The 144,179-nt window shown below is 38.9% G+C and overlaps 1 long non-coding RNA gene across 1 annotated transcript; it reads right to left on the bottom strand.

The window, feature by feature from the left end:
- Positions 1 to 43,502: 43,502 nt before the first annotated feature.
- Positions 43,503 to 104,095, bottom strand: LOC128852920 (uncharacterized). The gene is made up of 3 exons (XR_008451048.1): positions 103,924 to 104,095; positions 94,781 to 94,854; positions 43,503 to 43,902 (listed from the first exon to the last, which is right to left on the bottom strand). It is a non-coding gene; the product is annotated as an uncharacterized LOC128852920 (long non-coding RNA).
- Between the last annotated feature and the right edge of the window lie 40,084 nt (positions 104,096 to 144,179).

Genomic DNA, 144,179 nt, shown 5'->3' with positions numbered 1-144,179 from the left:
TGAACACACTTGTCAGCAGAAGGATTCCACAACTCTTTAAGCAATAACACTTTTCTTTAGATCCTGAAGATTTGTCCCATTAGGAAGGTGTGCAGCTTTACAGAAGCTGGCTGGACAGCAGTTTATTATTTTATTTAGGCTCTCTATGGCATCTGTATTGTGATTTAGTTCTTTATATTCTTTATATTCTTTATATTCTGCATCATCTAGAAATGTGCTTCTAGAAGATGCTGGTGGACCTGAGCCCCGCTGTGCGGCGCAGTGTGGAATATCCTAAGATCTTAGTCTGTAAAGATATAATAAGAAGGAGGAGGGCAGTGCATATGAAAATAGGGTAGGATTTTCCTTTGACAGAAAAAGGGAAATTAAACGCAAACAGAACCAGGAATACTCTTAGATTTCACCTCCCATCACTTATATAATCACCTTTATGCTCTATCCGAATCAGAGCCCTTAGCCCCTTCATGCTCTAGTTCTCTAGGTATGAAACAGGAATACAGGTGGTGAGGCACTTGGGCAGCCTGAGCCAGTGGGAGGTGTCCCTGCCCATGGCAGGGGGTTGGAACTGGATGATCTTTAAGGTCCCTTCCAACCCAAACTATTCTATGATTTTCCTCTGTCCCAACTGTCTATTGACTGCAGGGGGAAAGGAAGCTCTAAGGATTTTGGTCATCTTTAGTAACTCTCTACTTATCTCCTCTGCAGTGATACAGGAAACGCACTCATTCCCTCCGGCAAGTGTGCTTGGAGAAGGGAACAAAGCTGGGGAAAGGGCTGGAGAACAAGGGTTAAAAACGGTGGCTGAGGGACCTGAGGCTGTTGAGCCTGGAGAAAAGGAGGCTGAGGGGAGACCTCATCCTCTCTGCAGCTCCTGGAAAGGAGGTTTGGGAGGTGGGGGTCAGGGTCTGCTCCCCAGTAACACGGACAACAGGAAATGGACTCTTAAACCAAATAAATTAATTTAATTCTATTTCTTCCTCTGTTAGAACTCAAGCTGCCTTTGAGGTCACATGCAGCATCTCATTTGACTTGACGATTGTCATCACTATAACTGAATTCAGTCACACCAAATTTTCCAAAACGAAATCCCCAGTTCACTGAAACATCCCATGATACAAACTAGTGATAAAGGTTAAAACTTTTGAAACAACACCACAAACAACACTTCTAAGCATCGCCGTGTGCCAGATAGCAAAGGCTCACGCAACTGCTATTGCAGCAAGTGTGTTTTTTCTTATATTTCAGCTCAGATGGCAATTACAGATGAGAAGCTGAATTTACTAGGCATTGCCCGACAGATATTAATGATCTTTACTAGAAAAGTCTTATTTAATTTAGAAAGAAACCTTTATATATATATATATATATATACGGTATTACTCAAAACAAATCCGCTGATGAAGTTATTTCTATGAACTAGAATCATTGCAAAAAACTGACTTAAAGAGGATGTTTTGAAACATGATGCTGACAGAAGGATTCTAGGAGTTGTTTCTGTAAGACCCCTGACTAGCATCGCTCTTGTGAACACTACATCTTCAGGCTCAACTCAGAAAGAAGCCCAAAGCTGCCTGACTTCAAGCGTTACTACTAATGCACTGATGGCAGTGCCTGTTTTTACACCTTGCTAAATTGGGTATTCTGGGCAAGAAAATGAGACTGTTTGTAGGTTTTAGTCAGATAAACACTCAAAGGTGACCCAACTGACCAAAGAAACTGCAAGGTGATGAATTCTCTGTCAAGGGAGCTGTATCCTGGCAATTCCTCAAGCCCAGAGGGAAGCTGAGGAGTCCTGCAAGTCATCACACCAGAGAAAACAGAGAGAAAAGGCTTATTGGGATCTTGGGCATTTGCTGCTGCATTTCTTCCCATTGCCAATACAAGTCCTTGGTCCTGGGAACTACACAAAAGACTAGAAAAATTGGAATAGCGTAGCAGATTTGATGCTTTTATCCTCTCCTTTTCACAGTACACTCGCGTACAGCAGCACTTGAAAAAAAACATAAGCTGCTGATAATTTTGGGGAGTGGGAGGAGAGCAATATGTTGGTGTAACCTAACCGAGAAAAACTGGTTACCTCATTCTCTTGTTTTAAATACAAAAGGAGGCAAAGAAAAGCTGATATATGGCACATATCACCCCTGCCATATGTTCACTTTTCACATGAGCACTGCTGTTATCAGTGTCTTTGCTCCTGTACTTGCTTCTGTGATAACGATATAGACAGAACAAGGAAGTGCCAACATTGCTGTAGCAGTCGTTCTCTTGCTCTTTTTAGTTTAGTTTATGAACAAAAAATGGAATATTTGGAACATTTGATATTTTAATTCTTCCCTACTTTGCAAGTCTGCTTTCTTTTTTTTTTTTTGCATCTTTTTTTCCTTACAAATTAGAACTTTTTAGCGCTATTCTAATAATTCTCTTTTTTTTTCTTACCTCAGAAATAAGAGTTCATAATGATAATAGACGATGCTCTTTTGCCATGTTATCCCCTGTGTCTAAGGAAGTTCATTATGAGCTCATCAGAGCAGTCAGCGAAGGGTATCATAAAAAGCAGGGCAAGTGTCTTTTAAAAAGTCCTTTAACGTTTCTTTAAATGATTCTATGTTTGAAGGGAAGATAAAGCAGAAAGCACAGACTTCATAAAACCCGAGAATTATTTTTTGTGTGACTTGGCACTACTTGAAAGCATATTATACATTAGAACTCTTAAGTCTATATAAATCCCTTGTTTTAAAGGGCTGCTGATGGCTGTCAGCTCTGCGTGTGATGCATGGTAGGATGCTGGGTTTTGCTGTTAGGGGTTTTAAATATAAAGGATTCGCATTGAAAAAGCAAATAACAGACTCAATTTGCAAGGGACAAGTTCTTTTCGAGGGAAAGGAATCCTGTGCTGATGGTTATGTGTAGGTGGACCAATAAACTAGGAACCTGGAAATGTAAAATATAACACAGAGATTACTGAAACGCTCACTTCCAAGTCTCTGTGGACTCTTAATTCTAACACCAGAACACAAAGTTCCAAGATGATTACCTTTTTAGGTTCTAAAAATGAAGTTTGATCAATTGAACTCCATTTTGCCTTGCATCATTTTCATGGCAATGCATGGAACTCCTTTACAGGGAGTCCTTCAAAAGTTCTCTCCCCATGGGACAGGATAACTAAACAAATTTCTCTCAATTTTTGCCTATAATATATAATATTATTATATATTAGATATTATATCTAATATTTTAGATATAATATCTAATATTATGATATATTATAATTCTATTTTAGATATAATATCTATAATATCTAATATTATATATTAGATATTTTATAATATCTAATATTATTATATATTATAATATTCAATATTTATAGACTACAATACATTAGATTATATAGTAATATTAATTTTTAGCATGTCTGGTTTTGCAAAATGTAATTTAGAAAGTGCTACATAAGATTTTTCTTGTTCAATTCAACATAAATTATAAATGCAAAGGATTATCCTAAACTAGAAAATTTACATTTAATGTAAATAACGGAATTCTCAATCAAACCTTTTTTTTCAAGAAGCTGACTTGTACTGCTGATAACATTTTACCCAACAGTTTAAGTGACCTTTCTTTCCCCCACTGTTTATGTAAGCACATACCTAAAACAACCCACTTTTCTCCTCTTGGCCAGACGTTCCCTGCGTGTATGTGTGCAAACCAATTGTCCCAGGGAGCAGTTAGAGGTGTCCATGTTATGAAGGTGTTCCCTGGCACGGAGCAGGAGATAAGCGAGGGTATTTCAGGGTGAGATGCTGCTGAGCTGCATGTTGCAGCCACTGTGCAGTAACCAAAGGAAGTACATTATAGTCATGTTATTAGGGAGAGAATTCACATCACTGCTTACAAGGTCAGAGGAGCGCACAGGTGGACACAGACTGTTGTCCACTCGGCCCTCAGAGAAGCTGCAAATTTGGCATTTCGTTACCTTTTCAAAACATGGAATACCATAGAATAGTTTGGGTTGGAAGGGACCTTAAAGATCATCCAGTTCCAACCCCCCTGTGATGAGCAGGGACACCTCCCACTGGATCAGGTTGCTCAAAGCCCCATCCAACCTGGTCTTGAACACTTCCCTGGGCAACCTGTTCCAATGCCTCACCACTCTCACTGCAAGGAATTCCTCCTGTCAGCTTTCAAAATGGGCTTTTATGTCCAGACTCCACTGGTGCTTATGTACACGGATGAGCTGAGAGGGAACTGGGATATCAGCCTGCAGATGGGGGCCAGAATCTGACCCAGTAAGGAGCACCAAGTCAGACACAGCCCCTGGAGAGCTGGCCAGGACCATGGCAGGACATCAGCCTGCAGATGGGACCTGTCTCGGCACCATCCATGGCCAGGGAGGGCACCACCCTGGAGATCACCGACATCTCTGGTCAACCCTCATTGGGCCTTAGGAGCACAAGTGGGGCTAATCAGGGCAGTTGAGGTGCCTGAAAGCGACCTTTAGATGCAGCAATCCATTTCTTCCATTAATGGGAAGAAAGAGGAAAAACCTCTCAAGACTGCAGTCATCAGAACAACAAGTCCTCCCTGACAGGTTTGCCCTTGACCTCAGCCTAAAGGCCTCATTTCTCTGCAAAGTCTTTGTCATTACTGAGGCTTACAAGTAAAACCAAATTTTCTGTTAATTCCTGCTAATTACACTACATCTCAGTATCGAATTATCTCTTTTTCATTATAATACTAATCGGAATACTGTTTTGCCATTTGATGTTTCCCCTTGATGTAGCAATGTTTGCTACATCAATTGCTGCAAGCCTTACTATTGCTATTATTAAATATTTCAAGGCCTCATTGGAAATCATTTGTAGTGGATGCTGTGAAAAGATAGAATAGGATTTGTAGAGTTCCTTATAAGGTCTCCTCTGAGCCTTTTCTTCTCCAGGCTGAACAACCCCAACTCTCTCGTATGTGTCTCAGTCTGTCCTCATATGGGAGGTGCTCCAGCCTCCATCACTGTAGCCTCCTCTGGACCCATTCCAACAGCTCCACCTCCTTCTTCTGTTGAGGACTCCAGAATTGGACACAATCCTGTAGGTGGGGTCTCCCAAGAGAGGAGCAGAGAGGCAGAATCCCCTCCCTCGCCCTGCTGGCCATGCTGCTTTGGATGCAGCCCAGGACATGGTTGGCCTTCCGGGCTGCAAGCGCACATTCCCAGCTCATGTTGAGCTTCTCATTGACCAGCACCCCAAGTCCTTTTCTGCAGGGCTGCTCTCAATCACATCATCCCCCATCCTGTATTGAAACTGATGATTGCCCTGACCCAAGTGTAGGACCTTGCACTTGGCCTTGTTGAACTCATGAGGTTCTCATAGCATGAATAGGTCCCTCTGGATTACTAATTATAGTGCTTCCTCATAACTGAACTCATGCACGGTTCTCAGATTCTACTACAACAAAAAACTCTGAAGAGCACTAACAGTGAGGTTTCCTGAAGTGATAACACAGGAGAGAAAATTTGTCTTGCAGCACCAATGCAAAGTAGAGCAGGAAGATACTTGTGTAATTTACCATATTGGAGCTTCTGAATAGAAGTGTCTGTGCCAATGGTGTAGAACTTGGCCATATAAATGTCTACTCCATGCCATCTTGCTATAGGCCATTGGATGAATGGATTAAAAAGTATATTAAAGCATTCACTTTGACTGAGGATAAGTATCGGTAACTCTCAGCTTTAGCCTACTATTCTCAAGCCAGCGATAGCATTATAGAATTTAAAATGTTGTAGTATTGTAAAGAACAGTCCCAGCACAATGTATCATTTTTATTTGCATTTCTTGTAGCCTTCTGGCATCTTCTTATTCCCCTGGACACGAGGTCAGTAACCTCAAAGAAACAGCAGAAGATACATTTCATATACAGTTCTAGCACTCCTCGTTTAAGACAAAAAATGCTGTAAAATTCTTACCGCAGACCAGATTATTAGCTTTTTGGAAAGAATTCCACTTGGGAGAGCAGCTGGTGCATCAGCAAACTGAGTGCCCTTGACTTTGTGTAACCTATTATTTGGGATGCTGTTCTGAGAGACAAAGAGCAGATGCGTCTTGGAATTACCGCCAGGATTAATGATCACTTAATCTCAACAGTCATCTAAATATTTCACATATATTGATCAACACATTTCTCTCACCTACTGTAAACACACATGAAATGACAATCAGGGTGGCTCGGTCAATACCAGCTTTGGGCAAGCGCGGCTTGCCTGGGATACCCAAACCCTGGTCAGATCCTTTGTGCTCCTGACAAGACAACATGTGTGGGATGGGCTAAGGGAAGACCTTTAAGTGCAGTCATCCCTCAGCCTCCCACCAGATGTCCAATCCAGCTCCGGTCTCTTCCCCTTTTCTTTCCTGTGCTATGCCCGGTGCCCGATTCTCACATTCTACACATAAGGAAAAATGACTTCTTCACGATGAAGGTGGTGAGGCCCTGGCCCAGGTTGCCCAGGGAAGCTGTGGCTGCCCCATCCCTGGAGGTGTTCCAGGCCAGGTTGGATGGGCCTTGGGCAGCCTGATCCAGTGGGAGGTGTCCCTGCGCATGGCAGAGGGTTGGAACTGGATGGGCTTTAAGGTGCCTTCCAACCCAAACTATTCTACAATGCTGTGATTTTCAAAGGATTCAGAATGAATTAGATTTAAATTATTGCAGTGAATACGAAATGACCAAGATTAGGTGTGGGGCAAGCATAAGCTTCAGGCTCTAAATAAGTTGAATGCTAACTAAAGGAGAAATGACAAGGGGAAAGGCAACAACATGAAAATATTTCTCTATTAGTCATGCCACAGTCCATGGAGCTCCTCTGCTTATTGCCAAGAGGGGGATTTTATGCTGTTCTTCATTTCTTTGTTCAGCATTTTGTCTTAGAGGCTGTAACCAGGAGCAGCATCCCAATGACATGCACAAACATGGTGAAGTATAATCTCTGCCCTTGAAGTGTCTAATGCAGAAGTGCTTCCAATTGAGCCACTCACCAAGTTATTGTGATTTTGTAGCTGAACGTTTCAAATAAGCATTTCTCTAAGTTCATGGAAAAAAAAAGATCTCTTATTTCTCAAATGAACTCTTCATTTATTATGAACACTTTATCGAGCTCTTCTCCTGATTACCAGTGCCCTGGAAGTCACAGCAAGCAAACGGTGATACAGCCTCGTTCTTCTGATGAAGTCTTTCAGTAATCACCTTTGCCACTATATCCCCCCTAGTTTTCTGCATTAGGACCAGATTCTTTGTCAGCCAGTGTTTTCCAGGATCTCACCTATTATAGTCTGAATTGGCAGACTACTTTATCATCAAATGAGCTCTTTGATACTGTTACTCTAAGAGCCTTTCCATCCCCTTTAACAAATTTCAACAGGCATTTTGTTAGCTTGTTGCACAATAAAGATTTTGCACCATGCAGATTTTAACCCACATACAGAAATTTTATTTATATTTTCCATTTTATAACCTTTTGCATGAGACTTTAAGGGAAAAGCACTTCTTAAGTTCTTAGCACTCCATTAAATAGATAGGTCCTGAATTTTGAAAGACCCTGGAGAAGAACAGCGTCCTTTTATAAAGCTTTCAATCACCTTTTGGAAAATGAAAACCAACAATTTATTCTTTGAATAATGAATTATTTCTGGGGAAGGCTAAAAAGCTGATTTGTTATTCAGGATGACTGACCTGCTGCACTAATTCAAACCAAGCAGGGAAAGAAATATAATTGGCCTTCCTAACAATGGTGTTTAGCATCGATATACAGTTAGAGTCTTCATTACTTAAGGTAGAAGTGACATTGTAGCTCTCTATTACCACGCTACCATTTGGCAGAACATTTTGAAGTTGAACTGCAAAATAACAAACAATTCAGCGTATAGAAAATCCATTAAGGCTCTACAATAGTTGAATGAAGATGTGTTTACAAAGGCACTGTTCAGCACATGGAAATACTTCTCTTTATTCACCATTCAGAACCTAGAGTCAGTGCGTTTCTGCACCGTCTCTCAGCCCCTGACCTTGCAAACATCAAAAGACATTTCCCGCTTATGTCCTTGACTCTGCCTCCTGCTCGTAACTGAGCCTTCAAAGCACTCCAATGCATTTCACTGTTTAAAAGAATATGTAACTACTGGGTTTAGCAGTTAGCCTCGTTCATAAAATACACAGTCTATAACCTACCCTGCAATTTAAATGCAAATAGTATTTAAACAAGGCTAATCTGTAGGGCTTTTGTGTATAGAGTGATATATGGGAAGGAGCTGTTTAAGGTGAAATAGTTTACCACCATGATTTCCTATTCACATCAATCATCTCTCCACATGGTTCAACAATTACAATGGTTCACCGCTGCAGGAACTATGACAAACTAACTTCACCATTTAAATACTCACGATAGCACCTTTCAGCATCAGAAGCTGATAGAAAATGATAAAATTGTTAATTATAAGTTGTAAACAGAATGAAATACCTCTATTCATCAGTGACCCGGCAGTTATAAATAGAGCTTGCTTATACACCCAACATCCATAAAGCAAAATGTTCTTGTGGTAGACGTAGTAGTTCTGATTTAATGTTTTTCAGCCTCCAGAGATGACCAGATCTTCTCATTGCTGGGGGAAGCGCGTTTTTACTTTCGTTTCTCATCTTAGTACAAGGATATAGGAGAGTAACCACCCCTCCACCCACAGAGGATATCAAAAAGCCAGTCATGAAAGTGGGATTTTTCATCCTTTCATAAAGCAGGATTACAATGGATATGTCACGGTCAACCGTTCCTCCAAAACACACTTCAGGCTTTGTCCAGCTCAAAAGGGACTGCTGAGACTTATTTCTCCATCTTCCTAGATGGGTCTTAGCTTTGCAGTGTCAATTTAAATTGATGCTGGCACAACCCAAAGAGGGTGGGTTGGTTTTTCCCCCCCCCTCTACCGTGTAATCAGGATAGTGATTGTGTTTAAAATGATCTCCGCTTTTCTTTTCCTTTGCTGTAAACCAATTCCTATTATTTTAGAGTACACCGTGACCACGTTCTAAAAAGTATTATGAGTTGCTTGGATGGGCTATTTTATTCTTTTAGTTGTAGAAATGAACTGTAATACCACAGCAGGAATTAGAATCGTAGAATCATAGAATAGTTTGGGTTGGAAGGGACAATAAAGAACATCCAGTTCCAACCCCCCTGCCATGGGCAGGGACACCTCCCACTGGCTCAGGCTGCCCAAGGCCCATCCAACCTGGCCTGGAACACCTCCAGGGATGGGGCAACACCTTCCCTGAGCAACCTGGGCCAATGCCTCTACAGAAGTATTTTTGTTAGAATTCAGAACTAGAATAATTATTTTTAAGTAAAAAGGTAAACCTTATTGTAAACGCCTTTTTATCTGTATAACCTTTTTTGCTACAGGAATATTTTTCTGGTTTGTATTTCCATGTTCAGTTACATAAATTGATATTTAATCTAAATAACAAAGTGACCTTTTTTTTCCTTTCAAAGAACTAATACTCTATAACTGTCTTTTTATTTCCTTGATCCTTTTTAAACTTTTTTTCTCTAATCTCCTTTTTTTTAAAAAATTAAACTCATCATACTTCTTCGATAACAAAGGCACTTTTCTGCATTTGGTTACTTTCCTCTTCCAATTTTTCCACTATAGTGAATAAGCAAGAAAAGTCAGTCTAAAATAAAACATGATATAAAAAAAGAAATGAATCCTTTTTGAAGTTCACTTTTATTCAGGAGTACATTTGATAATAAAGCTAACTTGTTGATACTGCCTATGTTTTCACCTTAAGTGTTTTGAGATAACTGTTATGAGGCTTCCAAGTTGTTTGGCTGTTGGATTCTTTGGGGCAATAAGCCAGACTGACAGGTTGGATTCTTGTTCCTTCATTACTGCCTCTTACATATTTGCCTAATATTGCTTTAAACGTGCTAAGACCAACGTGTTCAAAATATTTGTGGAATCCACTGACAACTCAGCTAATCACAAGCCTATTGTCCTAAAAAAACAGAGGGAAAATTAACTTCCATACGCCACCATTCCCACTTTTAGCTGGAACTAAGAAAACAGATGAGTTTACTAACATCAACCCACATGCAGGAGGCACGAACACAAGTGCCACATTTTGCAAACAGGAGAAATTTGATCACAGAAAGACATTGAACTACAGTTCACTGAACTACAGTCCAGTGTTACGTGGCTTGTTCAGTGCCCAGTTCATACAACTGGTTAGTGAATCACTTGTCTAACACAGAATTCTTTGTTATTTAGGCCATTAAGACAAATATTTCCTTGGATGAAGACTACTCAGAAAGTTCGTAGCACTGACTCACTGGTTTTCCTGAAGCAGAAAGGAAAAGCAGAAAATGTCTTCGGTTTTAAGCTCTTTGGAGGTTAAAGCTATTTCTAAACTAGCAATACTACCAAGAGTCTGAGAAGTAGCGGATGATTTTCTTGTTTTGCCTTACGTGCACGTGCAGCTTTCGCATTGCCCGTTAAACTGTTATTATCTCAACCCTCGAGTTCACTCACCCTTCTAACTCTCTCCCTAATCCCACTGGGATGTGCGAGCAAGTGGCTGAGTGGCGTCAAGTTGTTGGCTGGGGTTAAACCGTGTCAAAGAGGACTGACAAAAAGGGAGCAGCACTTGCCAATGTAAACATACATGTGATAAGACAAAGAAAGGTCTTGGGAGAAGAGTATTTTCCCTTAAGTAACCTTCTATAATAGTCACAGCATGTAATTCCCACTGTTATATTAAGCTAATGATAAAGCATAGAAATTCAGAAAACCCTCTAAAACATTGAACAATATTAAGAGGCATATCAATTATTTACAGTCTTATGGGGAGAAATTCTCTTTAAGCTGAGAGGGATCCATGGCATCAATATAAAAGTCAATATGCTGTAGTCACACTGGAGAGTCACCGCAGGGTGCTGAATGTGTCTGAGCTCTCCAGAATGAATGAATTCCACAAACTGAGTGAATTCTACAGAGCACAGCCATGATCCATGGGCAATCTCGTGATTTTTTTGTAATCACAATGTTGGAGTATGATAGTATGTGGCTGTTGTAACACAACGCTCAAATTTGACAAAAAGCAGTAACTGAAGACAGTTTTCTGCTTACCTACCCTTCCCCAAATGCTTTGTGTCCCACTCAAACTTGCAAGATGATATTTCTTCAAAATAAGAGCGTTTTCACATGACAAATCTTGTTCACTTAAAATATCTCTTGATCTTTCTACCTGCACATCGAGTTATTCTGCAATTTCTTGTTCCCTCAAATCTGACAAAAACTTACTTGGGATTTTGCCACTACTGTCTTCTTCCATCATTCTGCTTCCCAAGCCTACAATGTCCTAAGAACCCCTGCTCTAGCATTCTCCAGCAAGCTGGATACACAGGCACCTCTGTTGACAACACGACACCTCTGACATTAGTTCACCAAGACAGAGAAGCTAACTGGAGGGGCTTTGAGTGAGCAGAATACTGGAAAGGTGGAATTGCTGAAACATCACATTGCCCTCCACTGTTCCAAGGGCTGACCTGGTAGCAACTAGCCAGAAAGACCTCCCCTCACTCCCAGAATGTCATAGGAAGCTTTATGACATGATGGAAGTTTCTGCCACGATGGCAGGACTTGAGGATGCTGGTTGAGGAGAAGCTCAGTGTGGGCCGGTGATGTGGCCTTGCAGCCCAGAAGGCCAACCGTGTCCTGGGCTGCATCTAAAGCAGTGTGGCCAGCAGGGCGAGGGAGTGGATTCTGCCCCTCTGTTCCTCTCTTGGGAGACCTCATCTGGAGGATTGTGTCCAGTTCTGGAATCCTCAGCATAAGGATATGGAGCTGTTGGAGTGGGTCCAGAGGAGGCTACAAAGATAATCAGAGGGCTGGAGCACCTCCCATATGAGGACAGGCTGAGAGAGTTGGGGTTGTTCAGCCTGGAGAAGAGAAGGCTCCAAGGACACCTTATAGTGACCTTCCACTACCTGAAAGGAAGGTGTGGCTGCCCCATCCCTGGAGGTGTTCCAGGCCAGGTTGGATGGGCCTTGGGCAGCCTGAGCCAGTGGGAGGTGTCCCATTTCATTGCAGGGGGGTTGGAGCTGGATGTTTTTTTATTGTCCCTTCCAACCCAAACTATTCTATGGCATCAGGCCTCAGAATGAGCAAGAGACACACAGAATCTTTAAATCAATCTAATGCGACATTGCATTTGTCAAAGCCTGACGTGACAATGGACCATCAGGGATTCACAACCCCAGATTTCCTGCACTAGGGGAGGGACAGTAAGCCTATAGAAAATACCTCCACAGACAAGTAATTTCCACCACCCCTCTCCAGCCCCCCAAAACACAGGCAAAATGGAAGATTAGTTGGTTTTAGGAGCAGCATTACCTCTATTTATATCAGCTTTTTGCTTATATAAATTTCATCCACATCTGTGGCTGGAGGGGGGGGGTGTCAGAACTGCCTTTATCAGACCTTTCTCCCAGGAGTTTCCAGGAACACTAAGAACTTCTCCACAGTTTACTGAGCAGAATAAATGTTTTCCACATTAATCTAAATTTTAAGTGATTCAAGGAGACTCAAAAGAAAACCCAAGAAACAGACAAATCAGCATTTTCATTTTTAATTCCCTAACGCTAACAAAATAAGCTTTAAAAAGGTAGAGTTCTCATGCAAAACATTTGACTAACTCTAATCGCGTTGCCTTCATCTTCCACCCTCTCAACGTTTCTCCCTCATTTGTTGTAAGCTTCATTAGTAAATTCTCACAAGACTCCCAGTGAAATATTGAGTATATAAATGGAAGACATCCATTTTTTTCTGAACCCAAATGTCATCGTTAGCTTGTGCGATTGAAGACTCATCGCTATAACCAAATCCCAAAACCAAAGTATGAGAGGAACAATGACAGGCAGGGGAATCCTAGGAACACAATCAATGCAAATGAGTCCCTACATGTCTCAGCTGCTTTGGGGCCACCTGAGAAGGACAAGTCCCTTGTCACTGCTGGGAAAACACAGCAAGATGAGCCAACCAAAGAAACTCCTTGAATGTGATGCAGGCACAAAGGGGTTAATGACAACAGGGTTCAACACGGGATGCAGAAGAGCATTTCTGGATTGCACAAAATAATCTGTGGGATATACTACGGGTTTTGTGGGAATGTAGACTATACTCTGGGATACCCAGAGGGACAGAAGACAAAGGAATGGAAATATCAGGATGTACCTGGGGGACGGGCAATAGAGGGACAACGAGCATGGGAAAATAACTGAGAAATTTCCATTTCTACTTTGCAGTGCTCTCTGTTCTGGATGGGGATGAGTGAGTGCTAGATAACATCAAGCTGGAACAGCCAGAGAGTGGGACAGAAGCTCCGAGTGCAAGCAGAGTGTGGCAACAGACAGTGGAAGCTCACGCGTTCATGTGTTAGGAACTGGGGAGCTTGCAGGGTCACCCAAACACCTGGATCCACATATCCATGTCCCACAAGCAGACTTCAGTGTGGATCAGTTGGAGAGGAGGAACAGGACCATCTATGCTGTTTGCGAGTGGAATGGGTGTTTATATCAGTGCAAATTAAGGCACAGCATCCCATCCGTGCTGACGAGCAAGGCTGGCAACTCGTATGGACAAGCACCAGGGGGGAACCCACCCAGCCTTGTTGCCGGTGGGGCACTGAGCCCCTGGCATCTCTCACCACCAGTGTGAGCAACCCCTAACCACAACCAGTGCAGCCTTGTCTAGAGCTCGCGCTTATCACCAGCTGCAACCAGAGGCGTGGCAAGAGAGCTGACCTAACCAAGGGAACTGCAACAGCATGTATGTGCACGCAAAACCTGTACGTGCAACAGCCCTTCCGTCACAGGTGGAACACGCTACAGTTACTTTTTAAGCAGAGATATAGCAAAGGAATCAGAGCAGCAGTGATCCAGCACACAGCAGCGATCGGCTGGTGCCTGATCCAACAGCAAACTGCCTCACCAGCACTCAGAAGTTTCATTTTAGCAGCTGTAAGATTCTCTTTTTTTTTTTTTGGCTTAACTTAATGGACCAGTAGCAGCGTGCAGAAGCGTCAGAAAGCTGCTTTTGTTCCTCTAGCCATCTGCCCACTCTTGAAAGGAGTCTGTTCAAAACCCTGCAATTACTGCCTTTTGTCACCATCAGGGTTGTCACAGGTCCCAGGGACTACTATGAAAGCTCTTCTATGGGCTACATTAAATCAGTTTCTGGTCTTGAATACCTGCTGGATGTCCTCTCCCTGCCCCAGAGGAGCTGAAAATTAAACAGGTAATCAAGTACCTTTAAGGCATATGTGCCAGACCAGTGTACAACTTCTATCGCACTCAGTCCTTGAAGTGACTTTTGGCTACTTTAGAACAGTAATAACAAGCCTCGTAAGCGATTAATATAATCATTTAGCTAGAAAGTCAAAGTTCACCAGGTAAGGGGACAGAGAACACTGCATTATAAGAGATTAAGTTGAGAAAGGTGAGTGTTTCTATGCTGTCATTGTTTAGAAACAAGAGGCCTTAAATTTGGACAAAAAATAGAGTTAAAAAGTCTTTTGTAGATTGGTTAATCCTAGCCTGGGTGAATAAAGAATTTTCAATTAACAAATGTGAAGAGAATCTTATTTAGTGCTATGGTTCCTTCCTGAAAAGGAGAAGACTATTTTACAAATTACTTTATTTGCTATGCTCTACATAAAATTGCTTTCTTCAGATAAGGACTTTTCCACCCAGTTCTTATTACTAAGATTTTCTCAGATTAGGACATCCTTTTCTTTTCACCAAGAAGAATAGGTAGTAATCATGCTACATAAAGTCAAGGAAAACCCGAACCGGGTTGGGGTTTTTTTTCCAATTGTCTACAGCGATCCCCAAGTAGAGCAGTTTAAAAATCCTTTTTCTAGTAGAAAAATACTACAAATGATCAGAGACACAGAAAGAGAATTGACAAAGATGCTTCTGGAGGCCATTTCTTGCATCTTATGCGGACACCTGCTGTGTAGACTTCACATGTCTTAGAAACATTCTAATGCTTCAAAAGCAGTAGAAATAGCTGCATTCCTAAATAAAAGAACTCAGACTATTTATTCATCCTTCCTAAGGCCAGAGGTATATTATTACCTTTCCTGTTAAGCCTTCCAGATCCTGGTCTGGCAGAATGTAGCTTTAGAGTTGCAATGCCAGTGAACAGAAAGTCTCTCCTGAAATGGTTTTAGGCGTGAAACTGCTGGCACTTCATTAACTTTTTTACTTTAGGGTTCTAAAAAAAATCACATCACCCAAGATCCCCTCCACAAAAATCTCTTTGAACGTTTTAGCATAAAAGGGATGATTTGAAACAATCCTGGAGGTATCAACACTCGATTCTCATAGATATTTGATAGGCACTTTCAAAAAATAAATTAACCTTCTGTCGCTTTTGGAGAGGACAGTTCTCGTGTGTTTATAAAGAGTTTGCTTTGATAGGCAGTAAGCATAAAACCATCCTTTATAAATAAATATATCTGTTAAATACGACGCAAGAGAGAAATCACAGTCAGCAGATGGCTTATAAACAAGTAAGCTGGTAGAGACCTACATAGTGCTAGAATAAAATTAATAGCAAACCCAGCTATTTTGACCCTTGATTCCTTTTGTTCTGTGCATTCAAGAAAACATTTTAAGCAGAAAGCCAAGCTCTACATTCTTTTCTTCAGAATTCTTATTTTTCCCTCCACACCTTGAAATACCACAGATAGTTTCAAAAACTTTCTCAGTCAAATATTTTGCTGTGTATTTGTTAAAAAATACCTAAAGCTGAGTATCCAACTCTCCTTCTCAGGAAAAACTCCTGTTGGCAAGTGAAGTTTGCTCTACTATGATATAGTATGTGAAATCAAACATCAGCTGTTGCTGAGGCAGGAGCGGTGTTGTTTTTCTTAGAAGACTAGAGTTCTTTTGAATGTTTTCTATAATTCTGCAGTAACTTAATTTCACAGTAAATCTTCTGAGCCTCAGGTACATACAACTCTCATTAGACCTTTTGTATGAATGATCATGTTACTAAAAAAATAAATGGAAAAAGAAAGCCTGAATTTACACTTAATCTAACAGAGGTAGTGAGTCTTAAACAAATCCATTTGCTTATTGCTTTTTCTTCTCTAGTTAATTTCTGCCTTTTTTTTTCCCCCATTAAAGGTCTGCTCCAAAGCCTCTTCCAGCCAACAATAACCATTCCACTCATTTCAGGAAACAAAGCTGGAGCAGTTATGAACATTGTTGATACGTTTACATTCTTCTGATCTAAATTAGTTCTTTAGAGTTAATTTATTACAGTTATTGAAAAAAACAACCCCTTTCCAATTCCTGTTTTTTATAGACCAGCTGGCATTTTTGGATTGAGAAGATAGAAGTTTGCTAAAGAATCAGTTGGCTGAACAAGTGGAATGAATGGAAAAATCATTAGGAAACCTCAATAAACATTAGCATTAACCTTAGCATTAAGCACCAATAAGAACAAAGAAGCAAAATACAAACAGATTTCTCTTATACATAAGGAAGAGTATAGACAGACCCAAAAGAAAACTGGTTTAAGCCCCTTAGGTCTGAAAACAAACAAGGAATCCTCTTCACAATTGACTGACCTTTTTTCCTCCTCTCTGTATAAGAAAAAAAAACCAAACCCAAATCCACAAAACCCCTCAGAGTTCCTTTGAAATATTGTTTCTAAATATTATTGCTACATTTATGAATCTTTCTGACCTTACAGCCAGCTACTCACCCACCATCCTGCTCACACACACTCATCACTTTCCATTTAGGGCCAGACAAGCTTTTATACGTTCCCTAATTAGCTGTAATGAGCTAATGGCAATAGCCATCTGCTCTGATTAAGTGAATCAGTTACAAGAGTTGCTCCTACTCACCTCATGTTCATTCAATGGTCTGACCTGTTGCATCGTAAGAGCCCTTCTCAGAGAGAGAGATTTCCATCTGTCCTGGTTGAAACCACCGAGTTGAAAAGTTTTCCCATGAGAGTCACCTGCCCTTAAGCTTCCAGGTTGGGGTTAAGATTAAAGGAACAGGGGAGCTGCTCAGCATCGCAGTCCGAGCTGCATTGGCTTTCATTTTCATGGCTGTTTAAGGACCACAACTGGTAGTTTCTTAAAAATCTTCACAAATCCATATACACAAATCAATTCTGTAAATAGGCTTCAGAGTCCGAGAACAGTTTTTTCTATACCCTAGAGAAAAAATAGGACAATGGAGTTTTAGAAGTCTTCAGATTTTTCACATGCTTTTTTCATTAACTAAGAACAGAATACACCGATGAATCTTTCCTTAATTCATGTTGAGTGGTCAAACTTACACTTTGAATAATTCCTTTTCAGTTATTTCCATATATCATATGCTAGATTTCATTGTGTAAAGATTACCACTTACTTTTACGTATTTATATACAATACAAATCATATGTATGTTCTAGAAGCTTCATTCTTAATAAGAAAGAGGTACCTGCCAGGTATAATTATCTAGGAAATGGAATTAAAGCCTAAAAGGCTTCATTTTATTCCTGTCTCTGAAAGTGGCCTATCAAATGTTGCATAAGTTGCTTTCTGTGTGTTAGTTTTTCACTCTCTGGTAAACCGAGATGACATTTAATTCCTCCATAAAGGACTTTTCTATTTAGAGAGGCTAATACTGCTTATCAAGAAACTGTGGGGGAAATGTCATAGTTGCATTTCTTTTCTGTACAGGCTTCGTGTTTCTTCTGTATATAAAGTGCTGGAGAAATGGAAAGGTGGCCAGATCCCAGGAAAATCCAGGCAACAGATGAGGTAGCCTTGGATGCGCTTATTTTAGTGAAAAAGGTGGAAAATAACCTTAATCATCCCCTCCTAGAAAGTATAATTTCTTAGCAATTATTGATTCTTATTACACCAAGATAAGGATGACAACTGCCAATTAGTACATCACCAGAGAGAGTTTAGAGCTTTCAGTGTGCTGTAACGATTTACCGAGTGGCAAATATTAAGACTCTAGAGCCGTATTTCTACAAAAAAACATCTTATTTAAAAATCTATAATGAGTGTGGAGAGGAATGCGATTTCTATTTACTTTTTTTTTAATTTTGACAAAACATGTTCAACAGGAAAAATAAGAGGTGACACTAACAACTGATTCGTGTTCCATTATTCAACATGTGTTTCTCCAGACATTAGCTTCTATGGTTGGGGTTGCTGTTATTGCATCTAAATTATTAATCTGTCTTTATTGAATATGACCATTTAAGAATCTAAATTACACATGTATAATACATATGCACCGATACTCAAACGGCAGACTTGCTGCCTGCATTTCATAAAACAAATGAAGTTCATGGGCTGTGTGCGCTGAAATTGTAACAGGCAATATTTTGCTTCAGGGCAGTTAATGTAAAGTCAGATCTCAGCAGGGAGAAATTCTTGGTTGTCTTAGTTCATCACCTGTAAAATATGAAATGAGAAGCCTTCCTTTTTAATAACTTTTCATTTTCATATTTGATTAAGTTACAAATAATTCGGAATACCCTTTATTTTTATTTATTACATCTGTAATGTTCACAGCGTAACTGATGTGGGGTGGGAGCAGTAGCTGTTGGAATGGAAAACAGTATTCATAGAACGGTGTAAAGTTCAAGTCCTTTCTTTGTATTTGTATGTCTTAAACATCCATTTTGGTGCAAAACTCTGTGTACTTGGGGGTTTTAAGCAGTTTAGCAGCAACAGAAGAGCGATGGAGAGACCCCTCCTCACATGCTAATAGGGGATGAAGCCAATTTCCTACTGAATCTTCTGTTGGATTCATGAGGGTGGTGACTATTTTTATGTTAGGTTCCACTTTCTTCTGCTACTTTTCTTATTTTTCTCTCTCTGTCCTTATTCTCTCCTAAAACCTACCTCACTTCTTTTCTTAGCACCTTTGGGTGGATTTCGTTGTATCCAAGTTCTTGTTGCAAACTGTTTGTTATTTTGACTGAGCTCAAAGTAAATATTGGAATTTTAAGTAGACCCTTAGAGTGATTTGTTGCTTCTGTTGCAGCTGTGCAAACATTCCAAAGCCACCTAACTCCATCCTGCTGAGCCGATCTGTTGGGGCCAGGCTATAAAAATGGCTTGGCTTGAAGTTCAAAACCTCTGCCACGAGCAGGGACATCTTCAGCTAGATCAGGCTGCTCAAAGCCCCATCCAACCTGACCTTTAACACTTCCAATGTTGGGACATCCACAAGTTTTCTGGGAAACCCGCCTCATTGTCTCACCACTCTGTAAAAAACGTCTTCCCTATATTCAATCTAAGTTCACCTTCTTTAGGTTTAAAACCGTTGTCCCTTGTCCCGTCACTGAAGGCCATGTTAATAAGTCCTTCTCCATCTTTCTTAAAGCTGCAATAAGATCTCCCTGGAACCTTCTCTTCTCCAAGTTAAGGGATCTCAACTCTCTCAGCCTTTCTGCATAGGAAAGGTGTTCTTGACCTCTGATCATTTTGTAGCCCTCCTTTGGACCCACTATAACAGGTCCATGTCTTCCTTTAATTAATATTCACAATAAAAGGCTTTTTTACAGATTTGAAGGTAGAACATAAACAAATTAAATTTAAATTAAATATTTCTTTCCTTAATCACCAACAACTGAAAAAGAAAACAGGATGTCTCTGATTTCCAACTCACAAAACACTCAAAATTTGGAGAAGCCTGTTAAAAAAACTTCTGTCATTCTAAGCACATAAAACTGTAATAAATTTTCAGGTTTGCATTATACTGTTTTTGAAATGACTTTAAAAATCATGTTATTCAAGTGATTTCACAGAATCAACCACTGAAACAGAGTTAAATGTATAATGTAGTGTTCTATACAGTTAATATTATTAGCAAACCAGTAGAAGCTGATAGATTTAACACTGGCTTCTTGACTGAGGAGTATTTGTTATTGAACAATTTCCAATGAAAATCACTGTAACGTCAATTAAGGCAGGTGCCTGGCTGAGCTTTTAACAAACTATATAAAAATCTTGATATATGGCTAAATGTATAATGAGGTAAAAATTAGATGTCAATTCAGGACAAGAATAAAAGCTACTTGATAAAATTTAATACCAAAGTTGAATTTGAAGGTGCTCTTGGGATCATTAATACCTGGAAGAATGTATGAGACGATTCAGTCTTTTAGGTGACCCTTAAAAACAACATCAGTGGACGGAAACTCATTAAATTTCTATATCTCCTCCTCCTTGTCTAACACAAACGGGAGAGTTCATCTTTCCAGTTCTAACACGATGGTTTTTCTCAGATAAGGTCTTGTAAGTGGTCATTGCTGAAGAGTTTGTGCTTGGATGAGGTGGACATTTTTCTACAGAAAGCAGCTATAAAAAACAGGGTCATATGTTATAAACGATTCAAAACAGAAGAGTACAGTAAAAACTTCTTTGTTTTTATAACTATACTAGTCAACTTCTCTCCTGTTGCTATAAAAAGAACGTGTACAAGGACAAAGAGGTATCCATTTACCTTATTAAAAGAGATGTGTTTTGGACAGAATTCATAATTAGGAATCCATTTGAAAAAAAAAAAATCCTACGTTCACGTTATTAGAAATGGACATTAAACCACTCACACATTGTCTTCTTAATGAATACTTATTTTTTAAAGTAGCAACATTGAATTCATTAAATGTACCAGAAGATGAAGATTGAATTATATTCCTCTGACAGCAATTAAGCTGGTGACAGCTGATTTTTGTAGCCTCACTGAATACTGGGCTAGTGGATATATTTGTTAGCAAGATTAGTGTAGGTGAGGCCAGGATTTGACCTTAGAACATTTGCTCTACTTAGACAGAAAGGAATTTGTTTATCAGGAGATATTTCCTTAGACCCAGCAGCAATTCTGTTTCTACAGAACCCTTGTATCACAAAGGATCACACATTTCAGAGACTGCCAAAGGAACCAGTTAATTTCAGTATGATGGAAAAGATTCAACTAGTTACATCGTTACAGAATCTTTGAGAGAGAATAATAATTGGAAACACGACATAGAAATAATTCCTAAAGTAAATGGTTGTAGAAGCAGGTCAGTACACCAAGTTGCCCTTCATTTAAGGAAACACTCATCTGCCAGAGGGACATCAAGAACCCACATCAACTCATTGTAGAAAGCAGCAAAGGAAACAAGAGAACAGATTTATTTTTCCCCAACTATTATGTCTTCAAAAGAGAAAAAGGGTTCTTTAATGGTTTATCATTAAGAACACGCCAATTGCTAAATAATTCTTGTCCTAATACACTCTCTGAAAGTCAGGCAGAAATAGCGCTCCCTTGTTGAAATGGAGGAAGCACATCAGAAATCAAATAAACCCCTGTGATTAAGTTGTTTACTAGAAATAAGTTCCTGATTCTAGGGGGCTGCAAGGCAAATGATAACCCCAGAAAAATTCAAGATAAATTAATTTAAATTAACATCTTTAATATCCATTGGATAGTGTTCTGCTGATTCTGCTTTAGTATTCTTTCTGCAAAAAAAAAAAAACTTGAGTAATTAAGATAAAAGCCAAATATCACATCATTTTGGGCACTATGTGTATGTTCACTGGATGTTCAATACAAAGCAGAAGAGGAATAAGGCCATAGGGTGCAACTGTTTCAGGCTTAAGATGGGCTGATACAGAATGTTAGCACCTGTAGTTAAAACTGAGAACCAGAGTTTCCCCCTTAACTAAATTCTTGCTGTTTGCTAGAAATTAATCTTTGCCTTCGAACATAATGCTAGCAAGCTTGTATGTATTTAATTGATATACATATTCTTGAATCAAGCTCATTAATCCTATTTCCTTAGGTACTTTTGTTCATAAATCCTCATTTGCTCTCGCAAGTGCTGGGAGAATAAAGATGAAGTAAAAATATACTTGTCCTGAGTCTTAAGATGTAACATTTGTGAATCAATCTTGTATATGCACGTGACATTAAATGTTACTCAATTTATTTTATGCACATATAGTTTATGTTGCTATTTCTCAAACTTAAATGATAATATTTAACAGTTATTAGAAATTAGTTCACAATTTAACAACAAGGGTCGTTAAATTAATATTATCATACAGTAGTTCCTGAAACAGAGCCATTGGTCCATTGTAAAGTATTTAGTAAAGTAAATTTGAGGAAAAACTTGGACTTTCTTATCAGTTACCTCTGCTGTTGATGTACTAACTTTATTTTCCTTGTATAAAGAAGGCATAAAGTGCAATCTGCTTTGTCCTATTTTTAACAGTTGAGAATTGCATTACTGAAATAGACTGAAATTAGTAAATTCAGTTAAATCTTCTCTAAGAAAAATTCTGAAATTCTCACCAGGATAATTTTTTGAGACAATAGAAAACAAAGAAAATAATTTGCAAGAGCTTTCTACTATCCTTTTAGTGTCCTTTTACTGCTACATCAGAAAATCATAGTAAGAAATAATTTAAAAAATGCTGTGAAAAATGTAATTTTGTACGCTGTGCATAATAAGCTACAATTTTACACTCTTTTCTTATGCAATTCATATATAAACAGTACCAGGAAGGGAAAAGCATTCAGGAAGAACATTTCTGCCCAGCTGCAAAGAAAGAAAACACTTTTTTTAATCAAACTAAAAATGCTTTCTTATGCATGGGAGTAAATAAAGGTGAGGTTGAATGATGAATATATTAAATACAGTTTTATTTCTTACAGAGAAAGAAAGAGGACTCAGAAGTTTAATACTACATTTCCAGTTGAGTCTTTTGCTTTTCTTGTTTGTTTATGAGCTTTTCCCCCAATCGCCTCTCCTCTGAAGACAGCTCCCAGTGCAATTAATTAAAAGAATGCAAATTCCAGCAAACCAAAATACTGCCTCTAACTTAAAAAGGGAGTCGAATAAATGAATTTCTTCCTCTGAATCTCTTTCTTTCTTTTTTCCTTCTAATGTTAAAAGTTAGAGTCACACGAAGGAGTGCTAAATGGTTTGTACATGTGAAATAAACAAAAATAGCATGTAGAAAGTCTATAAATTTCAACAGGTCAATGAAAGAGAGATTTGAAGGTTTAAACAGACTTTTTTTTTTTTTTTTTTTTTGAGAGACCTGTCTGCTTCGTCTCTTCTTTCATGCAGTGGATAATTAATTAGGTGGTAATGATGAAGTAAGGCTGCAAAACAAGCAGTTTATAAATCCTAATATTGCATATTGTAATGGGTATAAACTGGAGAGGGGCAGATTTAGACTAGATATAAGATATAAGATATAAGATATATATTTCCTCACTATGAGAGTGGTGAGGCCCTGGCCCAGGTTGCCCAGGGAAGGTGCGGCTGCCCCATCCCTGGAGGTGTTCCAGGCCAGGTTGGATGGGCCTTGGGCAGCCTGAGCCAGTGGGAGGTGTCCCTGCCCATGGCAGAGGGGTTGGAAGTGGATGAGCTTTGAGGTCCCTTCCAACCCAAATTATTCTACAGTTCTGTGATTCTATGATATTCTTATACTAAAGGTTCCCTCTCTCCACACCATCATCAGGAATTTTGACTAATTCGGCATCAACAGGGAGTAGGATCGCAGAGTTTCCTGTGCACACGGCTACCCCGTTTTGGCAGATGGTAAAGTAAGTAAATAAATATCTTGAACTGCACTACTAGTAAAGCCTAGAAACCCCTCTTCAGACTTTCTAAAGCACAGTTATCCTATTTAACATACACAGTATGAGCTCCCGGTAGGGTCATTTATTCTATAAGCAGAATCTTAATTACTATCTTTATGCTGATGACATCCAAATATAATAACTATATCAAACAGTTCATGATGACTTAGATAAATCTGTCTCTAGTCTGGAAGGATGCTTATTAGACGTTAAGTGTCGAGAGTCTGCTAACGTTTGGTGCTTAAAAGAGAATTGATTTTATTTGGCCCATTGCCTGCTAAATAGCGGTTCCTCATTTATGGTACCATTTGTTGGGAATATAAAATAGCCTCCTCACTGAATAATATTGAAGTTATATTTGACCCTGAAAGTCGTTCTGAGGGCTACATTGTTAAGTCTTCATATTTACACGTCAGGAATTCAGCAAGGTTAAGGACATTGCTGTTTCAGCGGGATCTACAGCTCTTGATTTATGTCCTACCACATCGAAGCTGGAATCCTGTAATTCGTTGTTTGCAGGTTTTTCCTAGTTGATTGTTGTACACACTTAAGCAGCACAGAATTCAACTCTCTCTAGAAATCAGCTACAAGAGAATATCTGCAGAGTATGTTGGGTGGCTGTCAAAATGATTCTGAGGCACTCGTCCACGTTTAGAAGTTCTGCTGCTCAGAAATTAACCTGTTTAGAGAGCAGAGGTCGCTGATGCCGCCTAAACACCTAAAGCGGATTCTATATAGAAGCTTGGGTAATTTTGAAATGAGTGAATTTGTGTGAATTTCCAGTATTTCTCACGATGAATTCTCCAGAATTCCCTCTTTTTATTTCTAGAATATGATTTTAGTTATTTTGAGGAGCTGCTTATTTAATAGTTCATTGAATTCCTTCAGAAATCTACTGCTTGCACTGACAGGAATTGCTAAACTACTTGAACTATTACTTGGAAAAGCATTTATTAAATTTGACTTAGACCGAAGTATTTGACCTGAATTTCCTTTCGTCTTTCGTAGAACCCAGTGGTGTTAGGAAATGCATGAGTTGAAGAATGATCAGCTGATGCTCAGCCTTAAAATTCAGGAAAGATACAGATAGATGGTGGTCTTCGGTGTCATTATCGATCACAAAATGATGTTGGATTAGATAGTTTTATACTTGCTAACAGGCAAACTGTACTGCTCAGAATGCTTTTCCATTTTCTCTTTATTTCCTAACAGACTCCTGCCATTATTCCCATTGAGCCTATTTACGTTCAAATTGTCTAAAAGCCTGTCCTACCACCAGCACTGATCACTGTTGGGTGTGTGATAGAAAGTACCTTTGCAGCAATTTGATAAAGGATGGGTGGATGTTTCTGATGCCGTGTGATTCCACGCTTCTCCTCTACAGTTGCAGATGGAGTCCGCCAAATTATAGGTCTGTGCTCAAAGGCTGCTGACGTAGCCAATCAATCTGTCTCACAGTCCTGCGATAGGCAAAAGAGGACTTTGGTTAGGAGCTAAGAAATAAGTGTAAGTCCAGCTAGTGTATTAACAGGTAATTTAAATAAAAATCATTATTGTTTGTCCAGTGCAATACCAAAAATACCCCCAGCCCAACTCAGTAGAGAGAGGCCTCATTAGTTACAGGGTTATAATTGCTCTACGTGAAACTCTGCCAACCTCCACACCTTTCTTCTTAAGTCATACTCATCCCTGCAGTGTTCTTCTGTGCCCAGAGGCTGAAATTCCAGGCATCCTCCAGAAGAGAGAAGCAGGGAAGCACAACACGTTGTCAGCATCCTGATACCTTTGTCGAGAGGAGTGTGATGTTCACGGTGGTGGGAGCGCCTTCTTCCTCTGTCCTGGGTTCTGCTTGGATTACTTTGATATATTCTTAACTCGGAGTCCTTCTTTCACATTAACTCCAAGCTGCAATTTGAATGCTGATCACTGGCTTCCTTCAGCTTTAGTTGATGTCAAGGAAGCCCCTGTGCTTCTCAGACCACTTCCCCAGACGACATTGTCAGCGCTTACTCTTAGAAGGTTATACACTCATAGTCATTTGACCACCAGACAACTGTTACAATAAACAAAATCAATTCAGTTCAAGGCAAGCCCGGAAAACCTTGAGGTCCTGCATAATCAGGTCACCACAGAGCTCACAGCCTCTACTGAATAACACAAAGATCATATTTACAGGACGATGACAGACAAGAAAAGAGAGGATGGGTACAGCCTTCTGTCTGAACAGTTTTGGCTTGAAAACTTACAGAATAAGGGAAATTCACTCTTTCAGGGAGGTCAAAACTTTCAAGCAAGACTCTAGATACTAAGTGTTGCAGCAAGGTTGGGCTTCTTTCCTGGAATTCCTTTTGATGGCATACAGCAACAAGCAAGCGCTGTTCTTCCCACCTAAAAGCTAAAGATTAGATCAATTAAACTAAACTGGGCCATTCCAGCAATGTTTTATCTGTGTGACATTTTGCTATGCATATTGAACAAAAATATTGAATTAATTAGGAGAAAAAACTAATTTGAAACCTAGTTCATCTAAAGGAAATTTGATCTAAATTACATCCTTGAAAGGTTTTTTGACTACTAAAATTATTTCTTAAGGGCTACTGGAAATAATGTGTCAATCTCAAACCTGTCCCCATGGTCACTGAGTGTGACCAGCCACTGAAACAAAACAGCTAAAATGATAACATCAATATTAATTACTTTTTACGTGCTTTTAAAAATTTCTTTTTTACTGCCATTAAAAAGAATAAGAGGTTTGTTCATTCGCATGCATGTTACTTCAGCCTTTTATTCAATAAAGTGTGCTTACATGGAATAGACATAATGTCTACTCTTAAGTTAAGCATGTGCCTAACTGGCATTGTTTTAATTCTTTTAAACTATATATGAATTACATATTCACATTGTACATAAACAGATTGAATCATAGAATCATAGAATAGTTTGGGTTGGAAGGGACCTTTAAAATCATCCAGTTCCAACCTCTGTGCCATGGGCAGGGACACCTCCCACTGGATCAGGCTGCCCAAGGCCCATCCAACCTGGCCTTGAACACCTCCAAGAAAGCATTTGATTTCTTCCCTGAGCTGGACTATCAATATATATGATTTTCTTAACAGAAATTTCATGACTGAAATGGAAAACCCTCAACCTTTAAATGTTATAGCTATCATGTGTAATGTTGTCTAGACTATTGTTCAATATGTCAATGCACGAGCTACATTTGCTAAGAAAATTATTCCACTCACTTAACAATGTATTTAACAAGGATATAAAGTTTGTGTGAGGTCTGTACTCTTTTTATTTTCAGAAATACTGGTAGTATATGAAATAATTTCAATTTTTTTCTCCCATCCTTTTTCATTCCAGGGGATACAGAACGCTAGAGTGTCTATAAGTGAATACAATCTTTATCTTTAGCAGAACTTAAAGAGAGGATATCAATATTTTGCAATTCAGCAATGCCAGAAGCAACTCCATGAGTGCACTGTTTAACAGTAGAGATATGTTGCTCTTAACATTACACAGAAGATTAATTTTACTGGCATTATATTCCATACTAACTATAACATCCTTGGAAAACCAGAATCAGACACACTCAGCAGAGATGGTATTAAAATAAAGGTGAATATGACTACATTTAGCTTAATACTGAGAATATTGTATGAACATCATAATGAGGGTAACATATTACTGATCGTCGCATATATTACTGAAAGCAATCTACTAGAAATTAGACAAAATTAATATTTAGGTCTGTCACACCTTTCTGCACTGTGGCTTATAGAAATAATTTAAAACATCCCAGATGACAGACATAGCTATTGCACTAGTAAAGTTCCTTTCACTATAGAATGGGAAATAAAATACTTGAAATCCGGCTTTCTCAAACCAGAAGTGACTTCAGGTGCCATAACTATGTGTCAGTAATTCAGTGCATGGACGTTCTTAAGACACCAGCATTCCTGGAAAAGCTTGGTCAGTCTGAAGATGTTTCTCAAACATAGAGGACTTAAATCCAGGACCTGGATATTGCAAGAAAACTGATAAATATTTATGCCCCCTATGTAATTTTCTACTCTTAAATACAACCGCAGCAGCAAATTGGTTCTTTAGCAGCTCTAACAGTGCTAAACCAACTGAGAGAGGTGATGCGGTAAATATAGCAGCCACTGTATCCCTTCAAGACAAACCAGCCTCAAGACATGCAGAAACTTGACGTCCCTGACTTTCACCATCAAAGGGAAAGGAAAAGTCCTTGTGTCACACAGAACCAGTCACACGTTCATGGTGACTTCTAAACCTTTCAATATGCCATGTTATCAATAAGATGATTAGCGACGAGCTGCGTTGCTAGTAAGAACCCCACAAATGAATAGCATTACTCTGATAAATAATTCTTTTAAGTAACTTATTATGGTTTCTCTCTTTGTGACTCTAATTTCCTTATGTAAAATAAAGCCAACATTACAAAAAAGTTTTCTGTAGTTTTTATCTGATTATATGAATAATTCCAATTTGTTACACAGTGACTGTGAATGACGTATTTGATTGCTTGAAACATTTAGTATAGCAGTTCTAAAAGCCCAGAAACCAAATAATACACACAGTGGTAATAGGGCAATTGCATAGATTTGAAAAACTCCTTTTCTCAGTGGTTCACAAGTAACTTCAGGATTATAGATGATAAAACCTTCATGTTCTAATGATAAACTGCGTGATGGAACGATGAGTGATTTGAATTACCATTTTTTTGGTGGTATGATTAAGAAATAGGTAAAAAAAATAGAATTTTCTGTAAAGAAAAAGTGCTTCCATAGTAGGTGAAATGTAGTAATGATCTTATACAGATCAAAAGGGGGAAAGGCAGAATCCTCCACCTGGGGTGGAATAACTCCAGGTATTAGTATGGGCTGAAGTGGGATCAGCTGGAGGTCACCTTGGCAGAAAAAGACTTGGGGGTCCACCCTGACATCAAGATGATTGTGAAGTAGCAATGTGTCCTCTCAGCAAAGGCGCCCAACAGCCTCTGCGGCTGCATCAGGCAGAACTTTCCCAGCAGATGGAGGGAGGTGATCCTTCCTCTCTGCTTAGCGCTGAAGAGATCACATCTGGAATAGCGTCCCCCTCTGGGCTGCCCAGTGTGAGACGCGTAGACATACTGGAGAGAGTCTGGCAACAGCCCACAAGGAGTTTTAAGGGTCTGAAGTATCTGTCATGCACGCAGAGACTGGCAAACTGGGACAGTTCAACTGGAGAAGAAGATGCCCAGAGGAAACATATCTATGTGTGTTAACACCTGAGGGGAGTTGAACTCTTCTCAGTGGTTCCCAGTGTCGAGACAAGGGGCGATCGGCACAAGATGAAAGACAGGAAATTACATTTAAATATAAGCTTTACGTTGGTTTGTTGGGTTTTTTTTTCTTAATCTGTGAGGGTGTTTGAACATGGAAACAAATTGTCCAGAAAGGTTGTGCGTCTCTGTTCAGTGAGAGGGTTGGACTAGATGATACCCAGAGGTGCATTTCAAACTCAGCTCTTCTAGGATTCTCTGACAGTTGTACTTTTGAGTATTAAGTAAAATCACTGTTTAAAAGATTCCATCTGTCTACAAAATTAAACACCATATCAAAAGTATGCTAAGATGTTAAAAAAAACCCAAACTTTCCAAGATTCTTTTAGTTTTCCATTGGATTAACACACACTTTGCTAGGAAGTCCTTTCTGCTGCTCCCTTCCAATACAGAGAATGTCCTTTTTCAGAGCTAGTGTTTTTATTTCTGCATTGTCATTCAACTTTAATCTCCTAATACAACCTAACCTTTCAAAGGCCTCGAATGAGCTAATTTAATTGAAGTTCAAAGCATCTTATTGTCATGTATTGCTGTGACGAATTGATTTCCATTAGGTAGTGTTTACAAGCACCATAGCATCACCTGAGGTTATTACTATAGCAAAAGTGTGATTAAAATTAAGGGTTACTCAGTGGCACTTTAGAAACTTTAAGTTCTAATATATATACGTTAACATTTTTTATTCACAATGGATACTCTTTCTGCTCAAGCCTTTCATTTCACACAGATTTTGGCAGGATACCAGTCATTTGAACTCAACAGAAGACTTACATTGACTATAATGGATAATGATTCGAAATGCAAAAGATGCATCCCAAATAGCACAGAGTACCCATAATCCTTAGTAATTTAAAGACATTTAACAATGTTATCCTTTTTGGGGGGAAAACTCTTCTAGAATTCAGGAGTTCTTTAATAACCTAATGATTTAGTACTAATTTTCTGCAAGCGCACAGATGGACAATGTACGAACTGGTTCAAAGCTTTAACTAACGCTAGTAGATCAGATTCTCTTCTGTAAGTATGGTTTGTAAATTGAGATAAATGTCCAGCATATCTGGGAAAACAACAAAACCACACCAGGGTTGTTCCCTTAATGATGTGTATACCAAAAGGTACACCAGATACTCATCTGTTTGAGTCCCAAGCTTCAAAATATTTGAGTTATATTAGACTTGATGGTTTTTCCCGTTTTTCTTAAATTGATATTTTTTCATCTTTCCACCTGATTTCTGTATATATTTTAGTTCTCAGTGGGGATAGCCCAATAATATTCATTGCATCTCTTATAAAGACACAGAGTTGAGTTTACTGCACAATTTGTTTTAATCTTATTTATCAGACCAGCCCTTATACTTGGACTTAATGCATCTGCACAGTTGTAGGGAAATAGAGGACAAAGAAAAGTGAAGGTGAGGCTGGAATGGAGACCTGGACTCAATTTGTCTTGCAACCAGAGAATGAAAAGTGTTTTTGTGATGCCACCAAAGGAGAGCTACTGATCTCACTGAATGTTGCTCTCTACTTTGCTTACAACTGCATCTGCAAATTTGCCTTTCTGGATTCAGACAAAGACAAACTAGACTGAAAATAAATAGAAACCAAAATGAGAAAAACTGAAACACACTGATAAACAGCTGTTGTCTTGGGATTTTTTTTTCTTTTCTTTTAAAATCAGCTTGCGGTTAGACTTAATAAACAGCATACGCCTGTTGCCATCAGAGTAGAAGGAGTACAGATTTCTCTCTGGCATCATTATTGATTAACTTGCAGAAAGCTGAAGGCTCTTCAGCTGTAAAGATTTGATTAAACTCGATTTGTAGATATGTGTAATAAAAATGCTTGAAAAAATGGATTTCTACTACCTTTAAAAACAAAAAAAAATTAAAAAAAAAAAAAGAGGTTAATGCTGGTCTTACTGTTGTAAACATGACAAAATCCTGCTTTCTGGGATGAGGCTGAAGTGCAGTGCTCAAGTGCCAGACAGGAGAGAAGTGTATGTTTCAAATCTCTGGAGAACCTGTATCCAATGGTATTAAAAGCTCATCCAAGGAGAAATTTCTATAATTCATGTTTATTATTATGAAGTCTTAGAAAACTGGGGAAACTAAAGGGGTAGGAAGCTAAATGTAGAATCATAGAACAGTTTGTGTTTTTAAAGCTCATAGAATTGTAGTTTGGGTTGGAACGGACATTAAAGCCCACCCAGTTCCAACCCCCCTGCCATGGGCAGGGACACCTCCCACTGGCTCAGGCTGCCCAAGGCCCATCCAACCTGGTCTGGAACACCTCCAGGGATGGGGCAGCCACAGCTTCCCTGGGCAACCTGGGCCAGGGCCTCACCACCCTCATGGTGAAGAAATTCCTCCTTATATCCAGCCTAAATCTGCCCCTCTCCAGTTTATCCCCATTGCCCCTTGTCCTATCCCCACAAGCCTTTGTGAACAGCCCCTCCCCAGCTTTCCTGTAGCCCCTTCAGGTACTGGAAGGTCACTGTAAGGTCTCCTCGGAGCCTTCTCTTCTCCAGGCTGAACAACCCCAACTCTCTCAGCCTGTCCTTGTATGGGAGGTGCTTCAGTCCTCCAATCTTTGTAGTCTCCTCTGGACCCTTTCCAACACCTCCATCTCCTTCTTATGTTGAGGATTCCAGAACCAGACACATTTGGATCCTGCTCTTCAGAAATGGTGTTGAAAAAGTGACATGAAAGTGATCCCAAGGAGAAGCAGACATGTAAAATTCCTGAGTTTTAAGAAGGCAAAGCTATGTCACTGAATTTACAGATGGCTGTAGAGTAACTATTTCATGGTCTATAAACATGGACCACGGAATACAAGCATATGACCCATTTCAGAAAATAAGATCATTTGATATTTAGAAGAAAAAGATACAAAAATTCATTAGGTAGATATTGAAACGAAGACTCTCTGTGAGAGAGAACTACTGGAAAAACTGAATAAGGAACTTGCTCATGCAGATGAATTTTTCCTGTCTTTCCAGACTGACAGAACACTCTTCTAAATAAAGAATGCTATTCTTTACCCTGCAGTGTTTGCTCAGCGTCACTCTTGTGCGAGTGTCTCAAATGACATTAAATTTGATGACCGTAACTTTAAAAGCTTGGCAAAATCTTAAATACCAGTTCCACGGGAAATGTCAGGTACAGCTGTGATTTTTTTCATCCAGCAGAAGAATAAAATTTCAAAATTGAGGCTTTTATTTTATGGACCAATCTAAATGCTACCCTTGGTTACAGCTAATCAAAAAGCAGCAATTAATAGAACACCTATCAGTTTCAAGAATCAACCTTTATCCTTTTTAATTACTGAAGCTCCTGACTATTTTTTCTCTTTTACAAAGCTGAGCTATCAAAATAGCTTTTTTTTTCCTCAAGGTGTATGTAGCGTTTTACACAGTGGCATTTTCAGGTGTTATTTAGCCTTTTCTGGAGATTAGCAACTATTTTTTGTGTTTAGGTTAGAGTACGGGTTTAAATACTATTTAATTATTATTAAAAAGTAAATTGTTTTCAAACATTAAATATACTATTAATAGGATTTTTAGACTGAGTTTTTTTAATTTAAAATTCTAATTTTCCATGTAAAAATTAAAACATATGCAGAAATGAAAGTACAGTCACTGTAGGTATACGCAATACCAGCCTCTCAGAATCCAGACAGCCACTTGCCTATCTATGTACTTCATTAGTTTTAGGTTTGTTTGTTGGCTTTTTCAGAAAACAACTCTGCATTTGTCCGTGTTACTTCCACTCTTCTGTTCATTACGTCTTGGTATCAGTTTGGGAAGGGTTTATTATTTCTGTTGTTTTTCTCCTCAAAAATAGAATTTATAATTATTTTTCCCCATGTCCAGAAAGTTTTATATGTCATGGTGAACATACTACAATGAAAACATATTGAATATTTTTTTCTTGTCATTTTTATTTTACTCAGTCAAGATGTTCTATGACAGAAGATTCAAGCTTCAACTTTATCATTGTTAGACATGGGGGTTTTGCTATAAATTTTTCTCCAAAGCTTTTGCTGTTCACATATAAAACAACATTTAAAGACTAAACCAAACTTGTCCTAGATTGGTGCACTCAAGTGCAATGCACTTTTGGTAGTGCATTTTATATGAATAGCAACTGAGAATTACAATAGTTTCATTCTAAGAAGTAAAGCAAGAACGTAAAGAAAGAAGGATTGGATATTTTTGGCACATTTTATTTCAAAGACAATCTTAATTTTGTAATTATAGATTAAACGGAGAGGAAAACAAACTGAAAGCATTATAAACCCACAAAAATCTTTTGATTTTTGAAATAATTTGATAAATTAATCAAATTTCCAGTTAAAGAACGCAGTGACCTCTCAGGTTTTGGTGTCTTGAATATCTCTGCTAAACCTACCACTTCCCTCTTGAAACGTGTTGCTTCCAAAACACTCTCTTTTTCCAGACATGATGTGCTATTAGTATTATCTAAGTATTAATTATATATCCATTAAACCTGACAGAGTTCATTATTATCAAATGGAATAATGTTGTGATGGTTCAAAAATGCTGTCAAAGTTACAACTTTTAAAACACAGTCTGATGGATGGAATTCTTCTCAGGAAAAAAGGAAGGAAATATCTTGAGAGCGAGCAACAAGAAAAAAAGAAGCAGTAGGCAAGGTGATATGTTACCCTTGCAAAACGGAGCTTAATAAATAATTTTATTTAAGGAAGGTTTATTTGCAGATTAATTAAAGAATGATTATTTGACTCCTGTTTGTATCTACAGGCATGCAAATTATTTGCAGATACACTACATATTAGAGAGAAAAACTTTACCTCTTAAAAATACATCGCCAATACATTCTCATGGTTGACGGTCAAACCTGGATACCCTAACAGGGGATGTGTTTGGTTGGAATATCTCACATAAGGTCAACGTTTCCTGCAAGGACAGCATTATTTGAATCACAGTTTTATCTGTGATTCAACTCATTAGAGTGTTGCATAGTCACATAATTTGTGCGTCCTTTTACATTTCTTTATATGTTTTACATAGGATTTCAACACTTTGCAGTTATCTAAAATGAATTATTAGCAGAATTGCCTATAAAAGTCTTTATAGCCCTGATTCAGTCAATACAAGTCAATACTATGTTGACTCACACCTGAATTAAGATTGCAAAAGCAGCAACGCCACACAGGGTACGATGTGGCTTTAGGAAATGCATTTCTTTCCATATGTGAGAAGGAAGACAAACACCTTGGCTTTGAGAACACAGATCAATTTGAAATAAATGCATAAATATTGTTATTTGTAAAGTGACCACAGGCTGTGCGGTGTCACTGTAAAAAACAGAAGCACAGAGTATTGTAAAATCATCTTTAAATCCAGCCTTTAGGGTAAAACTCCATTAAAAATATATTCCATCTCAGTGATGTGTGGGATATCAAACATACTGTGGCAGGTTATCCCAGCCGCCGAGACAGACAATACATAATGTAACCTGTGGTCACCTATTCGGGGAAAGGGAAAGGGCACATTGAAGAAACAAACAAACAAACAATAAAGTCAAAGGATTTTAAGGAGGACAAAGCCAAATAATACTAAAAAAGATTGACATTAGGCACAGAAAGTAGAGGGCAAAGGGTCTGCGAGGCCAGCGTGTCTATACATGCTAAGATGGCTTTCAGCCTGGTACACTTAATTCATTTTCTATTTGTTATTCTATTGGCAACCGAGCTCCTACACCGCGCATTTGTCAGCATTGAATTGCATTTGCTCCGTGTCAGAAAACCATATATAAAGGCCTTCTGCTATTTTTTCTGTTGTCATTGTTTACCACAGCTCTGAACCTTGGAGCACCGAGTGTGCAGGGAATAAGGGAACAAACTTGGGGATATTTTAAAGGTTCGTCAAAGTGAGGAATGTTGCCTTTGAATGCATTAAGGAATGATTTATGGGGGGGATTTCTGGAAAGTTTGTTTGTTGGATCTTTTTCGCTTCCCTGTGCATCTTAGTCCTTTGCAATATTTCTACAAAAAAATAAAGGACTACCTATAAGGTGGATATCCTTAACTTCCTAAAAGGTCCTCGGGCCTCAGAAGGTTCTATCTATGCAGAACATCACTTTCTAACACTACCGTGTTATTGAGATTTAGCAGACAACGCTTTTGCTCAGGATTTGAAAACAAGCAGGGATTCCTGTGGCTGCAAAGACTGATGGGTCACCAGACCTCATGTTCTACCAACGTGTGTAGCACCAGGTCTAGTAAAGAGCTAGCCTGTTATAGAGAAGAGCCAAAAGACAATGAGTAAAATCCTGCCCTTCCTAACGTCAGCATGAATTTCGTTACTATCCTCAGTAGGCTCATGTTTTTCACCCAATTATATCTTTCATGGGGAAAAAAAGACTGCATTTTTTCACTCCCGGATGACAAGCTGTTTGTTTACAGTGCGTAAAGCTAGGCTTCTCTTCTAGCCCGTGCTTGGGAGCGATCACAACTGTCAGAAAAAAGGCAATATTAATAAAAGAAAAGGCTATATCCTCAGCTGTTAAGTCTACCCAGTATTCCGGAACCAAGGTATACTAACTTACACGAAGCTACTCCCATTAGACTTCTGCCTATAGTGAAGCTAATTCACGTATCTCCATGTGCCACTCAACACAGAGATGATGTCAAAGAGCTTGGCGTAGCATTTGATATCAAGTAGCTTTATCCTGGGTACGCTACAGTACCCACAATCCTCAGATGAGATTTGATGTGCAGAAAATGCAGAGGATCAAGTAAACCCCTATTTTCTCTCCGGCTCTAAGAAATATGACAGTGGCTGTCATATACAACATCCACTGCAAATTCCAGCTTCCTATTTAGCAAGCTCATAGTGATTCGCTCCAGTTGATTGTTCCTGTGTAAAATAGGTAAAAATCAATCAGCGATGTAACTGGGATGCTTGAGTTGATGCAGCCATCAAACAGAAATGCTACTCTCCTCAAAGGATCACATTACAGTAGAGGAATAAACTGCTTTAAAATTAAACGGACTGCTTTAATCTTCACTTAACAGACTCAGTATTTCAGATGCTCTGAGAATATCTAAGCAGACAGTTTAATGAATTAGATTTAACAAATCTTTTTATGATAATGAGCTGGATCCATTCTATCAGAACATTTCCAGATAGCTTTTTTCTTCTGTAGTTCCTAAACTTTGGTATTTTCTCCAAGAATGAGGATTTTTTTTTTCTACTTGAGTGCATAGAAATATTGTTATTCTATAAGAATAGAAATATGTATTATGATAACTGTAAGTTTTGGAACTGTGCCCACATTCAATATACTAAACTCAAATTTCTTAACAACTCTGAGCAGACAGTAAAAATGCGATTATCTTTTTAGGAGTGATAGAAACACTTAATGAAATATAGATTTAGTTTTTTATTAACATTATTGCAATTATTTATTTCAAATATTTGAGAAAGTATTCAGTAGATGATTTTATACATACATAGAATGTGCATTTGAATCATAAAATCAAGGAGTGGTTTGGGTTGGAAAGGACCTTTAAGGATCATCCAGTTACAATCCCTTCCATGGGCAGGAATGTTTTCAACTACTTCATATTGCTCAAAGTCCCATCCAACCTGGCCTTGAACAGTTTCAATGACGGGGAAGGACAACTTCCCTGGGCAGTCTGTGCCAGCATCTCACCACCCTCATTGTAAAAAATATCTTCCCTATATCCAATCTAAATCTACATTATTTTGGTTTAAAAACGTTGCCCCTTATCCTGTCACTGCAGGCCCTGGTAAAAAGTCTCTCTCTCCATCTTTCTTATAAACCCCCTTTATACGTTGAAAGGATGATCCAAGGTCTGCCCAGAACCCTCTCTTCTCCAGGCTGAAGAACCCCACCTCTCTCAGTCTGTCCTCACAGCAGAGCTGCTCCAGCCCTCAGATCATCTTTGTGGCTTCCTCTGGACCCACTCCAACATTTCCATAACTTTCTCCATCTGAACACCCCAGAGCTGGGTACGGATGTGCACCATATATAAGAATGCACAGAAACAAACATACTCCAGTAAAAGAATTTGTTATGTCTATATATTGCCTATATCTATCTATCCATTTACATATAATAAAAATAAACATAATATGTTTTCTGCATGATTATGAGATCTGAAGAAAACCTGTACTTGCTTCTGAGACTAAATATGGAAAGCAAAATATTTAGTTAAACAGGCATGCAACTAAAATGTAAGAAATTAATACCTCTCCCCACTTTTAATTATCATAAACAGTAAAAAGAGTAATAGTTTTTTAATGCTCATTAAGTTGGAGGAGTGTTTCAAGTGTCCTTTTGACATCGATTCTCCTTAATTCAAGAGATATCACAAGTTTATTAGTACAGAAGATATTACTATTTCTCAGGCTGGCTGGGTAGCATTTTCTTTAGTCCTTGACATCACATGTCATAGAAAACCTATGCAATGCTTTCATAAGAAACATCTGCATTGATGACAACGTTTATGCAGCATCGGTTCTTGTAGCCCACATCCTCAAGGAAGATTATGTACCTAACTTCCACAAAAACATACCATCCCCACAGAAATCAGTCTTGATCACGCACAGTAGGTACTATAAATGTATAAAATCTTAAAGAAATAAAGGATTTTTCTACTTTCAGAAGTTAATCTCTACATAGCAATTATTTATATTTAAACTCCTGCATGAAATGGAGAGTTTCTTTCTTTCCCTCTAAAATAAAGATAATCTATTAGGAAGTTTGTGATTCACACTGCAAGTGGCATTTTCTAGAAGCTCCGATCATTAGTACTAAAAATGCTTTACCATCTGTCTCCTTTTCTCTTCACTCATTTGTTTTGTTGTGTGGAGTTGTGCTACTTATTTATTGAAGAAAGAGAGAAAGTCAGCATAAGGAATGCAGATACCCTCATTTTGACATACTCTCTCCACCTTCTGCCTCGGTCCCCTGAGTGAGCTGCCTTTGCACGAAATCACATGCTTTGATGATGAACACCATCAGTAAGGACAAAGACTAAATATAACTCAAACACCAGATTGCATCTCCTGTCAAACAGTTTACTAACTCGTACGTGAAAAGTCTTCATTTGCCTTTTGTCCAACTCCCACTTAGCACGAGGGGCAGGAAAAAAAAACCCAAACCAACACCCCAAAACAAAATCACCAAACAAAAAAAAAACCACCTAAATCAGCAACAAAAAAAACCTACCTGTGGTTTTCTGCTTTTCCCATTTCTCCGTTTGTCCTGCTGTCACACACACATCTCTTCACAGCTACCTGGAGGATCTTCGCCATCCCAGGTCCTTCAAGAACATCCACATGAGGACTACTGCAAGTTCTTGCAGGGATAAAAAACCTGGTGCAAGCATGTAAGAGTGATACATAGATACAGTGGATACCAAGCTGTAGCTTAAGGAGTTGAACGATGTAGGATTTATGTCATGTTTCCATAAGCAACTTAAGAAATTAAGTGAACCAAGTAATAAGACTTGTAAGTTAAAACCAAACCAAAACCGGCACAACGTTCTGCTGTGTAGGAGCTCTCCTTCATTACATGAATATTAAAACCAATTGCAGAGCACTCTAAACCATCAAGCTTGCACTGTCTGGTTAAATTGGAATAGATAATTTTAGAACGCCATTGAATGCAAGCATTCAAAGTGAGTAAGAGTGCATGTTGGGTCTTGGTTAAGGTTAATCACATTGTTAAAAAAAAACCCCAAAATTGCCCATTCAGTATCTTAATAAAATTGAAGCCCATGGAAACCAGTTCAAACTGCACTTCAGTGTTTCCAACTTACCTGCCTACAACATAGGCTTTCCCCCTCCCTCTTAGATAGTCACCAGCCTCCAGCTTTAAGTTATTTCATCAGTCCACAATCAGTTAATTGCTTACACATGACAGTAGAGTTCAGTAGCACCTGTCCTTGGAAAATGAAGCACTGGGTGCAGGCAGATGCTCCCTGCATGGAAGTAAATGAAGAAAAAAAATAGAAGTCAATCTTTAAAGTGACTCATTTAGAACAGGTATACTTCATTCCTCTTTTAGAAAGCTTACTTAGTTTCTGGATAAACTGCTGGGAGCAAATTACAACTTGTGCTGGTACTTAGCTCAGAAGACCTTAGCAAGATGATGTCACAACTTGGAATCGCTTTCAACCCCACAAGTAATGTACCAGAAACACATGTAAACAAAGAACCCCAAACCCCTCTCAAATCCTGGTCTGGCAGGAAACCCCCTGATAAGCCTTTAAACACAGGAACACGGGTAGAATAAGATGATGTTTTACTCTGATAAGCGATACATTGAAGAAGCAGCGGAGCACCCGCAGAAGTGATGAATATGCAGTGATTGACGAGGGTGTGTGCTTAGAGTGTGCTAATGAACAGCAATCCATTAGTGTAAACATATAATTTCTCAGTCATTACCTGTACATTAACATTTGATTTCATATCTTGTCAACATCAAGTGGGAACTAACACACAGCTGAAGGAAATTTCATTTGGATGACTGCTCAGTAGGAAAAAAATAGCTCGAATCTTAAAAAGCATAAAAGGACGCATTAATCTTCACCCTCCCCAGAGCAGCTCTGCTGAAGGCTATGGCAGTGGACTGGTTTATTGGTAGGACAGCTTGAACTGTGTCTGCCTTCTGCATGATCGCTGAACCTTATTTTCTGTTGCTCAGGCTCTTTTAACCTCTGCAAATGCCAATTCCTTCACAGTATCAGTGAAGTAAAAGTGACAGAGGTAAAAAATACTGCCTAAAGCCAGCAGATATTGAAGCTGCGAGGATAGATATTTACCCTAAGACTTTTTATTCCTGGGAAATAATCCTAGAAACAATGAAAGTGAGTAACAGATGGGGTTTCAAACGCTGAAATTCAGCTGCTGACAGTAAATGTTCATAATAAATACTGTCAAGAAAATCTGAGCAACCACACACGGGGTTAGATCTCACGGTGCATTTCACAGGATAAAAAGAGCATTAATATCCCCGAACCTCCAGATTTTCTTTCTTTCTGATGCCAATGTGTATTAAAGCAGGGAGGTTTTAGAGAACATTTACCATTATTCTCCTCCTGTTCCTTGGTGGCAGGGTAGTGGTCTTTAATAACTTTACGTGCAAGTGATATTTCTTGCAAGTCACTGTTACAGATTTGAACAGAAATGGGTGACTTGGGAATGAATAAATGAGACAACGAGTCCAAATAATGGCACACTAGTCGTCAAAACACAGATTTTGAGACGTGGAATACATAAAAAAAATCTTGAAGACATTGTATATATAACAAATACTTAATTATGTTGCTCACAGTCCTGCACAGAGGATTCCATTTGCCTGATTTTAAACTGGCTTTAACTCCTAGAATGCTAAGAGTGATCGAAGACATGCCCCAATTTGCAATTTCACGTAATGACTGGTACATTGCAGAATAATTTCCTCATAAAATAGAATTTTGTGAAAAATATCATCAGAAGGATGTTTTAGTTTTCAGAGAAATTTACTGCTTGGGGTTTTGCTTTGTTTCATTACTGAGGCTGAATGGGGTTCTCAGTGAATAGTCTTCAAAATCAAAACTTTTCCTTAGCCTTGTTGGTAGTAACTAGATCCCTGTAGAATGATCTCCAGAATTATTTATATTCCCCTCAAAAATCAAAGAAAACGCAGCCTTTGTCCGCTTTCTTTTATATGATATTTTTTCTACTGTCCTATTTTCTAGTCTAATTTCTTTGTGCTGCAAAACCTGCCTTTTAGTCTGGAACTCTCATTAATAGTGGATGACTGTAGTCTTCTGTATTTACAACTCCAGAAAGCAAAATTAAAGACCATGATTAAGCATATTCTTTCCAAAATTGTCATAATTAATTGCTAAACAGAGGTTTTTACAAATGGAATTAAATGCACTGTTTACTTGTCTATATCTGTAAAATGTCATGGAAAACATTTCCCAAGTTTGATTTGTTTTGGGAGCACTTATTAAATCTATTACTGTAACAATATCAGATGAAGAATCAGTAATGAAGAATTGAAATCAAAGTTAATAATGCTCTGTGAAAACAGTTTTCTAACTAGGTCAGCGCAGCCATACAATTCAGTCCTTTTTCTAAGCAAGACATTTTCAGGGAAAAAAGAAGAAAATAAAAAGCCTGCAACCCAGCAGATCTGACTGTGGATGGGACGATTCTGGGGGGCACTGGAATGCCTTTGGAAATATTACTGCATTCCACTGTATCATGACACGATGACTTGGAAGCGTAGAGTCATACAATAGTTTGGGTTGGAAGGGACCTTAAAGCCCATCCATTTCCTCTCCCATTGCCCCTCGTCCTGTCACCACAAGCCTTGGTGAACAGCCGCTCCCCAGCTTTCTTGGAGCCCCTTCAGGTACTGGAATCAAATGGTTGCTGTAAATAATCAAATAATTGATTCATATAATTCAGTAATTGATGCACTATTTGGATTAAAGATCCTTTATAACTAGAAGGAGGGGATTTCAGAGCTGTGTGTAACACTGAGATGTACAGTGTATCATTTTTTTGAATTTTCCTTCCACGGGACATTTCCCAAGGTTTGTGAAACACCTGGCTTGCTTGAGGGGACGAAAAAAAAAAGTGATAAAGTGAGAGAAAGGAAAGACAGAAAGGAAAACACAACTGGAAGCGATGTACTAAGTACAGAAAATCCTTGAATTGCTAGAGCAGCTGGAGGAATATCTAAATATCAATAAAAGCAATTTTTATTTTAAGGCTTTATGAAGAGTATTTTTAATTTTTTAAAGCCTTTCCTAAAGGAAAACTGTACAGCCAAAGTTAGATCATCCTATAATAAAGACAATACCAGAATTGTATTAAAAATTGAAAATAATTTAGCTTAGCTATACTGTTAAGTGCATCAAAAAAACAGCTTGTGAGCCCTGAACAAACAGCAGTGGGAATACATGCCTGGAACAACTCTAGTGCAGGTAGCATTTATATCAAAAACCTCATGTCATATAATGACTTTTTAACCTTTCTGTTGGCAATGCTGTGAGAAGAAGGAAAAAGCCTCTGGTTAAACAGGCAGGGAATACTACAACACAAAGAGTTATGAATCCATAGATGAACTTAAAAAGTCACAGAAACGATCAGCAAGCATAAAGGAGTAAAAAACCCAACCAAAACGTAGTAAAAAACTTGCCTTTGCCGTGGAATCGTGCAACAGACATAAACAGAGGTGTATGTCTATGGCAACACCCATGAAACTGAAATTTGGTCTCAACGCATTCAATGACTTCAGTCTAAGATCGATAACTCTGCATTCAGTGGCACAAACCAAGCTATCGCCTCTCTTATTTTTTACCTCTGGTACAAGAATATCAGTCCAGAGTCTGTGATTCACACCATGAACAAATTCTGTGAACACTCAATAAAAAAAGAACTAAAATCTTAAAAAAAAAAATAGTAGAGAACCCAGTTTTGTGCCTTAAGAAATGATCCTTAGGGACAAGAATATGAAACTAAAACTTTGCTTTATTACTTCCTAAAAACCCTTAACTTATTAACTGGAGAACTTTAGCCATTCACACAGTACATTTACACATTACATAGGTGTTGCCTCTGAAACTCTGCAGGAAAGAGAATATATCTGTGGCTTTATTGGGATCTAATAAGAGCTCATTGCGTATCTACAAACTATTATCCAAGCGTTCAACACTACTGTGCAAATATTAATAAATGAAGCTTTGTGACATTCAAATGTTATACAGACGGTGGCACGGGAATGCTGAAGTGAATGAGTAATCTCAGATTGCGATCCTGCACTGTTCTAATTATAAACTATCCTCATTATTTTCTGTAACATTTTATGATATAATAGTATTTGGAGAATGACTGTATTAAGAGCATGACATTTACTGAAGTGGAGCTTTTCATATATAAAATAATTTCACTGCAGGTTATTGTGCAAAACAGAAAATTCAGAAGCAGAGGTCAGTTAACTTCTTTGATAGACTACCAATCTAAAGTTAATTTATGATCTTTCCACTTTGCCGTCCTTATTCAAATGAAAACTAAAATATGCAGTTTCTTTCTACAATCTCATATTTTCTCCCCTCTATTTTATGGTCTCATGCGGATTTCACTTCTTGAGCACCATTTCATTTTCTCAGTGTTGCAAATGTTTTATCAGGTTATGTTTATTCTTACATGGCTCATTTTTATTGGTTCATGTGCAATTAGTGAAGGATACATATTGTGCAGCTTCCCAGAATGAACACATGATGTTTGTAAGCATCTTTATGCGGTTGCAGTGAGTTGTTCTTAGGCAGCATCCAGACACCCACCCAGATGCTCTTGTTCTCCTCCTCCTCCACTCCCCACAGGACAGGGGAAGGAAATAAGATGGAAAAGCTCATAAGTCAAGACAAAGACATGGGAATCACTTAGCAATTACCATCATGGGCAAAACAACAAGACCTGGGGAAAATTAATGTACTTCGTTACCAAATAAAAATAGAGTTGGATGGTGAGAAACAGCCAAAAAGATCAATCACCTTCCTCCTGCACCCCTTTCCCAGGCTCAGCTTCACTCCTTGGCTCCCAGCTCTTCTGCCTCCTCTCCTGAGGGATGCAGGGGTGATGGAGAACAGGGGTTTGTGATTCATCCATCACATCTCCTCTCTGCTGCTCCTTCTTCCTCACGCTTTTCCCTTGCTCCAGCATGGGTCCTTTCCATGGGCTGCAGTGTGACTGCATAAACCAGCTCCAGGGTGGGCTCCTTGCAGGCTGTAGATTCTTTTCCACTGTGTGTGGTTTAATTCCTGTCCTCTGAAATACATAACGCATGGAAATTATCCAGATTACTACAGTTGCAGCTGGTCTACATGATCACTGCAGGCGCCTTCCAGCCAAACTGTTCTGTTCTCTTCTACAGGTATTGCACTGATGTGCTATTGTTTCTTAATTGTTTTAGAGCCAATTTTTGGATTCTTCCAATAAACAACTTTTTGGCGTACAGCATATGAAGAAACCAGAGTTGCGTGAAACCCTACAGAAGCCAAGACCGTATTATTCTCCCTTGAATAAAGCAATCAGCTCTTTTAAGTTGTTGCTAATGGTTTCATCAAAGTTTGGTTTTCTCAGATTTGTTTTCATTTTCAATTTCTCATGAAAGTAGGAATCTAACCTATGCAAGACTAATATGGCTATATAATATTACAAGTACAGGCTGGCTTTTCTGTGCTGATTACAAATGTAATCAGGTCATAATTGCTGGTTCCTACTTAGCCTCCTACTCTAACAGTCCTCCCTCATTGGCAGCTTTTTCTGGTTTTGCTAATTAATCATTGATATTCTTATTATATTCACAGTTTGCACACAGAGCATTGTGAGAGTCCTAGCTACATGTTTGAGAGTTTATTTCTAAATCACTCATCCAAGATCTATAAAAAGTTAAGCCTAGTAAAAGCCTATATTCACGTATTATTTCCATTAAACATTCCACAAGTATTTTAATATCAAAACCAAATTAAAAGAAAAATCATAAGATCACTGTTGCTTTACGCATATTCATGGAGAAATGTTCTCATTCTAAATCATGTCAAAATCAATGGTATTTTCATTTCCTTCAGTGCAATTTGGACAGCAAATGTTTCTGTCACACTACATGCTCTATCATTTCAAGCAATGATCCTGTAAGTTCAGTACCTAAAAGCCTCGCAATCTTAAATATATTGATTAGATTTTATATTATTTTGAGGGAAAATATGTATTGCTACTTTCGGTTTATGGAACGAACCTGACTGATTAACACAGAGGAACCCAATGACCATGTTGGACTGAAGCCTGGATTTCCCTGCCCTGAGACAAGCATCCCGACAAGCTGACACTCCTCCCTCCTGCGGGGAGGACTTGGAGCAGTTAGGCAACTGGATTTTGGGGTTTTTTAACTAAAATGTTTATTTGAATATTTTTTAATGATTTGAAAGGTTTCCCTCTGTAGAAACTCCTTTTTCCTAACTTCAGATTCTATTCTCTTAAGCCAATTGTCTTTCTTATATTTTTGTTGTCTTTTCTATGTATTGTTTTGTTCTCGGCTCCAAATGCTGACAGTTGGTATTTTATCCATCCTGGCCTATTTCTGCAATGGAAAGATCGTCCCCATAGTCCTCTACTTCAGAAAAACCACACAACCCCCTAACCACCCCCCCCCCAATACCCCAAATCAACAAATGAAAAACACACAAAAATAATCCTGATATAGAAAATCAGAGTTCTGAGAAAACATTCATAACAGGTACTACATTTCTACTACTGGGCTAATTAAATTTTAACAAGAGTGAAAATACCAGAAACCGGTTTGGTCAAACAATATTAACAGCAGGAGACAGTGAAAGAATAAACAGACAAAGTAACTCAGCTACTGTGTCATATGGAAAGATAAAAATCCATGCCAGTCCTGTTCTGTTCTTGCAGAGTGATTCAATCAAGACTTGGCTCACATTAAACAAATTCAATTAATGAAATTTAACCAGGAATAAATCTGATGGAATTGCACAACACCTTTCATTTGAATCACTTCATCAGGAAATAAGAAATTATCACAAGTCGAATACTTGTACTTTCAAATAACATGAAATCAATCATTCCTCATGCAATTCTAGCAGGTTTTGCAAAGCACGGATATGTCTGAAATGAGGAACATCTTTCCTGCTCTGTGTGCTAGAAGAGTTTTAAGGGAAACTGTTTTCTCATTCTTTATCTCTAGGTCAAACATGCCTTTTTAATTTTTCTTTCCTCCAACTACCTGCTCTGTTCAGAATTTCTAAGCATATGTGGATTTTGAAATTAAGTTTAATAGATATCTTCTATGGAGGTCTTAAAAAACAGTTATCAGGTGGACTCTTTAATCACTGTTGCGTAGGCTCATTTTAAACTGGAGTTCAAGACAGAAAAGATGAATGAGTCACGCGGAAAAGATGAATGAGTCATGCAGTAAACCACATTACAAATTGATTATTCTATTGTTTCACTAAATGATTATCTCAGTTTTTCACACAGAAATATATAGAAAAGCAGATTAGATTGTGTTCATTTGATATACGATTGGCTTTTTTGATATACAGTGCAATCTTCTCTCCATAGAATACTGGCAAACTGCATCGTAGTTAGAACAAATTTTAAAACACTACTAATGGAGTCTATTACGGACATACTCAAAAACCTTTAAATATTTCATATCAAAGAGGTTGTAAGAAGTATCATAGAAAATTATAGGTGAGATGTGGTAAAGGCTGGAGTGAGAACATTCTGTAATAATGCAAGGAAGCTTTAGTAAATTTTCCTGTCGAACAACAATTAACCAATTTACTGGAATTGTTAAAATCGATCCATGATTTATGGTCACAAAGATATGAGTTAAGATATTCCACAAGGAGCAAGTATTCCCCTTACATCCCATAGGGCAATCCCTTTTGGTCTGGAGCCTGTGTTTTTTCTTCCCAGTTTAACACACACTGAAGCATGGAAACCAGGCTGAGGTTGCAGGATGTTAACAACTGTAATTATTTCGAACACTAACAGATATTCAAATATTGATGTAATCTTTCCTCTGGTATTAGTCTGCAATGCATCACATGCTGAACCCTCAAAACAACACCAAAATCTTTCTTTTCAGTCTTATTCCGTCTGTTTTGATGATGGCTTATCACAAAACCTTTAAGCATAGTGGTCTCAGGATCGGCTGCTGGCTGTAACACGAGGTTCCTACCCCAAAGATCATTCCCAGCGGTGCCTCCCAGGTAACCTGTATGCTGGTGTTGGAGCTGGGCAATCAAATGTTACTGCAGAGTAAAATTTACTGCAGAAGTAAAAATTTAATACAAAGCAACTGTTCCATGTCCACCAGGGTAACCTGCTTATCCCAAGGCATAATCCATTTTATATTGCATCAATTTCTTTTGTGAAAAACAAAATGTAAAAGGGAAAGGGTTACCGCCGGTATGGCTGTGATGGTGCCGGGTTGCCCAGCAACAGTAAGTAGCACAATTTGGAGCGAAGGAGGTCCGGCTAAATGGAAAGATGAGTCAGAGTCATACTGAAATGAGCAAGAGAGGGCGACGTTCTCAGTGAACGCTGATTAAAAACAAAGCAGAGCAGCCCAAACAACTGCTTCTTGCCCTTAACTCATAAGATATAATCAGGTATGTGCTTCTTGCAAGGAGGTGGAGGTGAAGGGCAACCACCCAGTGGCTTTAAGTTACATCACCAGGCTGGAGCTCACGTTCACATGCAATCAGTCTTAGAGACATATCTCAACTATGACAACACTTCTCCTAACAGCAACTGCAGCACAAGCAACCTTTCCACACTACTTCTACAGTGTGTTTCAAATTTGTCCTGTTGGGAAAACAGAAAAGAAGAAAGAACCATTCATTTTGCACATCCATTAGATCTGTCGTGCAATGGCCAAGTAGCCACCAGTTATTACTACGGCTCTGTAAAATGGAAACATAGCCTTCAGTCACTGAACTGCAATTTTCTTTTCCTGACCTTCATTCTGTCATGGATGGAAGCTCATCCGAAAGTAACAAAGCGAGTGGAGCTCCCGATAAAGGGAAGTCATTGATTTTCCATAGAAAATTAACACTGAATAAAGTGTCACTAATGAATACAAACCAGGAAATCCTTCAGCTCCGAACTTCTTACTGAAAGCCTGCATTTTATACATGAGATGGATGAGATGGATGGAAATGAAGAAAGAAAATAAGCACAAAGCAGTAAGATTAACCACAGAAATTATCTTTTATCTCAAATGAACTGAAATCTAGTAGAGATATTGTGAAGAAATGCCCAATGCAAAATAAAGTGAAAAAAGACAGTAAGGAACGGACAGGTTGATGGACAGGGCCAGCTACCAGAAAAATATTTTCGTTATATGTCTCTAGAGAAAAAAATACTTTGAAGTGTCAGGAAACAATATTTTAGAGCAGTAAGCAAATAACAGAAATCAGGCAAAAGAGCAGACGCTCCAGTACTAACTGCCAGCGATGCAGAGTTGGAATTAGCTTGGGCAAAGGAAGAATAAATAAAGAAAAAACAGTATTGGTGCTTATTAAAGAGGTGTTATTACAATTGGTTAGTGCGTCCTTCTGATCTCCCTCCCCAGTAATCTTTCTATCCAGTAAAGATTCAGTCTATGTATATAATCCTGTTGTACTCATGGAGGTGTTACTGAAATTATCGAGGACATTTATCAGTTTCATCTGAAATACAATTTAAACTGGGTTTTGGCAATCTGAGTCAGCCTCCTGGCAATGCATATGGTGTCATTTCTGATGGGAAATCTCTGTCTGGGAGGCAAGAAAACCGGTCAGTCCAGAGCTCGATATTATAAATCTGATAGGCTCTAACCAAGCCACAAGACCTTAGGATACTTTAGGCAACTGAAATTATTTATAGGTTCCTGCAAATGTAAGCTAAGCACTTGCTTATTTACCTTAGAAGAAGCCAATTGAGGAGTACGACTCCTGTGCTCATGTGTTTTGCTGGATAGGAGATATTATGATAAATCCCCCTAAGTCCAAATGGCCTATAAACAAACTCATGGCATTTCTTTCCATCTACACTGTATGTCAGGTCTCAGAATGTAGCGACATGTCCTCAGAAATTAAGTTTTAGGTCAGTATTGAGATAGAAGACGCTTCTATTAAAAGTCTTTCATGTAGAAAGTGTGTTTGTGTGTCTGTGTGTGTACGTAGACATGTCTATGTTCGCACGTACGCATAAATATGCAAACACAAATACTATACACACAGACGGAATGTATAAAAAAACATGTAATGTTCTATTTTTTTCTTTATTTTTGCTTCAGCTACCTCAGTCTGGTGAGAGCAAGGAATGTGGATCAATGCTTTCATGCAGGAGGTAGCTGCATGCAGCAGCATTTGACACCGCACCTTCACTGGACTGGCATTGCACTAAACTCTGAGTATTATGATTCCCCATCAACAGCAATGGCAACATAAAGAACTCTTTCTCCATACAAAAGCAAAAATGTAGTATTTGTTTGTGCTTGATATCTTGTTATCCTCTAGAGCTCATTAAAGGCACTTGCTGACAATTCAGCTTCCAGCCACTTGGTCAATAGAAAATCATTTTGGTCCATAGAAAATGATTTTCCATCTCGATTAAAAAGAAATAAAAAGTTTTTCAGTGTTAAATCCAGAAAAAAACCATTTCCACAGTTATATCACAATTCTCCAAATGGATATATCTTTTCATTCCATACGTCTATTTCTTTGATTAATATTAGTCTGTGTTAGCATTAGCATTAGCATTATTATTAGTATTATCAGTATTATCCTGAAGCAAATTATCAAGCACTGCTCCGGTGGGGTATGCCCCAACACGACAATTTTTCATCCAGACCCAAAAGGGTCTATTTACTGAGATTAGACTATAGTTTGGCACATGGTTACTTTTCCTGCTACCAAGTATTCTATCCTTTCTCAGCAAAGTAATATGGGAGTGCAGGTGGACTACAAAAATTCCATTTATTGAGATAGCTTTTGTTCCTTTGAAAATACCTAATGCGATCGTGGTTGTATTGAATGTTATTATCTGTATAAAACTTGCTCAAACCTACAGATAAAATGCACAAAATATAATAAACTTGCTTCAATGTTCCAACTTCTTCTAGTGTTCAGTGTGTTCTTTTTTAATCTTTGTTAGAGATATGGGAAAAGAAAATATCAAAACCTGTATGCCAGGCACAGCTGGCAGTTCCCTTCAAATATATTAAACTCTCAATAAAGACTAACAGAGATAGCAGGCCTTGTTAATGAAGAAATATCTTTTTAATATATTATTACCGAGAGTTACAAGGAATTCAGGGAGTCTAATGAGACAGTGAGAAAGCTGAAATGAAATGTAAATAATCAGCTATACTTGTGCTTTCCGTTTAATGAGCACTTTCAAAAGGATGAAGGAAACCTGGCTCTCTAAGTTCTGGACTCGGTTAAGAATTACCAATAGAAAATAGTATGTTTTAAAACACGTCTTTGCGGTTTCCCCTTCTATAAACTCTTTACTGGAGAGTTTTGCCTGAATAGATGACGTAGCTAATAGACAAAATGTAAAAATAATAAAATTCATCACATTAATGAGGCAGAGCCCATGTATTCAAGTTACAGCAACCAAGAAATAAATTGAAAATAACCTGGTTTGGGGTTTTTTTTTTTCTGGTTTTGAGGTACAGTCACCAACGTTAAATGTGACGTGTTTCGTTGATCTCAGAATTCTTGAGGGTAGAAAGCTCCCCCAGTCTTCATGGCCCTTCAATGCAATGTGTTCAAAAGATCCCACACAGCAGCTCTCACAAAACCACTTAAGCTGGAGAAAATATCTTAGGGGGCATGAGTGAGACCAGTTGTTGCTTAGCAATTTTTTGACACACTAAAAATAGCGTTACTAGTTGTGTTAGTCATGATTTGGGCTTCCTGACAAAGCGGGAATATTCATACTGCTGATTGGTATACAGATTTATAGAGATATAAATTATTTCAACATTGGAAGACAAGGAGGAAAAAAAAAAGATGATCTTATTTTCCAATAGTAAATATATACAGTCTCATAACAAAGGAATCATCTTAAACGCTCTGCGTTACCGGTTTCAGAGGATGACATTTCGGAAGGTTGACAAGGCAGATGTGCTCAGAAAAGTAGAGAATATAATTGTGAGTGTGATCACACCTCTTAGCAGAGACATTTAAATATAAAATACAGAGCACAAATTCTGCGCCATGCAGACACTTTATAGAATACCCTGACAAGTGCAAAATCTTTCCCAAAAGATAAAAATTCTCGAGTGGCTTCAGCATCAGCTTAGTTATGGAGCCACGGGAACGAGTGTGTACTTTAGGGTTACCTGGTAAGCAATATTTTATTTATTATTTATTAATTATTAATTAATAATTAATTAATTAAGAATATGACTCTAACTCCCTCCTACTCTTTCAATCTAAAAATAAAATGCATTTCAACATAGTAAATTATTTATCCAGAAGACAATTGTCTGGAGACTAACAAACAGCTTCGTTAGACATCACCTACCTGAAAAGTCAAAAAGTTCTTTGGAATTGGGAGGAATCCTTTAGCAGAAACTATATGTGGAAATCTTACGTCTGGAAACTTTAAATGAGTTTAAGTTATAAGCCTGCTCAAAATTTACAATGTAGGACAGAATTTACCATTCATTTCCATCCTCAAATAGAAAAGATCTCTGCTTTGATGGCAAATGCAGAGCATACACAACTAAATCTTTGATATGCTTAATATTTCCTGGCTCAAACTATGTACCCTAATGAAAAATAGCTAAATCTTTGATATGCTTAATATTTCCTGGCTCAAATTATGTACCCTAATGAAAAACAGCTAAATCTTCACCTCCTTCAAACATCCACTCAGGGTTTCAGAAACCTTATACGAAATGTTTATAAAGAAACATAATTTAATATTTTCAAATGATACACCAAACAAAATTTTCTCCCATAGGAAGATGATAAACTGTTCACTTAATCAGTTTATGATTTACTACACTTCAAATGCAATTAGTCGGCAGAGGTCATGTGCTTTTCTTGTTGTTTGGACTGAACGACTTTAATTTCCTTAAAAAAATTAATGGACAGCAAATGGCAAATAATGTATTCTGTTCTTCAAGCAGACATTACCTTGTAAGAATACGAATTACAAAGTCCCATAAAGAAACATTCATAAGCAGAAGACCCAAGCAACTTTGCTAATACATATGGCTCTGGACTTCTGAGGATTGTATTCCTTCAATATTTGTGTAGGCAAGGATTTGATTGATTAATTAATGATTAGATGGCCACATATTAAAAATAACCATTCATCGAGCACTTTCATATTTCTTTGCAGTTTTTTATCAGCTATACTGATAATAAGGAGTTTGGAAAAGGTGTAATTTGGAAATGTGAGTGATTAAATTGGTTAAAACTTTATTCAGCAGGAACAGTCTGTCCATTTCTACTCATTATTTGCCGCTGTGTGGCTATATGCTCTACGTCTTTTACATATTGAGCTGTCAGTTAAGCGGAAGCTGCTTTGAAAATATGTTTGTGAACATTCAGAAGATAATCATATGACACAACCATTTTAGAGTTTCATGCCTATTTCTATCGTGAAAAAAAAAGACTGGTGTTTAGACAGGAAATGCATTCAAATCTCTTGGCAAAACAAAACGTGTTACGAAGCTTAAGATGAGATGCTGTGTCCTATAAACTCTTCATAAATAACTGACTTTAGGGATTTTTTTTATATATATGAGGTCCAACACAAAAAACCCCTGAGACTGGACCCTGTAGCTCAAGAACCAGGAGTTGGAGGAGAGAGACAGAGAGATGTTATAGACCTGACACAGCGAGAAGGGTTCAGCTCGATCGCTCCACTCAATGTGAATGGACACAGGTTCAAATAGAGACATTGTCATACCTTCATTCGGAAATGTCAGTGTGTGAGAAACTGAATATCCAGTTTCTCCTGAAACTGAAGAAATCCATGATGGAAACTTTTCAATTATCACAGAATCACAGAATCACCAGGTTGGAAAGGACCCACTGGATCATCGAGTCCAACCATTCCTAACACTCCCTAAACCATGTCCCTCAGCACTTCATCCACCCTTTCCTTAAACACCTCCAGGGAAGGAATTATTGACTGAGGCTCATGGTGAAGAGATCCCAAAGATCCAGTTGGTGTTCAAAGGGACCCATTTTTAGTCAGTAGAAGACGTGAATGCAAAACCCACCGAGATCCTCAGCAGCCTTTCAGACAGTGATCTGTAGAATTGCTTTGAATGTTGGCCACATCAATGCAGCCGTGGGTCGGCTCAAAATGGAGCTGTTGTGAAGGTGATCATAATTCATTTTCTTAATTTGTTAAATAAAAACTGTCACAGGCACAGAATTTGGGTTTTTTTTGTGGTGGACCTTATCTATGTGTGAGGGTCTGTATATGTATATGTATACACAACATGGAAACAAACAATTGAAAAGAACATTAAAAGTTCATAAAAATTGTTAAACTTATTCTATCCATACTTTCAGAATGGTGAGATTTAAATTCCCATGAGCCAGAAAGAAGAGCAATGACTAACAGTAGACGATGGACATTTACATTTCAGTCAAACCAATGTTCCTGGCAAAAGAACAAGCATGAACTTTGCTAATAAATCCATCTTCTGCTGATACTTCGATGTTTCCCCTAAATATTCTTTCAGTCCCAATAGTTAGAAAAAATAAGAGGTAAGGGAAGTAAATATTTTTATTGTTTTATTTATTACAGAATGAATAGTTGAGAATTTTCCCTGTATCATTCTGCCATTCTGTATGTTTAACTCGCTAGAAGTGTAACAGAAGGAGAAGTAAGCTGCCACGTCCTTTTTAAGCCTACTTTTCTCTATTGGCAATGTGAGCGCATCTGGCAATGAGCTGCATTTACAGTGAAGGCATCTTTCTTGATAAAATGAATGAAGCCGTGCGATAAATTTAATCTGGGTCACCAAAGAATAGCAATCTGTGAACAACATAAACTTTATTCAAATGACATTGGCAGATAACGCAATCTCAAGAGTTCCTTGGGGATGAAGAGAGAGATAACAGACTAATACTGATCTCACAATTGTCACAAAGTTCTTCACTGTTCAGTCTATCTAGCCTGTCAAGATGACAGTCCCAAGAGCTCCATGCAAGAAGTCCAGACAATCTCCTGCGGTCAGAACTTCAGGTTCCTGGTTCCAGATTATAGGGAATGGTCCTAGAAAATGGCATTACAGGTCAGGGAGAAGGAATACTGAAGCACATGGCAGCAATTGCTTGGTAGCAATATGAAAAGAGATTAGAGAGACTGCTAGAGAGCCAATAAATTTGTCTTATCTCTCCCATTCAGACAGGGGCTCAAAGTATTTTTAATTCTCAAACATTCATCTTCGGAGCCAAACCTTTCTTAAGTTCAAAAGGAACTGAATAATTTTGAACGACCTAAAATAGCAGGGTCTGCTTTCCCTTGTTTTCCTTGCCACTCTCAGTCCATTAAAGTTAAAAACGAACCATCTTGCTGGCTTTCACTTTAAAAACTATCTTGGTGCCTGTGCAATTTTTTCCTGATTTGTTGTGTGTGCTTTATTCCCCATTACTGTGTAAATGCTATGGCATTATATCAGGCAAGAGACTTTCTCTTTCGGACTAACAGGGCACTTTTTTCCTAGTATAAGCCTACTTTCTGTGAGTCAATAAAATATATTAGCAAACTCTGAACAAGATTTGCAGTGATTCGATACATCTTTGTAGTTCCAAGTCACAGGGCATTATCTCTTTATGTTCCCTGCTAATGTCACACCATGCGTACTCAGTAAAATGCAGAAACTTTATTAAAAAATACCAAATAAACAGGTAGTGCAACAAAGAATTGGGAAATGAAGAAAATCTTTGGTTTATTAATGCAAAAATATAAGATGTGCATCTTGAACAAAGCAGCACTATTCTCAGAGAGGCAATGACTATACTAAGAATGTTTTGCTTTTCCTGTGAAGTTCAATAATCCTGAGAATGATATGCTTTATAAATCACAAAATGCAGGAATCTAAAGTCACTTTACTCTCTATGTAATATGATTTCTAAACACAAAATTCTCATTCTCTTTTTCCTGAGCCATAAAAACTCCAGATAAAGGTTTTGCCTCAATTAAAGTAAGATTTAGGAGTCTGAATTGGCAGAGAGATAAAGAAGATGACCACCTCAGGGAGGATATTAATTTCAGTTTTATTAATTTTGCCCCAAAGAGTCAAATTTAATTTGTTCCTGTGTTCTTCATCACTTCTTATTGAAGCCACAACGAAGGGTCAAGATTTAATTTCATGAAATCTCCAGGTTTATTAGAATAGTTATCCCAGATATTGGACTATATTAACCAGACATTGGAAATTCTACTCTGAAACATTCAATGTCAGAAGGTAAAACTACAGCCACAGAAGTGAGGTTGTACAACCCATGTCCCTGCTGAGGCAGACTTATTTTCTGCAGCCTGTCTGTTAACTTCTGCACCTAAGTCTGCCCGTAAACACGTTGAACGACGGGGCTTCCTCTTCCCTGAGAGTGTCTATGGCACAACTCATATTCTTCAGTGACTATCAAAGCTTCCGACTTGTACCAAAGAGACGGCCTTAACTTAATGTATTGTTTAACATAGCTTTAAATTGTGTTTCCTTCAACTATCTTCAGTTGTACTTTTTTTTGTATTAAGAATGGAGTTTTCTGTATGTTTAACCGTTATGTTAAAATGGAAATGCTGGGCTTAGTCTGATCAGCTAAGTTGATAAGGCCAATTTGATATCAGAATGTGCTGGTAGTATTGTGAGAAGAATGATGTTACCAAAAATATCAGTATCTACCAGGTAACTATGTATGACATCATATTATTTGTTGGATTTAACATAATTAGGACATAAGGAGAATGATAAACTGTGTGTTATTGAAATATTTCCTATTGCAATTAATATCTTTCTGATAGTTCTCATTTTGCTGTCTTGAGCTTGACCAGGCTCTGACCTCATTTATGCTACTATAAAACTCAGAAATTCTTTAGCTATGGTTCTTTTAACAACGACAATACTAAAATCGAAGTCAAAGGCTAGAAATGTGCTAGTAATTTGCCAGTGGTTGCATTTTATTGTAGGTTTTGAAGATGTTTGTTGATTTTTTTTTCGGTCCATGTCCAATCTGACCTTGAACACCACTGTGAAGCTCTCAGGAGGGAGTGAGGGGAAGATCTTGCTGGTGTACTCACAGCCCTGACAGAAAAGACTTCATAGGATCACATTCAGTATGTACTTTTCCTACTCAGCTCTTAGAGCCTCTCTATTTCTTTCTGACACCTCTTTTGTCATTTCCATCTTCCCACTCTGCCTACAAAGCTACTGAGGTTATTTCAGGTTAAAAAGACCGGTTCTTGAATTCTGGCTAACACCTTCCAAAAATCTGGCAAGCAAATTACAATCAGGAATCTCATTTTGGTCACCAGGCTTCCCTTTTTTGTTACTCTTGATTAATTCTGCTTAGTCAATTCAAATATCATCCAGCTGAACAACGTTTGGTGTATCAATTGCGTCTTTGTTATTAGTGCTGTAAGGAAAATGCAGCCTGAATCCTGCAAGCACAGCTTTTGAGTGTGTTTATTATGTGAAAAAAAAAATGGTATTTGCTGCAAAATTGGGATAGTGATAACACATTAATGTGCAGTTTGAACCTGAAATGATCTCCTTTTGTATTTCAAAAGTATAATTTAAAATGACCTCATATGAAGTCTCAGGGGAAGTCTTGACGTTATGATCACAAATGTTATTTTTGGAGTAGCCGAGTCCAGAGACACGATATTAACACAGGACAACTCATGCTAACTTTTAGAAGAATATTTTAACTTTATTTTACATACTCTCTCATTTTAAATATGTAATCATTAAATTACTATAAATATGTGTCCTTGGGTAGTAATAGTTACACGCCAGCTTTGAGCAGGACATCGGACTGGACACTTTCTGAGGTCCTTTACCTGATTCTTGAAGAAATGAAAAAAATCTGTTATTTCAATTAATTTAGGCACCCTGATCCAGTGGGAGGTGTCCCTGCCCATAGCAGGGGGTTGGAACTGAATGGGCTTTAAGGTTCTCTCCAACCCAAAACACCATGTGATTGTATGAATTTAAAAAAACATATTAAATATTTGTCAAAACATGTCTGAAGACGAGACATCTACTATAGGGTGCACACAAATACACTTAGTCAACAGCTCATCTCCGCTTTGTTTCACTTTAAGAGTTTTGAAATCCTCAATGCATTTCCAATTTCACCCAATGTTTAAAAAATATTTTAAAATATGTGTTGCTCAAAATTAGAAACATCACTTTCTTTCTTCCTATATGCTAATAAAGATTTTAGCATATGCAAAACTGAGTATTATGTTTGTCACTTAGTTATGGTGTGAAATTTAATTTCTCCCGCTAAATTACAACTCAAATAATTCACTCATTGGTTACCTTTTTTAATTGAATCTGTCTCTTTGTTAGAAGTAGTCAAAAGAATGAATTAATGCAGATAAATCTATTAAAAAAGGGGGAAAGCAAGAAATTAAATCACAGAATGTAAAAGATTTTTAAAGTGAAATTTTTATCTCTAAACTGTGAAATAGCTAAATTTTTTTGCTTATTGTTGTTGTTGTTAATTGTTTTTTCTCATGCAAAACCACCAGGTTTCTGCCCTCAATGATATTTTTCTCAGTGTTTTATTCTGCTATGCAACAGGCACTAAAAGTAAAATACTTTTAAGTAACTTTCACAATTTTGGAATTGCAGCATCAGAATTTGAAAGCTCCTACTAATAAAAAGGCTTTCAAGAGCCCCTCTAAATAGTGTGGCAATACCATTGTATAAGAAAAAACCCTATCATCTTCAGCTCTTGGCTTCCTACACTCTTGTATCAGGGTGCTGGGATGCAAAAAGGGTGGTGGGCTGCTGAGAAGCTCTAGTGAGCTGCCCCAAATCATCTCGTTTGTTCTCCCTACCACCATCTACGAGTTAAGGTGGAACTCATGCGTTTTCCCAAAGCACATAGTCATTAGTTGTACGAAAGCTGTAAGACTGTGCTTACTTTTTGTCCTCTTACAATTTATCTTCTGTATTTTCAGTCAGTCCAGCATTAATGGGTTGGTCCCTTGCTTTTACGCCTTTTAGGGCATTTCTTTGTTCCATATAAAAAAGCCATGGTAAAGGAAAATGAACTCGCACAAACAATCCTCCAAGGTCTGGGACGACTGCAGAGGCATCGATGTAAATCTCAGATTTTTCTGGTGATGTGACTTAAAAGTCATAGTAATTCATTGTTCCCTTTTGGACCCAGAGCCGTGTCCTCAGCCCAAAGGCATCCTCACTCCCTCTGTTCTGACGGAAAATACAAGGATGTGTCTGGTATTACAGCAGGTCCAGCATCCTGCCTGATCTCTGTTAGTTCACAGATATGAGAGATATCTTGTTTTCCCTCAGGATTCAGTGAGAATCCTTGAGCAGGGACAGAAGTTACTATAAGGCTTAACTGAAAACCCTTCTGCAACAGTAAGCAGGGTGCAGAACACAGGCGTGCCAACTACTCTTGGGAAAATCTACTATATGAACTAAAGGTAGCTGCCATTCCTGGGTTTTTTTTTCCCATGAAGTATTTCACTCCTTCCTGACAGTGAACCTGAAGTAGCTATAAAGAACAGAGTAACCTTATTTTTGAAGCTACTGCCACCACAGTGCATCAAAATACCACCTTCGAGCTGACCTTCAACTCCGGAGAAGCTGAGAGCTTTTTGTCGTATTGGTAACATGATTTGAAAATGGGATTTACTTATTTATAACCTTGTTCATCAAAACCTTTGTGCGCTAAACCTCTTTGAATTGTCCTCAAGAGGTTTTATTTCTGACCCTGTCCTGCTCAAACACTTCTGAGGGGTATTCTGAAAGAATGGGCTGGAATCGCATTTGAGATTTTAAGAGTACTAAAGTATAAGCTAACAGAAATCTTACCCCTAACTCCACAATGCAGAGAGACCTACAGCAGTATAACTAACCGCTAATATTTGCTTCAAACTCCTCTGGAGATGCAGTCTGCCAGCCTGCAGCATTTTTGTCTTCTAGCTCATATACAGAAACAGTTTTTAGAGATGGGAGAGTAAAGCATTGGTTTGGGGCAGTTGGAACATGATACACTAGTTCAAAATAGCTCAGTCTTTATACTTGGAAATGATCCAGAATTGTTTGATTTAACTGTAAAGTGATACTGAACCCTATACTTTCAAAAAGTATACTCTAAATCTAATGATACTGCTATGATGGATGTACACTCGGTACATTTCTGTAGAGAAAGAATAATCCTCTGTCGTACTGATAGAACTACCCCATTTTACTCTAATTGAGTAAGACAAACAATCCCATGAGCTATGATGTCAACAAGCCTCTTTGTAATATAAAAAGTTTCAGAGTACTTAGAATCAAAAAAGTAGGACACTTAATTTAATTGCTAAGAGATAAGTTTGATCAAAGCTGAAGAATGTGAACTGCATCCTCGAATATAAGGAGCTTCATTTAGAAAATGGACTTAATAATAAGCACATTTATTCATTGCTGGCGACTTGTGATTATTAATATTTGATCTAAAGAATGCCTTATACTTAAGACTCTTCTATTATTTACATTTATTATCCAGTTTTCTCCTGCTGTTGCTTTCTGGCTTCACTACTGCTAAGAAATATGTAACCAAGATAATCATATTATCTTCCATCAGTGCTGCAATCTGCTTAACTGCAAAAGCCATACACAATATTGTAGTGCTGCTGCTGACAGAGGATTTAACTAGAGCTGATACTCCTCAGAGCAACTCATTCTCCTGACTTCCAAAAACAGACTGCTAAAACCAGGGAAGTTACCTCCATGCCAGAGGGCTGAAACTTAACATCTACTCACAGCTGCAAAGAGTCAAACGGTCAAGACAGCCCAAGGGAACTGGAGTGCATTTCCACCTGACACAAGAGGCTGTTTCTTGTGGAGATACAGCCAGCTAAAAGGTCATATACAGGCAAGGCCCGCTGGAGACCAATAGTCCATTTTACTATGCATCTCATGGTTTATGATGGTTTAGGGAAGTTACAAAATTATTTTTATTGTGCAAAGCAGCACCACGATTTAATGACCACCACCCTACGCGTTTCAGCATTTCTAAAGCAGTAAATATAACATCAAATGTTTGGTATTCTGCGTGTATGTTTTAGTCTCATTCAAAACATAGCAAACATAATTGGAAAAGTGATTAGGATGTATATAAGGGAGCCCTTTCACAGCAATTTAATTGCCTTATGACTTTTGCCTGAAAAGCATTTATTTTTCTTTCTTTCTTTTATTTTTTTTTTTAAAGGTACTCCTGTTTGTTTTGGATATAATTGCTCGGAACAATCAGCATAGCACAGCCAGAGAAATTCAATCTAATATCATACAACTCTTCTTTCCCTTAAAATCTGCGCGGTGTGCAGGATACTGTAGTTAGGGGTGAAGAAAGTTCCTGACCTTAAAGAGAAGACTGCTTGTGCCTGAGGGCAGCCAGAGCAACAGGAGGTGCTATTTGATTCGATGGGCTCCAGCAATCCCTCTGCCAATTCCTCCTGCTCTTCAAACTCTGCGTTCACAAGAGCTGTAGAGTCCTAGAGCCATTTCTTTCTTTGGCCCCGCTGTGCTTTATCCTAGTTACAGCTTCCAAAGCAGACCAAGCAGGGAAGGTGGGTTCAGAAGAAGTTTGGTAAAGACAAGTCCACTGGGAGTTAACGCCCTAAGCTCTATTGTAGATGTTGCAACTTTCTTGGCTTTTGCAGTAATAACCTTCCTAAAGCATCATACGGGAGAAAGAGCAGTCTCAAAATCTCTGTCATCTCATGGAAGGATGCAATAATTCATCACAACTTAAAAAAAAACATTTTTTGACTTAGAAAGGTTATTTATGTATTAATATTTCATATCCATCCAAGTAATTCCACATCCAGCATCTTTTATTGGTATTAATGAGTATTTTTAATAATCGTAGATAAACAAGCAGCTCGAAGTTTGGGTTTAGCCTGTAACTGAAAATTGGTGTCTGTTTAATGCCTTGAAGATGGTTCAGTTGTATCTCTACTCGTGGTTACTTGGGAAATTAATTTAATGAGGCCGAGAAAGAAACAACGTCTTTTGAGAAGCAAATATCTCTCCAGGACACATTAGGACTGTAATTATCAATAATCAGCTTTCAGACTCAGAATGTATCCAACAGATAGGGGTATAAAGATGATATAGGAAACCCCCTGATTTTCCAAGTCATGTTGTGCTGCTTATGCTGAGGAAAAAAAAACCCTTAAGAACTATCAATTTAATCAAATATTTGGGAACTGAGTTCTTAAATCTCCCTGCCTCCGTGCTTCTGATTGAATGAAAACAGGAATGAAACAGCTTCATCTCAGAGTGCTGACAGAGTTATATGTGACGCTATCTAATAACAATAATATAAAGAGAAAGTTGTAATTACAGAAAAGTCGAATACAGGGTAAAATAAAAGCAGATGCTGGAATCACTGACAGAGAAACAGTAGAGAGAAATTTGCAAGAAGAAATAAGTACAGAACATGGTCTTTGAGAACAGGGCTAAGATTAGCAGCCTTCACAGCAGCTTGTATTAAAATGCGAGGTGGGGTTTTCTGAGGTAAATTCTTAAACCAAGTAGTGCACCTCTTTTTCTCATTTTAGAAATTCCCTATTATTTTTTTTTTAATGAAGGATGATCTTCTGAATGCACTTCACATAAACAGTAACTTCAGTTCTATAGACCAAGGGAAAGAAAAGGATTCACATTGTTCACAGCACGTGTATGGGGAATAGTTAAGCCTGGATCATTTTATGACTTCTGTGGATTATTCACTTTCTAAAAACTGTAGTTTCCATAGTTAACATTTCCAAAATAAGGTATTTTTAAATTTAGTACTGGTGGAGAGAGTAAAGTGTGACATATCAGATCAAGCTGTCAGGTACACTGAGTTTTAAAGCATGTTGGGATGGAAAATGACAACTTGATGCATGCTGACTTTTTTGGAAACTGTTTTAAGGACAACATGTTTGTTATAAATGTGAAGGAATGATCTGGGGCTAGATACAAGAATTAAGAGCTGTAAGCCGTGTCAAACACTCGCTTCAGAAATTAGAATCCTGGTTAGCTACACTCTCCCCTGAGAGCTCAGTCTCATGTACCACTTACTTCAATACGTGACTTCCATGAAATTAGAGTTCTCTAGGCTGGAATTTGTCATCATTAATGTTTTACACAAAACTCTTATAATATACATAATCATTTTACTACATTAATGTGTTTCTTTGGGGGTCTTTTTTTTGCATTTAAATACAAACCGGAAGAATGTCTACCTAACCTGAACTAATTTCCTCATAAAACCAAAGACAGTTTAACATAGCGATATGTGGTAAGGGAAATCAAATGTGTTGGACTTTACAACTCAGAGGATTCTTCCTTTTTGCTGCTGTTTCCCTTTCTAGGTCAAGTCAATAGCAGGGCTGGACACATATTTCTGCAGTTCCCAAATAAACGACCCGCACTTAAGTGTTTTTCCCCTAATCGACCCCACATACCGGGTATATTTGGCAATTAAATGTATTTTGGTGGTAGGGGCCACAGGGGACGGCTCTGAGAGAACAGGAGCCAGCGCCCAGCTGGCTCAGCAAAGGTCCCACCGGAGCTGAGCCCATCAATGTCGCTGGTGGTGCCTCAGGGAAAGCGTAGTTAAGAGAGGGCGAAAATGCAGAGCAGCCAGAGGACTGAGGGAAAAAAATGCGAGAATCCAACCTACAACACACAGATGATAGAAGAAGAGAGGGGAGGAGGTTCTGCAGGTGTCAGAGTAGAGATTCTCCTGCAGCCCATGGAACTGGTGGCAGGAACTGGTGCCCATAGAATCATAGAGTAGTTTGAGTTGGAAGGGACCTTAAAGATCATCCAGTTCCACCCATTCTGCCATGAGCGGGGACACCTCTCACTGGATCAGGCTGCCCAAGGCCCATCCAACCTGGCCTGGAACACCTCCAGGGATGGGGCAGCCACAGCTTCCCTGGGCAACCTGGGCCAGTGCCTCACCACTCTCATGGTGAAGAAATTCCTCCTTATGTCCAGTCTAAATCTGCCCCTCATCCTATCCCCACAAGCCTTTGTGAACAGTCCTTCTCCAGCTTTCTTGTAGCCCCTTCAGGTACTGGAAGGTCACTATAAGGTCTCCTGGGAGACTTCTCTTCTCCAGGCTGAACAACCCCAGCTCTCTCAGCCTGTCCTTTTATGGGAGGTGCTCCAGCCCTCGGATCATCTTTGTAGCCTCCTCTGGACCTGTTCCAACAGCTCCATCCCTTTCTTATGTTGAGGATTCCAGAACGGGACACAATCCTCCAGATGAGGTCTCCCACGAGAGGAACAGAGGGTCAGAATCCCCTCCCTCGCCCTGCTGGCCACGCTGCTTTGGGTGCAGCCCAGGACACGGTTGGCCTTCTGGGCTGTGAGCCTCTCCAGGGTGTGAGAGTAGGAGGTGCGAAGCTGAGCTTGGGGAGAAGGGGGCAGTAAGGGAGAAGGTGATTTAATTTGTTTATCACTGTCTTACTACGTTATTAATTGACAATAAATTCGATTTAAGTCTGTTTTGCCTATGATGGTGATCTCCTTGTCCTTACCTAAACCCACAAGATTTTTCATCCCATTTTCTCCTCTCATTTTGCTGAGGAGGAGGAGTGAGACAGGGGCTTGGTGGGCACCCAGCAGACAGCCAAGTTTCACCCAGCTGTGGTGAAACACTCATTAACAACTCATTTTTAGTTAATTTATATAAAAAAAAAAAAAGCAAACCCAACAACCTTCAGGCAGCTGAAATGAGAGGCTTTCTGTTTGAAAAGGTGTATAGGTATTTGTGTTTAGTATCCCACCATGCAGAATATAAATTCGAAGTCCCAAAGCTGAAACACTGATATACTTTAAAAATACTTTTTTGGCAGTCTGAGATTTGAAGCAAACATTTGGTCTGCAAAATTGCGTTACTCAGACAATAAAAGTCAACAACTTTTAATGATTCCTAAGCTTTGTTCCTTTATGGCAATTGGAAGTATCTTAAATTATGTCAAATTATTTTAATGTGAAAAGTAATAAAGACTATTAAACCTGAGCAAATAAGCAAATTAAAATGCAGAAGTTATAGTACGTGTGAAGGAATTGGTACCTCTAGCCACAAAAATAGCACAGGCTTTATACTCCTATACTTTAATTATTCATGAAAGAATTTCTGGTAGTAAATAAAAATTGCAACCCATTTCTAACCAATGTATTTGCCTCTAAAAATTCTATAAAATATTAGGGTTTTAATGTGAAGAGAAGGATTGACTTCAAGACAGATGTCCAATGGAAACAGTCTTTTTTGGTGCAAAATAATTCCCTTAGATTGGGAGTTGCAAATTTAGTAAGAAGTTATGAGTGACATGACTGAAAAAGAAAGTGATTTGGGTTGCGTAATTCTTTGTAATTCTTCTGGTTTTCTGTGCTGCAGCTTTCTCCCATTCTCCGGTAAATCTGAATCACAAGACTGGGGCAATGCAAACAACCTCACATGGAGCTGTCTGGGAGTCATTTGATGTCTCACCGCACACACAGCTTTGCTACTCAGAACAGATTCCTGGGCTGAATTCTCTCATTTTGTTGTTTTTTGGTATTGTTGTTTTCTTCATTTTTGTTTTTCTCTAACTAGACGCACCCAATTGCCTTTATTGCCTTGTAGTACAAGCGTAACTTCATTTTTCTCTGCCAGAAACTAAGGATGGATATCTGTCTTTGGTTGGGATTCCTCTTTGAAGAGCTGGGATCTTAGGGTTTTCAGCCTTATTTCAATTACAGCAAGCCAGGCATGAAGGAGCCTAGAGGAGATTTTACTTCTTAATGTCTTCATTTACTTTGTTTCTAAAGGTGCCTTACATTTGTTTGGTTTGTTTGCTGTCCTCTTAATGGTCTCCTTTAGACTAATTTATCATTAAGCACACAGGTTAATTTTATTCAAAAAGTCTGGAGGGCACGAGAGTCACATTTATACCTCTGACAAGTTTGGTCCTAGCACAACTGTTTCTTGGCCCGTTTGACCTAGGCTGGAAGGGGTCAGCTCAGCACTTTATTTTCTGGTGGAACGCAGTTACATCACTTGTTGGGCGTATCCTGAGGGATCTCGAAGGTCAATATTTCACAGAATCACAGAATCACAGAATCACCAGGTTGGAAAGGACCCATTGGATCATCGAGTCCAACCATTCCTAACACTCCCTAAACCATGTCCCTAAGCACTTCATCCACCCGTTCCTTAAACACCTCCAGGGAAGGCGACTCGACCACCTCCCTGGGCAGCTGTTCCAGTGCCCCATGACTCTTACTGTGAAGAATTTTTTTCTGATATCCAACCTGAACCTCCCCTGACGGAGCTTCAGGCCATTCCCTCTTGTCCTGTCCCCTGTCACCTGGGAGAAGAGGCCAAACCCCGTTAATTTTAGCTGCTATCCAGCACCCCATCAAAGATAATCTGTTATCTCCTGAACTAGACAGTTAATTTATTAGCACTGCAGTTATCTGTTTTACTGGCATTGGAGTTATTTGCTTTATTGACACTGGAATTATTTGTCTCTAAGGGCTCTAGCTTCATTGAATACTACTAGCTGTCAATAGGTACGTAAATGATAATTCATAACATAGCAAGTTTTCATACTTATCTCTGTTGTCTTGTCAAACACTGATTGATGCTTTTTAAATTACAGGAAAATAAATTCCAATGCCTACAATGGCTTATCATGCCTTGGAAAAAGATATTATCTGGTTTGACTACAGGATATGACTCAAAAAGGAAATAAAAGTCCCTTTCATATGGAATTTCGTATAGATTTTTCTTTCCTTTGTATTTTCAGAGTCTTTTTAATGAGCTTTTCTATAAAAGTTATATACTCAAAAAAGTTAAAAAAGCCCCCACTGTAGGGATATCCTCTGACAGAAAGTAAAATAACGTCAGTAAAAACATAGTTCTTTAAGTTTCAAGCTAATAAGTGTAATAGTATGCTACATAAGAAGACTAGAATAGACAAACATAAATTTTAAAGCCGGTTGCACCAGCTTTGAAAATCTGTAATTAAGGTAAAGAAAGTCCAGGGAGTGATCTCTAAGGAAATAAAAATAATGAAAGAAGAAACCATTTCTCTGCAGTACATTATTCTGCAATAATTAACATTTTTTATCGCTGCATATATTTCTCCAATTAGCTATGTGAAAACCGGGGTCTAAGTTAATTGATTCTATTATAGTTGTGTAAATCTCTGCTAAGTCCATGTGCTTCAGAGGAGCTGCTTTGGTGTAGCTGATGGCAGGATCTGGTCATCCATATGGACCGCTTTGATCATTCTAAGCTGCTCATTTACAAATGCATGATAAGTAATGCGAGCATTTATGTGTAAAATAAGGAAAAATGAATGTTTTCTGTCTTACTGTGTGTAAAAATATCATCTAAGCATTGTAATATACAGGTATATATGATGAATTGGAAGAATATATCTTGGGTTGGAAGTCTGTCCTTCGGTCAACCCAATTCTCTACCAGAGTTGACACTTAATTAAGGTTGAATATACATAGGCAGTCGAAGCGAGTTGTCACCTAACTTAAAAGCAGTAAAAGGTTAGAAGCATTACAGTAAAGCACAGCAATAGTTCAAAGGACTGATAAAGTTTTGCAATTCCAGTGTTTCTTTTATATAGCAAAGACAGACAAATACAGAAGGCGGCACAGCATAGGAACGATGTCAGTAGTGGTGTTGGGATTACTGCAAATCTTGTTGAAAAGCATCAACATAACAGAACTGACCTCGTCGACTGCTGATACACACTACTGATTTCATTTATTGAAATTAAGTAATTTGACTGAGGATGCATCTTTTTTATGATTCGCACGGGAATGCCATTTTGATGCAATTTTTCTGATCTTTCAGAATCTTTAGCTACATCTTTGTATAAATCCTACAACTATAAGTTGGAAAAAACTGCTGGTATTTGTGTTTTTCTTCTCAGACTATAGACTGCTTTAAGGAGTTCAACAACATGCATTTTCAAAAGGAGCTACACTATGTTATTCTGTGATAAAATAGCTTTTGAAGAATATGTTGAAGGTTTTTCCCCTTCAAGTATTCTTCTTTTATCTAATTAGCTGGAAAAAGAAAACAAACGTGAAAACATAAAAAAAAAAAAATCCATAAAGCCTCTGAGTTCAGTGCATACAAATTACTCTGCTGCCTTTCTTTTTGACAGAATTTACCTCAGATTTCTACAATGAAGGATAATGCTTAAAGCTATTGGACTCGATGGGAATTAAACCCCTCTCTAACAGTTCTAGAGACAGCTTAAGGCTTCTTAGCAGTGCAGATAAAATTAAACATTAAGGTGGCAACCAAGTGGGTTGAAAGGGTGACGGGGAGATATTCAGCTTCCAGCCAGTATGGATTTGCAAGGCAATGTGAGGAGTCGGCTGAGATGGATGCTGAGGAACAGTAAAGGAGCAGACACAGGGCTCTATGCAATAGAAATTTGGGTCTTGGGTCTTGTTTTCTTTCCCCCTTCTCCTTCTTACATTGCTTCTAGTCTTCTCTAGAGCTTTCCTGTAGAGATGCCTCCTTTTCGGACACCCTATCCAGAAGCAGAATTAATTTAGAACCCCGGGGTTTACCACAGATGTGATTTTGGGGCCACATTTAATAATGATCACATGTAATTATAAAGCTGATCACATGTAATTATAAAGCTGTTCTTTAAGATCTTGTTATACAAGTACCTTTCATGACATGTGTTCTTGCTAAGTAAGACTGATACGGCTACACAAAACCATTTCCTGAAAGTGTACTATTTCTGATTTAGAGGAGAAAACATGCTTGCTGGTGTTTATTTCAGACAAATATATTAAAGACGTCAAAAACCACAAAGCTAGCAAACCAAAAATCTGAATGAGAATTTTCTTTTGAATCATGTCTTATGTATTATATTAAAAAAGACAAAAAAAAAATCTCTTGGAGATAGATTAGAAAGTAAAGAGAACAAAAATAACTGCAAATAATGATTGCTTCATCAGAATATGGCAGGTTACAAAGTATTACAGCTGGCAGGGAGCCATACATTTATGGACTACTGAGGTAATTTGGGTCTGACCATAAATTACAAGGGTTGGTTTGTTACTTTAAAGCTGCTAAAGCAACAGAAATCTTCAAAGTTCAGAAGATAGCTCAGCTGAGTTCCCGGCATTCTTACTAAAGAAAGCACTATAGGCCATTTTATGATCTTGCTTTGCTGAAGTCAGTATCTGCTTTATGCATTGATTTTCATAAGGAGCTGCAGTGTCTCAGAGGACAAATCCTACAGAGATCCTAAATACGGAGGAATACAACATTTGGGCCAATTTCCTTGGTTGCTCTGTGGGAAACTTAAGCATCATTGAATAAATGCCTCTGTCTGCTGCTGTGATTTTCAACTTGTTCTTTAATCATAAAGAGGCACAAGCAAACAATGGTTCCTCTATCTGAGATCAGTTCTAGTAAAGCCAATACAAATCTCTTAAAAACCTGGATTAAATTCTCTGAGCTCACCGGTGTCAGTGCCCTCTCACCTCTGGGCTCACCACAGATCAAACTTTTCCAGTACTCCTTCCAGCTGGAAGTGGTTGGTTTGTTAAAGAGCATGAAGGTCACTTCTCAGAAAGGTCAAAGGAGAAGTGCAGCTACAAGGAAGAAGTTCGATGTATTATTTTTCTCCTATTTTTGACAGCTTACAAAGAGTTCTATTCGACAGTTTTAACTTTGTGACATCCAAAACTTTCCAACTTCTCAAACTCAGGCATCCAGATGGCGAGCTCAGGTACACAGCACACCAGGCAGATCGCTCGGAACGAGGCTCTCATATGGCCGATATACAATGTCTAATACGTTCAGGAAACACCATAGCGTAATATTTTCCTTTTTGCATAGGAAGAAGAAAAAAACAAACGTTATCCAGCTTCCTAAAGCACACTCCAAAGGAGCAAACAGATTTTTACTGTACTCCTCAATGAGGAAGGAGTCCTTTGACTGACACAGTGCATTAAAAATTACCAGTCCTGTTAATTTGAGACCTGATGCTTAGGGTAAAACTGTGATTCAAAACATTGCTCTCAGAATATGTTTGCTGAATACTGTGCTGATATCTGTTCCCTCTGTCAAAGTCTGCTGTGCTCTCTCTTCATGAATTAGCTATACTTTTGAGTTTAGCCTGTAGGAAAAAAAATCCACACGATAAACCCAAAACCCCACTTATCTAATTCCACAGGAATTCAAATATTGAGATGTCAAAGGACAGTAGTTATTTAATCAGTGTTAAATATGTTCACAAAACGCATATATGCACATTTTCTAGGCCAAACACTGTTTTTAATGGCCTTTTTTTTTTAATATGAGCAAAATCAGCATTTTTTCCCGCAACAATAAAAACTGAACTATGTGACCTACCCAAGCCTGGTGATATTTGTGATGTTTAAGGACGCTTACATCATCCCAGTGGGAAGAGGAAATGTTTTGAGCATACATGATCCTTCTTAATCCAAGTGGATGTGTAGGATCTCAGTCCTTGGAGATCTTCACAGCTCTAGGGGCAGGGATTGGAGTGCCCTGTGCTGGCTTTGGAGCTGGATCTGATTGGAACAGGAGGCGGGACTAGCATGATCCTCCTTAGCCCCCTGCAAACCCCATTTATTTTAGAATCCTGTAATTATTTCTCGGTAGTTTTAGCAACTTTGGGTTTGGATAGAAAAGTCTCCTTCATATCTGGGCCATGATCCTTGAGTTGAAGAGGAGGTGGTTTTATTAATACACTGTGACAGCGCAGTCACTGTGTCAGTTGGATGGATTGGATGCCGTATGCCAGCTTCCCTATATAGGTTAACTGCAAAATAAATGCATACAAAACTGTTCCCTATAGTTATTTTCCAATGCATAAAGAGTGCCTCAACTTTTTATGGAGTTCTTAGCAATTTGCTGCTTATGACAGAAATATCAGGTTGTCATTATTCACTTCTGTCATTTGGATTTTCACCAAAGGAGCTGCATTAGATCATGTTCAGCGACAAACGCTAAATGTACCTTTCTTCCTCCAGCTTCCGCTGGCGCCAGGTGTTTAACTGGGACACGGTACTCCTGCTGCAAAAACCACAAGAGGAGATTCCATCCTAGTTTACTCTGCCTTTTTTTAAATTCCCTTCATTGAATTGTGCGAAGGGAAGAACAAATATTACTGAAAGTGTGAACTACATAGAAAAAGTTATGCCCAACCCACCTGCCTGAAATAACAACAGTTAACAACAATTCTTCTTAGTTCTTATACCTTTTACGTTCGTTAGAAACCAAGATGTAAGGAATAAATAGGCGCTGAAAAAGGCTGCCCAGGGAGCTGGTGGAGGCACCATCCCTGGGAATATTTAAAAGACGGGTAGATGAGGTGCTCAGGGACATGGTTTAGTGGCAGATAGGAGTGGTTGGACTCGATGATATAAGAGGTCTTTTCCAAGCTGGTGATTCTATGATTCTATGGTTGTATGAATAGCTACTATAACACTCTCCAGAGCCAACCAGACTTGTGGGTATGAAGAGGTTCATTTTACATATATTTTGCACTTCACTAAACTTTGCATGAAACAGGTGTTTATTCATTTGTCTAAGCTGCTTGGTGAGGATCCAGCCTCAGAGTCACCTGCAGCTGTGTCCTCAGCTCCACACCCCCTGTCTGTAGCCAGGGTGATGCAGCACCCTGTTTCAACTATCCAGGGCCATTAATACTGTGATGATTTGTCAGTGCTTGCAGAAATGATACAGCAACAACACCTCCTGAACACATGCCTAAATTCATGCTTCTGACTGCAACGTCAAGATGCTATTATCTTTTGCGAGGAAAATATCTCTTTACATGATAATAACCTTTCTAATACATCTCAAGCAAAATAAGAACCTTATAGCAACCTTCCTGTACCTGAAAGAGGCCTACAAGAAAGCTGGGAAGGGACTGTTCCTAAAGGCTTGTAGGGATAGGATGAGGGGCAATGGGGATAAACTGGAGAGGGTCAGATTTAGGCTGGACATAAGGAAGAATTTCTTCACAATGACAGTGGTAAGCACTGGAACAGGTTGCCCAGGGAAGCTGTGGCTGCCCCATCCCTGGAGGTGTGGGACATAGAATAGTTAGGGGTGGAAGGGACCTTAAAGCATCATCCAGTTCCAACCCCCCTGCCATGGGCAGGGACACCTCCCCCTGGATCAGGCTTTTTCAAAAAAGAGGACGTTGGGTAAATCCACATATGCTGTGTCAGTGGCTTTGGTACTCCGTGGTGACCTCATCTATGACAACATGACGATGAACAGAGGTTCCATCAGGCTTCCACGACCTGGATGTGTAATGACAGGGGAATCTGGCTCTCCATTCAATGCTGGATTGTAAGGCAACACTAAAAACAATCTAGTTATAGTTGGAGATAACTAGAGCTAAGAAACTGTCGTCTTACCCCAGAGAAATGAATACTGTTACTAAAATCAAGGCAATATTAAAGGCAATCTAATAAGCCACAATGAGGGGGTTTGTCGTAGTGGCACAGACATGAAGCTTGGATCACATCTATCTTGGAGACTTGCTTTATTGAATTTTCAGACCATCTTTAGTTAAGCCAAGCAAACCCATAAGCCATAACCAGACATTACGCTCTCTGCGTACGCTGCATATGCTGTAGAATGACTGCTTAGGAAACGGCTTAGTGATGACAGCAGCTGAAAATCAAACTTACAGACAAAGAGCTCTTATAACCCCGTATTTACCAGGATAAAAGTTGAAAATTTTATAGCTCACTGGTGAGTTAACCATTTACCACTTTGGTGGTTTAAGGTTCCATATGGTCTTACAGATGACTTGCAAAACCATCAGATCTTCATCTTGTTATCGTGACAAAACTGAGTATTCTCAGTCCTGTACCTCAAACCGCTACCACATATGGGCTGGTTCAGAGGAGGAACAATGAATTATTTATCTGGCATATCTTTTCAACTGCCAAGTGTGTTTGAAGCTGTTGGAAAGTCTGAAATGGCACAAGTAGCTCTGCAGGAGATGGATTGGTAGGCAGAATGGAAGTGAGGATGCCCAAATTACATGATAAATTCAATTTATCGCTAGCTACTGATTTATTGTATGGTGTTCAATGGAACTCGTAGAAAATCAGGAGGGAAACTGGTTAGTGAGAATCATTATCTAGACAAGAAAAAGCAGATTCAAAGCCTCTCCTTCAATCTTGGTCCCCGGATCAAAGTGTGGAGCACAGGAGAACTGAAATCCTATCTGAGTACCTGGGTTTCCTTCCTATTGAAAAACAAAACAAAATAAAACAAAACAAAACACACAGCTCCCCTCCTAAGAAATGGAGGAATGGATTTAGGGACAAATTATTTTGATTTTCTTTGAACGACATCTTGTTAAGACAGCTGAAACACCATGGGGTAAAATGCCACTTTTTCCTCCAGTTTGGGTTTCTGAGGAGAACAGGTCACGTTAAATCAGCTGCATTCTGTTACTTCAAAAAAGAAGAAAAAATTGTGGTGGAAGTTAATTGAGTGTTATTATTCTGGGAAACTTCTTTCACAGCTATGTTACGCTTTGAGAAAAAATACTGCAGTAGTCCCTTACAGATGAAACTGATGCCATTAAAGCTACGAGCAGAGCAACTCAAAAGTGTGAAATACTCTACCCAAGTGTCTGTGTTGGCATTTTGTGGACTGTAGATGGAAATTGTTATCAGATTTGTCCAATTTGTTTAAACAATACAGTAGTTTGCTATGACACTTATTGAACAAAAGGGGTACTTACATGAAGTTTAATTACAAAGCCTAACACCTCTCCCCACTGCATTTATAAACGCAGCTCTCATGTGAAGGTTTACAGATCACAGATAGAAGGGAGAGAAATTTTCTCTGTAGGTTATTACTGACAGTATTTAGTGTTTCCTTTCTTTCTTTCTCGAGAATGTGCAGAGTTTACTGTAGGAATTTTTTGCTTGACTCAGCTAGGGGAATGTCAATAATCACCTACCAACAATTTTTAATGTAAATGCTACATGAACCTTATTAATTTTACAGATTAGGAGAGTAAGTTAATTTCTTCCATTTACAAAGCACATCAAACATTTTCCACCCACTCTCAAAAGGGCCTTTTGCCCTCTAGATTCCAGGCTTTTGTCTGACCTTCCCTCGAGCATGAGCTCCTGCTCTTTCTGACTTATTAAGCTTGCAAAATAGGGTATATACTGGTGAAGTATCACAAACAGGAAAATGCCATTTTGGGTTTGAGACCTGATTTTAAAAAATCTTACACTTTCGGTGAGTAGATAGAATCTAGAACTTGGAAAATCAATTCCCACTAATTTTGGTACTTATTACTTCTGGCAGATGCTTCCAGACCCCACAGAACTAACCCACACATTCTCTTTACCATAGTGTTTCTTACACAACGCATGAATTAAGAGCGAGTTAAAATTCATCAGCAAATATCCTAACATTTCCTTTTAATTTTCTTTAATTGTTCGAAAAGATTTCAGGGAAAAATCTATCATTGAGACATGATTGCAACGAATGACAATATGTAACTGTGCAAAATTATTTCATAAGCAATAATCACAAATTATATATGTTCACCTCTATTACAACCATGTCAACGGGGTGTATATATATATATATATATATATAAAACGTTTAAGTGCAGACCAATGATGAGATCTACTGCTTATTTCCTAAAGCTTATCTACTGCATAAAGTAATACAAATAAATGATGATAGAAGGGTGTACCCTCGACGCTGTGATCACGTTATGATCTGAAAACAGAGTCTGTATGATGAGATTCTGACCTGCCCCAGACTCCATTTTATTTCTGATGTGAGAAAAGAAGATACAGGGATTAATCAGGCCCAAGGATTTGCACACTTTGGGTGATTTTATGGTATAATATTAGGGTAGATCTACACAGAATGAAAAAAAATAGGAGCTTCTCACCTAAAAATTATCTGTCTTTACCTCTTCACTGCTGGAAATGAGAAGAAAACTGCAAATTTCACGACATAGTGGGAAATGTCTTTCAAAATGCTGCAGTGGCTGTACAAACACAGCAACAATTAATGTTTCTTGAAAGTCTGTAATGTCTGGGGACTCTTCTCATCGATGATAAACACTTCACAAATACTATACGACTAATTTAATTAATGTAGGTGACTAAGGTGTTCTAAAGAAAATAAAACAGATACGATGGTTATTTGTAATCTGTACTGTCTGAAGCGCGTGAGAGTCTCGGTTTCTTATAATCGGCTCAACTTTAAATAAAGAATCACTTAAATACAGCATTAAGAATAAGAAGAAAAGGGAATGAATGACACTCCTGTTTGTTTGAAAACTACAACTACCGTTCACTTCTTTTTGTTTTACTGTTATCTAATTATTTTCTGTGGTGAAGCCAGAACTGATCAAGTTTCATCTTATTTGAAAAATATGTGAAAACATCACGAGCTTTCTGAAAAGCTCTGAAAAATTAATTTTCTGATTTTATATGAAAGGCCAAGTTCCTTTAACTCTGTGTAGTACCAAACAATCTTTTCACAAGCAGATAAAAATAAAAGATTGCCATGGTGCACTGGCAAATTAGCAGACAGAAATATTTTACTGCAAGTCAAGTATGAAGAAATTGTCTGGTGAATGAGTTAGGCAGCAAAAACACCCCAAAAACTTGCAACTTTGACTGCAGAGGTCAAAGAATGCAACTCCTCAGCGTCATGAACACCAGGGTCTGGAATGAAATGGGATGAACTCCACCCTAGTGGGTCTTTTACTAAAATCTTCCACTTTCACGCAAGCTATCGCATTTCAAACAAGCCTCCCATTCCAAGCAGACTCAGCTTCAAAGCCAGCGAGGGGCACACGAGCTCTTATCCCTTAAAAGCTCTGGAGATCAAGGACTGATGTGAGCGTTAGGCTACTTGTGTTTTCACCAAACGGAAGTTTTAGCATTAAGATGGAGGGCGTTGCTGAACTGAACTTACAACACTCCTGCAAAATATGATCGCATAAGCTGGTTTTTTTGCTAAGAAATGGCTGAACAAGTGGTTTGGAGAAGAGAAATGTTATCTCCCAGTACCTTTCTAGTATAGTATAAGATAGGCTTAGGAATGCAAGAACTTTTAAACAACAGATTGGGTAAAGAAATCAAATATATGAAACATAGCCTAGTAACTGCCTTGTAATAACTTTGTGATAGGCTGTAAATTTGGGGAGAGAGAGTGGTCTTGCCTTGAAATAAACAATATAAAAGCTATCTGTTTTTTAACAAAGGTTGAGCATTTTCATTCTTCCAGAAGGAGTCATTCCCACGATTGTGATCACAAGTATTTAAACTAGTGAATAATGTAGCTTCACAAGATGCATGCCTCAGTTTACCTGTTCAACTCATGGACGTTTCTCACAATGGGATCTCAAGGTCTCCTAGGACAGCCTGTGCCAGCGCTGAACCACACTCTTGGTGCAGATCCTCCTCCTCCTGGGCACCTCTCAGAAAAGTCTGGCTCCCTCTCCATTCTCACGTCCATTGGGCGGTTAAAGATGACACATTTTACCTCACCTCCTTTCCCAGATCCTTCTCTCCCCTTCACGATCCGCAGACCCAGGTGTATTAAGTTCTCCTTATACATCACATGCTCCAGCCATGGTTCATTTTGGTGAGCCTCTACTGTACTCTCAAGTTTATCGCTCTCTCTCGTGTACAACAGCTGATAAGCGCCAGGCGCAATCTCAGAGGTGCCCAGTACCGGGACATCGAGCTCTGCATTGTGAATCCGAGGCATTGCTGATAAATTTCATTGGGAGAGTATGCTTATTATTCTTAGCTATATTGCTGATTTATGTCCATTTAATGTCTGAAAAAGATTGTAAGGTAATAACGATTCTACTAACACAGTATACGCTAACAATTACTGGCTTTACTAATAAAGAGGCATTATTCTGCAAGCTTTTCTCATCACCTAAATCAATCATTTATATTTTATTTTCTACCTAGCTGCTTCTATTAACCTTATGATTACAGAACTCGAGTGCCGCAACTTTATGTCACTTTTGAAAGGCGTTGACAAATAACATAACTTAGAAAATTTTGCGGGCTGTTTATAAATAAACACAACAGACTAAAAATGTGGGGGGAAAAGGCTAAAGCAGTGAACAATAAAGATAAGCAACAGAACGAGCAGAGAAAAATCATACGTGAAATGATCAAGTGCTACTATGGAAGCAAGTTATTTTTACCATCCTGTATTTTTGACCTGTATGTTAAATATAATTAAGGATACAGGCATTTTCACCACTTCTGGGGAGAAGGATATGGTAGATTGCCAGGAGACTTATATGGCTGTGAACTGGAGAGGGGCAGATTTAGACTGGACATAAGGAAGAATTTCTTCACCATGAGGGTGGTGAGGCCCTGGCCCAGGTTGCCCAGGGAAGCTGTGGCTGCCCCATCCCTGGAGGTGTTCCAGGCCAGGTTGGATGGGCCTTGGGCAGCCTGAGCCAGTGGGAGGTGTCCCTGTCCATGGCAGGGAGTGGAACTGGATAATCATTATTGTCCCTTCCAACCCAAACTACCCTATGATTCCATGAAAACAAAAAGAATAACTGAGAACTATTAAGGAATAAAGCAGGAGTCCTAATACTGAGGAGAGAGAACTTCAAATTTTGCTAGCAGGAACATAATTTGAAGATTTTGATCTGCTCTAAGAAGTGCAGTGACAAAGCAAACATAAACTGATGGAATTTTTCAGGCTTCACGGTTTCTACGCTACTTTCATGAGCTAAAATTCACTGGCTAACAACCAAAATCTTTAAACAAGCTAATAAATAAAATATATTGTAAAAACAGAAATAATTGAACATAAAAGAGGGAAGAAGGAACATGCTTGGTATAGGAAAAAAAATATTCAAGATGATTCAGGTTTCCCTGAATGAGAGATGAACGCACATAAAAAAGAAATACACAGTATGCAACAGCAAATGTGTTCTATGAAATGCTATCATGAAACTCATGACTGTAGCAGCCACAGACAGTGGGAGGATGGGAAATTGTATTTGCAATTCTAAATGAATCAAATGCATATGGAGTAGGATACAAGGCTCTTCTTTCCATCGTGTTAGGAACTATGAAATGAAATGAGGGCAAAATAACCATAATTTTGAAAAGATTGAAATAAAATAAAAACTGAATAAATATGAGAAAAAAGGGCTACAGGAAGAAAGATGGCATTCCATCATAAAAAGCATTTAACAGTAGCAAAGAAACCTAAGATGTTTATGACATGCACAGAGTGATATAAAAGTACATTTGTTATTTGATGAATAGACAAATCCACTTTGCAAATATGAGGAAGTTTTCTTGTATTACTAGCTGGAAGGAAACAGCTTTTCACTAATATTTCAAAGTGTGGGAAAGGTACCTGGTCCACTTAAAGACAATGGGCACATCCCATTTTCTCCCTCAGCCTTCTGGCAGCATTCAGCCTAACTCTGCCCAGGATCCTGTTGGTATTTTTTCCTGTGAAGGTGCACTGCTGGTCAGCTTGTTGGCCACCGAGAACTGCAGGTCAAAGCTGCTCAACACTTGAAACTTGTCTCAGAGCAGCAGCCTCGTCCCACAGAACTCCTGCAGAGTGCAACTTCTCAGGCCCCCACTTAGATATATTTATTTTGTTTAAGTGCTGCTTGAACTGATCCACCTCCACCACGTGCACGCCTTCCTTGCTCGAAGCTTTCCCTCCTGTCTTAGGAGCCTGGGATATTTAGATATATATTTAAATATGTTATTAAAGAAGTAACTCCCCTGAACAACTTCTTACTTTATCACAGCCCTTTGAGCTGACTCATTTCATTGTAATTGTGTATGATGTCAACCAGCGATGAAAGGTTTGAACAGCTTGAAGGATCTGTGTTTGCTTAGCATGGAGAAGAGAAAGCTCATCATTCTCTCAGTCATTCCCAGACTTTTAAAGACCTATTAGATTGCACTGGCTTTGTGTATTTTGCCATCTCTCACTACCATTGTAAGGGAAACATTCACAAACCTAAAAGAGCTCAGCTGCACTGCAAGTTATATAAGCAATGAAAACTCAGAAGAGATACTTTATTTTAAGGTAAAACAAACTAGTTACGAAATGACTTTAATTCGGAGATAATGGAACGTGGTTAAAGCAAAGCCGTGCTTCAACAACTGATCAACTGAGCTTCAAAATTTTGGATTTCATATTCTCTAAGGTGAGTCCCCTCCATATCCATGTGAGCAAAGGAAAACGAAGACCAATACCAGTCTTGTAAAAACAACGGATTTCAAACAATTTAAAATACTTTGTTGCTGTGAGTTTTTAATAAATTTAGTCTTTAAGACAGATTTTAATGTTTCCCTTTTCTTTTTCTGCTAATGCAAGTCAATACTAAAATATTATTTTGTCTGGGTTTGACACGGTGATGTAAAACAAAAAAGACCAGAGCATCTGCCAGAAGACCATTGAATTTACAGGTTAGAGCTGAGACAAGGCTGTCTACTCAAAATGAAATGTACAGATTACGTTTCAATGCTTCACTGCTTCTGTAGATAAGAGGATTCATTTAACTTTTTCCTATCTCATGTTAATGTTCATTTTTCAGTTTCACTAAAGGCCAGTCCAGCCATAATATAACAATTTTTAGACAGACTGGCTGGATTCTTTTGAGTTACTGCTATCCAAAGTAGTGTAAATCCAGAGACCTGAAGTATTAATGCCCACGCTTGAACAAAGTCTTCTGCAGCTTCTTGAGAGAACCTCAGGCTGTTTAATACCTTGGGGCTCAGCATTTCTTCCTTTCCCTTCCAGTTTTCTCTCATTTAGTTTTCATTTTCCTTCCTTACAATTCCCATTCAATGTTTTACCTTCTATGCACATTAAACCACAGCTTCCTTTCTTACCTCTATAACAGCTCGGCAATAGCTATATATATATTTTGCTTTTTATCTTTTTAGGGGGAAAAGGTAAAGAAATGGGATGGAAATCTTATTTATTTTCAAAGCCTTGCAGATACACTTAATATTGTGAAACATAATGAAAAATTCTGGGGAAAGTTCACAGATATTTCTTGTTCAGCAACTAGACATTTTTTAACCTAGATGGTTCTTAATCTGTTTAAAAAGTGAAGTAACTAAGGAATAAAATGAAGAAAGCTGCGCACTTTTAGTAAAATTAGTACTTCCTTAAATTTAAGTCCCAGCGTCAGAGTAGCTCTACAAAACACTGTAAACACCTTCAGGTAAGTTTTCTGTGAAGAAAACTTAAACATTATGTATTTCAAAATACAGGATAATAAAAGGAAAATCTCACAAAAAAAAAGAAGGGGAGGAGAAAATAATCCAACAACAGCAACTAAGATGCAGAATAAGACATAAAAATATCTAAACAACAGGTAATACTCCTGTTACATAACAAATCCAACTACGTTTATGTCAAGCTTAGAGATTTTTCTAGCAACATACAGAACATGATGTTTCCTAGAAAGATGAAAAAAAAAAAGGCTGATCAAAGACCTTTTTCTGAATCGATGTTCATCTGAGACGTATCCTTGGATCCTATTCTTCATTTGAAAACAGGGCACTCGAATAGCTACTTTTGCACTTGTAGTTTTCTGGTTAGAGTGAATCACCACATTTCTTACCCGATTCCAAAAAGACGTCAAGACCTGTCTGAACTACAATAGAAAAGTAATGGTTGAGTCTTACTGCAGAAAAGGGATCTTATATTGAAAAATAAACAGGGGCCACAAGAGCATTAGCAAGAGCTTGTTCCTTTCCCTTTGTTTCTCCACTCAGCTAGGAAAGCAATCACCTCAGAAGAGACCAGCATAATATCACATGCCATTGGACTGAATAACTGAAACGTCTGTACCTTTCCTCAGTTAACAGGGCTCGTTCCTAAAACTTTTTATTTGATTAAATTCCTGCTTTGACAGTCATTGCTACAGTAGGTCCACGGATATAAAACCTGTTCCTGAACTGTTCTTTTGCTAACTTGACCTTTTAAAATATGGAACATTTTGGATATGCTTTCGTTTATAGCTGTGGCTGTACCACAGTGTGATATTTCAGTTGAATATGACAGTTTTACTATGTCTCCTTCTGTCTAGGAGTAGAGTTTATGGACACAGTAGAACTACTAATAAAAACTGCATAATAAAAGAAAAACAAAACTGGGCCACTTTGTCATTGAGGTGTGCAAAATCGGTTAAGACAGATACTTTAAAAAGACAAAACTGAATAATTACGAAATTCTGTATTATGTACTCCTAGTGCTGTTTTAGTAGTATTTTTATCATATTATACATATTCATAGCTATGGGTTCTTCAAGCACTTTCCATTGCTGCAAGATACAAACCGTTATGGACAGAATCACAGAATCATAAAAGAGTTTGGGTTGGAAGGAAACTTAAAGATCATCCAGTTCCATCCCCCCTGCCATGGGCAGGGACACCTCCCACTGGCTCAGGCTGCCCAAGGTCCTATTCAACCTGGCCTTGAACACTTCCAGGGATGGGGCAGCCACAACTGCCCTGGGCAACCTGGGCCAGGGCCTCACCACTCTCACAATGAAGAAATTCTTCTAGTCTATAATGTACATACACAATTCAACAGAAGTCTTAACTGCTGATTTCAGTAGCCCTGAGGCAAAGGACACCTCTCTTAAATGGGTCGTCCTCAGATCCCATTTCTTGACTCTTATTTCTAACCATCTCAAATGGATTTACATGTAGCTACATTTACCCAGGTGTCACAGGTGAAAAAATATCATTCTTCACTAATAGCCAGAATCTGAACAAAAAGGATTGACAGGGCTCAGGTACTCCCACATCAAGTTTCTACTCCATAAGAGCGTGTGTATTCATGAGGCAGCGTGGTGGCAACCAGAGAACTGAAATTTCTCTGTTCGCTGACTCTTCATAGCTCTCTCAAATTCTCTGTCCTAAGAGGGGGAAGGCTGTATGAATGAAGAAAACGTCTTGTAGCAAACATGGGTTCCCAAAGGGCTTTATAGTCAACCGTTCTCATGCTTCAGGCACATTGTTTTTCTTGAAAGTCTCTCTAGTTCTGAACTAGTTTACAGACAGACAGTATTTTCTCCATCTTTACAGCCACCAAGTAAATACCTTCATGATTTTGAATTATTGCTCAAAGGTTCTCCATTGTTGCAGGAACAATCACAGAAGATTTATCATTTATCAGTGTAGAATGAAATCTAAATGGCATATACAAACACAAAACTCAGGTCTTAGTAAAGTTAATAACTGTAATGAACACTACTAAGACATTTATGCGGTTTTCCAAAGCTAATCCCTCTGACTGAAATTAAAGCATGGATTTAAAAATTTCTAATACTAATTTTAAAAACAAGTACAAAAGGTGAAATCCACATAAGCTGCAGATCTCTATATTTTATAGAGAGCGAGTAATATTTTTGTAATAGTAGTTTTATTTTAACATATATGAACACTTGCTGTAAAACTATTTTGGAATTAAATAGCAGTGACCTGTAGATGTTAGCAATTAATGTATGTTTTTTTACCACAGAAAGACAGATACTTTCTTAAATAGTGGATAAGAATGCAGAACAAAAGTTCTTTGACATCTTCTAAATAGATAGTCAAGCATTTCTATTATGTATTTCATGTGTTTCTTTACAGACAGCACAACAGCAACTGTAGAAGATTCAATGTATTTCCTGAGTGAGACACTTTTGATGAGAGAATTCTCATGTTCACATCAGCCACTGCTGCACCAAACCAATTACACATTTAGGGTTTTCCTCAATACAAAGGTATTTCCTATTCTGTTGGCTTTTAGATTTTTCTTTAAATTAAATTATAGTCATTTTATAAGCTGCACTTTATTGTTCACCAAATATAAGAAATAGTAGTAAACAATTTGAAGAAAATCGATACACGGCAATTTTCAAATAATTAAATCAAGAACAGCCAAGCAATTTTTGTTCTTGCTGCTAAGGAGAGTCCCAATTATTTGTTGATCACAGATTATTAGGTCAAACTTCTTGTATTATTAGTCTATACCACCACATTTTTGGCAGCTAAACTTCAATCAGTTAAATAGCCAAATTCTTTAGGATAAGTTAAGTGTTGAAGTGGAATGAGGAGATCAGGGAGCGCCTGATATCCGTGCAATAACCATGAATGTGTGCTGATGGAGATTTCAGGGTATGTCCTCCTGTGTCTAAGTAGTTTGCTTTGGCAGGGAAAGGAATATCAGGAAATAAAAGGTAGAGGTGGAATGAATAGTATTTAAAAATATGTATGTGTTTATGCAACTCTTTCTTTCAGCAGTACTGTTTTCCTTCTGAGAGTAAACGTCTCTAAAAGGTACCATCAGACATATAAAGTTAAAATCACCAGGACAGGGGGCTTTGAGGAGAATCAGGGACTGGACTAAACTAAAAACCAGAATGGTCTCACTAAAACTACTAAAACTGAAATGGACTAAGCTAAAAAGTAAAATTTGACTTAGGTCTCGGATGACAGATAAATTAAGCAAGACCTGAATGTTGTGAAAAAAAAAACCCAAGATCAGTAGAAATTAGAGTAATAAGGTTTTTACCGTTCAGAAAACATCTTATTGTAATTGCTGCATTGGAAATCACAGATGCGTTGCTCCGAATGGAAGCTTATTTCTGCATCAAAGCTGTTACGCTCTCATTGTAGCAAACCAGAGAAATTGTAGTTTTGTATTCAGAATAACACTTTAGTACTTTGACAAACAAACACCGTGTCCTGGGAAAGGCACGCTGAACTTTCACCGTGAAGGAAAAGGTCTTGAAAATGCTGCTTGTCCCTAAGAAATGTTTTTGAAATGAAATATGGCCACTTTTGCAAAGCCTTAGTGACAGCCCTTGGCCATTGGCTGTATGTCTACCACATCACTCATTTGCACCCGACAGCGACTGATACAGGTTGTCATCGCTCAGACCTCTTGCCCTCGGGGCTTAAGTTAAAACTATTAAAGGAGAGCAATTTCAATTAAGCGAATGAAGAACAGGTAACTAGAATAAATCTCCCCCTGAACAACGGATCTTGCATTGCTTAACGATGCATCACAACTTCATTTTTAACCCCGAGAGACTTTTCTATGCAATACAGGTTGGAATCTAAATTGAATATCTATTGACATCAACAGACTTTATCTAAGCATTCATAAGTAGATCAGAACTACAAATACGACAGAACAATCCGTGTGCTTTGTTCTTTTTGATGTAGCACAAAACTGCAAATATTTTTAAACATTAATTCAGAATACAACTCAGATGTGTTAGAAGATACACAAAAGAAACTACGTAGGAGAATATCATGAAGAGCTGTTCATATTATTAATAATGCAACTCCTAAAGGCTTAGGAAATGGGAGGCAAATGAAAGATATAATATGAGGAAAGCAGCAGGGGAGGTAGGGGACGGGTCATTATCCCTGCCAGCACAACTGTGGCAAGATTGTCAGGAATTTTGTCTTACTGCCAGCTTCTAACTTTTCCAGCTTTACAGAGCATTTCACCAATGTCTGTATTTCCATTCCATGAACTACCTATTTTATTTCAGTTATGCAGTTGTTGTATTCCTATCTCATTATGTCACTCTGAAAACAACTGGTGATTTATCTTTGCACGTCACCCTGATTTCAAGGCTTGTGATAACGTGATCACCACCAAACAGGGGTCTGGTTCAGGTCCTGTTAAATACAGTGACAGAACTTACTGTAAAAGCTCTGCTCATTTTTTCAGACCTCATCAATATTGAAAATCATTTAAAGTCACATTAACAAAATCCTTTCTCTTCTTATCTTCCAATCAGGGCAAGAAAATACAGTGCAATACTCTCAGACGCTCACTGAAATATCATGACTGCTTTACGTGCTGAAGAGAATGTGCCCGTTTGACAGTGCTCTGTGCTGCTGATGCCATTTCACTCCTCTGCTGGAGAGCTGAACACATCTAGAATGTGTATTCTTGTGGTCCACTGCATTTAAAAATACGCAATCGTAATACCAAAGCCAAACCGGAATCCACTTGTTCTAAAACAGTGACTATTTTAGCAAGTATATTAAGAAAGGGAATAAGTTATTCACATAAGTCTTAAACAGCACCTGAAAGGCCCAGATGGGTGCAAATAATCTAAACTGAGAAATAACTTGTTACTTGAAGGCACAAGTGTAAAAGCAACACGCTGCGAAATGCTCACACTCGTACGGCTGTTGTGCTAATCAAATGTTCGGGTTTTACAGCCCCGTGAGTGAATAGTCAGGACTAAAGGTTTGACTCAAGTCTGGAATACTTTCCCTTGCAGGCTGCCCAGCTGGAGGCTGCCCTTCAGGAGGGAAGTTCGTGACTTTGCAAGAATGAGATTTTTCATTACGCTCATTGAAGTGCGATGCCGTTAAAACAAGTTTAATACTTTCATTTCAATTGCCTTTATATAAGAAATAGCGTAGTTACATTGTGGAAGAGTTAGGGGTTTTTTTCTAACTCCAGTTCACAGAATCGGAATGATATTTATATCACAGGTGCCTTTATTATTTTCCATTTCATTTTGAATTTTTAAAATTACTATTAGAATCCAGGTTACATGACCGTGATTATAATTACTTGACCTCAGTGGTCCATTGGGCAAAAGTTTTATTAGAAGGGGCACATGGGGGAACTGCGTCACCAGAATCACAGGTAGTTTGGTTGCCTAAAAAGCCCAAATTGCACTCAGGTTACTATTTATAACCAGGCCAAACAAAAGTAGCTGAGGTGGAAATCTAGAGCAAAGTTTAATCTTTAGTCTGGATCTATACCAAGATGTCCCTGGAACTGCAGAGCATTCTGTTCTGAAAGACAATGTTCTGTGGCTTATCCAGAAGCCATCATGATTTTGTACCTTGACCTTCACAGTGAGCATAGAAAAGATGTAATTTCATTTTTCTATTAAAAACCCAACAGAAAAAAAAACCCCTAGCTTATTTATTGTAAAACATCTCTTTTCATTCTACAAACACCCTCAGACAAGTGGGAGCTGACACTGGAACCTACATCACTCTTTGTACCTTGTTGAGTGACATAATATTTATTAGGGATGTTATTGAGGAGTCTTCCTCAAGATGTGTTGGATCTTCTCAGCTGTCCAACTGCTCCCTCCCCCACCTGGGTGGTTGTCCTCTGCTCTTTATGTATCAGCTTGTGAGCCAGCTGTTCCCACAGGCTGCATTTCACAGGAAAATGAGAAATGCACATCCTGAAAATTATTTTAAATAAAACAACTTTTCATTTTTCTTTCCTTCTCACATTGATTTAAACAGTGTATCAGGTCACCACAGGTTTTTCTGAAAACCAGGAACAGCTACAGTATATGTCTGCATGGAAGCCCACCACAACAGACACAGTTCAGTAATGCGTAATGGGAACTCGATCGGCAGAAAAGAATCCATTTCAGAATTCAATGGGAGAAGAGAAGCAGTGCTAAGATGGGTGCAAGGAACAAGCATCACATTAAAGGTCGACTGAAGTGACTTTAAATGATTTCCTTGTACGCTTTCTCATAGACAATGTAATGTAATAAGGTATTTAAATGTTATTGTTGTCCTCCTTAAGAGCCCCCTTGATTTTAGTTGTTCATTATTACTGCTATCTTTTCTTGACATATCATAAATCATGTTTTCTGCCTACTGGTAGCCCTTATCGTACAGAGCAATCGGAGGGCTAATTTTAGCTAAATGGACACTTTTCAATTATATTTAACTGCTTAATGTTTGGTGGAAATAATGCTGTCCACACACATTTGACCTGAAAACAAAAGTTTTGAATGTTGTTTCTTTACTGCATCGCTTTTGAGTTTTATATTCAGAGCGACTTGATGCTTATTTAAATGAGCAGTACTGAGTTGCCTGTAGCCTTTGAGAATTATAGCCAGCACCTATTTGTACCTACAGGTAACTAAATATCATTGAAAAGATCTCATCTAGAAAACCTAATGGTAACATTTCTCTTTAAAAGTTGAGTAGAGAATGTTTCCTCTTAACAATGTGTGCAGTAATGCTTGTCCTGGCGGTGCTCTCTTGTTAGGAGCAGATCATAAATCACTGCAAAATTACTGACAGGCTGTATCACTAACATGCTGTACCCTATTCTGGGACTTAATTATATCAGCATCCGATGGCAACGTCGTCGAAAGGGGTTTGTCAGCATTTTCAGTACACATCCATTTTCTTCCAAGGTGGATGAAAACGTAATATGTCAGTAATTTCAGAATTGTATCTACTCCAACAGACACAAAAGTTGTCAGTCAGGATTTGGTTTTACTCATCTAAAATATGTTTTAGTTTTACTTATTTATTTTTTTTTCCAATAGGGATTGTGGATAATACAGCAGATTGTGCGTGTTATTAAAAGCTCCTATAAAAAAAATGCTCGGTGTTTTTCACTTATTTAACTCCTAATTATAGGTAAGATAAACGGCTGTTGAATAATGAGGTGTTCAATATATACAACGTATACACAAAAGTGCTCTAGGGTGGAAAAGGAAAAGTTGTTATAAATAATTACCTTCAAGATATGCCTCCTGGGATTTTAATAAGTGAAATGACATTGTGATTTTTTTTAGGGACATTTCCTGCCTTTAAGAAAGCTGTGAGAAATCCAGGAGTCTTTACAGCAACACACGTTAATACAGACCATATTTCTGCCATGTTTGCACATCAGACTGTTATTCATTTCAGATTTCTCACCTGGTAATTTTTTTTCCATTTGAGGACTTTATATAAATATAATAAATACTGTAGTTGGTTCTAGTTCTAGCAATTAGTATTTTAATTTTAACCGTGATTAAAAACTAGCTATTTCCATGCTGGTCCAATTTTTCAGAATGAGGCAGTAGTTACAGAAAAGAGGATGGATTAAATCAGGTAGCAGAGATTACTTTATTGCTAAAATATCGAATTAACCAACAAGAATCACATATTGACAGGTGAAAATAGTACCGATGGTGGTGAATACTAATTACTAGGTGTTGGTAGTCCAAGGAAAGTGTCACTTATGGCATCAGCAGTAATAAAAGGAATCATATGTTGGACATTTTGCTGCCACTTCATTCTGCGGCATAAAGTCAATTAAATCATTGATACAGTTGGCTGCTGGCTCAGGATAAGATCCATCTGGAACATTCTCGCTAACACTGTTTTTGTACCTGGCATATACTCCAAATTCAATATAACAAGAAAGACCCCTCAGCACATTTGATAGAATCACCTCTCCAACCTCCCTCAAGCAACTTGCCTCGTGTGCAACCCTGCATGGTTTTTCTTTCTGTATATTTTGGACTCTTAATACACGTTCTTTCCTCAAAACTGTCACACTGTACTAATGAAAATATTTCTGATGATTTGTCTGTATTGTACCTATTTCTGTCAGAGCCCTGTCACTGATGCTTTTGGTCTCAGTGAAGTCTTCCCAAGCTTTAACGCTGTAGTCACCATTCTTTGTCCATTGAAACTCATTTTGTGAAAAAGAACATGAGTTGCCTGCACAATTATGTAAATAATGCTTGTTTCTTGCTGTCAAGCATGGAATTCCTTCCCTCCTCAAAACTAATGACCCTAGAGTAAATTATCAAGAGTCTTCGAAGAAGAAACTAAAGAGTCAGGCTCTCCCTTGCCTCTCCTTTCTACTCAGAAGAATTCCTATACTTCTTTTCTTTCTATTTTTCTGTTGGCTCAGCTTCCTCTCTGGGATCTTAGGCAGGCAAAAGAAAAAATATTTTTTTCCATGAAGACACAGCCTCAAAGACCACAATTCTGTTCAAAGTGGAATTGTTGAAAACGGACGGCACTCTGGTTAACCAATATATCTACTCTGACACAGAATCCAAAAGCAGAATTCAGCAAAATATTCGCTTTTAAAAATGATAAATATTGATTTGAATATTTAATTTTAGCCTGTGTTAGTCTCATATATGTTTTTTCCTCTTCTCTTGCAGTTATATCCATATGTAAGGCAAAGTATTAACTGCAATACTACTGTATTAGAGAGTTGAAAGCCCTAACGCGTTCAGCCAGAGCACTTCATATGCTGCTATAAGGAAAGGTAAAACAGCTTTTCATAAGAATGAGATCTTCACAAAGATTTCAACTACAGAGGTCTAGCCAGGCTTCCTACGGTTTTCTTCCATGGAGTAAGCAGCCTCATAAGGAGGTGTATCAAACTTTGGCAACACAACGAGGTCACGGCTGAATCCAAACCGTGATAAATCGCCAGGGAGCTCATTGCAATGCTTATTATAGCTGTATGCAACGTGTCTGAGCAACTGAAAAATCAAATCAAGTCCTTCTGCGTCTCGGGGGGGGGAAAAAAAGCATCAAGTCCAGCCCATAAAGGGTAACTACACAGAGAAGCGTCATAGTCTACTGTCAGAACACCCTTCTGGCTTCATAAAATTCATGTTTTTTTTCTTTCTTGGAAAATTGCTGACTCACAAAAGGGTAAAATTATATGCAGGAGAAAAAGCCATAAACAATTAACGACTGGATATTGTGTTACAGAAATCAAGAACAGGAAGCAAGGAAGTGTCTTCCTGACATGAATTTGCCTCATAGGAGGAACTACGCTCGCAGATGCTGTGACTTAAGTTCCTAATCCTGGTGTTGTGTTTCAGATGAAGCTCTATTTCAGTTTACCAGTTTATTAAAGTAAAGAGCAAAGACCTGAGCTCATATTTTACTTAGACTGAGAGCACTGTGTGAATATAAGCAAAAAGTCAAATCAAATTATATACTCTACCTTTCTTTCTACTTCCTGCATACTTGAAAAGCACTAACATCAGTGACTCTTTGTAGATAGCAACATGTGGTATTTATGCAAACCCAACATTTAGAATGAGACCAGAACTTCAAGTGATGAATGCTCCCTCTGGAAGCCAGGATTTAAAAAGAAATCTGGTTGTTATTTAGGTACATAGGTAGGTACCAACCTTCCAGAACTGCTCAGCTCTCAGCAGCAATCACTGAAATTCCATTAGACAGATTTTCAAAGAGCTCTATAACCTAAACATGAGCTCATCTGAACATGCAGGATGAAAACACACACCCCTTGAAATCAGTAGGGATTGTGTCTCTTGCTACAACTGAATCAATCCCACAAAAGTATCTCATCTCTTTAACTGATTATGGATGCTGAACTTTTCAAATATATCTACCTTTGGTGCTCTTATCTGAAGGCCCCCCAAAAGTTTTACAAACAGCTTTTATAATGATTCTCCATACTAAGAAAAGAAAACAAAAATCAAAAATAATCTGGAAGTGTTTGAGCTATGAAATCAACAGAATCCCATAGAATTTTATTCATAGAATCACAGAATAGTTTGGGTTGGAAGGGACCTTAAAGATCATCCAGTTCCACCCCCCTGCCATGGGCAGGGACACCTCCCACTGGCTCAGGCTGCCCAAGGCCCATCCAACCTGGCCTGGAACACCTCCAGGGATGGGGCAGCCACACCTTCCCTGGGCAACCTGGGCCAGTGCCTCACCACCCTCATGGGGAAGAAATTCCTCCTTCTGTCCAGTCTAAATCTGCCCCTCTCCAGTTTATGCCCATTGCCCCTTGTCCTATCCCCACAAGCCTTTGTAAACAGCCCCTCCCCAGCTTTCCTGTAGCCACTTCAGGTACTGGAATGTGGCTCCAAGGTCTCCTGGGAGCCTTCTCTCCTCCAGGCTGAACAACCTCAATTCTCTCAGCCTGTCCTCCTGGGAGGTGCTCCAGCCCTCTGACCATCTTTGTAGCCCTCCTCTGGACCCATTCCAACAGCTCCATCTCCTTCTTCTGTTGAGGATTCCAGAACTGGACACAATCCTCTAGGTGGGGTCTCCCAAGAGAGGAACAGAGGGTCAGAATCCCCTCCCTCGCCCTGCTGGCCACGCTGCTTTGGATGCAGCCCAGGACACGCTGGCCTTCTGGGCTGCGAGCGCACATTGCTGAATCATGTCGAGCTTCTCATCAACCAGCACCCCAAGTCCTTCTCCGCAGGGCTGCTCTCAATCACAATGCAGCTTTTTAAAATGGATTAATAACCTGTCCTACTGTGAGATCCTTTTCCTTTAATTTAGTAAACGTTTGGATAAAGCTCTATAGAAACATAAGACTGTATGTTCAATTACAGGTTATATTAGAAAGTCAGCACGATCCATAAGAATCAAGCCGTTAGCAGTGCCATCACAGCGATGGTGGACAGAAAACCATGTTTTTTCAGAACAAGAAGGGATATCATCGTTTCAGAGCCACAAGTGGACTCTCAGCAGGGAGTAACAAATTAGCTGCAGAGTTTGGATTCCTGGCAGCATGCAAGCACTGATAGCCATAGACCCGCACGCTAGCATTAAGCGTGTTTCCTCCCAGCACCATCAAAGACTACTCAATTTCCTTTAGGACTTAATTGCACGAGACCAGAACAAGCTCTTCCAAATACTGATGACTTCTTTATCCATTTCGAGAAGCTGGCACGCATATGGCTGATTTTCTCTCTTGCAATAAGCCTTAAAGGAGCTCCACTGAGCCTTGAACGTAATTAACAAGTCAGTCCGCCTCCGCCCCCCCAATGCATCCAGTAAAGCAATAACCATTTAATGCACCAAACAACTAAATTGCTTATGCAAAGCTGTTCTATGGGTGCGCAGCAGGAATGGACCTGAGCCAGCACCCATGGCTCCGTTATAACTGATACTTATTTTCACTGCTCCTAGTCCACGCTGCTTCAGCCCAGTTTCTAGAAGTCTGTTTAAAATCTTCCACTTGGGTATTTTAAATAAGGACTAAACCTCAGGCAAATGGCAATCCTGATGCCCAATTACAAAAGAAATCAATCGCATGTCACAACCCGAAAGGACCGTGAAGCAAGTACAGCGTATACCAGCACACTGAACTGCTTACAGCAGGACACAGCTTCCATTCCCTTAGTAAATCACTAGGGATTTTCCTCTCTCTACCAAACATAATTTGTGAATGAAAAACATTCATACGGTTATTTGAGTGTACCAGAACTTTATGGCTTGGGTTTCATTATTTCATTAAACAGCATGTCATTAATTACCACTGGCACGTTTCTCCCATATACAGTAGCTGGAGCTGTATTTCACAGACGGAAGGCAGTAAATTCTGCATCTAAGAATAAAGAATGCAAATGATAGCTGATGTTATGGTTTTTTGGAGTGTTACAATGTACACAAGACCATTACGCTGCCTTATGTTGTGTAGCATAATGTTAACGATTTACATTCATTTGCATCTCACTACAAATCTTCTGCTAACAAGCAAGGTCAAAAGAATTCCCTAGGGAATAAGTCCAGGAGAAGAATATTTCTTCCCAACTTTATGGCAAATCACAGCTGTCTTACACTGCAAAACCTCTTGTACTGGGTTTGGTTGGGGCAGAGTTAATTTTCTTCACAGTAGATGGTGTGGGGCTGTGCTTTGGATTTGTGATGGAAAGAATATTGGTAACACAGGGATGTTTCAGTTATTGCTGAGCAGTGTCTCTGAGAGTGACCTTGAGGGGCTTCTGACATGAGGAGAAATTGGCTTAAACCCCATTTTACACCACGGTTGAGTGGGATCTGTCACTCTGGTGGGGTCCTGCATCTTCTGGGGCTGTGTGCCTGGCCATGCTTCTCCACCTCCTCCCAGCATGAGGTCAGGGGTGGAAAATGGGGGTTCCAACAGCTGGGAAGCCCCCATCTTTACATCTTTCGCCAGCCCAACATTTCTCAGGTCCTTGGAAGGCCATGATCTTTGTTGGGTCCTTGTTCGGGTGGTTGCACCTGCCTCAGGGTACACAAGAAGGTGGGAGGGGACACAGCTAGGACAGCTGATCCCAACTGACCGCAAAGATATTCTACGCCCAAGGACTTCATGCTCAGCTTGTAAAACTGGAGGAAGAAAAGGTAGGAGGGGAGGTTTGGAGTGATGGTGTTTTGTCTTCCCAAGTGACCATCATGCATGATGGAGCTCTGCTGTCCTGGAGATGGCTGAACACCTGTCTGCTGATGGGAAGTGGTGAATGAATTTCTTGTTTTGCTTTGCTTGTGTGTGTGGCTTTTGCACTACCTGCTAAACTGTCTTTATCTCAACCCATGAGTTTTCTCTCTTTGACTCTTACAATTCTCTCCCCCATTCCATGGGGGTGGAGGTGTGAGAGAGTGACGGAGTGGTGCTTGGCTGCTGAGTAGATTTAAAGCACAACAGCATCCAATGTAAAGCAAGTTTAGAACACATATAGTATAGTCAGAGAAAATGCTTTCAAGTCCTGCAAACAACAGATATTTTATAACACACTGCAATCAGGATTTACACTTTAAATTTCCACAGATATGTGAGGAAAAGGTAACACTAAATACTCAACATTAAGAAATGATAGAAACCTTATTAGATGGGTGCAAAAATCTTGTTAGATGGAGATCATTATTCAAACATTTATGTAAAACTTTAGATTAGACCTCCCTGTTACTGTTTCTTTTTGGGCTCAATCTTGCAGAATTTGCTTAGCACAGCTGTGAGAGACAGCTCTTATGTTTCATTAATCCTGTTTTTAGTTTAAACAGTGGTACAACCTACTGGATTATTATATAGTCAGTTTGTTCCACCCTGGTCTTAAGATTTTCCATAAAGCCCTTCAATTTATTTCCAGGACCAGAAAACAGCAAGATTGAGGAACTCAGGATCTTCCTAGTGATTCTAGAACACATCATTATTGAAAAGCATTGAGGCCACTACCATAAACTATATACCAAACGACAGAGCAAGGTCTTCCAATTTATCTTGGGGCAGAAAATTTTGAGGCTAAAGACTTTTGTTGGTTTTCTTCTGGATGGTTATTCAAAAATCCTAGAGGTTCATAATTTTTAAGGAGCTGGGCAAGTTCTGCGTTTCAGTTACTTGACCAGTGTAAAAGTTGGCTGAAGGAAAGATAGACGATAGTGCCAGTTCCACATCCTCTGAAACAACTCATTTATATGTCACTACATTAACACAATAATGAAACTTTCAATTGTGTTGGTTTAGAGAAGAAAAGGAAGCAAGCACAGCTGAAATCAGATAGCTTAGACATACCTCACGAGAGCTGATATACCTCATGTTATATAGAGCGATAAAACCAGGGAAAAACTTTACAAAGTTCTATAAACAATTTTCGTCTTTTATAGAACAAGTGATTTGTCTTTGATGTGATGAGGTACGATGCTACGCTATTCTGCTAATGAGCGGAATCATATCACATCTGAGCCACAGAATAGGATGTCAGCATTTTGTGGCAGCTAGCAACGAATTGACTTTTAAACTCCTTTGAACTCAATGAAAATGGTTGTAATGACTTAAGGAGGTCATTAAGTTTGTTATACCTTTTCCTTCTCAGGATGTGCATCTGTGCCTGGCTCTAAAATCAGAGGAGAGAGATCGTCTCCGAGCAAGAAGTACATGACTTGAGAACTGCAATCTTCTGGTTTTAAGCTCCCTCCAGACTTGTAAGTGATTGACTGCTCTACTAGATCATGCCTTATTAATATAATTTATTAATCTAGTAATTCAGTTCAAGTTGGCACTGCATGTTGCCGAAAGGAATAAAATAAAAAGAGCATTGGGATAAAATATTATCATCTCACCATTGCTGCAAATCTGAATGACAGCAGAAGCAAAAATCACACTGATGAACTATTACGTATCTCATGGTGACACGGGTACTGTGTCTTAAGGCCACAAGACATGCAGCACTGTAAAGGAAAGAGTAATCCCACAGTTTCAGAAGCATTAAATGATGCCACATGACTGGAGTGCCCTGACAGCACTGCCTGCCTGTAACAAACATGCAGTGGCTGTGAAATTACCAGCTTGTTGAATCAGGCATGGCAATACACGGAAAATTCTGAAAGTCCTCCTTTATCCTTAGCGAGATGGTCCTCTCTGAAAATACGAAACAAAACCTCGAGCCATACGAAGTACAATATTTCTCTCTCAATTTTTTGTATGCACCAGTGTCAGAGGCATTCTTTTTCTTTTCTGTATAAAACAGAGGCTTCACTCCCCACATCTGTGAACTTCAAAGATTGGCAAAAATATAGGATAATTTTCCAGCAAAGCAATAAACTCCGCACGTGGTTCAAAATGTTATTGAGGGTCAGCAGAAAAGGGCCTGAGAACATTCAGATTGGTTTTCTGTCGAGTTAGAACCCATCATGTGGAACAAGCAGAGTCCATGGACCACAAGACAGCCACAGCTTTCAGATGGCTGATAAATCCTGGGCTCTGGGGAAAGCAGACCTCTAACTCTGGAGGTGCCCAATATTGGAGCATCCCAGAACTGTAACTGTGGTACAAAATATGGTCTTTATTGTTGCAGATTTCTAGTCACTGCTGCAGAGCCTAAAGCACCCACAGAACTAACATGAGCCCCAATTTCCCAGTTGTTTAGACTCAAGGAGCACATCTTATTTCTGAGATATCATCTTCCAGTATTTCCTGCAGTGAGTCCTCTTTGCAACTTTTCAGGCGTGAGGTGGGGGTGTTATATTTTCATTTTCTTTTTCAATGTAAACAAAAATGATACTCAAAATAATGTAATTACTCCCAAAACACGATTTGCCTCCATTCAAGTTATGCTGTCCTGTATCTATTACACTTCAGTAGTTTCCACGTGAACAAAATGAGATTGTGCACTGCTGCACCAGCATTCATAAAGATTCCCCAGAATTTCTTGCTGCTAATGAGGCAGAATTGCTACATACCGTGGCATTTTATAGTTTTAAATGTTCATTTAACACTCCATATGCTCCAATGCCACCACCCAGATCTTTTACAAGATAATTTATGATGCTTACCTTCATGAAGCAAAACACTGACCAAAAGCTGTGTTGGATCGATGGTATGTGATTGGTTCATCCTCGTTTACCACCTGTATGATTATACGGTAGATTTAAAACAAGAAAAATATGGATTTATATTTTTTAAAAAGAAGATCTGTAATTCTTCCTTCTACTAAAAAAAAATCTACTAATTAATTAGTAGGATGTTAAACAGTAATAAAGAGAGTTAACACACTCTGATACGACTATTACAACTCTGCAGCAGTAGATAAAGGTATTTTCAGAAATACCTGGTTAGGTTTTGAGAGAGAAATGTCTTAGTGACAACAAATGCTGATATTGTTAGAAGCGGTTACAGAAAGTTCCACCTCCCTTTGAAAAAAGTAAAAACAGTAAGAAAGAAAGAGAACACAAATATTTTTCTTTCTGTGGAAGACCAGATTCTATTTTCTGCAGAAGATCAAAGACAAGCATCCAGTCATTACTGATATTTTTTGTTACGGTTCAATGAGAAGTATGAATAGCATAGCGTCTCTTTAAAGTTGAACAATAATGTTTTACGATGAAAACTGAGATTACTCTTCATTTCAAGGAATAAAACATATTTTGTGTTTTCTATACTTGCATTACGTGATTAATTTGATTGTTTCATAATAGATATCAGTAGTGGTTCTCAGTCAAGTTTTACCATCTTTCTCTCAAAGATATGTATTTTAATATTAGTTTTTTTAAAACATTCATAGCAAGAATATGAAACACAGAATTGAAACCTATTGCTTTGACCCATGCCAGTAAAACCTCCATGCATTCACACAGCTTCTCTGCCAAGGACTGGAGAGATAGAATTAATTGCCTGAGTGGATTTATATCAATTTGGATACAGTGTATAAACTAAAAGCATTTTAGACACCTGTAGTTAACTCATTAAAATAAAACTATTGGATTTAACAAGAAAACAAAGAGTAAAATTAGCGGGCTCCTAATAATGGTTTGATGAAATGAATAATTTTTTTAAAAAAAATATTATTTTACTAGAATTAGAAAACAACGTTGCAAAATATTTTTCAACACAAGGGCTTTGCTTTACAGCATGACTTTTGTCTGCAAGTCTTTCACAGCAAAAATCTAATGGCATGAACCAATAAACTAGTTTTATATGAAGCATTTATAGCTGGGTTCTTATTCACGCTGCCCGACATCTCTTATCCTTCACTGCTAACAAACAGGCAGTGGAATTTTTCTGAGTAGAGATCTGAGAAACAGTTCTCTTACAGCTGCTGCTCTTGCTAACCAATTAAGTCTATTAACAAAGTACAAGGATTCTATGACTGCAATTAAATGTGTGAACAAAGCTGAGACCATACACTGGCTTAATGAAACACACCTCCCCAGGAATCAAAAAGATGGAATTTTTTTTTAATCTCTGGCTGAGTCAGAGGGAACATAAGACATTCATGCCCAGAAGCTACAGAAAATGTCACAACGGACAAAGAGCAAGTGGCTTTTATCTAAAAATCAGCAGAGGGAAATTACTGCCTCCTAATTCCTTTGAATATATTGACAATAATCATTTATATCGTGCTGAATCACCCAGAGGGTGATGGAACACTGGAACAGCTCCTCAGGGAAGCAATCACGATGCCAAGCTTAACAATATTCAAGAAGCTTTTAGACAACATCCTCAGACATGTGATGTGAATCTTGGAGCTGTCCTGTGCAGGGACAGGATTTGGACTTGATGATCCTTGTGGGTCCCTTCCAGCTCAGGACATTCTATGATTCTATAGTTCTATGCTATTTCCACCTATTCAATAAGCCTGATGAACTTGAAGCACCCTGTCTTAACACAACTTATACAAAACTTCTGCATTGAATACAAAAAATGAGGAATTAATTGACATAAACAAGGATAGGGTATGTCAATAGCTGAGAAGTCTACGTGGAAGTCAGCTCATACTCTGTTTCTGTAGTGTTTTATCAGGTAATGCTTCACAGATGAGGCTTATTTACTCCTCAAGTCTTTTACCACTACTCTTTCTCCAGAAGTCATCTATAAAGAATGGAAGCAGGTGAGGCTGTGGGCGGCACAAGCTCCGTTCATCACATCAGAGGATTTCTGAAGCCTCATGAGATGACTGTGATGGGCACGACAGTTATTTTAGGCAGCTCAACAGAGCAAATGAAGCAAACTGAAGATCCTCTATGAACAAAAGTCTTCAAGTTAGGACTGATAAGGCTTCGTTCCTTAGGCTTCTACGTCACCCTTCGCGATAACTCAGTGGACTAGAAAGAAAGGACTATGTGCTGACTGTTTCCACACTGCTGGTTTCATCTCTCTTCTAGATCGTCCTTTCACAGTCAGCGTTAGAACAACTCCTGTGCTTTTTACCTATCAAATCCGTATCTGCTCTGCTTTTGTCCGGAGTTTTAAATAAAGGAAGAAAGAAAAAAGGAACCATGTTGATAGCCCCTTTGACCAACAGAACTGACAGGCTTATACTTCTAAAACATATTTTTCTACTGTCAAAACAAATTGTCTAAGAAAATAACACCATTCATTCCAGTAGAAATGCGAGTCTATAATAGCATAAATGACATACCTCGAGATTGCCGCTTGCCTCAGAAAATAGATCTGCAATAAAAAAAAAGGCTAATCCTCCAGAATTTATTTGTAGAAAATCCTTCAGGTGTAATACTGAAAACCCTCTATCAACATCAAGCATAAAGCGAGGCCCGTCTAAAGCTTATGTAGTCAAAGTAAAGTCCTCTTTTTTTAATAAACATTGCTTCTGTCTGAGAATCCAGCAGGCAAATCCTCCAGAAGATTTCTACTTAGGGGGTACAGAAATGTTTTTCTTTAATTGAAACAGATGAAGATTTTTGTTAAGCTTTTACATTCTTCAGAAAGCTTTTATGGCTGTCATCGATGTGATCTTTTGATCTAGGGCTTTGCAGACAACATCTATGAGACTTTTTTCCAAGCAACATACTTCTTAAACATTTCTGATTCTCTTTGATATTGAAAATACTTTCACAGGAAAAGCAAGACACAATGCTTGTCTTTTACTTACACCATCTTCGTTTACCACCTATGTTATCCCATGACTGGGATAACATTTGAATTAATTAAAGATGATTTGTGGAGGGAAATGGCATCTTCATTATTTGCATGGAACTTTCTCTCCAATTTTAGTCCAAATGATGCAACTGGGAAAAAACAGATGGCTTTCAAGATTAGGAGATTTTTTAGCCCATAAAAGGAAGAATTCATTTTTTTTCTGTAGTCTGTTTCCATTTACAAAATGGTTCTAAGTCAAAAAGATTTCTGTTAACATGTATGTAGATGAATAGGACATGATATTCACTCATTTGGTGAAGCAATTAAGTACACAAGAGAGAGAAGTATTTATGAAAGTAATGATTACTTTCACACAGTTTTATTTCCTGAATTAGAAAGTTGTGGGGGATACAATTGCAAATTGCTCTCTGATAAATTCACAGTAGGTGGAATGTGTTATCAAACCAGCTGTTTTGTTTATCTACAAAACAATGCCTACCAATGGGGAAAACTCTGACAAGGGCAACTTATATTGAGTTTGTGGAGAGAAAGGATTGTGCAAATACCAATAGATTATTTAAAGGAGGAAGCTTAACTGCTAAGAATTTACTTCTGTACATTATGGCAAATTAACAGTGTAGGCTAACAGTCTAAAATCAGTAAGACTGATTTCAGTAAGACTTAAACTTCAGCAGTGGCTCCTCTTGTAGCAGCTTCGATAGGTGTTTTTCATTTGTAATGTATTTTATGAAGAGAACCATAGAAGAGTTTGGGTTGGAAGAGATCTTAAAGATCCTCCAGTTCCAACCCCCCTGCCATGGGCAGGGACACCTCCCACTGGCTCAGGCTGCCCAAGGCCCATCCAACCTGGCCTGGAACACCTCCAGGGATGGGGCAGCCACAGCTTCCCTGGGCAACCTGGGCCAGGGCCTCACCACTCTCCTGGTGAAGAGATTCCTCCTTACATCTAGTCTAAATCTGCCTATTTCAGCCAGAAAAACTCAGAATAATTTGAACTGCAGAGCTGGACTAAAAACGGTGTCATGAGGCAGTAAATTGCACTTTCAAAGGAATGGGAGATGACATATATAAACACACACACATATGTATATATATATAAAAAACATGATAAAGAAAAAGTAAATATTTTGAATCTCCATGTTCCCAGGAATATGCTGTTTGGTTTTTTTTCTTTTGTTTGGCTGAGCTTTGTATTTTTTTAAGCAGTGTTATCCCATCTGTATTTATATTCAGTTAGCAGCACCAAATGGTTTAAAAGAAACTTCTATTTTGCCAGCAAGTACTTCACTCCAGACTAGAGTGGCGATTGCTTTACCTTGGCTCTTCACACCCTAAAATAATTTAACCGGCCCTTGGGATGCTTTAAGAGCAGTGCATTTGGTTAAATCAAGCAACAAGAGTTAATTGCTTCTAAGATGCTAAAATGCCTAAGAACAAAGAAGTTCTTGCAGTCAGGTCTTGTTCTTTTATGTCAAAAGGAGCTTTTTTCCTCATATGTCATCATGAATTTAATTAAATTAGATTTAATGACTATCAGAAAAATTAAGAAAGACATTGTTCAGAATGATAGAATTGGATTGTCTCTAACATGATTATTCACCTTATCTTCATAATTTTCACAAAAAAGTACACCTCTTGCTTATACAGCTCAATAAGAAACTAGATGTGAGTACAAATGTGCACTAAATAAAGCATAAAACCTCTGTAAAATTTAAAATTATTTGACCACAATTTTCATTTGCTGATTTTTTAATATATTTAAGCACGATATATTTTAGATTTTTTCAATATAAGGGTGCACGAAGATAAAGCTGAATAAAATTTTAGAAAGTCAAATGCAAAATGAAAGGGTATTGAGTAGGAGGAACTCTTTCTGTGAGATAATTACAGCGGCATTAGGGGAGTTCCCTGCTCAGAGCTGCAGTGCGGAGGCGTGCAATCAAAATAACACAACGAGGTAAGAGGACAGAATTAGAATCTGCATGTAATTATGGAGGAAATAAGTTTCTCTAGATCTGCATGTTTGGCGCAACATATATTTGCATTAAGTTATTTGAAGGATTGAGGCTTTCGTATCCTGCAATAGTGATGGATTGTTTTAATTTAAAACAACTATCAACTCTTTTAAAAGGTCCCAGACAATTTAGGTGGAAAAAAATCCCTGCTGCGAGTAAAGTACATACAATAATAAAAATATTTACTGTTGCTCTTAAAATATGTTATAGAAAAACACAATTAAGCTAATTGAACTATACAATTCAAATATCAGAGATCTACAGAACAGAAATACCACGCTTGTCATCTACGTTTTAAAATTACCCAACATTAATAAACCATGACTATTTCATAGAAACATGGAATCATTAGGTTGGAAAAGACCTCTTAGATCATCGAGTCCAACCATTAATTTCATACGCTTAACATTTCATCTTCATGTACCTATGGACTCATTGTTGGTTTGATCCTTTCCTTATTTCAATATCATTTTCTAATGGCTTTGGTGTAGCTATTAATAAACAGATAAAACCACCCACTGAACAGGGAGGTTTTACCAAGGTGTTTTATGTGCCATATCTTGAAAAAAGTTAACAATATTATGTGCTCTGTCCCTGGCCTAAAGAACATTTATTCATACTTTTACTCTCACACATCTCATCTGTGTATTTTTGAGTACTGGGGGGTCGAAGGGTGGGAGAAGGCATGATCTGCTGCAGAAGTTCAGTACTACGAATCTGGGATTTTGTTTGTATTTGCCTGATTATTCAAGTCAGTTAGAATGAATGTCAGCGAAAAACCTACTGAAACGGCTGTGAAAATGAGCACACCAAATGCTAACAGGATTTTTACATCCCTTAACAGTATCCCATGACATGCAATACCAGATCGTCCATCAATTCCACAGAGATTCTTCCCACCTCAATCATTGCGCAAAAATTTGATACATCGATTGCTTTCACAATAGGTATTTAAAGCTTTGTATATATTAATCATTATAAAGAAGAAAAAAAACAAAACCCAAACGACAGTTTCTTAATTCTAAATCTGCATTGACTTTTATGGTATTGTACAGGTAAGCATTTAGCATCACTCCTTTGGTTTTGATTCTGAACAGTGAAGACATGCACAGGAAATGGCAGGAGGAAAATAAATCTACTTATACTATTTTTCCTTAGTTCTATACTTTGATTAACTATGACCTCATGAAATGTTGTCTTTTTGAAGTATTCAAAAGGTATTAGGTGTTGTGGAAAGTATAGAAAAGAAACAGGGACATTAATCACGTTAACAGGGTGTTAATCCTCGATGTACGAAGAAAACACAATTGCTAAGTTACAATAGAAATAATTACGGGAGATATCAACATAACCGAGGCAGCATTTCATTAGCTTTGTTTTGCAAAAATCTGAGGAGCCCGAGCTGAATCCCAAGTGCTTTCCTTCCTAAGGCAAGTATGCTAAGAACAAGATATGCAGGTGCCCACCGAAATAACAAGATTCTGAAATGTCCTTCAGACATCCTGATGGGGAAAGGTGATTCCTCTATGAGATTGTTAAATCTCAGAACACTCAGTTCAGTACTTGAGGAATGGGAAGACACAGTTACTCACTACCTGCAAAAAGCACCTAAGTGCATTTCTTAGAATACAGTTCCCTTGGCCTTTCCTGTTTTATTTGAAAATCTCCTTTGTCTTCTTGCATTTCCCAGATCATTTATTAGGTTTTTCAGTAATGTGCAATATACATCCAATAGACAGTAGTGTTCCCTAGAACGTAACAATCTCATCCCACCAACCTACCCTCTGTGCACCGGAAAACTACAACTTTGATACAAAAATCTCATTCTAAAAACAAAACAAGCTCTTTTCCCCTTCTTCACTCACCTTTTTTTTCTCCAATGTGCAACTAGTTGTGCAAGAAATTAATAGAGAAAAGAGAAGAGTCGTGCACTCAAGTATCAGACTCTTCACCCTGAACAGTTTCATGCAAGAAACTTCAGCTTAGATTCAGACAGAATACTGTTCAGAGGAAAAAATTTCTAATATTTAAAATACTCCTGATTTTCCAGAATTCCAATATTTGGATACCTTCAAATTGATCTCCTTGATGGAAACAGAAGGTTAATGTTAAAACAAAGGATGCATGTCTCACTCAATTTATAACTAAAGTAGAATAATTCTTAAAATGAATAGGACAATGAAATTGTTAAAATTTTAATTCTTAAAATTTCATTGTGGACAAAACACCCCCTCAGTTGTTCATATCCTATTTTATTTCATAGAGTCCAGTGTCCTGATGGAGATTGGTGACTAGTGGTGTCTCTTAGGGGTCCATAGTAAGACCAATACTGTTTGATAGGTTCATCAGTGTTATAGACAGTGGGATCAAGTACACCCTCAGCAAGTTTGCAGATTACACCAACCTTAATGGTGTGGTTGACACACCTGAGGGATGCAATCCTGTCCAGAAGGACCTGGAAAAGCTTGAGAAGTGGGCCTCATGCAGTTCAACAAGGCCAAGAGCAAGGTCCTGGTCCTGGGTTGGGGTGACTCCCAATATCAATACAAACTGGGGGGTGGAAGGATGGAGAGCAGCCCTGCAGAGAAAGACATGGGCGTGCCTGTGGATGAGAAGCTGGACACGAGCTGGCTCTGTGAACTCTCCGCTCAAAGCCAACTGTATCCCGGATTGCATCATACGAAGCATGGCCAGCGGGGCGAGGGAGGTGATTCTGCCCTTCTACTTCACCCTGGTGAGACCTCATCTGTGTTCTGCTCTGAAGTCCTCAGCATAGGAAAGACATGGATCTGGTGGAGCTGGTCCATTGGAGGCCACAAAGATGATCAGAGGGCTGGAGCACCTCTTATATGAGGAAAGGATGTAAGAGTTTGGATTGTTCAGCCTGGAGAAGAGAAGGCTCTAGGGAGAACTTATTGTGGCTTTTAAGTACTTAAAGGGGGTAGAAAGATGAGGACAGACTTTTTAGTAAGGCCTGTTATCATAGGACAAGGGGGAGTGGTTTTATACTAAAGGAGGGAAGATTCAGACTGGATAAAAGGAAGAAATTTTTTATGCTGAGAGTGGTGAAACACTGGTTTTCCAGAGAGGTGGTCAATGCTTCATTCCTGGAAGCATTCAAGGCCAGGCTGGATGGGGTTCTGAGTAACCTGATGGACTTGAAGATGTCCCTGCTCACTGCAGGGGCATTGGACTGGATGGGCTTTAAAGATCTCTTCCAACCGAAACTATTCTATGGTTCTATGAGCCTAACTTACTTGTTTTTCAGTTCCTGTAACTGGCCATTATTATGGTCTGTGCAAAGATACGTAGTTTCTTTGGGAGTTCAGTATTAAGAAGTTCTACCTCTAATTTTACTTAGTACGCTAATCTTTTCCGTGCCCTTATTTCTGATCTCTGTATCAGCCTTTAATTTATTTAAAATAAATTGTGTAAATAAATTGCCAAGGTCTGTACCACTGATATTTTTTTTAAGGTATGTTTGCTCTACTCATCACAATAATATCTTTGAAACCATTATCTTTAAAGTTCAGAACTACAAGAAAGATGAATGAACACAGATTGACAACCCAATTGGGCTAACACCCCAGAATATACTCAGGAACGTTCATTTCAAGAAAAGCAATTTCAATAATAGTCTATTTGTCACTCTTCCACGAGTTTTTGAAAGCATTTGAGAATGTTAATGTTTGTTTGTAAGAATGTTTATGGAAAAATTTTGAAAATGTTTATGATAATATTGATTAAGAGGAATAGCCCGATAACTCATGCGGATAATTGAAAAGCGTTTCTGCAGTATCATCCATCAGCAAGTCCAAGTATCTTGAGTAGAAATTAGTTAAGGACAGAGAGAAAGCATGACAAAAAATTTTGCTGTAACTGAAATGATCAGTTAAAAAACCTGATCCGAAAACCACTACTTTAAATGGAGGAAGACGTTCAGCAGCAGAGTTTGTGAAGAGAAAACCCCTTGCCAGGTTTGGTGAACACTCCCACCATGTTGTCACACAGCCTCTCTCTAGCAGGGGAAAGCAATGTGCTTTGTGGGTGAGTTGAGCTCTTACCTCCCACAGCAGGGCTTCAAGATTGAGATGAGAAACACAGCGTAACCCAGAGCAGCCTGTAGGCTTCTCCATGCCCAGTGTGAGTACATGAGATGACACCACCAGCAACTCCTTTTTCTGGATAGCTCTGAATAGGCATTTCTGTTAAATCATCAGAATTGGTAGAGGTGAAATTTCTTCTCTAATGGTCAGTAGTTAAAGCTAATTAACTTCCCTTTGAGTTGTGTCATCACCTGGAAAAAAACAAGAACGAAGAGCACCGAATATCTGACGGATCTTTTCAACACAATGACTATTCTATATAAAAATGAGCTGCTCTAATTCTTGTAAAATAAAGGAAGGATTTTGAGGCCATTGGGATTTCTGCAGCCTGCAGTTGGTGCCAACTAAACCAAACCTATCGACACTCAACAACGTGCCACTTAGAAGCAGTAGAGCACAGATCTGTAGTGGTGAAAAAAAGCCCTCAGCAATTGGACTTTTTTTTGCTCTGGGCACTTAAGTAGATGATAAAAGGAGATACATCCACAACTTTATGGTTGAGAGTATACCATTATGGCAACCGTTAAGACAGAAGTAAGATCCTCTGGCTTGGCCCAGGTCCTACTCACTGAGCTATGGCAAATCTCTGATATGTGACGTCGGTACAGGAACTCTGACACTGAGCTCAGCCATTCCGATACCTTTCAGCTCTGCCAGGCATATACACAGCCATTCCACTAGAATACATTCCCTATATTGCTTATTGCTGCCTTGTAATGCCAGGTTTTAATCAGCCCAGACATTGCAGTTCACAGCTTTTTACTAAGGTAACATTTTCTGTGATGATTTCATAATGTAGATCAAAACTGCTGTGCCCAAATGCCTGAAAGACTTTTAGGAATAATATATCTTTGAAAAATAAAAGGGCACTTCTTTTGTGCTTTTTAATGAACCACAAGCATCTGAATTGAGTGATAAAAGTATTATGGAATTAGAATTACAAGATTCTCACTCATTTACATCTGTATTGTTTTCAACTGCATGTTTGCAAGTCACATTTAGGGAACGTTGCCAATACTGCAATAGCCCGAGGAACGTTTTGGCTCTAACTCAGTGTGTAAAAATCCATGGAGCATTTTTGCATACTAAATTGTCTCTTACAAAACCCAGTAATACAGCAACTGAAGAAATAAAGAAATATGTGTCTCGAAAACTCATCAGCAGCTCTTACACTGGTGTGTTATGGTACATATTTTAGGGCATAACCCAGTATATTGAGAACAGATAATTTCAATATAAAAGCAGAAATGTTTGATGCCCATTGATCATTGCTAGTTTTCCTAAATGTATCACAATTACATAAAAACCTATGCCGAGTAACTTTGTGCTGATAACGGCTGAGAGCATGTACAGTGTTTAACACCCCACAAAACACCCAATTCCTCACTATCCCAACACCTCTCAGGTTTTTATCCCTCTATTTTCCTCTAAAATTTCTTTATGCCTATCTGCTAGGGTAAACTATAGATTTTAAATAAAATTACATATATCAGATATTTCAATAATGCAATTCACACATCCAGAAAAAAACTCTGCTCCTAAACTGGCTAAAAGGAAAAAAAATTGTCTCCATTACCTTAATCCCTCTCTATTTTTCCTCTATGTTTCAAGAGCTTTACTACCGTTACTCTCAAGAACAGGTTTGTTGGCTGCAACTGCTTGAAATATAAGATGATTTCACTGGAGCCGGATGATGCTCTTAAACGCCGTCACACCAGTGAAGCCCGGCCAGCTTGCTGGGAGGGACCCCCAGCCCAACCAGGCAGCCGGTGGTTACGCTTGGGCTGTTTGGCGAGGCAGTTACAGCTCACAGCTGCTGCTCAGCTCTGTGGGGTGAAATCCCTCTTGCGTAGTTTCGAGGTAACCGCATTAAATCTTAGCACTCTCCGCTCAATCTACCCATAGCACTTCCTCATGTCTTCTTCTACAAGCAAACCCCACCGTAGCACCTGCTTTTGATTGCTACACGTTGACGTATACTTTGTTCTCCTAATGTCTATCAGCAGAAAAGAAAGGATCCTGCAGAGAGAAAGGAGACTACGCCAAGGCTTGCCAATGCGCAGCCAGTTTATGGTCTGCTGGAGAAAGCAGCTCAGCCCAGTGGTTCACACAGGTGGTGTCCAACGGCTTTGTGACAGCCATCCGCTCCTTCATTCTTTTCACTGGTGGCACCATAATGCAGGCTGCGGTGTTTCAAACAGTAGTTTCAATCTTAGATAGCGTAGAAAGGTTATGAGAAGTATTGTTTCCGCCTCCTGGATAAATTTAGTGGCTGCTATGGTAATTCATAAACAAAGTATCATCCTTTCCACCCTCAGAAATTATTATTATGATTATTTTAATTGGAATAGTTTAAGGCATTGGACACAACTCAGTTGTCTGTTCTGCAGAAGGTAACACACGTCCTTTAGAAGATTTCCATGGTAATTTAGATAATATTCTGGGAACCTGTTTTTGAATGTCAAGATTTTTATTGCTTCTTGGTAGATGCACTTGGCTTTTCTCATTCTGTTATAAACCTCACCAGGTTTACATGAGATGTAGATTATTTGTGGACAAACCAGATCATCTGTAACCTGGACTTTGCCGATTGTGAAATTCAGAAAGGTATTGCTGAAAACAACAATAATTAGCAACTAGATGTTTCCTATGGTTTCTGCATGATGTAGTTAATAATAATAATAAAAAAATACTTATTTTAAAAGCCTTTCCAAAATTCAGACAAGCTTGGATGAAAGCAGGGATTGCTGTCAGCCCTTGTCTTCATTTTATCCTTAGACGGGGGTTTAATAACTGTATAATTGTTTCGAATTAGTATTAGAATCCCTAAACAAGTGTTTCCTGTGTAAAATCAAATTGATTATAGGGGATTAAGCGCTGAAAAACACAGTAGTTAAGAGAACTCTTCCGTATCTATATGAGAAGTGTCAGCTGAAAGAGGGCCTGGTAGGCACATGCAGTAGGGAAGCCACTGGCTGGGGCTTCATTTCTATTCATGTAGTGTCAGCATTTACTGTAAAATTTCTGTACATGGCTTGCAGCAAAACAGGTCTGAGAAGAATAGATTTTTACACCCTCTTTACAGTGTAAATGATGTCACTGGATGAAAAGTCCCTTGTTTGCCATTTTTTATCTTGTAAAGCTCCTTTCACTCGAGCAAGGACTTCAGGGAAGATTTTCAAAAGACCTAGATGACCAAAAGCAACTTATATCAGCTGATTACTGAAATCTTTATACTTCTGAAAATATTACCTTTTTTTTTTCATTTTAGCTACCATTTCAAGCAAGAAATAATAGCCTGCAAGAAGTTATAAACACAATGATGTTTAATCTTACCATTAATCCTACAGAAATCAGTTAGGTAGTGCTAAAAAAAAAAATAATCTCATCATCCCCCCTCCAACACCAGCCTGTGCCTCTGATACCGGCTACGCTTGTGGGAGCTGTGCACGAGTCACAGAACTCCTTCACATGGTGGCAGAGCTGAGGGAGGAGGTGAATAGGTTAAGGACTATCAGGGAATGTGAGAGGGACATAGATCTTTGGAGCAGTGCCCTCGCACAAACCCAGCAGGCTGCTGGAGCCAATGCGGCGGAGCAGCTTGATCCTATAATCTGTGAGGCAGGGGGAACAAGAGATGGGGGATGGCAGCAGGTTCCTGTCCGGCGTAGGAAACCTGCTCCCCCCACCCAGACAATTAACCCCCAGATAGCCCTCAGAAATAAATATGAAATGCTGCAGGTAGAACCTATTCCCCAGGAAGAAGCAGTGGAAGAAGGAGATGGTCCCCACAGCCTGGAAACATTCCCTAGGCTCCAGCATCCTCGGAGGGCCCTCAAAACATCCTCTGTCAAGAAAAAGAGGAGAGTGATCGTCTTAGGGGATTCCCTTCTTAAAGGAATGGAGGGTCCCATCTGCAGACCGGACCCGCTCCACAGGGAGGTCTGCTGCTTGCCGGGGGCATCAGTGAGGGATATCAATAGAAAACTCCCTTCCTTGGTGAAGGAAACGGATTACTATCCCTCTTAGTATTTCAAATAGGTAATGATGACTTACAGCGCAGAAAGCTGAAAGACATCAAAAGAGACTTCAGGGATTTAGGGAAGATGATTGAGGGCTCTGGAGTGCAAGTGGTGTTTAGCTCCATCCCAATACTAAGGAATATGGAGCAGGAAGTCAGGAACGTACAGATGATTAATGCCTGGCTCCGAGCCTGGTGTGAGGAGAGAGGCTTTGGCTTCTTTGATCATGGGGTGACCCACCCACCCCCAGGTTTTCTTACTAGGGATGGGTCATACTTGTCTCGAAGGGGAACTAAAGTTATCTCTAAAAATCTGGTTAGGCTCTTAAATAGAGCTTTAAACTAGATGTGAAGGGGGAAGGGGAGGAGACCAGGCTAGTTGGGAATGAGCCTGGAAGTGGGAAACCAGCGGCTGAGAAATGGTGTGGTGGAGAGGACCACCAGTACACCACAACAGGGCAAGTGAGGACGAGTACAAGTGGGGACAGTAAGGATAAAACTGGGTCTGTGGAATTAGTTATTCCAAGGACCAGTCAATCGAGAATAAACTCTCTTCCCTTTACGAGGGCTGAAGGTTCATCAGCCCAGCTGAAGTGCATTTACACCAATGCATGCAGCACGGGCAATAAGAAGGATGAGCTGGAAGCTGTTGTAGGGCAAGGTGACTATGATGTCATTGCCATCACAGAAACGTGGTGGGATGACTCACATAACTGGACTACAGCTATGTTGGGATATAAACTCTTCAGGCGGGACAGGAAGGGTAGGAAAGGAGGCGGGGTAGCCCTCTATGTCAAAGAGTGCTTTGAAACTCTCGAACTGGATTACGGTGAGGACGGGATCGAGTGCCTATGGGTTAAAATCAGAGGAGCCCACAAGAAAGGGGACTTTGTGATAGGAGTCTGTTACAGACCACCCAGCCAAGAAGAAGCTGCTGATGAACTCTTCTATAAACAGCTGGGGACAGTCTCTAAATCTCTGCCTCTTGTCCTTGTGGGAGACTTTAACTTTCCGGATGTCTGCTGGGAGTACAATACAGCAGAAAGGAAACAGTCTAGGAGGTTCCTGGAGTGCATCGAAGACAACTTCCTTGCACAACTGGTTAGCGAACCAACAAGGGAGGGTGCCTTCCTAGACCTGCTGTTTGTGAATAGAGAAGGTCTTGTTGGGGATTTGACGGTTGGAGGACGCCTGGGATTAAGTGATCATGAGATGATAGGGTTTTCAGTTCTAGGTGGGATTAAGAAGGGGGTTAGCAAAGCAGTCACATTAAACTTCCAGAGGGCAGACTTTGGCCTGTTCAGAAGGTTGATTAGCAAAGTCCCGTGGGAAACAGTCCTTCAGGGCAAGGGAGCCCATGAGGGTTGGGCGCTCTTGAAAAATGAAATCCTATCAGCTCAAGAGCAGGCCATCCCTGTGTTCCGGAAAAGGAGCCGGCGGGGGGAAAAGCCAGCTTGGTGGCGCAGGGTGATCTCAAGATGCGTCAATAAGAAAAAGAAGCTCTATGTGCTCTGGAGGAAAGGACAGGCATCTTGGGTGGACTACAGGGACGAAGTGAGATCGTGCAGGGAAAAAATCAGGAGGGCCAAGGCCCAACTAGAATTAAAACTCGCTAAGTCTGTGAAAGACAACAAAAAATCTTTCTACAAGTACATTAACAGGAAAAGGAGGACGAGGGAGAATATCCAGTCTCTAGTGGATGCAGAAGGAATAACAGTGACGGGGGATAAGGACAAGGCTGAGGTACTTAATGCCTTCTTCGCCTCAGTCTTTAATAGCAAAGAAAGTTGTTCCTTCTGTTTACAAATCCAAGAGTTAGAGGGGCAGATTGAGGCTCCCGTGATCCAAGAGGAGGTGGTTAGAGACTTGCTTGCCCAGCTAGACGTCCACAAGTCTATGGGGCCGGATGGGATCCACCCAAGAGTATTGAAGGAACTGGCGGATGTCCTTTCCAAACCCCTATCCATCATCTTCCAGAGGTCCTGGCTGACTGGGGAAGTTCCACTAGACTGGAGGCTGGCTGATGTTGTGCCCATATACAAGAAGGGTTGCAGAGAGGATCCGGGGAACTACAGGCCTGTCAGTCTCACCTCAGTGCCAGGGAAAGTCATGGAACAGGTAATCTTGAGTGCTATCATGAAGCACACGCAAGAGAACCGGGTGATCAGGCCCAGTCAACATGGGTTTACAAAAGGCAGATCTTGCCAAACTAACCTGATCACCTTCTATGACAAAATCACTCAACTACTGGATGGGGGAAAGGCTGTGGATGTAGTCTTCTTGGACTTCAGTAAAGCCTTTGACACAGTTTCTCACAGCATTCTGCTTCAGAAACTGTCAGCCTCTGGCCTGGACAGGCGCACACTCTCCTGGGTTGAAAACTGGTTGGATGGCCGGGCCCAGAGAGTGGTGGTCAATGGAGTTAACTCCAGCTGGAGGCCAGTCACAAGTGGAGTTCCTCAGGGCTCAGTACTGGGTCCAGCTCTGTTCAATGTCTTTATCAATGACCTGGATGAAGGCATTGAGTGCACCCTCAGCAAGTTTGCAGATGACACTAAGCTGGGAGGAAGTGTCGACCTGCTGGAGGGTAGGGAGGCTCTGCAAAGGGATCTGAACAGGCTGGACTGCTGGGCCGAGACCAATGGGATGAGGTTTAACAAGACCAAATGCCGGGTCCTGCACTTGGGGCACAACAACCCTATGCAGCGCTACAGACTGGGGGAAGAATGGCTGGAGAGCTGCACAGAAGAGAAGGACCTGGGGGTGCTGGTTGACAGCCGACTGAACATGAGCCAGCAGTGTGCCCAGGTGGCCAAGAAGGCCAATGGCATCTTGGCTTGTATCAGAAATGGGGTCACCAGCAGGTCCAGGGAGGTTATTCTCCCTCTGTACTCGGCACTGGTGAGACCGCACCTCGAATACTGTGTTCAGTTCTGGGCCCCTCACCACAAGAAGGATGTTGAGGCTCTGGAGCGTGTCCAGAGAAGAGCAACAAAGCTGGTGAGGGGGCTGGAGAACAAGTCTTATGAGGAGCGGCTGAGAGAGCTGGGGTTGTTTAGCCTTGAGAAGAGGAGGCTGAGGGGAGACCTTATTACTCTCTACAACTACCTGAAAGGAGGTCGTGGAGAGGAGGGAGCTGGGCTCTTCTCCCAAGTGACAGGGGACAGGACTAGAGGGAATGGCCTGAAGCTCCGTCAGGGGAGGTTCAGGTTGGATATCAGAAAAAAATTCTTCACAGTAAGAGTCATTGGGTACTGGAACAGGCTGCCCAGGGAGGTGGTCGAGTCGCCTTCCCTGGAGGTGTTTAAGGAACGGGTGGATGAAGTACTTAAGGACATGGTTTAGGGAGTGTTAGGAACGGTTGGACTCGATGATCCAATGGGTCCTTTCCAACCTTGTGATTCTGTGATTCTGTGATGAGGCATTTGATACCACTACCATGAGCAGCAGCACCACAGGGAAATCAGCAAAAATAACTTCTAGAACTGATGGAAAAATTCAAAGATAAAAGTGTATTTGCTAATGAGATGGATTAATTAAAGGATATAATCAAGGAGGTGAGTCGCCTCACTCCTCTGTCTCTTGCTGTTGTATGAAATGGCAAACTTGGCACTTGGAATTTGGACTGAAATGTAGGAGAAAAATAGATTCTTTGAGGAAGGTGACAAGTGCACACATGCCACACCACTGCAGACCAGGTAAGTAAAACTTTGAGGTGAGCTTATGTGCTAATTACTGTACGCCTGTACTTACTGTGCTAATTGTAAAGCAGCATCACTCTGCTCAGGGTTCAGAAACAAATCACACAATTTACTCTGTGTTACATGGCTCACAGTGTGAGCAAAATGTTCTGCGGGCACAGCAAATGCAAAACTTCTGTTCTCTTTTTACATCCAAGTTCTAAGAAAAATTCATGAAGATGATGTGGAGAACTTACGGTAGTTGACCCATGTAATAGATGAAATAAAATAAAGTACATGGGGTTTCATAGAACTCTGATTTTTTTAGTGGAGGCATTTTCAAAACTGTAGAGAAGAAGCTTTTTTTTATTTCCAATATCTTGTTTATCCTTTTAGCAGCAGCCATTCTCATAGATAGAAAATAGAGTCACAGAGCAATAAATGAAGATTTGGCAGAATCTCGAATCTAAAGCTCTCTTACAGAGACTCTCTCCACCCTCCCGTGTGGACGGGAATTTCACACAGAAAATTCAGGCTCCAAAACAGAGCTTTTTTTAAAAAAAAATGGTAAGCTACACTTTTTACCTTCGTTTGTTTCCTATTTTTATATATATATACATATATATATAGACATATATACGTTTCTTCTCATGTGAGGACAGGCAGAGTGAGTGGGGATTGTTCAGCCCAGAAGAGAGAAGGCTCCCAGTAGACCTTATAGTGACCTTCCAGTACCTGAAGGGGCTCCAGGGAAGCTGGAGAGGGACTGTTCACAAAGGCTTGTGGGGATAGGACGAGGGGCAATGGGGATAAACTGGAGAGGGGGAGATTTAGACTGGACAGAAGGAGGAATTTCTTCACCATGAGGGTGGTGAGGCTCTGGCCCAGGTTGCCCAGGGAAGCTGTGGCTGCCCCATCCCTGGAGGTGTTCCAGGCCAGGTTGGATGGGCCTTGGGCAGCCTGAGCCAGTGGGAGGTGTCCCTGCCCATGGCAGGGGGTTGGAACTGGATGGGCTTTAAGGTGCCTTCCAACCCAAGCTATACCACGATTCTATGATTTCATGTCTCTCTTTGGATTTAATGGCTCGATTCTTAACATTCCTAGTTACCGGTTACATTACATTTATAGTCTCTTGGTTTTGCCAAAAAGTCACAGTGTTAAGCTGTTATAAAGATACATTTGTTAAAATCCTGTATTATATCTAACCAAAAGAGTCAAAAAGTGCAAAAGGGAAACATCGACAGGTGTTAACTGTGGAAAATATTGACTTTACTAGCAGGGAAATCCTGGGTGTTGAAAGCAAGAACTAAACGTGTTCCACTCAGTAGAGTCACGCTTCTTCTGAAGAATTTGAGGTCCTTAACAATACTAGTGATTTAGTATCAAATACTAGTGATTTAGTATTTAAAATGGTGACCACAAATTCAAAATAAACAAAACAATCAAACCAAGTCTCACAAAAACAGAACTGGAGTTTGAAAAAAAGGGAAAAAAATTATTTAAAGTTTTTAGGCCACTATGGCTGCAGATTTTCCTGATACTTCACCAGGTTTTTCACTATTCATATATTATTAACTAAAGGCTGTGTCCCCTGGTGCTCAACTCAAAAAACATGAAGTTGGGTTTTGAATTCATGACTTTAACTATCAACTTATCGGGCAAGCACAGCTTATTTTAAGACTACGCATAACCATGTAGGCACAATTATATATAAGTCTTTGTAACATACTTACTGGAATTGTCTGTAGAAGGAAAACAAATTGTGAAGCTAAATCAAATTATATCCTTGTAGGCCTTATTCTTTGTGTATCCACACTCGTGCAACCTAAAAATTGAAATTGCACTAGTCGGAATAGTTATTATTAGCTTGCTTTGAACCCAAAGATGACTATAATGAAACATTGAATTGAACAGCAGTACAGAAGTGTTTCACATCACAGCAATTGCATAGTGAGACATTATGCAGAGGCGTTTCATGTAAATATATGAAATAAGGTGACTAGATCACTGTTTTTTCTTTCAGAGAGGCTGTAGTTCTCCTCCTCATCAGGACAGATTAGAAGGAAAGGAATTGTGATAAGATGCATAAATTATAGTGTATTATTTTTTTCTTCAAATAAGCATTTATTTTGAATAGCAACATATTTTTGCCTCATAAAAATTACTCATATTTTCAGGTTTTAGATAATAAGATATTGCGGAAAAAAAATACTTTGCAGGAATAAACTCCTAATATATTGCTTGACACAGAGTATTCCCCCAAAGACCTTAAATATGGTTTCCTGCCTATAATGTAGAAAATAGACCAAGCACAGAGAAAAAAATATCATCACATGTGAGCTGGACCAGCTTCATTAGAGCTGACAATGTGTGCCTGCAGCCCAGAAAGCCAACTGTACCTCAGGACGCATCCTAAGCTGTGGGACCAGCAGGATGAGGGAGGGGATTCTGCCCTCTGCTCCACTCTGGTGAAACCTCACCTGAAGCCCTGTGTCCAGTTCTGGAGTCCTCTGCACAGGAAGGAGATGAAACTGTTGGAGTGAGTCCAAAAGAGGCCACAGGGATGATGCGAGGGCTGGAGCACCACCTGTACAAGGACAGGCTGAGAGAGCTGAGGTTGTTCAGCCTGGAGAAGAGAAGGCTCACCAAGAGACCTTAGAGCAGCTTCCAGCACTTAAAGGGGCTGCAGGAAAGCTGGGGAGGGGCTCTTGATCAGGAAGGACAGGGGTAGGATTAAGGGGAATGGTCTTCAGCTGAAAGAGGGGAGATTGAGATGAGATATTGGGAAGAAATGTTTTCCTGTGAGGGTAGGGAGGCTCTGGCCCAGGTTGCTCAGGGAGGCTGTGGCTGCCCCATCCCTGGCGGTGTTCAAGGCCAGGTTGGATGGGGCTTGGAGCCCCTGATCCAGTGGGAGGTGTCCCTGCCCGTGGCAAGGAGGGTGGCAGGGAGGCTGGAACTGGATGGGCTTTGAGGTCCTTTCCAACCCAAATCATTCCAATGCTTCTATCATTTAGGTATCCAATTTTTAGCTTTCCTGTTCAGTGTTTAAAGAAAACAAATGAAAAGTTACAATAAAAGCAAATACTAAATTCCTCTTACAAACTATTGATTTTGCGAGCCTTGTGAAAATGTCTCGTGCATTGGCATTAGGAGTCCCTGCTAAGATTTGTCTCACAACCCAGAGGCAACACCTCCTGACAGTACATGATTTGACACTGTAACTATCATAGACACTTAGTAAGAACTATAAAAATACCTTGGGTTTCACATGTGACTGTCTACATTACAGAAACCTCTTCTTAATATGCCTCGGGTTTTCCCTAAAAGCTAAAACTCTGGATTAAGTTATTCCAAACTGATTTGTTTTTATTCTCTTCCCCCCCCCAAGAAATGCCCTCTATTAATCTTTAATGACTTGTTGCCTCTTTCACTAAGGTTTCAGCTAAATGGCAATATTTCTTAGAAAGATATATCTTTCCAGAAGATGTATACATGTTTTATTCCAGCATATTTTGAAAATCTAGGGTTCTGTGAGGGAAAAAAAGTCTCAAAAGTATAATTCCTTTGAGACCTCTACCAGCTTATTCATCAAGGAGACAGAAAAGCAATATCATAACATACCATGCAAGAGTGAAGATTGGGGTCTGGCACTTTGATCTATTATTACAGTAATAGTGTTGTGGGTTTTTTTTCTTTTCTGTACCCAGCATGGCAGCTGCCACTACATGAGGAAGGAAGAACCCTCTCTGAGGGCGATACTTGTGATGCTCTACCATCTGGCATTTTGAACAGCAGGTTAACAACGTTTTTTGTTTTAAAAACTCATTTAAAAGCAAGAAGCTTCAGACTATCCAATCTCTTAAATAAGTGCTGATAGGTATTGAAATATGTTAATTATTTTGGGTACAAAACAACACTGTTTTGCAGTCTGAGTGCATAAAAAACACTCCTCAAAAAGTCAGATTTTGAACTCTGTGAGGTAAATATGGAAATATAAATTCAATCTTTCCAACACCCCTGTTGTAAGGGAACCAGGTAAATTGTAGTTTTTTCTCTGGCTCATGTTGGGGATGCTGCCACTGTCTCATGGAGGCATGCCGAAGGATGCACAATCCTGGATCACAGCACCAGGGGTTTTATAGCCTGCTGCACCACAGTATACGTGTGCCTGGAGCTTTATCATCTCTTTAGACGCAAGGCCATTGCCTTTGTCGCTGCACAGACTTTGTTATTCATGAGTTGTCTGGGTGACTGCATGCTACTCCATCTCTATTCAGGTGAATGACACCAGATGTCATTAGGTCCTAAATCCTACAGATACCTACAGTCAAGGGAAAAGTCTTGTCTGGAAGCTAAAGACTTCACTTTAAATGCAATCAGCAGAGAAAAGATCAGATTTGTGTCAGTGAGGGTACTTGTATCGGACTGTCACAGTGCAGTGATGCCTTTAAAATGGTCATCGTAGATCATTCCTCATCACTAGGAACCAGGAGAAGTGAGTAAGAAAATCCTCACTCGCCCCAGACACAGATGATGAAATGGGTATTGTCCAAAAATTTCTGCAGCTCTCGGACATGCAATGGAAATGCCTTTTTTCCCCCACATTTCTGGCAGGGCCTAGCCAATATCAAAAACACTACTTTGGACAAAAGATTTTTTTGTAGAATAGCAAAGTCTTATTCTCTGTTATGCATTGGAACGTGGTGTGGTGTTACAGGAATCAGCAGCTGCTGGATCAGGGGGTAAATGTCCCTTTAGCAGGTTTGTGGAGGAGTTATTAAAAGCTCTTATTAAACCACTTATTCCCACCTCATTTGTGCTGGTGATAGAAACTGAAATACACCCAAATTTTACTAACTGAGTGCATTATGGGTATCTTAGCATCCTGGACATAGAATCATAGAATAGTTTGGGTTGGAAGGAAACTTAAAGATCATCCAGTTCCAATGCCTTTGCCATGGGCAGGGACACCTCCCACTGGCTCAGGCTGCCCAAGGCCCATCCAACCTGGCCTGGAACACCTCCAGGGATGGGGCAGCCACAGCTTCCCTGGGCAACCTGGGCCAGGGTCTCTCATCATGAAGACATTCCTCCTTCTGTCTGGTCTAAATCTGCCCCTCTCCAGTTTATACCCATTGCCCCTCGTTCTATCACCACAAGACTTTGTGAATTGTCCCTCCCCAGCTTTTGTGTAGCCTCTTCAGTCACTGGAAGTTCTCTCTAAGATCTCCTCGGAGCCTCCTCTTCTCCAGGCTGAACGATCTCAACTCTCTCAGCCTGTCCTCGTATGGGAGGTGCTCCAGAATTGTTGTTAGTTTGCTTGCTTGCTTGTTGCTTTTTTCCTGGGGCAATAAGGCCCATACCATCACACAGCACAAAATACATGATATTAAAAACCCTCAAGAGAAATTTCAGGCTGTAGTCTGTATCCCAAGTGAGACAGCAACATGGAAATTTTCCTCAACTTAGAAAGAAATGGGTAAAGAAAGTGAATATTTCCAAGGACAAGAGAGAAAAATGATATAATTTTTTTGAGAGTGACCAGTGAGAGCGAGCAAGGTGGAATACGTTGCATTTCAGAGGGTCCAGGCTTACATTTCACAAAGGCTATAGTTTATGTGCGCTACGTCTCTTTAAATGTATCAAAAACCATGAGTGATAAAGGAATGAGAAGAATAAACTTTGAATATGACTAAACTAATTGCTCTCCTGATGCTGTTCTTTGAGGGATAAACAGAACTAGAGGTGTTCAGATTTTATGTAATCAACTTGGTTACACGCGTTTTATGCAGTTATTATACGTAAGTGAAGAGGGACAAAGAAAAGAAATGTAATTTCCCTCGCTGATATGCTTTACAAACATTGGAGGAAACTATTATATCCTAGAGATCTCTATATCCTAAATTAGATATGGAAATGTGGGTGTAGAGATGTGTCTGAAGAGAAGTGCTGGGAAACTCAGATCTAAATGCTACCAGTCCTTGGAGGTATGGATCCTGACAGGCTCTCTTATTTCATTATTAGGCTCTGCATTGTTTATTTAGTTAACGTGATTCTACCATGTTCTTCTCTCTCCCGTCAGATATTTTCATGTCTTCCTCTAGCGGTTATAGTCTTTCATAGGAAATAATTCACAGGCATCTATTTTTTCCACTGTGACAATAAATTAAGCGAACACCACCAAATATATTTTCTCTTTCCCTAATTCTGCAAATCAGTGGGACTTTTATAAAGCTGTAATTTTCCTAGAATTATTGCCTTCGTTTAGTTTATGCCATACTGTCAATTTAAGACCACTGAAAAGCAGTCAATGCTTACCTAAATGTTTACAGTATATCTAAATAATCTGCCAAGGCTGGAATATAGTGTGTTATTTTCAGACCATAGTTACATACAAAGCATGCTGTACAGTCACTAAAATAGCTGGTTTGGCTTTCCACATAGATTCACGGCAAGCGGCTCTAAATTCTCCCATGAATGTGTTGCTTTTTTTTTAATAAGAGCGTTTAACCATTTTTCTCAGCAATGATATCCACAGTTTACTGCCCCTGTCAATTTTGCATTTGCTGGGACCACAAAGGCCACTTTTGGCAAAGGATATTTTTTCAGGCTTATATCAAACTCGAGAGATTTGGGTGGGAGGGCATCTGACCCTACATCTCCTTTGAGCATTCTTTACTTCAACCCTTTAATAAAAATAATTTAAAAAATGATGAGGCTATCATAATTCATCCTCCTTTGTGTCGTGTTCTTTCTTTACTTTCCCCCAGGTATCACGATCTCATGTGTTCACATACTTTACCCAATAGTTTATGTTAGAATTTTAGCAATGCTGTATTTCATAAGCAGCTCACTCAACTGCCAAAAATAAGAAATGTCCATGAAAATTAAAATGCTTCAGAAAAAATAACGTAAACATAAAAATTGACTGCATTTATTTCTAAACCATCTAAGAGAAGCTAAGTTGTACTTAATTCTGTCCTCATTGTAGCTTCTAACTATTACTTATATTTTAATATGAGAAGCATTGCACATGTTGGGCACTTTCTTCTTGTCAATAACGGCATTTATGCAAACTGAAGCAAATAAACTTAAGTATGAATGAAACTGCACCTAAGCAAGGATCATTTTCTAGGATGCAGTTATATCCTTCCACTCCCCACACAGATGTTGTCACTGAAGGAATATGCTTTCCTTTAGTACCTTCTCAATAGTCCCATGCTTCATGGACTCATAGAATAGTTTGGGTTGGAAGGGACCTTAAATATTATTCAGTTCCATCCCCCTGCCATGGGCAGGGACACCTCCCACTGGCTCAGGCTGCCCAAGGCCCATCCAACCTGGCCTGGAACACCTCCAGGGATGGGGCAGCCACAGCTTCCCTGGGCAACCTGTGCCAGGGCCTCACCACTCGCGTGGTGAAGAAATTCCTCCTTATGTCTATTCTAAATCTGCCCCTCTCCAGTGTATACCCATTGCCCCTCATCCTGTCACCACAAGCCTTTGGGAATTGTCCCTCTCCAGCTTTCTTGTAGCCCCTTCAGGTACTGGAAGGCCACTCTAAGTTCTCCTCAGAGCCTTCTCTTCTCCAGGCTGAACAACCCCAACTCTGACAGCCTGTCTTCATATGGGAGGTGCTCCAGCTCTCCAATCATCTTTGTACCCTCCTCTGCACCCATTCCAACAGCTCCATCTCCTTCTTATGTTGAGGATTCCAGAACCAGACACAACACTCCAGATGAGATCTCACAAGATACTTTCTTCATATTAGAGAATATCATTTCTGGGAGATATTCTCGGCAAAAGGGTATACGCACATCTCATATCTGCAGGGAGCCGGGTGGAATTAATGCTGCCTGAGCTTTCATAAGAGTTTCTGTAACACAGGAAGAACACGTTGTAATGCTTCCATGCTATTAAAAGGCTACGGGATATGGTCCTGCACGGGTTATTGTGTGGTATGTCTTTTGACATCTCTGCATGATTGCTGAAGAAAAGAAGAGGACAAGAAAGCTTTGGATTTGCAGTTATACTGCACACTGGAAAGGCAATACAAGGGTACATGTCCAGTACTGAGCAGTAAATCATTCCTCATCACCCGGTAACGTACACACTACTTCCTCATAAAACACTGGTGCAGATAATGATGCGATCTTTTATATTGCTGTAATCCAAGTCCAAGTTTTAATATTCTTCACAACCTGTTGTAACTGCCTCACATGTAGAAAGAGGCAATTACAGGTATCTTTTTCTGGTTTACGCATATTTTAAAAACTTAATTAATAATAAAATACACTCAGCAGTTTTATAGCTCGATTACATCCCATTAAAAATAACAAGTTGCAACAGTACATTAAAGGTGACGCGTTCCCTGTTCCACTCAGACTCAATGGCAATGTTGACCAGAAGCACATGGAATGCCGTGTCAACGTAAATACCACTTTTTTGAAGTCGGTGATAAAAATTTGATGCACGGTTCCCAACAACAGTAAAAACTGACAGCCAAGACCCGTCTATGGATGTAAGGAATCCATAATCACGTGTCAGTCCAGTGTCAGCACTCAGGTTTCAGTAACTTGACCTCAACAGAGGGAATCCAGCTCCCACAGTTCTGATATCATCATGAGTTTGCAATACTGGTGTTCCTGTAAGACCCACCACAGAGCAAAATCTATGGAATTCGATACCATTACAAAATAATACGTGTGCATGTCACCTGTAAGATAGGCGTCTATACACAAGAGGAACACAGAAAGGGAAATCCTGAGAAAACAACAGGTCATCATTGCTCATACTTCAGTGACAATGTCAGACCTGTGTATTCGCACACTTCACCAGGGAGCTTCAGTATGAACTGTTCCAGGAAGCTGATATCAAATTTAAAAAAAGAACCGATTTCCAGCACTTTTGTGGTTTTTACATCCAGAAGAGCTTTTGTGACCCTGCTCAAATGTAGCTCAATAAAGAAGTGTCTTGGCACGCTGCAGTACTGAGGCTGGTAGACCTTGCAGAACCTTGCTGCCAGACTGGGTGTGTTGTGAAATCAAGGATTTATTTGATTGATGGGATGTAATCAGAACATGTAACAGCTTAACTGCAATTGAGTTTTGCCAACACTGTGCTAGAAGTTTTTTTTCCTATTTTTCAGGAGGAATTAGCAGAAGAAATATGAGGCAGAAATATTGGATGTGTTCATTCTTAATTCCTCTCCAGTGTGAGGGACAACCTAAGAAATGTGATTTGTGATCTCAAAACGATAGAAAAGAAGGAATCACAGAATGATAGAACTACAGATTGGTTCAGGTTCAGAGACCTACAAACTTCACAAGGTCCAAACCCCTTGCTCCAGTAGGGTCATTTAGAAAGAGCTGTTCAGGAAATTTTTATGACTAAATAAACTCTTGGAAAAAGAGATTGAGGAAAAAAAAATTCTACCTATTAATTTTTAAGGAAAAAAATCTACTTATTACTTTTTAATAAAATTTAATTTAACTGGAGAGGGGCAGATTTAGACTGGACATAAAGAAGAATTTCTTCACCATGAGAGTGGTGAGGCCCTGGCCCAGGTTGCCCAGGGAAGCTGTGGCTGCCCCATCCCTGGAGGTGTTCCAGGCCAGGCTGGATGGGGCTTTGGGCAGCCTGAGCCACTGGGAGGTGTCCCTGCCCATGGCAGGGGGTTGGAATTAGATGATCTTGAAGATCCCTTCCAACCCAAACTATTCTATGATTTTATGTTCAGCAGAGTGAGAACAGACAAATTAGTGACAGAAGTAACGATTCAGCTGCCACACGCTTTCATTGTAATCAGGGACTCTGGCAGGGTTGAAAAAACAGCAATCTAGGGAGCAGCACAGGAAATCCACGATTAATTGAAGGTAGGTCAGAAAGAGACGCAAAAACTCAAACTACTGAGGGCAGAAAATATAAATAACATGAATGAAAGTAGCATTATAGGGAAAATTAGCTCAAAAGTGAGAATTCATTATGAAACAGATTATTATGAAAAGAATGAAATGCATGAATAGAAAAGAACAATTGAATTACTGTGTTGCTGATTTGCCGGTTCTGCGGTACACAGAAAGACTTTTCTGGTAATTTCAATTATTTAAAACGGGCAACAACTGACAAGACAATTTAAAAAAATAACAAACCCCCCAAAAATAAAAGAGCAGTAACAGGAGTTCCTATCCCAGGAGTCCTTCTGTAAACAGTTGGAATAAGTTTCTTCATTTACAGGTGAGGAGTTCAATGAAGTCCTCCCAGCTTAAAACATCCAATAAAATTTTTACTTCATTGATTCCCCAGGAAAGCAGCCTAAAATATGTAACAGGTTGCTTAACAAAAAAAAAAGGAAAAAATTAAATGATAGGTGTTTTCTTATCAGTCTGATTTCACTGGGCTTACTTGGAGACGATGTTGTGGAGATCCACAGGCAAATTCTATGAACAACAGAGTAGGTGGTTACCACACAGTGGTTGGTTTCTATTTATAAGTAAGTGCATATGTGTATAGATATGTGCAATCAACTGCAATAATTATGAACAAAATCTTGCAAGGCGGTGTTTTGAAGAGACAATGGATTCAGCATTTCAAATAGAAGTGAACAGAGGTTTTAGAAACTATCTCCTGCTGCCAGTTACTCATTTTAGCCCTCTATGTGGTTACATCCTTCATTATAACTCATTAGTTGAATGTGTAAAAAGGAAACAAACAAACAACAGCAACAACAAACCTAAATAAACCAAAGAGAAAAGAAAAAAAATCCAGATTAAAAATCACGTTTTGGATGAACAGTTATTTTTAAATGGAATCAGTTTGGAAATCTGGTACAGTGTGGCTTCTCAAAATTGCGATAACACATGGAGGCAACAAACAGTGATCAGAGAAGGAGCTCAGACTGAAGCTTGCATTACTCCTAGGGACTGGATTACATCCAGTTTCCTTTTCAGAAGAAAGGCATTTATTAACATCTTTCAAAACAGCTGTCATTGGTGAGAATAAGTGTTTTTTCCTGTAAATCAACTGATTTTAATGTCTGACATAAGAGGTTTGGATCCAGGTTGCAGACACATGCTCTGGTTACTGGACTATTAGCTGTTCTGAGAGCCCGTGTAGTGTTTAGGATATCTTCTTTTTTCTTCATCAAAAGGCCCAGATCCCAATTTAAAGCAGCCTGAAGATGTTTTCAAACATCACTTTGCTTCTGCATCTCTGTTCTTTTCCAACCAGCTCAACTAATAACTTCTAAATTATAGCAAATCCTCTTGTAGTTCAGCCAAATTAATGTTTATTCACCAGAGAGAACATTATACAGACAAGGACAGGAGACATATAGCTTTTTCCCTGTCTGTATTGAGGTGCTGCGGTTTGTTTCACCGACTCCTGCTAAAGGTCTGCATATTTTTAATTTTATTTTTTCCAGAGAAACACATTTATATGAAAAGCCTCCCACATCTATAGCTGAGTTACTGGGGGAGAATGCAAAAATTAAAAAGTGATACCGTTAAGCACATAAAGCTTTACATCAAATGCCTTAACTATACTGAATAGTTTAATTGCTTTTGCATTCTAAGGATTTAGGAAGAATCCCCAAACTGTCATTTAGATCATTTACATAAAAACATTAGTTGTCAGGATCTGACATGTCTTAGGAAGATTATGGCAATTCCTTAGTCAGAGGAAATAGAATCCACTCAAGCAGAAAAGAAAAACAACATTCCCACATACTCTGTAATACCTTATTGCGCTTAGTAGTCCTGCTTTTATCACCACTCGTCTAGCACAAACGCAACAAGAATGACAAAGACCTCAAACACTACACAGCATCCAGATATTCAGATGAAAATAGAAAAAAACCCCAGATCTCAGTTTGCATCTCACCTTGAAAAATAACAAAATTTATCATCCATTCATTAGAACTAGGTTTACCTTTTTAAAAAAAATTACTTTTTCCTAAATGCAGTCTTGAGGAATATGAAAAAATCTCCCTAATTGACTTCAGCAGAGTTTGGGTCAGGTCTTTACAGGAACACGCAACAAAAAAAAACCCATAAAAAAGATAAAAAGAATCTTCTAAAATCAATCATAGTGATTCAGCCTTTTCATTTGATAATATAATTGAAACTAAGGCCCAAACTCCTATATTAAATTATTGTACGAAGTTGTCTTTACTTCCCGAGACCCACGTTATTCTCATTGTCACTGCAATTTGTTGTGATGGCGAATAGACTGCGCATAGGTTATTCCAACAAAAGAACTGGAGTTTCGCCACTGGCTGATTCAGTTCTGCTCTGGGTGAACACGCAAATGCATGGAAAGCCATCATTAATAATTTCAGTTATTGCATTGCTGCCAAGAAATAAATGTAAAGAGTTAACCCTATCATTCAGGGACAGCCCATACTGAATTCTCAACAAGGCTGGGTAATGAAGCTTAAATACAGTTCTTTACTCATTCGGTGAGTACTTACTTCACTCCTCACTACAGACCTTTAAAATGTAATATTTGTTTGACCAATAAATGGATTAAATGTGCTATTTCAAATAATTTTTTCCTGTGCTCTTGCTACTTGTCATACACAGATAAGTTATTTTCTAATCATGTTTTTTTGTATGTTAGTACATGGGTTTTGACCTGAAGATCAGACATGGATATTCTGGGCAGCGCTCACAAACTCAATATGGTAAATATGGTATTTTGTTGAGGTTTCTTTTCCCTTTTTTTTTTTTTTTAAATATCCTACTACTACATTTAGAAAGCCAACAAGATAAAATACATAGAGGAAAGAACAAAATAAAAAAAAAAAAGGCCAAATTAAGTGCTGTAAGAACTGCCAACTGGATGTAAATTCCATTTACCCTCTTCTCTAACCAAAAACTGACAGAGAATTGAAATGCAATCGAGAAGTAGGAGCAGGAGGTAGGAATTCATTACAGTCTCGTGGGATCTTGGAAGCCAAAAGTATTCATGAGCAGCCCATGCTTTCTTCAAACTTTTTTTTTTTCCATGTTTTTATAATGTTCCAAGAAAAAAAAAAACACAAGAGGAAATCCTTCTCGGTGTTAGCATGGAGAAAAGGAATGATAGCGCTTCTTCATGGTCGATTGCATTGAGGCAAAGCACAAGCAGTGGTTTCTAGATTGTCACTTAGATCAATGTTTGCATATAGTCCTGGCTGATAATTTCTTTTCTTTTTTCTTCCTAAGAAAGACGTGTACCGAAATTTCCCGAACTGCCTCACTCTTCACAAGAGCGGTTTGACTAACATTTAAGATTTCCGCAAGAAATGAAACCCCTTTTTTCCTACAAAATTACATTCCAATACAGACACAAACTACTACAATGTGGACATTAATTTTCTTTTTATGATTCTTCCTGACCTTTTTCTTTGTTCTGATACTGATTTTTTTCATACTATATGGACATTATAATAAAAGTTGAGCCAATAAAATGTGTTTATTATATATAGAAGAAAGGAAATGAGAACGCCTGATTATAGCTTACAAAAGGGATGGGAGGATATTAAATTCTATAGAAAGTTGTAGTTGCTGTCCCGCTATTGTTAAACGCATTGCTAATTATTGTGGGATATTAAATTTTGGTGTCTATCAGCTTTTCACATGAATCCTCCTGACTTTAAAATAGCTGTGAGATTCACAACAGATTTTTCACAGAATACTGTACCACAGGGTTGGGGTCTTTTTAATTCACCAGCGACTTTGCTCTCAGATGGAATTTAAAATACACCAACATGATTATTTCCTCCACCCTGAGTGGAAAATACTGATTATAGATTTTCTTTTCTTGATTTCACAATCGCCCAAGAAAGAAGAGGGAAAAAGAATTCTTGCAGTAAGCTACATTTGACGCATAATTAACAAAATAAGACCCTTCAATGCCATTAGAATGAAAAATTATCAACGTTTTGAAAAGCAAATATTTGGGACCATGTTGAAGGAAGGAATACATCATTAACAATAATAAGAAAAATAAAAATCAAATCTTGGCCAGCTTGCAGTAAGAAAGAATGTGATTGTAATAGAAGTTTAGCTTGTTTAGTAGTTTAAACAAGGACAGTCCCCCAGCAGGAACTAAGGACAGACCTGAGCCCACCAAGAGGACACAACGAGGAAGGAGATAAGATAAAAGAGCATCAGAGGATTCTGAAAACACAAAGGAACTGTGATGTACATTTGAGAGTGGGTGGTAAGATATGATAAAGAGTTCTATCTATGTTTAACCGATATTTCCCAAATATGCAACCAGTGTTTCCCGGAATCTATATGAATATGTATATTTAACCAGTATAAAAGTCCTGTAACCAGCCTCAATGGACACACTTATGAGGTGAAATGATTCCCCCTGTGTCCGGCATCATATTACGTATTAAAGCAATACCTGCTTAATAGTCAAATTGGCATTGATTATTGAGTTTGGCCTTTTTCACGGCATCAATGTACATAGCCTTGAATGATCACCACCACCTTTCTTGACTGTTACAACAGACACTAGAGGATGCAAATCCACTTCCTACCGAATCACAGAATCACCAGGTTGGAAAGGACCCACTGGATCATCGAGTCCAACCATTCCTAACACTCCCCAAACCATGTCCCTAACCACAAGTAAGCAGTTCCTGACACTACTATGAAGATGTAGGACACAGAGGTCATGGTTTACGAGTCCACAAGAGGGTTTACAGCAGCCTTATTGTCTCTGGGAGGCCACAGCCAGTCTAAGTCTTTCCTGCAAGGTTTGATTTCAGGTGAGTGCCTGGTGCCCAGTCCCACTGAGCTACACATATTTCTGTAAGAATTACGTTTGCTTCCAAAGCAAAATAAAATTTACTCTGTAGAAAAAAAAAAGAAAAACACAAGAAATGCTTCAAAAATCTCCGTCACAGGTAATAAATTTCATGACAAAGGAATCGCTTTTTGTCTTCATCTGTAATTTTGTAAAAGGACACAGTTTATAAAAAGTGCTGAAAAATAAGCAGTACGTTAGATTTTTCCTCAACAAATGACTTTTTCTCCAGTAACTGATGCTAGACTTCTTTGAAAGAGACCCTTTCAGCCTTTTAAGTCCTATTAAACCCCCTGGCAGGTGCGTGGCTGCTACGTTTTACACTGCTCACGTCTGCGTGTTGGAGTCCCGCAGTAGGACTGTCCAGATTCATAACACACTCTTATTAAAGTCGTTCAGCCACACTAATAAACTGTGAACACATTAAAGGAAAGCAAACCCATTTTATCCAATAGGAAACTAATGCTTAATCAAGAGTGCAAGGCAGAAGCCCTTCATTGATCCATGCTGAACCACGGTTACTGAGAAAACAATTACTCCTCTCAAAAACAAGGAGCCCTCTGACAGAAAGGAGTGATGGGGGACAAACGCAGGGGAAGTAAAAGATGTAATTGGCAAATGGGTCCACTATGTGAAATTGTTTAACATTGTAAATGACTTTGGTAAGATAATTCACTGAGTTGGAACCAACGACTGACAATGATAAAGGATGACAGCATCTTTGTCAAGTCTCTGTCACGCTTATAAACTCCTGAAGGAGCAGACTGCAGTTACCGCAGCCTCACAGGCAGAAACTGGGTGAAGGAAATCTGGTGTCATCAAATACAAGAGGGAAATACTGTTTTCTTTAAGGTCAAGAGATGTCAATTAGATATCAAAGCTCACATAAGCTCTCTGTCTTCTAGTTAATGAGCAAAAATACACTCACTCTTTCCGGCCACGTGGAATTTGCTTTTAAACTATTTTCCTCAAAAACTAAAAACTTAAAAGTAAAAAGCTTTTGAAGAAATTCTATCTTCTTGTGACAAAGCGCGCGGTACGTCTGTACAAGGTCCTTCCAATAGCGTCTACTCTCTAAGAGACTTTGTTAAAGAGGCAATAATTTCATAAAGATGAGCAGCAGAGTTAAAACCTTACTCACTCTTTCCATGCCTCCTTAATTTTAATATCTTCCTTTAGCTTCTGCAGAATATTGGCAGATAATTTGCAGATGAATGAATTTAAAAAGTTAAACCATATGATCACATTCAAACAGTTTCTCTGTATGGATCCTTCGTGTTTTAAACCATGCTTCCAGTCTAATTTCGGAGCTTACCCAACTTCTCTAAACCGAGTATGATAGGGACGATCATATCCCGAAAGGCCATCTTGAGAATAGGACCAAAGCCACTATAAATTTGATTTGTTACAATGACCTAAATAAAGCCCTAACTAAAAATGAGAGAAACGTGGTATCAAACTAAACAAATGCATATATGGAAAAAATAGTTTTAATAAGTTTCAAAATTAAATTGACCTTTATTAGAAAGCCAATATAATTAGTTGTATTTCCTGTAGCTCTTCTACTTAACTGAATTTTCTGGCAAGTTCAGCTGCAAAGTAGATGCAAAAGACTGCAATGTTATAAAGCGATCTTGCTGTTAACTGCGCAGTCTCTGAACTCTGACTCATAAATGATATGTATAAATAAATAGCTGAAAAAAAGCAAACACTGCAGTTGCATTTTCATTTAAACATTTCAATAGCTATTACAGATGGTCAGATGACTGCAACTCGGGCACAAATTTGATTTTCAGATGTCTGATTATAATTCAACTAACCCTGACATAGCCATAAGGGTTTTTTTCCCCCAATAAATCTAAGCAGATATAGCAGACAATTATGTTCTTACCAGAGTTACTGTGGGGAAAAGTGAAAAGGTTTGAAGACTACAGCAGTGGTTCATCTCCATCACTTTTAAATTGTATTTTAAAATGTATTGGCTTTGAGGAACAGAGTTTCATCTTCTTCTGTCCAGAAAATTTTTAAAGAATGTAAAAAAACCAGGAAACAAATGTTTCATTTGTATTTTAACTGACAAAAAAAAACCCCAACAAATGCAAATTTACCACAGCCTGACAACTAAGACACTTCTGAAAAATATATTCTGGCTTAGAAAGCTTGTGCCTTCTTGTTTGGCTCCAATTGAACTTCCCCCTCATTAAATAATAATCTTCATGGTGAATTCCAATAAAGATGAAAAAAGAAAGATTCTGAAAAGAATGCATAAATAATTCTGGTTGCCAAGCTGTGGCAATGAATCCCTGTTTGTTTTGTTACTGAAGGGTGAATGCAACCCTTTGAGCAAATGGGAATTAATTATTCCAGTGACTGAGAAATGATCCACTTAAAGAACCTAATTGGTTCTACAACAGTGATTTCTTTCAAAGCACCCTTTCCGGAAGAAACAACAAAAAGAACACAGCTCTTTGACTAGTACAGGGTCTACAGGGTACATTTGCCTTCCCATGTTTCAGCTTTAAAAAGAAAATGTCACACATACCCAGGACAAAGGAACAAAGCACCAGTGTTTTAAAAGGGACAGATACGCAGCAGGTCTTCCACTTCTTTCTTGAAGAGTAAAGCTGAATTTCAATAAATATTCGTGCATGTTCGTGATACTTGAACTGTCAGTAAGAAAAAAAAAATACAGTACTGACCAGTTTCAATCCCTTCCAAGGGTGATCATGAGTAGCCAAAGTCTCTTTGGACATTCCACTATGCAAATAAAATATAAATCAATATTATTTACCACTAAGTGTTATAGAATAAGTGAAATAATATGCCCTCTCTGCTGAAAGAAATAGAGCGCTGTCATTTATTTTTAACCCAATGAATTAGAATATGCAAAACAAACTCAGGCACAGAGGTATAGACAGCTCTCATTTCCATTTCAATAGCTGCGCTGGAAGAATAAAAATCATGTACTGATTGTTGCATTTAAATGCAGAATCTTAAGAGTTTTTTTTTCTGGAGGTGCAGGTCAGAAACAAATCTGATTGAGGTTAATGGATGGATAACTACTTCAAAATGAGCCTCAGAACAGGCCCCTACAGAACAACAAACTCCCATCAGACTGAAACCTGAGGAAAAACTTCCAGTTCTGTACAGATTTGAGAAGTGATTTAGTAGTATTTTTAGAATTTGAATGATACAGAAAGAGTTAATACGTTATTTAGGCATCACTTTCAAAGTGCGTCCAGTTCCTAAATAATATAAGATACCGATCAAAACAGATATCTCTCCATCCTTGTTACTCAGTACACACATCTGCACAGTTGTAATACCCCCAAAGCAACAGGAATAATTCCTGCTTTCACGTTGCACCTCACTTTTTCCATTTGCTGCACCAGACATGCATCTCAGGAGTCTGACTGTACCTGGGCACTGGACAAGGCAAGAATTTCCTGTTATTTATAAATCCCACAATAGTAAAGAAACATTAATTCGAATTTCCTGTTATTTATAAATCCCACAATAGTAAAGAAACATTAATTCCAGTTTTATTTCTACTCTATTGCCGCACAACACAGGTTATCTTCAGATTTTATTATTATCATACCAGTTGTGATGACTGAATTTAACAACAAGCGTAATCCTTGGCATATAAAAAGTTTAGAATTTCCTAGACTTTGGGAATATGTTTTGTGTTTCAAGCAGGAGTCTGAACTCAGGAAATCTAGACTTAGCGTCAGATTTTGTTGCACAAATTCAGTCATTTCCAGGGTCTCAGTATCCCTTCAGTGGCCTGATGACAGCAAACCCCACAACTTCTAAAGTGAGGTTGAGATCCCTGTGCAATGAAAGCTCTATCAACATGAAATGTTATTAATAACACACTCTTATTTAGTATGCATAATAAATGTTTCACAATCCTGACATTGGCTCACGCTCATCTGCCATTTAATTGACACACAAAGCAAAATCACAGCACCAATTCATTAGGTATAATTGTGGCTGATGATGGGACGGTCTCATTTATTGGAATTAAATTGAAGTAAACAATTTAAAATACACCAGGAGTCCCTCTTGAACCCTTGATTAGCAGGGAGACACTAAGTATCATCTGTCCATCCTGTCCATCACCCAGGCAGCTGTGCACAATTAAGCTTTCAAACAAACTGAAGTGAAATCACAGTGCAGTGCAAACACATTACGCAGTCATTAGCACACTCACTTCACAGAAATGTAAAAAAGCGGCTGTTATCAGCACGCTTTGATGCACTAAAAATCTTCTTTTTATTTAACATGGTTTCAGAATAATGAGTAATCGTACAAAAACCCCTCAGAACACCACACTCAGCTCAGCATGCCGCTGGGAGCAAGGGATGTGCGTAAAAGAGTTTCCAAAAACAGCGTAACCTAGAACCCAACTCTTTGTGACCATTTTAGACACTTAAAAGACAAGCATTTTTTCCAAAAGACTGAGCTCCTAGGAAAATTACTTGAAAATCTTTAATTGGTTTCACTCCATAAACTGATAGATAATTTCTGTTTAAATTTACAGAAGATTTTGATTTATAAATTACGTTTTGTGTCTTCCTCCTAAAGCAGTTAGCACATTTTCAGCCTCCATGGAAATAATCTTCCTGAAGTAAATAAAAGATGCCAAATATTTACAGAATTACATGCAAAAAATATCCGGCTTTCCTTCAACTGTTCCTTAAGTAAAATTCCATTTCCTAAAGAAAAATTCTTCCAACTTATCCATGAGAGATGGTGGACAAAAGAATGGTTACAGGAATAAGAAAGCACAGGAATGGAAGTCTTCAAACAGCACAATGAAGGGTGGGATGAGCAGTTAACAGAAAGATCCACAATACTAGGGTTTGGAAAAGCAGGGAGAAGAAACTGTCAGGAAGAAAGGAAAAGGAAAAATTGTGCTACTAAATTTGTTGCATTTCATGCAGGACAAAATGGACTTTTTTTCCTTCGTAAGTATTGGCAATGGAATTTGCTAAAATGCCACCGATCCCTGCGACCCAGCTGTAATAGCTGGGAAATTTTAAAGACTGTACGCAGGAAGCGTATCAAAATCGGTTACAAAGCACATGACACAAAGCAATGGTGGAGTAAGGCTCACAGCTTTCAGAAAAGTAGGTGAACTATGGTGTGGCGGCAAGAGTTGCTCAGGTGAAGGCTGGAAAGCGTTTGCATTACCGCAAGTCTCACAAAAGTCCCTCTGAGCTGCACGGGTTTACAAGTTCCACTGTCTGAAATAGGTCCTGGGAGTATCTGTCTTTTTAATCATCAAATCGGTGCAAAACATATTAAATGAATGCAATCATTTTTATTTTCTTTAAGGTTATGTTCAATTACCTACTGTAACGAACTAATGGTTTCCACTCAACCATATTGGCTTTTAAGTACTTAAACTCCAAAGTGCTAATTTTCCAGTGCTAATTAAATGCAGTTGGAAGCAATCACAGAAATAAACAATATAAACATGCTCTACAGAGAAGAGCTTGAACTGGAAAACTGTTTTCCTCCATCGGTATAAGCTACAGATGGTTCTTGGGTGCTGATATGGCCCATGAACATGGCTAAAAGTCTTTTCAAGAGAAAGCTGTTTATAAGTGCGCACACTCTGGTTCTACTAAGCTTCTCATGGTTATTAGGAGCATTAATTATCATGTGTTTTCCTAGAAATTGACACATACACAGATGTGATTACCTCTGAAGTATAGAATCTGTTGATCTCTGTTCTGCAGGGACATTAATTATCAAGAATTGTCACAACAAGTCCAGCTGATGATATAGCTTACGCAGATCTCCTTCACACACTCTCCGAAGGACAGAAAGTTCCCTTCCTCTTACCTGGTTTGCTATGCTAGTTAACAGCACTACAGAAAGAGAAAACTTAAACAGGAAGCTTCTACTGGAGGGGTTTACTTTGCAAACCCAGCCATAACATAAAGAAACAAAAGCCCAGCCTCCTTTTTTTGGCCTCTTTCATGTGCAACAGCTCACCTATAGAGTTAATGCAGGTCCCTTTAAGTAAGGAGGGCTGCTCACCTGCTGTGTTGATGCAGTATATTGTCTAAAGGCTGCTCCAAGCCCCATCCAACCTGGCCTTGAACACCTCCAGGGATGGGGCAGCCACCACTGCTCTGAGCAACCTGGGCCAAAGCCTCCCCACCTTCACAGGAAAACATTTCTTCTTAAAATGTCATCTCAATCTCCCCTCTTTCAGCTGAAAACCATTCCCTCTCATCCTATCCCTGCACTCCCTGATCAAGAGCCCCTCCCCACCTTTCCTGTAGACCTCTTTAAGTGCTGCAAGGCTGCTCTAAGGTCTCCTTCCAGCCTTGTCTTCTCTTTACCTTGTTAGAAAACATATTCAATCTTTAAAAAGTTGCACTTTTGTGCATGGAGCTATTCTCAAACTACCATCCTTCCATCACTTTGAAGAAGAGACCTCCAAGGAGTTTATGACATTTAGCACTTTGCAAATTAGACCCACTTAAGGTTTAAGTCTGTTCCCGTATAAGCACCTAAAAACTAAATCTATGTAATCAGGTTGGATTCTACAAGATTTTTGTTCTGTAGCGCTTTTCAGCAGATGAGAGTAGACTTAATCGAAGGGCAGTGTTATTGTTCATGTTCAACTCTTTTTTAAATTTGATTTGGTGCCAGAATTTTAATTTATCAAATAAAAATTATTAAAAGTAGGAGAAAACCCTGTAGAAATCTTGGGAAAATGGGCACTCTCGTTGATTTAATATTAATTGCTTTCTTCTCAAGTCACTTCTGCTCATGGACACCATCTTTTCAAGATTTACTAGTTCCTCAGTCCTGGCAAGTCTAAAGAGTTCCTAATTTCAGACCAAATCTACAGTGAGCACTTCAAAAATTGATATTTCCAGAGCATTTAGACACTAAGTTTTCCATAACACTCCAGAAACAGTGGGATCTATGTTCTGTTGTTAACCCCTTTATAACATGGAACTAGATGCTTCCCAAATCTACCTCCAAGTCAAACTCGCCATCTGACCCAGGACTTCCAAATTTCACAAGACTAGGAAGCTTACCATCAGCAAATATCAGAGTCCTGCAGAAATCCAATTCAGTTTAGCAGAGATTTTATAACATCCCTGTCTTTGGTTCAAGGACACCTTAGGATATTTGATATATATTTCCGTTTACAAATAATAATTACATGTTTTAAAAGTAAATTTGCTCTGCAGAAAATTTTCCTTTGGCAATAGTTTGCCACCGATTCTGCTTTAAAATGAGTTTATCCCTTTTTAAGCTTACCTCACGGATAAAGGAGGATAATTAGACAGAAAGGACCTGTTTGAGATAAGGGAAGTGTGTAAGGCTACAAAAATAGTCGCTACGTTGCCAAAGCCAAATTTATACTGTTCTCTTAAACACAGATTTTATAACAGTGTCAACATAATCTTCCTAAAAATATATAGCCAGTCCTTTAATGTTTTAAAATCAGATCTCCATTACAATGTTGAGCGTGGTTCCACTAGAAACTCATTAGAAATGGTTAGAATTAGAAGAAGCTGTTTTTCCTGATGTTTCACACAGTAGTAATTTCAGTCCATGCTTATCATTCTTTGACCTGGTTTCCAAATAACCACATTATCTGTTCCGCATCCGTTTCAGCAGAACAGATACCCTTCCCTTCAAGATCATCCTCATTTTGATTTACAGTGTGTTCTTCTGTTCTTAGTGATGGGGAAATTAGCAGAGTCACGACAGAGCTCTCCCTGTAGAAGCTGCCTGCTTTGCATGCGCGTGCATTATTGTCAAAGTTGTCTTTCATTTTTTCATCCTTCCTTTTTTTTATTTGGATTCTCTGGAAAAAAAATATGTCTGGAGGCTTTCTAAATATTTGGGAAGTGTGCACCAGCTGAGCCCTGGGACAATTGTGTTCTGACCAGTAAGAAGTAATGACAAAGTTCATAAAGCCATTGGATCTTAATAGACTGCAGTTCATGCTTAGACTTTAGTACTACATTTGTAACAATAGATTTGTGACTTGAACATAATATTTAACCTTATTCTCTACAGGATGTAGATGCATGTCTGAAAACCTAGTCATTATAATCCCAGGTTAATGGATATTTCCTAATGCATCAAAAGTTTTCCGAGTAGAATCAATGTCAACAGAACTGTAATTTTTCTCCACAAGAATTCCTTCAAAATACCAACTTTTACCCTTTGTGAGTTAATGTAGAATCACTTTTTTTTTCATAGAATAGTTTAGGTTGGAAGAGACCTTAACGATCATCCAGTTCCAACCCCCTGCCATGGGCAGGGACACCTCCCACTGGCTCAGGCTGCCCAAGGCCCATCCAACCTGGCCTGGAACACCTCCAGGGATGGGGCAGCTACACCTTCCCTAGGCAATCTGTTCCAGTGTCTCAACACTCTCATGGTAAATAAATTCCTCCTTATGTCCAGTCTAAATCTGCCCTTCTCTAGTTTATCCCCATTGCCTCCCGTCCTATCCCCACAAGCCTTTGGGAGCAGCCCCTCTCCAGCTTTCTTGTAGCCCCTTCAGGTACTGGAAGCTGCTCTAAGGTCTCCTTGGAGCCTTCTTTTCTCCAGGCTGAACCCCAACTCTCTCAGCCTGTCCTCCTCTGGGAGGTGCTCCAGCCCTTGGATCGTCTTTATATTCTCCTCTGAACCCGTTCCAACAACTCCATCTCCTTCTTATGTTCTTATGTATTACCCTGTAATACCCAAATTTTGCTAAACAGTATAATTCAGTTTAATATATTATACACTGTAATCTAAATTTATCTTTTTTTATCCCAAATGTTTATTCAAACCACAAGAGTGGAAAAAACATCAGAGCTCTAATTCAGATTTTGCAGAGAATATCAGCTGAGAAATATTCAAGGAAATTCAAGTGCAGCGTTAAGAACTTGGAAAGAAAACTCTACTCTGGAGTGGAAGGAAGGTATAGAAAACATTTTTAACACTGAACATATAGACTTGTTTGAACAAACATATAACAAATAAGTGAAAGGGAAATAAGCACATGATTAATAAACAAAACATGCTGATTCCCTTCTTCAATACAATGAAACACTCAGCTCTTTTCCTCAGGTATCTCCAGTTACAGATACAAAGATGTTTTCCCTAGATATTTATGTGCCACTGTAGCCACTGTACAGTCTCTGCAACAGCACTGGAGCTGCAGCTGTCTTGGGAATTCACCACAATAAAGCAGTGAATTTTCCATTTCTCTGACCCAGATGTTAATGCAGAGGCCAAATCCTGAAATGAGGTTGCATGTTCTAAACTTGAAATCTGTCCTGCATGGGTCACATGTGAACTATGAACTGTGTAGCTTATTTCAACTGAACTGTAAAGCTAAAAGATAAATCATTCTGATATAAATACAGTTTAGATTGAAAAGTAATAATAGTGTGATGAATATATAGTAATGAGAAACGGTCACTGACTATATCAATGCTTACAGCAAGGCAACATGACTTCTAGTCTACTACATTGTCTCATCAAAAGACCTTTGAAAGTCATGATTGCTATCATTGCTGAGATCAAATTGATTGCATTTTATTTCCTACTGAATTCTTGTTTCCCAACAGCTAATTTAAAAAATTCTCTCACTTTTCTGTTTCCATTAAGCACACACATACCCAACTTCTGGGATAGCAGGAGTTCCACAAACTTGGTGAGACTATAAGAAGTAAAGGACTTGGACAACTAGAACAGATTTTGTTCTCTTTCCTTGTCACAAGTCATTTCAGAAAGTCCTGTTTCTCATATTCATTGGAAGTACAGCGCCTACATCTAACCGTTCTGAGGACGAATATCAACTGTGTGTGAGACCACAGAGTAGAAATACATGATTGATGTTTCGCTGCTGTGCCGCTGTGACCTGAAGTACATGTGCTACACTGAGTTGTACTAATGGGAATCAAGCAGGTAGCAGCTCTCTGCCAGAGGTCATGTAGATCTGTAGTAAACTTGAATCCCTTTATTTAGACCAAAAAGAGTGCTTTTTAAAAAAGAAAAAGCCCAGTTGGGCTTAAAATCCTTTAATGGAATTCTAAAGAGTTGTTATCAAATTTAACAGACAGCTTCACTCCATTATAATATTTAGACAAGACTCTGAAAACAACAATAATTATTACAATAATGATATCTTTATTATTATATATAACAATGTTTCGACATAGTATTAAAGTATTTTCATAGAATTTCATGGTCTTTTATCTTTCAAGAGTGTTTCAAAGTTTGTTGTGAAGCGAAAGACAACGTTAAAACTCTAGGTGCTTACTTCCTTTATAAGCACTGTCCAACAATACATGTTTACCTTAAAAACCTGTGTACAGAATTAAAAATGCTTAAAGATTTTATTAATCTTCTTCCAGTACCTGGAGGAGCTACGAGAAAGCTGGGGAGGGACTGTTTACAAAGGCTTGTAGTGATAGGATGAGGGGGAATGGGTATACACTAGAGAGGGGCAGATCTAGACTAGACATAAGGAGGTGTCCTTGCCCATGGCAGGGGGGTTGGAACTGGATGGGCTTTAAGTTCCCTTCCAACCCAAACTATTCTATGATCCTATGATTCTATGAGTCTTGAAATAATCTAAAGTGCTTTTTAAAAAGCAAATAAAAAGGGTCCATCATCAAAGCCAGAAATAACGTCAGTGCAATTTTCTACATGAACCCAACTCATGTCTGATCGATCTTACTCAGGAATGACACATCAGCTGAAAAATGGGATTGTCTGGAACTGTGATACCTATTGCTGTGTTCAAACCAACACAGGAGGAGCTAATTTTTTTTAACCCCCATTGGCAACTGTGCCACCATGTCACTGCAGATCAGCCATGCTGGGATTTAGTTTCATGCCCCTAAGATAAATTTCATCTCTTATATGACAAAACAGTAAAGAAGAGAAATCAACTGGCAGAATCTCTGACCTACATGGCAGGACGACTAACTGAACTCCAATCAAGTCTTGACTGAGACTGAATGCCAAGACCCACATTAGCTCCACTCACCCTTGTAGCATTTCTTGTAGCTTGCAGCTGTAATTATGGGATCACACAATTTCTATCCCAGTGTGCTGATAAATCATATATTTTTACAAGCTCTAGAAAATAAATATTTCCCCTGGATTTGTCCCTTTTGCTTACCTTGTACTCCAGGTAATCCTTTGGCCTTGTAAAAGCAAATCCAAACCTGACATATATCAATAAAACAAACCTCCCTCCCAGAAAAATTAATAAACTGCTGTGGTTCTTATAAATTCAGTAGGATTAGAATATAATCTCTGAAGCTGCAAAACAAAGAGTTTTCAATAGATTTCTTTTAAAATTAAGAAATATGGAAGTTAATATGACCATCAGTTGCCTAAAGGAGTAGGAGTGGGTGAGTTGTTTGGTTTATATTTTTTCCTTTTTGGCAACCGGGAATAACATTTTTTGTCTGCATAAAATATAAATGAACTGTAACATTCTTATAAATAACAAAATTCTCAAAGGCCTCTCAACAAATTGCCTATAAAATGCAATTCTTAGAAACCAGTAGATTAGTAATATATGCCTATCTCCTATGGGCTTTTCTGGTTGGTGGTTAATTTAAAATGTGTGTCCCCCCAAGAAAAAAAAAAGAAAAAAGAAAAAAAGGTGCCTAATATAGCTCTGTTGTGGCTGGAAAAAAACTGTTTGGAAGCAATCTGATAGAAAACAGGGGGATCATATAATTGACAGTATACTAATGTGAATGAGAAATATAACAGCAGCATTGCAAGCTTTGGCCAAAAGTGGTATTTATCAGGCAGAACGAGTTATGAAAAAATTGGGAGGAATGTATTTATGGTTGCAAAGTTTTTTGTTCAGAAAGGAAGGAAAGAAGGAAGGAGGAAAGACAACTAAAGAGATATTGCTTGGAAGTCCCTCACAGCAACCCTGGAGCAGTTAGATGAGGAGGAGGAGGAGGAGGAGAGGAAGAAAAACATTTGCTGGATGTATCAATAACAATTACGCACTCCTCCCTTCTCCAGCCTCCCCAAGGAAAGGAAAAAAAAAAGGCAGCAAGAAGAAATAACAGATTAAGTGGGAGTATCACTTTACACACAGTTGTACCTAAATATGTCAAGAACCATAGACCAAAGAAGCCAATTATATTTAATTACACTGTAAGGTGTGTAACTTCTAAAGACCCTTCTAAAGACATTAGTAATGTTATATTTTGTTTTGTTGAGAAATTATTTCAGCAGATGCTTACTTACACCAGAAGTTGAATGATATTTTAAAAATCTCTATGTACAGTTTATCCTAGAATGATGATTTAAATACAATACATGGTGAATTAGCATATTAAAACTCATATATTTTTTAACACTTAATAATCACACTGTTTCCGCTGGTTTACCACCAAAATTAATCCCCAATTGATGCAATGTTTCCTCACAAGATAACCTCCATCAGAGCCATTGTAATACAAAATAGAATATGGTTGGTAGATCACATCCATAAAGAAATCGTCCAATACCTGAAGGAGCTAAAAGAAAGCTGGGAAGGGTCTGTTCACAAGAGCTTGTAATGATAGGATGAGGGGCCATGGGGATAAACTGGAGAGGGGCAGAGTTAGACTGGACAGAAGGAGAAATTTCTTCACCATGTGGTTGGTGAGGCCCTGGCCCAGGTTGTCCAGGGAAGCTGTGGCTGCCCCATCCCTGGAGGTGTTCCAGGCCAGGTTGGATGGGCCTTGGGCAGCCTGAGCCAGTGGGAGGTGTCCCTGCCCATGGCAGGGGTTGGAACTGGATGATCTTTAAGGTCCCTTCCAACCCAAACTATTCTACAATTCTATGATTCTACGGTTCTATGAAAATTGAATACTTGTGATTCTCATTGATGTCAGTAAACTACAAAACAAATGTACAAACTACAGTAAACCACAGATGAGCCCTCAAAAAGTAACAGTCACAATCTTAACCGTCTCCTTTGCTGTGCAAGTACATTTTAGATAAATACCTACACAATCATTCTCCATTAGTTCAAAAGATGCTTTTCTACAGATTTGTAAAGTTAATTAGTTTGTCATAATTTTCTTATTAATTCAGGGATTAAAAGTATTCAGTTGGTAAAAGTAATTAGACCTGAGTGTTCCCTCTGAAGTTGTCACAAGATTTACCTACCAAAGTTAAGGCCAGTAGAACAGGTATTTGAAATGGAAAACTTCACATCCAAATGATCATTTTGCCGTTCTCATTATGCACCACATAATCACAGAATAATAGACTCATAGAATAGTTTGGGTTGAAAGGGACCTTAAAGATCACCAAGTTCCAACCCCTCTGCCATGGGCAGGGACACCTCCCACGGGATCAGGCTGCCCAAGGCCCATCCAAGCTGGCCTGGAACACCTCCAGATCTTCAGGGATGGTGCCTTCAGCAAAAGCCACTAAGCTGGAGCTTTTGTAAAGGACTAAATGCAAGTGCTGCTGTTTTAGAAAAAATGGTGACTGTGATGTGACTTTGATATCCAGTAAAATGCAATATGTGACGAGAAGGATGGAAGCTCAACGGAAAGATGTACCTGACAACCCACTCTTTGCCCAATTCTGCATGGGTCTTAGGAAGACCACAGCCTGAAGGAGGCCAAGTAAACTGCTTTGCACGTGCTGAGCTTTTTCCTGAGGGTGAGATACATTTGAGGAATTGTATTTTTGTAAGCAACTATGCAGAAGAAACCCAGTTCCTCTGGGACATATTGGATCTTCCTGGCATCACGTGGATTTCCTTTAAAAGGAAAGAGATCAACACTGCCGCGTACCACAGCTATGCCTCGGGTACCAGCTCACAACATGAAGTCTGGAGAAATGGATTTAAACATTGCTCTATCCCACGCAGAAAGAAGCATTGGTTACCCATTTGTCACACATCAAAAAAGGCAATGGGACACCTGCTAGGTTGATGTGATCACCACAGAGCATTCCTGACTGCCCAAAGGAATACAGAGGATGGTTTCTTTTTCAGTCCAGAGTTCTCTGTTTTCTAATGCTACCGAGCGCTGCTGCCTGTGAGGCATTCCTGGGGCTGGCGGGATAGAAGCTGGCACAATTCTCCCACCTCAGGACCTTTCCTCCCCTCCTCACCCCAAGCATCCTCATCCTCCATGGCTGCACAGTCTTTATATTGATGCTTACATAAATTTTCACATAGGAGACCTCATTATAATAGAAAGAAGACTCAGCTTGGTATCCATAATTTACAGACTGCTTTGCCAAAGAAACATAAATGTCTGTCTTTTTATTACACTCATCCCCAGTGAATCTGAGGGCTATACTGTACTTTTTTGTCCTCCTTTTTAAGATTAGGCCTTTGCTATTTAATGAAGAGTAATTTCTATTTCTTTCCATGCAGTCAATCAGGACCTCATCTCTACTTTGAAAACCAAAGCATAAGGCTTCTAAATGCTGCTTTTGAGGAACGGGTCCTGCTTTTCATAGGTACCTTTGTAGGCTTCTAAGTTTAGCCAATACAGTTATTCTTGACAGCAGCATAAATAGAAGATGTCCTTTTGATTCATAAATAATTAAGTTTAGAAATATGATAAAGTCCATGCTCACCGGTGATGCGAAAGGAAGGGACTATGGGGTGTCATGTGTATATTTACTAACTAATAATAAGCTTTAGAGTGTTACAGTGTTGTAAATTCAGCAGTGCTTGAGTAAACAAAGGCAAGATGTGTTATCAAACTTGTTTCTGGATTAAAAATTTTGACAGAACAACAATACAGTAGTTTACAAAAATTACAATGAAACAAAGAAAAATAGAGTAGCTAATACATTTCTGCTTCAGTTGAATTACAAGAAACCACATCAGTGAAACCGATGAACCACTGATACTGTGTTTTAACAATACCATAGTGTTGCCTGGGGGAGACAGAAAGAGGCATATTCATAAATGTTCATTACAGAGTTAGTTGAACTTCATCTGATATATCAGGTAGAATGTTCACAGTGTTAGAACAGATACTACAACATATAGAATCATAGAATAGTTTGGGTTGGAAGGGACCTTGAAGATCATCCAGTTCCAACCCCTCTGCCATGGGCAGGGACACCTCCCACTGGATCAGGGGCTCCAAGGCCCATCCAACCTGGCCTGGAACACCTCCAGGGATGGGGCAACCACAGCTTCCCTGGGCAACCTGGGCCAGGGCCTCCCCACCCTCATGATGAAGAAACTCCTCCTTATGTCTAATCTAAATCTGCCCCTATGAAACATATGAAAACATTGGTTATTCCTACAAGTTGAATAAGATTGGCTTATGAACAATTTAGCCATAAGGGGTATAAACTTTGCATAAGTATTTAATACTCATCTGAACCTTTTCAGCATAAAATAAAAACATGTCCCACAGTGTTTGGGTTTTCTGTGCAAACTGGGAGGGTAAAAAAAAATGAAAGCTTTACTTATTCTTAGGTGAAACACAAGCAGGCAGATGTTTGAAGGAAATGCATAACTCACTGTATGTATATAACGAAGTATTGAGGAAAGCCAGCATGAAAAGAAAAGCAAAAACTGAAATCAGGGAAGAGATCCTAATTCTGGGGTTCTAAGTACATTTAAGTGTGAGTTTTACTTTAGCAATATTTCATTATGCGTCTAGCTGCCTTGCTAGGTCAGCAACATCAATTTGGCCTCTACGAGTAATAAACCAAATGCAAGGAGCCAAATGGTGCTGGCCTTGCTGTAGCAAGAAATCATGTTAACTTCATTGAGAACTACTTAAAGAAATCACTTGGAATTCATAACCTAAACTTAATTTTTAACATCCACGAGTTACCCAGTTGTTACGTGACTCTGCAATTGCAGCACTGGACTCCAGAAAATACTAGAATGCAAACAAAGATGAAGTCTTATACCGTCAAAAAACTGAAGAATGTATCTACAAAATTTGAAGATGGAAAACTGTAAATAGGAAATGCAGGAGGCGGGTTTTGGTTTTATTTTTTTTGCCAGGAATAGCTGTAAGGAGAGAAGAGCCTCTGATTTTATTTGACATATGTCACTAACATAAAAATGCTCAGATAAAACAGACAATCATCATTCTTGAAATGTCAACCTGCTCCAGGCATACTCTGGGAAGGGACTCCTTCACATGCCCTAAGAGTGAGTATTTACTTATGGAAAAATTCAGCTTAAAATATTTTCAAATTACTTGAATACTAAAAAAAAATATTTAAATACTGCCAAAAACCTATCTTGAAAAAAGTCTTGTGCCCCCAAGAAGTAGTTTAAAAGTAGAAAAAGAAAACAGTTACACAGTAATAAAGCTGAATATCTGAATATATGAAGTCTAGTATTAGAAGTCTGGAAGACATCCTATAGCTGATAATCTCATTAAAGATATTACTATACTGATGAAGAGTGTGTCATAATGCCTAGAAATGTCTAGAAAACAAAGTATCTTCCAAATTTCAGAATATACTCAGTTAGCCATTAACTGATTGAATTGCGCCTACCGTATTAAATCAACTATCAACTCCAAAGCACAAAAATCTGGATTTCTTTTAGCAAAAAGAGCTCTCTCTTGTCAAACGATAACACTTCTTATCACTGTGTTGGTGTTCCATTCATGCAGTCACAGACTTGCAACTACCTTCAAAATCTGAATTAGCTACTTAAAAGTCATTCAGGTTGGTGGTGGTCACCACTGCCTTCCAAATCTCAATAACAGGAACGTGGCAAATTGAGGAAAATATTGGGATTGATTTATCTTTCAACTCTGCTGGGTTGCTCCCTTTGGTTATTACAGTGAAAAGAGATTTTTGCTGCTACCTAATATTAATGTATCAAATTGGCAATTCCACAGATTGACTAATATCTTACAATTTCTTATACCTTTTTCTTTCTTATTGTATACAAACTTAAACATATTAAGATATTATTTCTACAGATTATTGTAAAGTAAAAATCCATTCTGACATCTAAAAGGATGTCAAGGAGCATTAAATCCAAGGTGAACAAAAACCAAAAGAGGATTTTTTAGTTGTTAGTTTAGTTTGTTAGTTGTTTGTACTGAAACTCAGATTCTTTCAGACTTCATTAATGTCAGTTGATCTGTTAAGTCTTAAAACTATAACATATTCAAAATGATGAATACCTTGAAGCTAGTGGTTCTTGTGATTCAATGCAGAACTCAATCTACTTTTTCTTATTTTGTCGGTAAATGCAGCCGGTGAATGTCATAAAGCATTTATTCCTAAACCGGCTATTGATATATTTCCTAAAAGGCATAATTTGTTGTAATGGATTGATTGATTGACGAGTTGTAAATCAATGCGTAGGCAGATATTGTTAAATGAAGAAAAAAATAATGATGATTTAAAGACTGATAATTATGTGCTGGGAAAAAAGGCAAAAATCCTTGAAACCATAAGCTACATTTGTTCCAACGTTGATTATCTCTTTGATGTATTTCTTACTCAAGGAAATTAGTTTACCAGCCCTTGAAGTCATTTTGTTCCCTGTCATTCCTGTATGTGTATAGGGTGATTGGAATTAACTGGTTCTTAGCCTGAAAGCCTAGATTGCTGCATGGTTAAAATGACAGAACAAGACTAACTCTGGACCTTTTGTTTCTGTAACACTCTTGATCCAACGATCAGGCATCAATCCCTTTTCTATTAAGGAGAAAAAAACTGTGAGTATTGTCAGA

The sequence above is a fragment of the Cuculus canorus genome, chromosome 8 (assembly GCF_017976375.1).
Source record: "Cuculus canorus isolate bCucCan1 chromosome 8, bCucCan1.pri, whole genome shotgun sequence".
Lineage (NCBI taxonomy): Eukaryota > Metazoa > Chordata > Aves > Cuculiformes > Cuculidae > Cuculus > Cuculus canorus.
Note: the sequence above shows the minus strand (reverse complement) of the source record. Positions and strands in the feature narration are given on the sequence as shown.